The 144,179-nt window shown below is 42.4% G+C and overlaps 1 protein-coding gene across 3 annotated transcripts; it reads left to right on the top strand.

Moving 5' to 3' along the window:
* The first annotated feature begins 27,207 nt into the window (after nt 1–27,207).
* On the top strand, nt 27,208–109,530 carry RAB28 (RAB28, member RAS oncogene family). 3 transcript variants are annotated; one of them, XM_045834670.1, is made up of 8 exons: nt 27,208–27,467; nt 32,320–32,416; nt 37,524–37,612; nt 48,210–48,339; nt 95,088–95,191; nt 100,250–100,327; nt 107,269–107,363; nt 108,603–109,530. In XM_045834670.1, the coding sequence occupies exons 1-7, from the start codon at nt 27,393–27,395 to the stop codon at nt 107,356–107,358; spliced, it is 663 nt and encodes a 220-aa protein (XP_045690626.1). In that variant the 5' UTR covers nt 27,208–27,392; the 3' UTR covers nt 107,359–107,363; nt 108,603–109,530. The 3 variants fall into 3 exon arrangements, with proteins under 3 accessions (XP_045690626.1, XP_045690625.1, XP_045690627.1); XM_045834669.1 differs by lacking the exon at nt 107,269–107,363; XM_045834671.1 differs by lacking the exons at nt 95,088–95,191; nt 100,250–100,327; nt 107,269–107,363; nt 108,603–109,530 and adding an exon at nt 69,362–70,964.
* The last annotated feature ends 34,649 nt before the right edge of the window (nt 109,531–144,179 follow it).

Below are 144,179 nucleotides of genomic sequence, written 5' to 3'. Positions count from 1 at the left end.
CAGCTTTTTTTTTTTATCCCAGGCTTCCCCAGTTTTCAAACTGACAATTCAAACATGTTTGGACTTCGAAATGTCAAGTTTGACACCTGGCTGTTTTGCAAAGATGGCTTGGCTGAAAAATGAGTGAAAATGTAAAATGTTAATGCCGACCGGTTTGGAACTATCCTTTTTCTTTTGCTAAGCCAGCTGAGTGACCATGCTAGAATTGAAGGTTTTGTGTCAATATATTGGCAGCTGATAGGGGAAAAAAGGGGGTAGAGTATCGAGCTAAAGAAATTGAACAAGAATACCATTAGAATTTTCCCTTATTCGTCATTCCCCCTTGTTTTCTTTATGTGGAATTCCATATAAAATACAAACTATTTATATAAAAATTTGCAGAGTGTTACATTAACCAAAAATACAGGGAATGAAACAATTAAGCAGCACGTATAGGCATATTAATTACCCCACCTTGCACATGCAGCTATATGTTGTACATAGCATTTTTCATTACTACATGAGCTGTTAAATGTATAAAGTAGGTACATTTGTGGGCACATTAACACACTATGAGAACTTGAACTTGTTCATTTCCTGGCTTTTATGGGCCTGGTTGGGCTGTATGGGCTTGCTATACACATGCTCACGTGCCCTGAACTCCCATTGACTTCTGGAGCCCCTGCCTCCCTGAATGGAGGGAGGCCAGTAGAAGGTGGAGGGTGAAGTGCAAGCTGGCCAAACCTGTGTCGTCCTGTATGCCTAACGTTAACTGCGTTCCTCAGCGGCCCTGGCCCCAGGACAGAAGGAAGCTCTTGACTCCTGGTGCCTTTCTTCAGCCAGTCTTTGCAGAGACCACATGGCCACTCCTTTATTGCCCTGGGGGTATATTTTTTGCCATTGGCCAGCCTAGGCTGCCCTCCCAACTTTGTTTTACAAACACAAGAAACCTAAATTAAAGTCGCCCGGCAGCCTTAGCAGAGCACCCAGTTCTCTCCTTAGTGCCAGTGAGTTTGAAGTCATTTTCACCCACTCGAACGATGAGTCACTCGTGGCTTTCATTTTGGATTTCTCTAACTCCTTTAGTCTTGATCTTAAAATTGGGAATAATTTTAGTAAGGCAATTAGACCCTTGAAATGGGTACCTCAGTAAGGAACAGGTAGATTGGCATAGCAGTAATCAACCCTGGGTCTCCATGGGCTTTGCAACGAAGAGAATTCATTTATATCACCTCCCTTAAACATTGCTTATGCTTTCAAGAGAAGTGGGAAACATCTGTGCACTTTTACTTTCCATATGTATTTTTTTCTTCGCTTCTTTTTTTTTTTAAGATTAAGTATCTAGCAAAAAAGTGACTTGTGCGAGTCTGGAATTAGAATGAAGAGCAAGCTTGAGGGTTTGACGTGACCGCGGACTATTTTGAAAAAAATTAAAGTCAGCGTGAAGATAAATCTTGAAATAAATGTTTAAAATGCTTTGTCCTTCTTATGCCATGTGCATGTACACCAAATGGCATAAGAAGGAAAATATCACATAGCAAAGGACTTTGAAGAAAAGTGAAAAAATGCCATTTGTCACTTTATGTCCTGTTTATAGGAACAGATGTCCAGGTATTTTGGAGGGAAAAAAACCTGGCTTTGTGTGTGTGTGTGTGGGGGGGCGGACAGTGTTTTATGAATGGTCTAGGTTTTTACATTTTATCTGGTGTGTTGAGGCAGTCTATGACAGAGCAATTGAAATTTGAACTGAACGTTGATAAAGCTTTAAAAGTTGTGACTGGCCATTTTGGTCTAAAACTATTTCACTTAATTTTTTTAAATGGTCAAATCAAACATGGAGATAACAGCTCCCTTCACTGAGAGCTCCTCACATTCTAGACATTGAGCTGGTTTCTTGCAGACATGATTTCATTTGCTATTATGAAAATCTTCGATATTATCCCCACCAAGACCCAGCCTTGGAGCGTAGAAGTGACTTCGTTACAGCTGCACAGATAGTCAATACTGGAACTGGCATCAATTGACTTTCAGATCCAAGTTGTAGCCACCACTCTAAGCTGTATCCCTCTACCGACATGAATAGAGGGATACATGTTTCACTGAACAGACGTGAATTCACAGAAACTTGTATTAAAAAATGTTTACTAAATTAAATGGTTCAAGCTGGAATGGAAGAATTGGCTATGAAGTTAGACTTTGAGAAAAATTACCTGGCACTCAAGAAGGTGGTCTTACTTGCTGGGCCTAAAATGTTTTACTTTACTGTTCTGTTTTGAAATGTTATGTTTTGGAACAAAACCAGGGGTGAGGTTCAGAAATGGAAATGCCAATATAAAGGATAAAATGCTGGCACTCTTTCAAGCTGTAAACCAGAGAGAGCCCAAGGGGGACCCTTCATAGTATCTCAGTTTCATATCAGATTATTTCATATGCCTGATAGATTTCATGTGGCCTTTTTCTGTTGAAAACGTTTCTCTGTAACATTTGTTTGCTAAAAAGTGTAACTCCAAGGGGCAAATTCCCTGGCTTCTGTACTGAAGATATTCAGCATGTTGAGTGTTAAGAAGAGCTGCGAATTAATCCCCAAGAAAAATTCCTTCCATTTCCAAGTCTGCCAATGCAGAGTTTTCAGAAAGGATAGTTGACCAAGGAAATTAAACTCCCCTTTGCTATGCAGATGTCAAGAAAGAGCATGCTCTTCCAAGCCAGGCTACCAAACAGAAAAATTTTTTCGTCTCTTGCAAATATGTTTTCTTCTTGGTGTTGGTATCTGAACAAGTTTGAGTTTTCTGTGAAAGTTTTCGTTCCTTTATTCTTTGTTACTGTGTGCTACTAATTTTTTTTATAACCCAGGAACAACATTATGTAAAGGAAATTTTAAAGTTCAATTATAATCTCCAATTCCCTAAAATTGAAAAAAAAAAAAGGAGACTGGAATTAACACCCATGCCATAGAAGGATGGAATTTTCAAGTTGGTCAAAATAGTTCCAATACTTAGAAATAGTAGGATTATTCCACGGTTGAAGAGTCTTTTTTGAATAGAATTTCTAGAATGTGGTGAATGCTGGTCGAGCAGGTAAATGGCTGCCCTTTTAATAGGCAGCCATTGCTACTGGCTTACCTTCCATAAGGCATGCACTTGGAGTTGTTTTGCAGTGCCGTGAGCACTAATGAGGGCCAATTTAAAGCAATTTTCTTGAAGATTGCTGCTCGGGCCTGGCTGACTTATAATTCCAATACTTATGTCAGGCGGGAGGGTGTAGTGGAAGCTTAGTAAATACAATTATATTAATATTGGTGTTATTTTAGTTACTTAGAGTTCAGTTGTCTTGAAGACAAGCAGTTAATTAACGTAGACCTGACATATCCAGTGCGGACGTTAGACCACAAACCTAGCGCGGAAACGGACGTTGAAACCAAGTGTCAGAGCGAGGGTGAGGGTGGAAGCATTCCTGTTTCTCGGGAGCGTGCTCTGAACTGATGAACGGGGGCAAAAGATCCTCTTTCTACATTCTAAACTGTGGTAGACGGGTCACTGGCATGTGTTGTCTTGGATAGGTCACTGCTAGGCTTATCATGAGATGATTATGTTGTCAGGCTTTTAGAGGGGGAAATCATTTTCCTGTGTTACAGATATTATTTTTGTCTCCATTTTCTGAGCAAGGCACACTCTCGCGGACTAGACTTACTCAGGGAATCCAGTAGCTCGGGTTGGAGGTCGCGAACACACAGAATTCACCGAGAAGCTAGTTCAGTGATCTTTGCAGTGAAACCTCAGTAGGGTCCCCCTACTTCAGTGGCTTCATTATTAGGAAAATAAAAAAGGAGAAAAGATGACTTTTACATGTTTTCTGTCGTTGTGTAGCCTCACAGCCATTTTCAGGTTTCACTTTTCATTTTAAAAACAAAATTTCGTAGGCTCCCTTCCAAACTTTTTAATTCACTTCTGGCAACTAAAAAGAAAAATGAGGCATAAATTGCTTTTGAAAACTTAGAAAGGGGCCTGTATTACTGAATATAACATTGCATAGGACTTAATTGGGTATAATATAATATTTTATGCCTTCAATTCCCTTGAAACCAAAATGAAAAAAAAATTTTCTTTGGGGCAAAAGATAAAAATGATTTCATATACAATTACTAAAAAGTAATTATACAAAGTAGGGTAGGGTATTTTTGTTCTCTATCATTTTTAATTACACCATCTTGTCTAAGAGAAGATAAAAAGTTCCAAGGAGGAAAATTTAAGAATATTGAATTTGTAGGTTACTATATTTGTAAATTATTCTACAATTTTTGAGCTGCAAAATGGAGATTATTTGACTTATCAAAGAAATTTGGGGGGACTTTAGTTGGAAAGAAAATGGATGATGAGTACTACATTAATTTGGACATTTGAAGAGAATTGCTTAACCTCTTTGCCAACTCTCAAATTATATCAACATTTTTCAGATGCCCTTTTACATGAATGCCACAGTTATACAGATAATTTAAATGAAATCTGAAGTGAGGTCATTTGAATATTTAAGGTTAACTCAGTAATTTGCATTTCGTTCAGCAATTCAATTTTTCATATTTGAATAATGGCAAGGTGAATCAGGGTGAATTTTCCACTTTGGGCCCTTTGACCCAGTTTGCATTTTGACCTGCACACAAAACTGATGCATTCTAAAGAAATGAGACTGTGAGGTTGGCATTCAAAGCTTCTTTAAATATTAAGAAAAAATTAGATATTTTACAAGTGTCGTGAGCATTTTTCTGGTGCTTACTTGAGAAGAATGCCAAGTTTGTGTCACAAACCACTTGCAGAGATTTGATTGAAGTGTGGCCCTCCTAAAGCTGTGAGAGCGCATCCTCTGCCTCAGAGTCTCCCTTTGTCTTTCCGTTTACGTGGGGAGTAAGGAAGCGTGTATAATTTATTAGTATTAAGAAACTTTATGAACGGCCCTTCTCATATTTCCCCCTTTGGAAGCCATTAGATAATCTGTTTTTGCAATACCGAGTCAAACATTTGGTTTAACGTTCTTTTTCGGAACAGACCACATCATCACTGGATTATTAGACATCTCATAATTTTTAGAGGCGTCTTAAACCCACGCACGCTTGTTCCTGTGCTGAGTTTCCTGAAGTTACAATCTTTAATTCTTGTTCTCAAAAGCAAACAAACAAGAACACGTTACCCAAGATGCACATAAAACGTGCATTAAAGGCGTTTCCTACTCAATGTTTTTTATTATCCCTCTAACTTACCACCCACCAGTGTTGTGGATTTAAGAGAGTCGACATAATTGAGTAAGTAAATTACCAAAAACCGAGGCAGCTGCTGCAGACACCTAGGAATTGGCCGTTCCTGGGTTCTAATGTTCTCGTATTAGCACATTAAAACAAGCAGAAAGGGGGCTCTTAATTACGCCTCACTTTATGGGAGCACAATAAATTCCTTTTGTTGACCTTACTGCAGAGTCAATGGTGGTTTTGTGCCGTGTTGAATGAAGAGATATCAAAAGTCATAGATTGAAGGATTATTCTGACTATTTAAGGAACGTGTAAGTAGGTAGTAATGAACCCCAAATACAACCAAATCTGCTGGTCTCAATGCAAAAGTGCCAGTTATTCCACATTTCAAACTGACAGCTTGTAAATGTAAATTTTATTAAATGCACAGCAATAAAAATTTGTAGGTTTCTGTCACTTTGAATTTTAGTGGCTCAAAATGAGGCCTCTAGCCTTTTAAATCACAGCAGGTAAAAGCAGAGCTCTCAAGCATTCAACGTTTTAAAACAAACCTTTTTTAGGTTTCACTCTGTGCATTTGCTCACATAATATCCTTTGCAGGATTCAAGAATGGATGTGTTATGTCACTTAACAGGCCTGCATTTTCCATCACCTCTCTATCGAAGTCCACAAAGTGTTTCTCTTACAGCCCTAGGGGGGAGGAGACGGAGAGAGGGAGGGAGGAGGTAGAGAGACAAACAGAGAGATTTAAAGAGAAGTAAAGAGATGAAGATATTGGAAACAGCCTAAGTGTCCAACCTAGGCAGATGAATGGATAAAGAAGTTGTGAGATATATATATATATATGATATATACAGGAATATTATTCAGCCATTAAAAAAGAGGAAATCCAACCCTTTGTGACAACATGCATGGCCCTGAAAGGCATTATGCTAAGTGAAATACATCTGAGAAAGACAAATACTGTATGATCTCACTTATATGTGTAATCTTAAACAAACAAACAAACTTAGAGGAAAAAAGAGGTCAGAGGCAGTGAGTGGGGGTCAAGGGGCACAGGAAATTAGAAGAAAGTGTTCAAAAGGGCCAAACTTCCAGCATAAGATACGTAAGAGCTAGGGACGTGATGTACAACAGGGCAACTACAACCGTATGATATACAGGAAAGTGGTTAAGAAAGTAAACCCTATGATTTCTTAATGGGAATTTTTTTCCCTTCCTTTCTTTTGTTTTTATTGTGCCTGTGTGAGAAGAGGCATGTCAGCTGAACTTACTGTAGTAATAATTTCACAATATTTGCAAATCAAACCAGTATGCTGTTTGCCATAAACTGACACAATGATATATATCAATTATGTCTCAGTAAAAGCGAAAACATTTCAAAAAAGTAAAACAATATGAATCAAATTTTAAATAAATTAAGAACAAAATATGTATAATATAATACTGCACAATATGAATTGAGACATTTTTAAAACTCGTCAGGCTTATTCTCAGGAAGATTATGGAAAATATAAAACTGATTGAAGTCATATAAAGTAAGCCTACAGTGGGAAAATATTGTGGGGAATAAAATCTTGGTAAGGATTTCCTAAAATTTCTAAAATATCGAAGGAAAATTGAGAACATGTATATATCAAGGCTCAGTTTATTGGACAAAATAATAATTGGGTTTTTGTTTGAGGAAAGGCCAATGCTAGATTTAAACAACAATTGTTTCCTGTGCTCTAAGCTTGCTTAATAACAGAAGCGTGGCATTTCTCTGTTTATTGTCCTATTGAGAAACAGTTTCAATTGATACCTGACAAATGTCAGGGTTTAAACACAGTAATTGAATATGCAATTTGTCAAGTAATATTACTTTACCTTGGTGAATATTGTTGCTGTAAATGACTTTTCTGATGAGACTGGGGAGAGCACACGGGGCCACCTGCAGCTGTTAAATATCCCCCTGGCACTTTTTCTGAGAGTTGAAGTATTACCCTGTGTTTTGGCCACATTCCAGTTTGGGCTAATGGCATTCGTTCTTGCGGAGTTTCCTTTGCAGTTTTAATTGGGTCTGACCCTTTTCTTCACTTTACGGAGCCTTCTGCCCTAAACATTCCCATTCTGGCAGAGAGAGAGAGAGAGAAGAGGCAGTCCTCCCTTCTTTGGCTTAATTTTTGGAGAGGATTACGACATTCTGTACATTAGCGAAGTAGTTAAAGGTGAATTTCCACGCTGTGCCTGCCCAAGTGTGAGAGGGCTTTAGCACTTATAAGTTAGAAACATTATTTGGTGTATGCATAAACTCCTTCTTCAACGTATTTCATTTTTAGGGTACTTCAGGGGTGCTGTACAACAATTATTTTAACTGCAGCATTTTAACAGCTTATTTTTTAAAGGGTGGACATCAAGAATGCCCGATGAGAAGAATTTACACATGTTTAACTATTACTACCAAGATGGTAATTGCATTTTGGGGTCTATATTGACCGTCCAAGCTCTTTCTCCAAGACCTGTGTGAACCAGTGAACATGTATGTGAAGCTGCTCCCATTTTCATACCTCTTGCTACTGCTCCATCTACTGAATCAAAACTGTTCAGTGGAGAGGACATGTCAGTCCAGTGGTTTGTAAGGTCTCCTAGGCTAACATGTTTACATTTGAGAGGCAGTCGCTGTTAAGATTGTTTCTGTTTCTCGTTTCTCACCTCCTCTATCACTTCTGGCTGGGTCTGCTGCCAAGGTCAACTCCCCATCCTGTTCTGTCCGGGTTGTTAGGATTACCGGTATTTCGGTGGCTAGCTGTCCCAGGGAGGGAGGTGGAGGAAACACAGAGGAGTGGCCTTAAAGCCACGGAATTTCAGAGCTGGAATCTCAGAGCTCTCCTTCAGTCACCTTATGTTAATCTACTTCATACTTTCTTCTTTTTGTTTGTAACTTCAAAACTAATGTGCGTCTATTAAAAATACATGTTATATAACGTGAAAGAATTCACTTTCCTCCCTCCCCTATCCTGCTCCACCTCAATTCTGGAACCTTCCTGGTGATAATTACCAATGTTACTTTGGTGTTGGTCCCTCCAGACACTAACACATAATTATGTTTTGTGCATAATTTTGTTTTGTGCGATTTATCTCCAACATACCTCTTATGCAACCTGCTTTTTGTTACCTTATAACGTTACTTACTGAACTTTATAAATTAGTGTCTATAGATAAACTTATTTTAAATTGAGCTAATAATTTACCAGCACCGTAAAGTACCTCCTGAGTCTTGAATATTTCGTCACTGTAACTACATCCCTTGTCCTCTCTTTATGTGCATGTGGGATTGTTGCTCTAAGAGCATATACCTGTGAACAGCGCTGCAATCCTCTTATTTTATCACTGAGGCAAGGCGGGTCCATAGAGATCAAGCACTCTGTCTAAGGATGCACAGCTTTGGCAGTGCCAGGACCAAAGCACACATCTCCCGATTGTCAGGTCACCGACCGTCCTGTGATACTGTATCTATAACGGCTACTCTGGCGCTCTGCAAGATCCTTTCTTCCTGGTAACCGGTCTCATCTTCAGAGGCAGGGGCATCAGCTTTGACCGCTCACAGCTGCATCCCTCCCTGAGAATGGCCCTTGGCTGTGAGAAAGGGCTTTGGCCAAGGTTACGCCCCCTTCCAGAGGCTGTCTCATGGTGAATGATTGGCTGATTGAGGAGCACTAGAACCTAGCTCCCTAGTTGCAGTCTTGGATGACTCTGAAGAGCCACCCCAGGTCTATAGCACGTTGTAGGGTAGGCTGAGGCCTCAGTCACAACTGTTTTGAGGGTGGGCTTCTCACGCTGCAGACCTGGATGTCCCTACAGGAGTCTCGCCCGCAAACCTTCCGCACGCAATTCTCCGGCTCGGCGTCTCCAGAGAACCCCATCCAAGACACCGTAAGGTTTCCCATTCTCCTCCTCAAATGCGAAGTTGGAGGTTCAAAGGCGGGGCAGGAAATAATGTTCAGAACTGGGGAGCGTTAATGGGATCCACAGTCCCTGTACGTGTTAAGACTAAGTGGTAAGCATTGAAGGCTAGCGTTGCCCGTAGTCCTACAGAGGGAAAGTGCAGAAGGTGAAGAAGGAGCGAAGACGAAGGGAGGGAGAGGAGGGGACGTGCTTCCAGTCCTTTCTGAGAAGACAGAGACTAAACATCAAGGGAAAATAAATAAATAAACAGGTGTGACAGATGGGGAAATTTTGCTCACCCGAACCCCTTTTATGTGCACGACTATCTTTTAGGAAGGAGGCGCTGGTAAGTGTGACGTTCCCCCATCCTCAGGCTCCTCCTTCTCCCTCCACAGTCTCCCCCAACAGGCAGACAAAGGCTGGCACCGAGACCCCGGAGGACAGGGGGCCGAGGACTGGGACCCTGAGGTTCTAGGGCAGTCAGGGGGAAGCAAGAAGCAGCCAGGGTGGCTGGGGGCTGCTGGGAAGAAAGAAACAAAAGGGAGGGACCCAGGGAGAAAAGGGGCTGAAGCACAACTTTTTATCCCCCCCCCACCCCGCATAGGCAGGGTGAATTGGGAAAATTTAATTAATTTAAATGCAGTGAGAATTTATTATAGATATGTTTCTTTAATCTTGGACAGGGGTGTTTTGCCTCAGAGGAAAATTTGTTAATACTTATAACATTCAGAGATGGCTGCACTGTAGTTCCAAAGCTGTCCTTTATGTCCCTCTGATCTCACCCTTTTGTAACGCTGAACTAGTACAGTACACAATACTCCCAAACTATATGCACATAAAAATGTTTTTGTCTTGATTTCTTTCTATTTCTATTTATTTATTTAAATTAAGTGTACTGGGGTGACGTTGGTTAACAAAGTTATATATGTTTCAGGGGTACAGTTCCATGGTCCATCATCTGTATATTGTACTGTGTGCCCACCAATACACAAATCTTCTTTTGTCATCATATATCTGACCCCCTTTACCCTTTAATCCCCTCCCTCCACTCCCCTGTTCCCTGGTAGCTACCATGCTGTTGTCTGTGTCTATGAGTTTTCGTTTCATAGCCCACTTCTTGGTGAGATAATATGGCACTTAGCTTTTTCTCACTGACATTTCACTGAGCATGACGTTCTCAAGATTCTTCCACATCGTCGCAAATGGCAGCGTCCCAGGTTTTCTTACGGCTGAGTAGTATTCCGCTGTGTACACGGACCGCATCTTCTTTATCCAGTCCTCTGGCGAAGGAGGTTCCATGGTCTCCATGTCTCGGCCACTGGGAATAATGTGGCAATATACGTAAGGGTGCAAATATCTTTGGGAGTAAACGTTTTCAAATTTTGGGGGTAGATACCTAGAAGAGGGGTTACTGAGTCACATATTTATTCTTAATTTTTTTAAAGATTTTATTTATTTATTTTTAGAGAGTGAATGGAGGGAGGGAGAGAGAGAGAGAGAGAGAAACATCAATGTGTGGTTGCTGGGGGTCATGGCCTGCAACCCAGGCATGTACCCTGAGTGGGAATCGAACTTGCGACACTTTGGTTCGCAGCCTGTGCTCAATCCACTGAGCTATGCCAGCCAGGGCCTTATTCTTAATTTTTAAAGGAACTTCCATACTGTTTTCCGCAGTGGCCGTACCAGTTTACGTTCCCCTCGGCAGGGAGTGACGGTTCCTTTTTCTACACAATCTCTCCAACACTTGTTTTTACTTGTCTTATCTTGTTGAGAGTAGCCATTCTTTATTTTAAATGTTACCCAATGGAAATAGCTTTTTTAAAAAAGATTTTATTTATTTATTTTTAGAGAGGGAAAGGAGGGAGAAAGAGAGAGAGAGAGAGGAACATCAATGTGCGGTTGCTGGGGGCTGTGGCCTGCAACCCAGGCGTGTGCCCTGACTGGGAATCGAACCTGCGATGTTTTGGTTCTCAGCCTGCGCTCAATCCATGAGCTACGCCAGCCAGGACGATAATAGCCATTCTTACAGGTGTGAGGTGACACGTAACTTTTGAGTGAAAAGAAAGTCTAAAAAGATGTGTCACGTCGTTTCCTGTGGACTATGACATTTAAGCCCTTTTCCTCGCACCCTTTCTCAGATGCGCCCTCTCCTGCCACGGACTCTGTCTGTGACTCTCCCCTTTGGCTGCAGTTGCTTAGACCTGGAATGGCCCCCTGAGCCACACCGAGCCGGTCAGATTCCCCCCCCCCCCCCCCCCCGTCAGTAACTTGGAATTGGGATTTAGAGACAGAAGTCACCTCTGCGTGCAATTGGAATTGCGGCCAAGTGATCCCGGGCGCTGAGGCATGGCCATCTTCCAGGGTGGGACAGGGAAGCAGAGAATACCGGGCTACACAGAGCAAGTGGCCTGCGTAACACACGCAGAGAAAAAATAAATGTGAGCGACGGAGTGCTTTCTGGCTTCCTTGTGCATTTCTGGGCCTTGCTCAAAATCCCTGTGAGGCTTAGTTCCATAGGACACCCCTGTATCCTGCTAACAAGCTACTACGTCCAGTTCAAGTTACATCCCGCTACTTGAAGCAAAAGCGTTCTAACCGAGGTGCTGTTGGCACCAGGAGCTGGGTTGTGAGCAGCAGCCCTTCAGACAACACACAGAACTGGCTCAGCTGACGGGATACAAAATGGGGTGAATAATGAAGATTTCTCCAAAGCGGGACAGGAAAACAGCTTGATTTTGTTTCTTGCGGCCATGCAAATTTGACGGCTCACGATCAGAGTGGGAAGAAGAGACATGCTAAGGGAGGGCCGTTGAACAAAATCCTGCGGAGACCAGTAGAGGACAGAACTGGACATGGAAACAATCGATCCTGTGTTCATCACCAAGTCGAAGTGTTCAGGAAGTGAGTTGGTAACAATGTTGATGTCTTCAGATGAAAAAAAAAATGTTAGGAAGAAGTAAAGCAAAATTTACATGTGAATATAATGAAATATAAGCACCTAAAAATGGAAAAAAAAGAGCAAGTTGTAGAATGCTGTGTATAGTATTTGTGTTAAAAAATGGGGGGATTTTGTATTACTTTCCCAGGGCTGCTGAGACAAAGTACCAGAAGCTGAGTGTCTTAAAACCCCACACACTTTTATTCTCCTGTGGTTCTGGAGGTGGAAATTCCAAAGTCAAGGTGTCTTCAGGGCCACGCCTCGAAGGTGTCCGAAGGACCTAGGGGAGAATCTAACCCGGCCTCTTCCAGCGCTGGTGGCTGCAGGCATTCATGGGCTTGTGGCCGCGTCACTCCAACCCCTGCCTCCATCTCCTGGGGACATCTCCTCTGTGTGTGACTGTGTCTGCACGTGGCATTCTCCTCTCTGTGTCTCTCTCCTCTTCTTTAAGAGTACCAGCTGTACTGGATGCAAGGTCCACCGCAATGACCTCATCTTAACCTGATTAATCTGCAAAGGCCTTATATATATTCTAAATAAGGGGCTAGGACTTTAACATATCTTTTTGGGGGGGTACAATTCAACCCCAAACAGATTGCATGTAAAAACTCGTGTCATGAATCAACGGAGAATCAAATGGTGGATGTCGTGGATCATATCTCCTAAAGAGGGATGCCACAGTGTCTCTCATCCCAGGTACTCTCCTGCAATATGTCCTTGTCCCCTTCCCATTGATAGATGGAGTACAATTCCCCTCCCCTCGAATCCAGGCCAGCCTTAGTGACTTGCTGTGACCAAGAGAATGCAGCAGAAGTGACTTTTTGACTTATGAGCCTCCATCAGAAGCAGCTCTGGGCTTTGCAGCTTCTGCTTAGGTCTTGGATAATGCATTCTTTCTGGTTGCACCTTCTCAGGAAGCCCCCTCTGGGAACACAGACGCTATGCTGGGAGAAGCCTAAGACCCACTGAGAGGCTACAGGTAGGTGTTCTTGTTCGCAGCCCCAGCTCAGCCACGCCTAGCACGGGATTCAGACGGGATTTATCCTCCAGATCACTCCAGACCAAATGCATTTGCATCATTCCATCATCCGAATCTCCCCAGCTGTTGCCCAGACACGGCACACCAGAGACGCTCCACCCCTCCTGTGCTCTACCTAAACCCCTGACCTACAGAATCCCTGAGCATAATGCAGTGGTTGTTATTTTGTGCCACTGGTGTGTGGTGATTTGTTATGCAGTAACAGTCATTGGGACAGTGGGTCACAACTCAAAGGGTTGTAACATGAATCTAGTGGGACACTAAAAATTAAACTGAACAGTAACATGTTCTGTGTTCTATATCTTAAAATGTTGTATAAAAGTATAAATAAGATAAATTTGGTATTAGAAGTGATTACACACTGTCACTGAGGTTTGTTCGAATGATATAATTATGTAAATCAAATAGCCAGTAGGAAAGATGTGTGGGGAAACCCACAAATTCAAAGACAAATGTGTGGAAGGCAGCTTATGACAATAGAAGAGTAAGACTGATAAGCACTTATTATGGGAACAGACTTCTGTTGGCATGACCAGCTGAGGATGAGAGGAAGGCTTCCTTGATAGACCACAACTATGAACACTGGCGAAATAAGACTGTTTAGCTTAGCAGTTAAGGACTCTGAAGGTGGACTGGGGTTGGTTTGAATCTCTGCTTCCCTGTTTGTATGTGGGTAAACCCAGAGAAATTATGTTGTGAATCTAAAATTCAATATTTTTATCTATAAACTGGGGATAATAGTACCTACTTTGTAGCATTGTTAAGACATTAAGTAAGCTAATGGACATAACCTCATAAAAATCTGGTCCATACTATGAGCTAAAAGATAAATAAAAAATAGAAAACTCAAAACTCTAGCTTAATCCTAAATAAGTGGGGCAAAGTAGTTGTCGTGATAGGCAGAATTCTCATATGGCCCCCCAGTTCCCTACACCCTGGTGTACACACCCTTTATGTGACTATGATGGGACAGTGACTCCAACGTCTAAGTTAGGTTATATGTGGCACAGTCGACTGTGAGAATAGATTATCCTGGGTGGGCCTGGACTAATTAGGTGAACCCTTAAACCTGACCGGGCTCTTCCTAATGAAAGAGACTTGAAGCACCAGAGGGATTTGATGTTAAGGACATGCTTGGTTCTGTTTTTTTTTAAGATTTATTTATTTTTAGAGAGGAAAGGGAGGGAGAAACAGAGAGAGAGAGAAACATCAATGTGCGGTTGCTGGGGACTGTGGCCTGCAACCCAGGCATGTGCCCTGACTGGGAATCGAACCTGTGATGCTTTGGTTCGCAGCTCGCACTCAATCCACTGAGCTACACCAGCCAGGGCTGTTGCTGGTTTTAAAGATAGAGGGAGCCATGAGGTAAAGAATGCAGATGGCCTCTGGGAGGTGACTTATCAATGGTTCCTTTTGGATCTTCAATCTATGCAATTATATCAACTTCAGATAATGACAGCTTTGCTTTTTTCATTTTTGATCGTTGTAATTACTTCATTTTCTCGAGTTACGGAGTTGGCTAGGATCGCCAGTGCATCAGGGAACAATGGCAGCGAGAGCGGGGATCCTCTGCCCAACCTCAAACGGACAAGGCCCAACATTTCGTCACTGAGTATGACATGTGCTGTAGGCTCTCTGTACACTCCTGTATCAGATTAGGGGGATTCCTTTCTATCTCTAGTTTGCTGGAAGAATTTCTTTAAACGCATGAAATACTGTGGAATTCTATTGGATTATAATCTTTTCCTCTGTCTACTGAGATGCTCATCATTTTCATTCTTTAATCTTTAAGTGTAGTGGATTGCATTATTTGATTATATTTATTTTTTAAATATATGATCTTTGTTTCATTTTTTCCATTACCATTTAGTCCCCTTCTACCCCTCTCCCTGCAGCAATCACTGAGCGTTATTTAATTTTAGAGGGTGACATTGACCTTGCATTCCTGGGACAAGCCCTGTTTCATCATGACTTTAAGCCACTTACTCCATTTATACTTTTCTTTCCCTTGTATTTTATTGTTGTCATGTACTTTAATTTTACTCTTTTAAACACCACAGGATGTCATTATTATCTTATATATTCTTATATGTTATTTACAGACACATTTATCACTTTCTTTTGTTTATGTGTCAGTACATACGGGATTATGTTTCCTGCCTAAACTGTAGTCTTGAAACATTTTCTTCAAGTAGGTCTAATGGTGCTCAATCATTTCTGTCACCTTGAAAATAACCTTTAGTCTCTCTCCTATTTTTACACTATTTTCTATGCATCAGAAACCTTTTGCCTGGAATGAAAGTAGATGTGGAATGGTAGTAGTCTCATGGAGAGGTCTGTTTCTTATTAGAGGCACTCGGGGCAGGGAAGTTAACATCGTCTCCTGGCAAAACACAAGTCAGCTTCATGGTTGGCGTAACATCACCGACAGTTCCAAAGGCTGAAGGAGTGCACTGTCACACGGAACACGAGGACAAGGTTGTTACTGTCCTAGAAGAACCAGAGGGAAAATACATCTAAACAATTTACAGAAAAGCCTGGAAATCTTGATGTTCAGCGAGTACTCAGGCAAAAATCATGTGCATTTGGGTGCGTGCGCGTGTGTGTGTGTGTGTGTGTGTATTACAGTGCCATTGTGTATGTTATTTAAGATGTGATGCTCTAATTTACCATGTGTCACTTTTCTTCGTTTGAGATACAACTTTGTATTTATAAACATTTCTCTTTAGGATGGTTTTATCTGCAAAATCTGAACCAGATATCGTGCCACTAACTGTTAATAGGTGATTGTTCAAGTAGGCCAGAAATTAAGTGAATTATTTAAATACAAAGTGACTTTCAAGATTTCTGGGATGGGTATAAAATTGCCATTACTATTTGAAAGCTGCATCCTACTCCCCCCGCCCCCCCGGCATCCAGGGAATCACCAGTCGAGAACCTTCACGTGCACTCCCGTCAGGAAGTATATTTTCTCACTGACTAACAAGAAAATTGATATTGAGGGTGAGGGTTGTGGAGGGCAGAAGCAGGCATCTCTCCGGTGAGTAGATTACACAGTGGAGCTCAGAGACAAGTATTGTCCCCTCCACTACTTGAGCTGTGACCTGAACTACTGGAGTTCAGCTGCAGCCTAATTGCAGCACAGCGAGGAGTCCCTTCTGGAAACCAGCTGCTTGATCTAGGATTCATTTATCAGGAGGATTACGACTGCAAACATTTTCCTACACTGTTGTGGCCGTTTCAAGGGGGAAAAACAGAGAGGAGTCTGGGGAACTAATTAGGAAGGAGTGGCTCCCTTCGAGTCTTGACCTTAACCCCACTGAGAAAGTATGGGATTGACTTTACCTAAGTAAAGAAAGAACATAAATAGTTGGTAGAACGCTTTGTGGTCTGAGTTCCAGCAGGTAATGAATCGGCCTGATGCAGAGAGAGAGAAAGAAGGAGAGCAGGAGAAAAACAAAGCACAAGAAGACTCCCAGTGCTTTAAAAAATAACAACTAAATGTATCACACGGCAGGTTGTTATATCCACTTTCCTGATTACAAGAAAATACATTAATTTCAGCCTGTGATTAGCTTAAAATAGGTTTTATATGATATAAAAACCTATTTTTTGGAGTCTTTGGCAGGTTAGGAAGTGTTACCACGAGTCTAGGTGTCACGTTCTGTTAATTTACTGAGAAAATTGTGTTTTCTCTGTTTGCTTTTCAATGCCTTTCATTAGTTTCTAAAAATTCGTCCGCTTTACCTGATGGAATATTGCTTGTCATGCATCTTCTCTCCCCTCTCTTCCCCCAACTCGAGTTGTGTGCTGCACTTTCTCACCGCATTCTCCATCTTCCTTAATTCCTCTTGTTTAAAAAAAGTCTCTGGATATATTTGTGGCCCATTCTGGGTAATTTCATTATACCTATCGTCAAGTTCCTGAGCTTTTTCAAATGTACTATTTAACCCGTTCACTGAGGTTTTAATTTCAATGATGATAATTTCTATTTCCAGAAGTTCCATGAACAAAGCTCAGAGCATTAGTTTTTGAAATTCATTAGTTTTTTTTACTCTTTATTGTTGTTCAATGACGGTGGTCCTCATTTTCTGCCCATTACTCTCCCCCCCTTACCCGCTCCCACCTTCCACTTTCAATTCTCCCCCACCCCGTGCCATGGTCTTTGCCCGTGGGTCCTTTATACGTGTGCCTTGACTTGACCCTTCCCCCATCTCTGCTGTAGTAAGTACCTGGTGGGACAAAAGAAAATAACTAGGAAGTTCAAATTAACAAAAAGAACAAGTACCTGCATATTCTTGTGTAATTTACAGAATTCTTTAAAATAATGGTATTTAATTTGATCTTCACAGTATACCTGTGAGGTGCTTTTCTTATTTCTATTGTACAGGTTAACAAAACCAAGGCTAAGGTCTCTGAGTAATAATTGGAGCTGAAATTAAACCCATATTTTATGAATCTCAATATATTCCATACTTTTCTCAGTATACATACTTAAATTTAATTTTCTTGTATATGGTGCAGGATAGTGGTGATTTATTTGAGTAATCCGGGACGTGTGTGCTTTATTTCACTATACCAAAATTAAACTTTCTTTGGAAAAAAGCTAATTAGGTTTAGGTCAAGATAGCTCAAAATGTTTCCTGAGTAAATGACAACACATTTTCAGAGTAATTTCTTTTTTGTACTTATTTTTTTATTTTCACATTTCCTTACTTCCTGTTTTGTTTCTTAAATATTTCTATCCACCCCTCTCCTTTTAGGGTGTTATGTTCTGTAAAGCAATTTGTACATTGTAATTTATAATAATTTAAGCTCTACTACTTTTTAATTTGTTGGATCATTATCAGGCTTACATTAGATAATGTCTGTTCAAGTTCCTTACAAAGTGTCTCCTTTGTAATGGGCACTCAGACCAAAAAAAAACAAGGAATTAGTAAATTATTTTTAAAAAATATTTTATTATTTAAAAATGTTATTTATTTATTTTTAGAGAGAGGGGAAGGGAAGGAGAGAGGGAAAGAAACATTAGTGTGTGGTTGCCTCTCATGTGCCCCCTGCTGGGGACCTGGCCCTACAACCCAGGCATGTGCCTTGACTGGGAATCGAACTGGTGACCTTTTGCTTCGCAGGCCCATGCTCAATCCACTGAGTCACACCAGCCAGGGCTTAAATGATTTTATTTGCAAAGGTAGCATAAATACTGGTCCAACAGAGTCATAATTCATCTTTTTATCCCTTACCACAGTTATCAGGGTTCTCCAGAGAAAGAGAACCACTAGCTTGTGTGTGTGTGTGTGTGTGTGTGTGTGTGTGTGTGTGTAAAGAAAGAGTGAAAGAGACAGAGAGACAGAGATTGGATTTATTGAATTGGCTCCTGCAATTCTGAGAATGCAGCACCTCTGAAGTTTGAGGGTAGACCAGCAGGCTGGAAACTCAGGCAGGATTTCTATGTTGTAGTCTCAAGGTAGAACTACTTCTCTAGTTTTTAAAAATTAACCATCACACAGCATATAGTATTAATCCCTGGGTTTGCATATGCAGGGCCTACATCAAATGTTTCATTGAACTCAGTTGTTTTCTTAGGAAAATGTTCCTCACACATCACACCAAACTTTAATTTATCTATGTTTAGTCAAAAGCTTACTCTCTCTCTCCCTTCACTTACCTTCCAAAAACAGTATTTCAAAAATATTGGTACCACTGGCTTAACTGTACGGCTTGTCATGGTGGCTGCTTTAGAGGTGAAATTCATTTGAACATTTATATTGTAATGTGCTTACTTGATATCCAAATGAGACACTTTAATAGGCTCTAACATAGATTTGGTGTTGTACTAAACACTGCATATGTATTACGGGTAAGGTTCGTAACAGCTTTATGGAGATTATATTACTACAGTCTCTATTTTGTAGGTGTGGAAACTGAAATGCACCTGTTACTCTGTGTCTAAGGTCATCACCATGACTACAAATGGGAATCACATCCACTTGCCTCTAGGCCGCTGCTGTACTTAACACCATGAGCAGCTCTTCCTGTTCTTACCATAATAATGCAGTTTAGTGATGATGACACAGTGCATTCTGAATCAGAACACTTGCACATTACAAGACTGAACTCTACATATATGGAGGGAGAAATCGAGACATCTGCATATGGACCTTTCTATACTTAGGAACTAAGTGTTGGGAATAAGCTCCTTACCTATTATCCTTCGCTGGTGGAATGCCTGTTTTGAATTAGGGTTTCTGAAATAATGTTTCATGCAACATTAGTTCTATATGATATCAATACCTATTACTTTGGTCAAAGAAGTTTGGGATATTAAGGGTTAAAAAAGTCCAAAGAGATCCATTACGGCCTCAGGGTGTGATACCCTCAGGTGCATTGTCACTTTCCCCAAAAGAAGGAGCTATAGCTGTTTCCAAGCTTTACTTTAACAGCAAATTCATGAGACTAGTGTCCCAGAGAACTTGCCTCCAGGGAATGCTATCCCAAAGTTAAGGTGACACTTTAGAATAATATTTCACAGGTGTGAATGCCTTCGACCTGATTTTAACAACACAGATAAACTGGAAACCCCGGGGACACAGCCAAGGGCCATCCCAGGGAAAGCAGCGATGCTGGCGAGGAGAGCTGTGAGAGAAACAAGGTTTCAGAAGTGACCAAAGTAAAGGACGGCATGTCTTCATGAACACTTGTGCCCCTGCCAAGCCAGAGTCTAGAAAGCCATAGTTTTCTTAAAATCGCTGCGTTCTCCATGCTGGTTCTTAACACTCAGGGAAATTCACATCCCCAAAGTGCCCTGGTCAAGTTTCCAATAATATTTTGCATTTGTTCCATAACTTCCATTTTTTAAAAAACATGCTGGATTACCTTCCTTAATCATGCCAGACTCGCTGGTAAGTTGTGATAGGCCTGGTTTTCACAGCTGTGGAGGTGATTTGAGAACTCTCCTGCTTTGTACATTTTTGGTTTTGTCTGGAGCTACGCTTTAGTGTTCAGGGAAACACATCCCCAAGCAATGAGGCAGAACTGCGGGCAGCTGGAAAACTGCAGCTCACACACCAGTCTGGGGTTCTGTTACAAGGAAGTTTTCTTTTCTTTTCAAACAAAGGCTCCTACCTGATGATAAAACTAACATGTTTTCTGTATTTGTGGGATCGACTCATCACACGACAAAGTTCTCATCTGCCCACTATAAAGAGGACTGTAGGTACTATAGAAAGAACTGTAGTCTTTCGTTGTTACCAATTTATTTTTTCATGTTTTTTTTCTGATTAAAACACACATTTGTTCTCACTGTAAAAAGTGTACACAAAACAGCAATACTTAACATGGGAAGTGATAATTCTCTAAACTCATTGCTATTAATGACTATTAATAACTTGGTTTACATTCTTCTAGGTTTAATATTACTATGCAGTTACTATCAACCATATATGTATAAATATTTACCATTTTAATTTAAGAATAATATACTTACAGAAAATTGCACTCATCTCAAAACTACATGCCTTAGTGAAAGTGGACACACCCATGTGACCACCGCCCAAGTAAAAAAATAGCCCAATACCAATATTCTGAAAGTTCCTCTTATGCCCTGCTCTTCACCACTACCCTCTTCCTCCTCCTCAAAGGTAACCATTATTTTGATTTCTAATACCAGAGTGCATTTGGGGGAACTTTATATAAATGAAATCATGGAAGATATACTCATCTCCTATGTGTCTGGCTTCTTTCATTCCACATTATATTGATGAGATTCTTCCATATTGTCACATGTAGTCATTCATTCATTTTCATTGCTGCATAATACCCCTTTGTGTGACTATACCACAATTCAACTCCTGATAGACATTTGGATTGATCTCAGTTTTGAAGAGTGATGAATAGTGTTGTACACATTCTTGTGCATGTCTTTGGATGTATCTTGGTTGGACAGATACTAAGAAAGGAAATTGTTGGACTGTGGAGCATATACCCAGCCCGGCAGATGATGCCAAAGAGGTTGCTGAGGTGGTTGCAGAGATTTATACTTCTATCAGCAGTGCCTAGAAACTTTCATGGCTCCACATCTCCGGCAATTGGTAATTTCAGTCCTTATAATTTTAACCATTCTGGTGGGGTGTAATGGTAGCTCATTGTGGTTTTCCTTTGCATTTACCCCATTACTAATGGAGTTAAGAACTTTTTTATGTTATTGGCTATTTTGTGGAATGTCCATTCAAGCCTCATGTCCAATATTCTATTGGGTTGTATCTGTTTTTATTTAAATAAGTATATTTTCCAATTCTAAATACCAGTCACCCATGTTATATGCATTGAAAGTATCTTCTTACACTGTGGGGATTTTATTTTCTTAAAAATGTCTTTTGTTAATTAGAATTTAAAAATTTTATTGTAACTTATTTAATCAACTTTAACCTTAAATGTTGGTTACTTTTGCGTCTTCTTTAAGAAATCTTCACCTACTCCAAAATCATGAAAATATCTTCTTGTATTTTTAAAAGCTTTCTTACTTTTTAAAAAAGACCTTGTTTATTTTTAGGGAGAGGGGGAGAGAGGGAGAAAAAGAGGGAGAGAAACATCCATGGGTTGCCTCTCACAGCCCACAGCCCAGGCATGTGCCCTGACCGGGAACTGAACCAGCCCTTTCAGTTTGCAGGCCAACACTCAGTCCACTGAGCCACACCAGCCAGGGCAGAGCTTTCTTACTTCTGACTTTGCTGTACAAAATGCTTGGAAATGACTTTTGAACATGGTGTAAGGTCAAAGTCAAGATTTATTGTGTTCTAAATGAATATCCCAGCAACCCAGGGCTATTAAAGAGAGTCATTTTCTCACTGCTCTGGAGGGCCATCTTTGTTATGAATAAAGAAAAACAAAAGTATATCTCTTGGAATTTCAATTATATATATTGACTATACCCCATATGTTTCTTATGGTCTTTTCTGTATTTTCTATCAAGCTGGCTTTGGGTTATTCGGACTAGATATTTTCTTCTGACCTATCTTCTGCCTTATTATTTCTCTCTTCGATTGTGTCTAACCTGTTATTAAATGCACTCATTGGGCTAATTTTAATTATTACATTTTATTCATAATTTCCAGTGATTCTTTTTTATATTTTCAACTTCCCCAACACAATTCTCAATCTTGCCATATAAACCCTTACACATATCAGCTATGTATGTAAAGCCCATGTTTCATACCTGCATCTCTGGGTGTACTTCTATTGGCCACAATTTCTCCTCATTTTTAGTCACTTGAGTGACTAAGGTCTTGTTCCTCACATACCAAGGTTTCATTGAGTGCCAGGTATTGATTATGGAAAATGGTACCATGGTTAGATAAACTATTTCTACTCCAAGTGATAAATATTTACCCAGTTTTTAGTTTGTTATGGCTTCCTCTAAGAATATATTTTTACTTTTATGTAAGGAATGAGATAGTCATTCAGTTTGAAAAATGAACACCCAATGAGTAACATCACATTTTACCATTGATTAGAAACACCACATTCACTGTCCACTTAATTTTTTCATATATTAGGACCATTTTTCTTTTGAAGAAATTCATCTATCTATTCCAGTGCCTGTTCCACATAGTTTTAATGATAGTAGTTTAATAATACTTTAAGAAAACCTAGAAATTCTAATCTCTTCTCAGTGCTTAAAAAATTAGGCAGCTATCACTTATTTTTCTTTTAGATATTGCTATGTACAAAATTGTGTTCCAAATCTGTTTCCATTAGTGTGGGCTGCTATCACAAAATACTGGGTGGCTTAAATAACAGATGTTATAGTAACTTCTAACCTCTTTTTTTTTTCTGTATGGTATCTTTTGATGGAGCAGTTTTTAATTTCAATGCAACTTTTATACTATCCTTTATGATTAACTCTTTGTGTCTTGCTCAAGAAATCTATGAGTATCCCGAGATAAGAAAGATAATCATTGCAAATTATTTAAATTTTTTCACATTTAGATTCTTAATTTCACTGAATTTTATGTTTTGCACGTGTGTATGTGTATGATGAAGTGTAGGATTCCAATTTTATGTCTTTTCCTATATGGGTTCCAGCTATGATCCTTTTCCCCTTTTTATTTACTGTCATATATACTTTGTCATGTATCAAAGTTCCATGTATGTGGGAGCCCAATGCATGGCTCTCTGTTTTGCTATAATGGTCCATTTGTCTAAAAAATGAAATAATATATAGTATAATAATAATATTCCTGAAATAATAAATATACTATATCTTAATTATTTTAATTTTATACTAAGTCTTGATATCTGGTAAAGGAAGTTATTTGCCTTTCTTTTCCTTGAATATCTCCATTATTCTTAGATCTTTGCCTTGCGTATACATTATTTCAAATTCTAAGAAAAATCTTACTAGAATTGCATTGACTTCATAGATCTTTTGGTAGAATTGCTATATTTTACAATATTGTGTTTCCATGCATGGACATGGGACATCTCTCCACTTATTTAGTGTTTGAACAAAATGTTTAGGTATTTTTAGACTTTATCCCATCTACCATCTGTTTTCTAAAAAATCTTTCTTTATCTGAATCTGAAATTTTCAAGTTTGATTTATGAAATTTCTGTGTTTCTCCTTTTATTAGTAAAACATTTCCAGAAACCTGATGGGTTAAAAGAACATACCTTTATTCTTCCACAGTTTCCGAGGGCAGAAGTCCTAAATCAGTGTTCTTGAGACTGAAGTTCAGATGCTGACAAGCCTGTGCTCTCCTTGGAGGCCAGGGGGCAAATCAGTTCCCTGCCTCCTCCAGGTTCTAGTGGCTGCGAGAACTCCTTGGCTTGTCACACCACTCCAGTCCCTGCCTCTGTGGTCCCACTGGGTCAAATCCACCCTCTTTCTCTAAGGATGGTAATCCAGGATAATCTCTTTATCTCAAACTCATGAATTCACTCCCATCTGCAGGATACTTTTCCCAAATAAGGTAGCATTTACACATTCCAGGGATTAGGGCCTGATATTGTTGGGGCAGTCTTTATCTAACCTACTACATCTCTCCACCAAATTACAAATTCCATGCAAGCTGAGCCCTTGCAGATTTTGCTCACTTGTATGTGTGTCCTCATTGCTTAGAAGAGTTGTGAACAAGAATTCTTGGCACACAAAAGGCATTTACTTAATATTTGTCAAATCCATCATTAATATAGTGAATTGATTTGAAGACCTCTATTATAATGGGGAAGTCTGTTTTACTCCAGAAGACACAGCCAATGTTGTTAGTTGGAATTTACAAAGGTAGACTTCAGCTCACCTCAGAAAGAATATTCTAATAACTGGGCCATCGTCCAAGCTGCTTCATGAGGGAATAAACTCCTTGAATCTGGATGTATTCCAACAAAAATCTGGATTATCATATGTTACAGATGCCAGAAAAGATATTTTAAAATTAGGTGGGAAATTGGATTCATAGATAGCGGTCAGGTTTTTCTTGTGGAATTACTTTTACTTCTTCATATCTAAAGAACTCTAATTTCTTGTTTCTAGAATTCTTCTTTAAGCATTTTGTTAACTTACTAGTTTTAAGAACACGGGAAAAGATTCCCCTAGTTTATGGCCCTGCGTGGGCATTTTACAGAGGATCCACAGAGCCATCTTTGTTTTCTGTGGATCAGCTCTATTTCTCTTTAGCGTGGTAATACACCATACCGGAAGCTTTCAATGCTAGCCAGCAAGGTACTCCACACAGAGGAATATTTATTTCTTTTTAATTTACAAATATGGCTCCAAGTCTTCAAATCTAATTTTCAACCTGGAATCTTGCCACAGGTGTGTAAAATATAGTCACTAACTTAATGCAATTGGCTTTTTATTTCATGTAGCAACACTGTCACAGGGATGAAAGTATATCCAAACAAATGATGCCTCAACATCAAAGCAGTTGTTTAGGAAATTAGTGATTGGCAAATGCAAAGATTTCCTCTACATTTTCCTTCATATGAAACTACACATGAAAATTAATCCCATTACCATAGCTAAATCTAGCTTTTGGCCAAAATAATTGTGCCAATTGAGAATTTCTTTTTGTCTTCAAGTAATGGATTACATCACTAAAGTGCCTTAGCATTATTCCCCATAGCAAGAAGCCCGGAAGGTGATCTACTGAAGACTGAGCAGTTAGTTCCAAACATATGTCCTCATTCAAATAACGACATCCTCTTCTACCTCATTGATCAGAACTGAGTCACACAATCCTCTTCATTAAGCAAGAGTGGAAAAACAAGTTTCTGCACCTTAACTTCTCTCATGGACAAAAGTTAAGTCTATCCTTATGAGATACAGATTCCTGAAACTAACCTTTACAAAGTATTCTGCAAAGCCCCTTCCCATGCCTTTTTCTTCTAATTCTCAGCAACACACCCAGTGATGTAGAAAGTGGTGGTGGTAGTGGTGGGAACGGATCCTAACTGGGTAGCTACTAGTGTGGACCAGCCCTGTCTACAGACAAAGAGACTGAGAGTCTCCCTAGGAAACCTAAGGTTGCATGGCTGGAAAGCTGCAGTGTTCTAGCATGGGACAGATGGTTAGGGTGATCGTAAAGTTCGGTTAACACTGAGTGCTTACCATGTGCCAAGCATTGTGCTGTGTTCCTTTTCAAGGGGTGTCCAGCCTTTTGGCGTCTCTGGGCCACAGTGGAAGAAGAGTTGTCTTGGGCCACACGTTAAATACACAAACACTAATGAAAACTGATGAGCAAAAAGAAAGGTTTTAAGTAAACGTACGATTTTGTGTTGGGCTGCATTCATAGCCATCCTGGGCTGCATGCCAGGGTGCAGGTTGGACACCCCTGTTGGGTGGGCGATGAGGACATTTCATTCTCAACCCTGAGAGGGAAGTAGTACCATCTGTGTATTTTCTAGGTAAGGAAACTGTGGCTCAGGGCACACGCTCAGTAAGTGCAGGTGTGCAATTAGAGCTCCAGGGCTGTCTCCTGGCTGCCCATTTCTTACACTCTACTGTTATCCTATTCAAACTCATATTCCACACAGGACATTGCCTCTGAGCTCTGCTTCTGGTGAGGTAACCCTCCTCATCTGTAACATGGGATAATTCAACGTGTTTTTTTAGAGTTACCATAAGGAGTGAGCACGATCATCCAAGTCAAATAATTAACAATGAGACAGACATGGTAGGCAAGAATTACTATTGTGGATTTTATCTCACCTTATTAAAATTTTTAGTTTTGTCTTTGACCTACCCTACTGGATAGTAGTTCTCAAAATTTTGGGCTCAGGTCCTCTCTACATTCTTAAGAATTACTATAGCCCCAGAGAACCTTTGTTTATTTACGTTATAGCCATCACTACTGCCTGGATAGTAATACGAAGAAATGTTTGAAACAGAATAAGCACAGGCTCCCTTAGCTGCTGCCAGAGTGAGGTCATCCACCTCATGCATCCTCCGGAAAACTTCTCTATACGTGTGAGAGAATGAACGTGAAAAAGGCAAAAAAAAAAAAAAAGGTGTAATATTATGAAAATAGTTTTCCCTTTATCGAGCCCCAGGGTTCCTCGGACCACGCTTTGGCAACTCCTGCTCAAGGGTACACGCTTGATGAATGAAACATCAAATTCTGTTGTTCCAGCTCCAGGGCCCCGCCCCCGCGTGCTGCCCCTGGCAACCCGCTGGCCCGGCGCCGAGACAGGCCCCGCCCCACCGCCTTTCCTAACACGCCTGGCTTCCATGGCAACCAAAGCGCCAGCCTAGGCATCATCTCCCCCCATCCCAACGCGGGCCACACCATTCGCACAGGGGTAGTCTTGGGGAAGATGGATACAAGAAAATTTGATAGCATGCTTAAGCACCTCCTAGACGTCCATTTTTCTACCTCGTGTGAGAGATACACTTTTTCTTTACCCCTCTCCTACTGTCCTGGCGAGGGTAGCCACGTGCCTCGTCTGCTCGCCGCGACCGTCTCCCCCGCCTCAGGTCCGCGAATGGGGCGGCTCGCCGGGGAGGCTCGCGGGTGGGCGCGGGTTGGAGCAGACGTGGGCGTGCGCGTCCTACGTAGCGCGAAGGGGGCGGGCCGCGTGGAGAGTGGAGGGAGGGTGGGCAACATGGCGCCCGGCGAGTGATCGGCCCGGATTTGTCCAGCGCTCGCTGCGGCACCGGGGAGAGGGGTTCTACCCCCGACTGCCGCCCTTCTTTCTCTCCCCGCCCCCAGAGCTCTCTCCTTCCCTTCCTCCCTCTACCTTGGCGGGCGGGGGGAGGCAGACTTGGTTCCCGGCTCACCATGTCGGACTCTGAGGAGGAGAGCCAGGACAGGCAACTGAAAATCGTCGTGCTGGGGGACGGCACCTCCGGGAAGGTCAGTCCTCGAGCGGGCTCGCCGTCCACGCCTGCAGCGATCCCGGCGCGGCCTCGGCGGCCCCGGCGCCCCCAGCCTCCTCCCTGAGTCCCGGGGCCTCTGGGCCCCAGCCTTCCTGCTCGTAGCCTGGGGCTGGACACGAAACAGGCACTTGGTCAAGGCCGGCGAGACCTGTCTACCCCCACTTAAATTAAAAACAAAAAAGAAAGAAAAAAGTCACTTCCCAGCTCCCCGACTGCATCGCGATTTCCTGCTTGTGCTCCGAGCCAGGGGCCAGCAGCGCCTCCCCGGGAAGCCTTCCAGCTTCTCTCATCTGATGACTGGCAAGGGTCTGGCAAGGCTTCCCCTGTCTTTTCACTGTAGGCTCCCGACTCCCCCCCGTCCCGCAACCCCCCCCCCCATTACCGTTTCTGATGCCTCCACATCCCTGGGAGCTCCCACGAGCTTGGCTGTGGAATCAGATCCCCTGGGTGAGAATTGACTTAACCGGTCGGGTCACTGGAGGGCACGCTGCTAACCTGTTCGTGCTCCCTCTGTAAGGGGGGTGGGGCTAGGGGGTCGCCTCCAAGCGTGAAGCGTGCAAAGACACAGTGTGAAAATCCACCAAAGGGACGTGGGTGCACTCAATGAACGGTAGCGGCTGTTTTCTGGGCATCCATACCTGCGCATCTCTGTGCCCCAGCCCAGCACCTGTCAGTACATTCATTCCACAAATACCTGCTGGGCTCCTCGTACGGGCTGGGTGCTGCGGGTAGAGAGCTGTTAGCAGGGCAGAGGGGGTCCTCGCCTGGAAGTCCAGTTTTCGGGGTGGGGGGTCGGTGGAATGAATGGGACTGCGTGCGTGCATGCGTGCGTGCGTGGGAATAGCAGGCAGCCAGCCCCCACACGTCCGAGGCGGGGGTGTTTAGCACAGGGTTGCGGAGTAAACATTGCCCGGTACTTGCTCTTCCGAGAGCTCGGTCCGTAGGATCTCTAAGGGGTCTGTGACCCAACCCCCAAATAAAGCGAAGGCCCTCTGCCGGGGTGCCTTCACACCTGTCGCTTCTGCCAAAGGCGCCAGCACTGTTCCTGGGATTACTGCTGAAGTCTCTGTCTCCTTTCTTCCCTCCCTTTTCCCAGCCGAAGCCTTCAGGTTATTGCTACCAGTTAGTTGCCCGTTTTCCGCCTCCCAGTTCCTTGTTCCCGGCGTGGTTGGGACCCTGGTTTCCCTGGTGACGAATGCTCTTGGCCTCTTCCCACATCTCTGGGATTTGGCACAGCACGGCTGCCCCTTCTCTTTGGTTCTGGAATTTGGCTTTCGGGGGTGTCTGGGAAACAGGTCCTTCATGTGCAAAATTTGGGGAATTCTGTTAATTTCTTTCTTTCTTGTTCTGTATTTTGTTATTGATTTTTATTGCTGAGGAAAAACAATTTACCTAATATGCTCTGATTACCTGCAAGTATTTTGGGGAAGAGAAGAACTTGGGATCATTTTCTTTATAAGTTATTAATTATATTAATTTTTGTACACTTAAAACAACTTTTTGAATGGATGAATTGTTTTAAACCAATCCACATTGTTTCTACCACCCTTATTCAATAAAAATTTAAGTTACATTTTGTATTCTTATCTATCATATTTTCTTCTGAGTGCCTAGTAATTTTTTTATTTCCTAAATTTTTTACAGTCAAATCATAGCAATTTATTTCCTGTATAAAATTGTAATGACAACTTATAACACTGATACACTTGTAAAAAGACAAAATTGCCCGTTATTTTACGTTCTGTCATAATTCTTTAAACTTTTATTTTTCCCAGTATCTGTTACCATACATGTATTACTCAGTTGAAATTGGTTCATAATTCTGTATCTAGATTTTTCTTTTAGCTTGTCATACACGTGTTTTTCTTGTTAATTTAGTGTGAATAATTATGATTTTTCTTCTCTGTCTGAAATTCAGCATAGGGCAAACCATATTTTTCCCCCTTCTGTACTGTTGAAGAACTGTCATTCTACTTCAGAGGATAAGTGATATTCTTTATGGTGTTTCGACTTAGTTTTCATCATTTTGATTTTAAAACTGCAAAGACTTTTTCTTCCAGAAATTTTCAGATACAAGCATCAGAAACCCAAGCTTTTGTCTTTACGCACGCGTCAGACTTTTGTCTCCACACCCCATTTAGTTCTCAAATTATTGGCAGCTGCCCACATTGCCATTCTGATTCGTTTACTGTCCTGTTCTTTTATGGATTCAGCCTCTCTCTCATTCTAATTTGTATTCTGCTTTAACTCCTGGCCACTTTTTGTAGCAATAGTTTGTCTTGCTTGCTCTAGCTCAGAGAATTTTGATACATACTGGCAGAAGCAGTAAATTATTGAGATGACCACCAACAGTTTCTCCGAGAGAAATTCAGCTCCTCCCCTTAGTAACACATGTTCCCACTTCTTTCCTGTTTTGATTCATACTTTTGATTTTATTACATATTTTAAAAGTTTTTTTAAGGCAAAATGTTTTTTATGATGTCTTTTCAGTACTAGTAAGTGTAGTATGGTTAGAAATTGTTAACCAAAAGTTTACCACCCCCCACATACACTGAATCAGATAAAATGTTTCAGATATGGTAGATGGTGGTTCACTTGATAATTGTTTAAGAAGGATATTTATATAATGATGTGTGACAAGTTATTGGATATGGAAAATAGCACAAATACCACATAATTGAAGAGGAAGTGCCTCCTGATTTGGTTGATACTGTTTAATTTTTACAGTAATTATAGAAAGGTGTCCAGAGATGACCTAAGAATCCATTTTAATATTTTGTGTTCCCAGTGATCTACCCTTTTGACAGATTACGCTTCATTTCATTTGAAACCCTCGCTTTATGTTTGCCTCAAAAGTTTCCAAGAAGAGAACCATAGAATTTTTCTGAATTAATATAAAAATACTGAACTTTGAGATCTTAAAAGTGAAAAATTACCTTAAATAACATTATGCTGATGTTACATATGCCCTGAGTTTTTCTTTGACTTAAAATACTGTTTCAGTCACCCATGTATTAAACATTCTGAAACATCTAAGGTAGCGTTGATGATAGTTATTTTTCTCTAGAACTCGAAGCCTCTTCACAAATGATTTTGTGCTCTGAGTTAAACAAGCTAAACGGCATAGATAAGGCTGAATGAAAAAAAGGATTTAAAAAGGAATATTTACCTTTTTTATTGTGATTTCTCAGCTTTTATAGCATGGTTATATGCTTTACAGAAGCCAAATAAATTTTCATTTTGGTGTAGCGGGTTTATTTCTCATTGTCTACCAGAACATCTTTCTTGTAGTGCTCAATACATATTTGACCCATGGTCTTAGAAATTTATTAAAATACTGAATCTTTAACTATTATAAAAGAATTGAAATTGGGGCAAGTTGCCATTTGTGTGAAAAATTAAGGAATTTTAAGTCTTTTTTGCTTAAAGGAATTAAAATTTGGTCCTTTTCTTTTGCACTGCTGTACTTATTTCAAAATTAATTATAATAAACTGTAGGGAATTTTACCTTAAGTATTTTAGGAGTTGACATCTAATTTTAACTTTTAAAATAAAAGTACTGTTTTTCCTTAACTTTGGTAGTCTGTCTTGAGGAGCATAAAAGCTTCATGAGGCCACCTTTCTCTTTTATTTGGGAAAGTTTACAAGTAGTGAGTTTAAAATGTTTAAGAAGCTTGTAAGTTGACTTACTTCATTTGTTACCAGAATGATTAATTACTCTTTTGCTTTAATAAGAAATGGTTCTCTAAAAGAAAGCCCTCAAGTTTTGAATACAGTTTTGAGGTTTTTTTAAAAATTTAATTGTTGTTCAAGTACAGTTTTCTGCCTTTTACCCCCATCCCAACCCCCCCCCCAGCCCTCCCCACCTCCCTCCCGTTTCTACCCCCCCCTTGTTATTGTCCATGTGTCCTTTATACTTGTTCCTGCAAACCCTCCCCCTTTTCCCTTGAAATTCCCTCCCCTCTCCCCTCTGGTCACTGTCAGCCTGTTCTCAATTTCAGTGTCTTTGGTTATATTTTGCATGTTTGTTTGTTTTGTTGATTAGGTTCCTGTTAAGGGTGAGATCATATGGTATTTGTCATGTTTCTTTTGGCATTTGAGTTGTTTTTTTAATGAAAGTGCAGGTACTGTATCTATCTATTCTGGTTATAATATTCCTATGACTTTTAAGCTTTATAGTTAGTTCATGGGTAGAAAATAATTTATTTTTGCCTGTTTAATATTAATCTTAAAAATACCAACTCTTTTTAAAAGCTATGTATTATCAGTCATTCTATAGAATTACTTTCATTTAACAGCTTTAATAAAGAGAAAAATTGGATATATAATGATCCTTTTCTTGTGGTTTGGTGAGAAGAAAAGAAATTCTATAAACAAGCTTTCTCTTCCTTAATCGTTTCTTATTATTGGCTGAGGGCACAAACTGCTTAAAATATTTAATCTCAGAAATGAAATTTACAGTTCTCTGAAATTTGAATTAAACTGATTATATATATGGATATGATTCAGATCTTTTATCAGGATGCTTTTGTTTCAAATGATAAATTTCAAATTCTAATGTCCAGCTAGGTGAAGGAGCTTGGCAGTCAGGGGATTTAAGGAGATCTAACTGATTAGTCTGTTGTCCCCCTGATTGCTGTTGGCAAGTGATGTTTACCTGGTAGAGCATGAAGTCCCTCCTCCCCTGGTAACTGATTAGAGCTGCTTAAAGCTGTTTGTTGGATTAATGGGAGTGTGAACATTAAGATTACTTAATAAGATTTAGGTGTGATACTGTATTTCTAAGACAAAGTCATTAATTTTGATACTATGTGCATTAATTTTTTTAGACCTCCTTAGCTACCTGTTTTGCTCAAGAAACTTTTGGGAAACAGTACAAACAAACTGTAGGACTGGACTTCTTTTTGAGAAGGATAACATTGCCAGGTAAGAGACTGAAAGTACAACGAAGAAAATTGGGCATGTTTTACAATAAGAGACATAGGCAGAAACATGAAGAATAAATTTTGGGGTTGCTTCTATGTGAAAATATATGTAATCAGTAAATTTATCTTAGGGAGGTTAACTTTCATCAGCATGTACCATGAAGACATTGTCCATGTATGGGAATGAAGTTTATATATGAATACTCGTCCACTCTCCTACTGATTTTTGACTGCTACAGATTTTTTGAAGGATAAACAATAGTTGCTTATAAAATTCTAAAATGTTATAAAGAAAGCAAATGCTATGCAATTATCAACAGATATTGTATAAACTAAACAGAAAAGACTGGAAAGGATTATTTTTTTAAAATATTATTTTGATTAGTCTCTGCTTCAGTTTTTTTGTTTGAAAGTTGGACCAGAAGTATAATGTAGCTATGGAACTTCTGTGCTCTAATATGTGAATGCTGTTTTATGCAAGGCAGCATGAAATTGCTGGCATTTAATAGACCACTAAAATTTAGGGTCCCTAGGCACTCATAAAAATACAGTTTGAGCATTCAAGATGTTTCAGTTCACCATGCAAAGAAACTATTTAGATGCCAGTTGCAGCACATTTTGTGGGAAATACAGGGAAATAATAACAAAAAAAGAGTGGTTTCTGTTTCAAGTTAGTTTCTGAACAATTGGGGCTTTAAAATGCTCTGTCCATTCACTGTGATGGTTAAATTATATGTTTAAAGAATTTTATTAAAAGCAGTTTATCTTAATTGACCTTATAAACCAGCACATCCCTCTCCTCTCTGAGGAAATCCACTGGAATAAAAACGGTTGCAAGTGTAGTGTCAGAATCATGTGCTGGAATATGAGTGATAGTGTAAAGGGTTTAATAAAATCCAACATTATTCTAATATTATAATCTCTCAGACACCCCATCTCTCTGATGGCTCTCTATGAAAGTCTTAGAGCAGCTCATGAAAACTCTTGGTAACAAAAGGTATTCTGCATATATTACTGGTAATATACTCTTGTATTTTGTGATGGTCTGTATTTAGTTAGCTACCAATGGAAAATAAGACACAGTATGAGAAAAGAATTGTAATTTTCCATCATGGATTATTTTAAGCAACAGGTTTAAATGAGAAACAGATGCATATTTAGTTTCATTTGTATTTTATTTTAATATATTCAAAACTGAAAATTTCATTTCATTTTATTATTCTCACTCTTATGGATAGGTTACTACCAAATTCATATTTGCAGCAGTCACCAGCAGAATACACGCACAAATCACATAATACACATGCTAAAAACTTTTTTTACAGCAGTTTTTTCAGAAATGCCAGTTATACACAGAAAACTTCAGTATGTATTTAGTTATTGACTGTTTCTATTGATGCTAACAAAAGCACCATCTTTCTATATTATTAATATTGTTTAATTTTTCTGATTTTTTAGTTCAAAGACTTAAAGGAGCAAGCATCTACTCAAACACATTCTAAGACTTGTTTTGGACATTTTATATATTTGATATATGTGATGATTTCTGATCTGTTGCACAGTACTACCAGTTTTTAAATTTTGATTACTTTGCAAAGAATATTTGGTATTTTTGAAATTCAGAATTATAGTATAATTTTTAGAGCTATAAAGTAATTATGTTAAAAAATAACACTAGGAAATGTATAGTCAATGAATATATATTTTAATTTTCCTTATTAAGTTTTATTTTTATGGGCAGAGTTCCAGAAAAAAAGTTTCCTTTTTTTGAAAAGGCAGTTGGTTTTATGCTACTTAATGGACTCAAAATTCTGGTAGAAATTTGAGTAGGAAAAAATGGTTTTAATGTATCTTGATTTTATATAATTAATAGATACATTAAGAAATAAAAGTGAATAATTTACAAAGTACATAGTACATCCTTAATATACTTTAACCTTAATTTTAATACATTGTAAGTGTTAAATGTAAGATGATCAATATTTGTATCATTTACTTAAATATTGCAGGTAGCATTATTGCAGTTACAGTAAAGCAGCACAGTAGTCAAATCTAATATTTGTTAGTGTTCTAGTAACTCTTATGTCCATTCGGATTGTTAGCAGTGTAATACCTCCTGTCTATCTAGTCACATTTTCTTCACGCACATTTTCAAGGTCATTACTTTGCAAATACTCATCTATTTTAGTATATTTCATGATCTGGTATGCTGTATAGTCTGGATGCAACCACTGTGCAGATTTTACTGCTTAAAATAGTGTATCTGTTAGTCAGAGATTCTGCTGATAGAGCTTCTTAAGAGCCTTAGTCAAAATACTTTCAGGAAGCTTGTGGGTACAGTCCAGTAAACAGCGTTCTACTGTGAAAAGGATTTCTAAGTCTTTAGTACAAGAAGTGGGCAGACTTGTGTTTTTAGTTCCATCTTGACTATGCAGCACTTTAAGTAAGGTTAACCAAGGCACCAAGTGTACTTTTACAAGGTCACTGTTGAATCCTCTTTGTGGCTTTGATTCATACCAAAAGCAACTTACCTGTATTTTGTCACCTCATTTATTTTATTTTATATTTTTCTTTAGTTACATGTTGTTTCTCACAGAGAAGCAGGGATTTTGTAGCATTTTGCATTTGGGATTAGATTGATGAAAGTTATAACTTTTTTTTAGTTAGAAAATTCTTGATTTTTAAAAAATTTTGCAATATTGGTTATTTAAATACTTTGATACAACTTTATAGTTATGCCATTTTTAAAATATACTGGGACACTTTACGCCTGCAGAAACTGAAATGAATGTTGATTTGAATTCCATCTTTATGTAATTTTATTTATTTTTATCTGTTAATAAGACTCAAATTCAAATATGGAAATTAAAAATATATTTCTAGATACATGAAATACCTATACAGTTAATATTTATTGAGGTTATAATGATAGTAAAAGTGTTTTTTTCTTTTGGCTAACATCATATATTAATAGGTTATCAGTAATGCATAGCTGGTTTTATTTCCGCGGCACTAGAATATGTATGTCAAGTAAACAAGCCAACCATAACGAACCGTGTTTATGTGGAAAGATATGGATTTAAAAATACCCTCAACATGTAAATACAAACCACTTAGATAGAAACAATTGAATAAATGATTTAGAGTCTTCAGCTGATTGTTGTCAGAATTTGAAAACGTAGTGAAAATCACGTTCCTAAAGTTGTAGCTGAAGTAGTCACAACACTTAATTCAGATGGGGTCTGAATATCAGAACTTAAAGGAAAAAAGTTTCACATTTCCCGACTGGAAGTTAAGTGATAGAGTTTATTGTCCTTGAAAAAAAATGGGAGTAGGTGCCTTTTATTAAGTTGCCTAAAATCTTACTCTAAAAAAGTTAATATTGTTGAACACTGTTTTTTTGAAGTAAACACATGATTATAAAGAGTTTTGCAAATAAAATGAATAGAACACCGCATGTTTATCTCAGGGCTTCTGAAAGTATTTGATGTAATTCTAGTGATGGCTAGCCCTATGTCACCTGCTTAATTTGAGACAGCATTATAGGGGGATGATTTCAGCTTTGAATCTTGAAAAATTTAGATTTTTTAAGGAATTAGGTTTATACAAGTTATTGGACAAGTCTTAGTCTGTGACATTTTAGTTTTCGTGTGCGTAGAGCTGTAAGAACATGTCTGGCATGCCTCTGTGAGCGTTGAACGTGTGTGTGTGGGGGGAGGGGAGGGGCGTCAGGACGGGTGGTAGACTTCAGAGCCCTTATCAATGCTGGTGGGAGTGCCTGGAGTAAGTCCTCTGCCTGTTGGCAGATGGGGCTGACCTCCGTCCCTGTTCAAGATGGGAAGGTTGTGATGCGTACCCAACAACCCCTAGAGTTAAGGGCGAAACTTGGCTACTTATCCCAGTGTTGTACTTTCTTGTTAGTCTCGAAGTGGAATGGTGTGACTAACAGTCTCTGATTTTAGTGTTTTACATTGGTATAAAAATTCATATCTATATAACCCTTTTTTTGGGTTTTGAAGTGAGACCATTTTTTTAGTTTCTAAGTTTTTATTTTGAATTTTCCTAATTTGCAAGTCATGCAGAAAGATACAGTTTTTGGTGGGGGAGCTCATTTTGAAGGTGCTGAGACTTTGTATCCCTGTGGAGAAAACTGCATAATTTTATCAGGAGGAATAATTTGAAATGTTAAACTAAAAAGTATATTGAGCGTGGTCTTTTTTTAGTCATTAATTGTTTGACATAGAGTAGCTCATCTCATAAATTTTTGTATCAATCAAATATTTTACAAAATGAACAAAGTAATTTTAAAGATTGCTTTGTACTTTAGAATGCTTTTACAATGCTTGCATATGGAAAAAGACTTCACACACTTTTTTATGAAATCACGGAAGCACGTATTATAATTTGTTTCAGTGGAAATGCTTTGAACAGGTATAAGTGCATCAGAATAGTTAGTAATACAGGGAGGGTGTATCCTACCTCACTTCTGATGAGGGAATCAAAAGTGTTTATATTTTATGTTAAATAAGAAAATATGTATTTTTATTATGTATATTATTACATATAATAGCTGATATTCAGATTTTAAAAATCCATTCATTTAAGTTTTATTAAGGGCCATTTTTGTTGTCTGTTATCATTCTGAGGGTTTTAGAACCTTGAGAGTATGGAATTTAACATCAAAATTCATTATGTGTAACAGGGTAGGTTAGTATATAAAGTTCAGTTTTTATTTTTAAAGTATATTTCTTACTCCAGGTACAAGTGCTTTATTGTTCCAGTCTCTGTTTAAGATTTTTTTTAAGGCTTCAGAAATTTATGAATTAAAGCTTTCTTTATTTTCTTTTGTTTTGAAGGTGATTATAAATGTGGTTCTATGGAAATGGGATAAAAGTATAAACCTAAATTTCCACTATGATTTCTTCTGATAACAATACTTCATAGTTCCAGATATCTGACTGTATGGGTCTGCAGACTAAAAGGCAAATTACCGTAGGTTCAGAGGTTCCTGTTGTGATTTAGTGTTCTGTGAAACTGTATTTAGTTGTTACATTGTTACTTAACTTTTTTTGTATTCTTAATTTTACATATACTTTTTTATGTTCTAGGGAACTTGAATGTTACTCTTCAAGTTTGGGATATAGGAGGGCAGACAATAGGAGGCAAAATGTTGGATAACTATATCTATGGAGCACAGGTATGACATGAATTCTGTGATTATTCTGATACTGGAAATACTTCCCTCACAAACACACACACAGTTGGGTGCACACACACGGTCTGACGTGGTTTCTACCTGATAAGTACCGAGACCCCGTTTGTATTTGTGCTGATCCTTGGATTTCATCTTCCCCAAATTATGTTTGGGATAGTTTGGGTCAGGGAACCCGTGTGACTCTAATGTTCATATGTTACTTGTAGTGCAAGGTCGTATTGTCAGCAGTTGAGGAAATGGAGTGATAAGTGATATTTTCATATTAGCTGACTTCATAATGATACTTTCAAAATGTGTGAGCTGAATGAATGAATAATATAGAAAGGGAAAATTTAATTTCATTTTAAGTCGTGAGGACAAAAAGCATATTTATGTGTTTATATTTTTGTATTATGAACTAGTCTAAATATAGTTATCAAAATTTAATAGAAATATCAATATATTATATCAGAAAACTATTACTAATTATATGTAGGAAGCACATACAATATTTTAGCATGATAATAACAATGTCTTTTACAAGGAGATGTATATATTATATAACAAAAAGCATTTGGCAAAATGAGCTTATATAGACATAACTTACGTTTTTAAATTACTGTACAGATAGGAAATGAGCATGGTAGTAGTATACTTTAAAAAGTTAATTATGGACATGCTATTAGTTTATGCTTTTTATTCCATTTTTTATTAGTATGTATTTTTCACATCACCATGAGGCATGGGGGAGTTTGAGGTTTTCAGTGGGAGAATCATAACTTGGTTATGTGGAACTGTGTTACTCATTAAGAAATGAATCTAGAAGACGAAGACAGATAATGATAAGCACTTTTCTTTATGAAGTTTGATGATTGTTAAATACCATTGCTTTAATTTTTGATGGAAAATAGAATCTGAATTATTTTATAACAGATATGAGGCTTCATAGGGTGCAGAATCATCTATAATGGTCTAAGAGTTTTGTTTTTTATATTATTGATATATAGATTGTGCTCTTGGAACTCTTTCTTCTTTGCCTTTTCTACCACATTGTTCTTTGTCTCCTAAAAAGTCTTTCTGCTCATTTAACATTTCTACTTGTGACCATATAACTTGATACTTTGTATGTGTTCATTTTTCTTTTAAAAGGTATATCTCACATTTTAGTTTCTGGCTTTATTGTTGTTTAATTTTTTTTGTTTTAAACTGATTATGATTAAAGTAGATATTAAGCTAAAGAAAAATTGCTGGACAAAAACTGTGGGAATCAATTGTCTTTGTTTCACTCACATACTTGGTAAAATGGGATTGAAAATAACAATCTTTCTTTATTCCATTAAAATATATTTTCAAGGACACAGATTTTTTAAAAAATGAAAATTAGTCAAGTTTCCTATGATATTTGAATCTGAGTGTCAAATAGAATTTTTTTATGGTTTATAGGTGTAGCTAGAATTAGTGGAGAACAGGAAGATGTTATACATCTTGGGGTAAATAATATAAAATTCATTTCATAAATCCACTTACAATTTAGGGGAATATAACACTCATGTATTGGATTCTTTCAATTTTATCATATGTCAAATCATTTAAAAATTTATTATTTGATATATTGAGATTATTTAGTTTGTTAATATTATAAAATTATGGTCTTATACAAAAATTAATATTGATATGAAATATACATAATAGAAAATAAACATTAAAAAAGTACATATAACCAGAGGTATTTAGTACATTGACAGTGTTGTATGACTGTTCCCTCAAATCATTTTGTACATGCATGTTTTATTCTATTACATATCTGCTTGTAATCAGTAGGCATTAGTGGGCAAATTTGTAGAAATTTCAGAAATTTCCATCTTTTCTGAGAGTACTTGAGTATAGTAAAATTTCTCTGTTTACTTCTGTACCTCATATTTTGGGAGGAAGTGAATGTTATGTTCTCTTTTAGAACTTGTCAACATAAAATTTCTCTTTTAAAGGTACATGTCTCTTTTCTCTTTGATGGTGTCTTATATTATTTATATTTTACAATTGCTGTGAATGTTATAAGCATACAGCATGTTTTATTAAACAACAATATACTGTAGTATTTCTGAGAAGTTCATGAACATTTTCATGAAATTGTTTCAGGAAACTTTTAAATCTGATGTGATAAAATGACTTGTCAGAAATTAATGAAAATATAATAAATTTTCTCTGCTTTCCAGGGATTCTAAATTAAATTCTATACAAAATACATAAAGTACATTTACCAGTAGTTTCTTTTGTTAAAATATGTGTAAATTTTTTTTATTAAGGCCAGAGAAGCTCTGACTATAATTTACTACCATAAATTGGGGGAAATGTTACTTTTAAGAACAATGCTTTCACAAATATTCTAATACATTTTAGTATATTTAATAACTTTATATTATCATATAATTGTTCTTTAAGTGGATCAGTGCTGTTTCTAGAGTTGTTGAAGGTGCTGTATATAGCCTATCTCATGAATTCCTTGGATTTTAGTGCATGTGCCACAGAATAGCACTCTTACATAAATAATATTTTGATAAGCTGTTTTGAGGATATCAGTCTTAGGATTTTGTTTTAGTTTTTGTAGCTTATATGTTGCATATAGCAAGAATAACCTTAAAGCCATCTGGGCTATTAAGCTAGTGAATCTTTTTTAAAAGAATCTTTTCTTAACATCCATGAAGAGGCTTATTTGTAGTCTGGGAATTAATTTAACTGATTATTTTACCCTCTTCGCTCCCCCTCCCCCCAGTAGCATTAAGCTGTAGTAATAGTCTATTCATTAGTGTGGGTTGAAACAAAATTGAATTGATACCTAAGAAAGAATTGATGAGTTATTTTTTATAAGAACTAGTTCTAAGAATTGAACTATATCCCAGTTGAATTCCCAGATTTTGAATTCCCTTAAAATTTTGTAGGAGTCTTCAGAAAGATGTTACAGGCTATTTTTCATAGTGGTTACGAGCAAACACACAGTATGTAGTGTTTAGTGCCCTGTAACCTGTGGCTAACAGAGGCTAATAACAAACCTCAGAGAAGGACTGCATGTTTCATTTTTGTAGCTCTTTCCATCCTGGAATCTAAGTGGTTTGCAAACACTGCCCTACTCAGCGTAAACTCAATGAAGTATAGTCATTTGTGAGGTAGAACATAACTACTGTTGTGCGCCAGTGCCCCGCACACGCGAGACGGCCTGTTAACCGCCAACAAAAGGATTTGGTGTCCCCGTGACAACTGGGCTGAGATCACATCTGAAAACTGGACTCCCTGAGACCCTCTGCTGTCTCTTCCTGTGAATTTCTTAGTTGGATATTTGCCAACTTAGAACTAATTATATTTACAGACCTCTCTTGCTTTACTATTTCTTCTTATAGATTGTACTTACTCAGCAAAGTATACGATGTTATGATGATTGTATAATCTATATGGTTTACTTCTTTATGTAATTAAAAACTAGATTACTTATCATACAGATTGGGAGAAAAATTACCTGCATTTTGAGAATAGAGAACTTTCATTTTTTGGAAGGTTAAATTGTGTGTGTACTTTGCCTTATTGAATTTTGGAAGTAAATCTGTGACATACCCTCCAAGACTGTTGTGTTGCCACCAGGGTTTGTTTCCTCAAGACTGCTACCAGTTATTCCTTTGAAAACCTAACCCTAACCCTTCCCCCCTTCCCTCCATTCCCCTCCCCCCACCTCCCTCTGGTTACTGTCAGATCATTCTTAATTTCAATGTCTCTGGCTGTATTTTGCTTGATCATTTGTTTTGGTGATTAGGTTCCTGTTAAAGGTGAGATCTGGTATTTGTCTTTCACCGCCTGGCTTATTTCACTCAGCACAATGCTCTCCAGATCCATCCATGCTGTCACAAAGGGTAGGAGCTCCTTCTTTCTGCTGCATAGTATTCCATTGTGTAAATGTACCACAGTTTTTTGATCCACTCATTTTCTGGTGGGCACTTAGGTTGCTTCCAGCACTTGGCTACTGTAAATTGTGCTGCTATGAACATTGGGGTGCATAGGTTCTTTTGGACTGGTGTTTCAGGGTTCTTAGGATATAACCCTGGAAGTGAAATTGCCAGGTCAAAAGGTAATTCCATTTTTAGTTTTCTGAGGAAATTTCATACTGTTTTCCACAGTGGCTGCACCAGTCTGCAGTCCCACCACCAGTGCGCTGGGGTTCCCTTTTCTCCACAACCTCTCCAACACTTGTTTGTTGATTTGTTTATGATGGCCATTCCGACCAGTGTGAAGTGGTATCTCATTGTGGTTTTAATTTGCATCTCTGATGGGTAGTGATGCTGAGCATCTTTTCATATGTCTCTGGGCCCTCTGTGTGTTCTGCTTGGAGAAGTGTCTGTTCAAGTCCTTTGCCCATTTTTTAAGAGTTTGTTGTCTTCCTGAAATGGAGTCAGGTGAGGTCTTTGTATATTTTGGAGATCAGACCCTTGTCTGAGGTATCATTGGAAAATATGTTTTCCCATATAGTTGGTTCTCTTTTCATTTTAATGCTGTTTTCTTTAGCCATGCAGAAGCTTTTTAATTTGATGAGGTCCCATTTGTTTATTCCTTTATGTCCCTTGCTTTAGGAGACATAATGGTGAAAATTGGACTCATGGTATTTTAAAGTATGTTGTTTTAATATCCAAATAGTGTGAGTTTTTCCAACTGTCTTTCTATTGCTGATTTTTAATTTAATTTCACTGTAGTCTACTAACATGCTTTGTATGATTTCTACTCTTATAAATTTGTTAAGGTATGTTTCATGACCCAGAATGTAGTCCACCTAGGTGAATGTCTCATATGAACTTGAGAAGAGTGTAAATTCTAACGCTGTTGGACAGACTGTTCTATAATTGTCAGTTAAATGAAGCTGATTTTTGTCATTATAATTTGGTTTAGTTTACTGATTCTCTCCTTGATGTATCAATTAATGAAATAGGAGTGTTGAAGTTTCCAATTATATTACTGGATCTGTAGGTTTGGAATTCTTTATACTTCTGTCAGTTTTGGTGTCGTATATTTTGGTACTCTCTTGTTAGTTGTATGTACATGAAGGATTGTTATGTCTTCTTGGAGAATTGACCCCTTTATCATTATGCTAATCTTTATGCTCTGAACAGTTTTCCTTATTCCAAAGTCCACTCTGTCTGGAATTAATATAGGGACTCTAGCTTTCTTTTTACTAGTGTCTGTATCTCCTTACTTTTAAATTGTGTCTTTATATTTAAAGTGAGTTTCCTGTGGGCAACATATAGCTGAGTCTTGGTTTTTATACACTCTGACAGTCTCTGTTTTTTAATTGGTGTATTTAGATCATTCACATTTAAAGTGATTACTGATATAGTTAGGTTAATATCTTTTATGTTGAATTTGTATTCCTTGTTCTTGTTCTTTGTTTTTCTCTTTCCATCTCTTTTGGTTTTACTTTTATCTTTTTACTTTTATTTCCTCTCAGCCTATTAATTACACTTAAAATATTTTTCTTTTTCCTTTTTTTAGCAATTTCTCTAGAGTTTGCAATATGTATTTTTTTTACAGATTTTATTTATTTAATTTTAGAGATAGGGGAAGGGAGGGAGAAAGAGAGGGAGAGAAACATCAGTTGGCTGCCTCTCACACACCTCCTTGTAATGTCCAAGGGTCATTCATGTAAGTTCTTTGGCTACTCCATTTCCTATATTGTACTTCACATCCCCCTGGCTATTCTGTAACTACCTATTTGTACTTCTTAACCCCTTTACCTCTTCACCCATTCCCCCACAGCCCCCTCCCATCTGGCAGTCATCAAAATGCTCCCTGTATCCATGATTCTGTCTGTTCTTGTTTGCTTAGCTTTGTTTTTAGATTCAATTGTTGATAGATATATATTTATTGACATTTTATTGTTCATAGTTTTGATTTGTTTCTTCTTGAATAAATCCCTTTAACATTTCATATAGTAATGGTTTGATGATATTGAACTCCTTTAGTTTTTTCTTGTCTGGGAGGCTCTTTATCTGCCCTTCAGTTCTAAATGATAGCTTTGCTCAGGAGAGCAATCTTGGCTGTAGGTCCCTGCTTTTCATGACTTTGAATATTTCTTGTCAATCCCTTCAAACCTGCAAAGTTTCTTTGAGAAATCAGCTGACAGTCTTATGGGAACTCCCCTGTAGGTAACTAACTGCTTTTCTTTTGCTGCTTTTAAGATTCTCTCTTTGTCTTTAACCTTTGGCATTTTAATTATGATGTGTCTTAGAGGGCCTCTTTGCATCATTTGTTTGGGACTCTCTGTGCTTCCTGGACTTGCATGTCTATTTCCTTCACCAAATTAGGGAAGTTTTCTTTCATTATTTTTTCAAATAGATTTCCAGTTTCTTGCTCTTTCTCTTCGCCTTCTGGCACCCCATGATGTGAATGTTGAAATGCTTGAGGTTGTCCCAGAAGCTGCTTACACTATCCTCTTTTTTGCATTCTTTTTTCTTCTTTTCTTGTTGTTCTGATTGGTTGTGATTTGCTTCCTTAAGTTCCAAATCATTGATTTGAATATTGGCTTCATCCACTCTACTGTTGTTTCCTTCTAAATTGTTCTTTATTTCAATTAGTGTATCATTTATTTCTGACTGGATTTTTTTTATGCTGTTGAGGTCCTCACTAAGTTTCTTGAGCATCCTTATAACCAGTGCTTTAAACTCTGCATCTGATAGATTGCTTATGTCCATTTCTTTTAGTTCTTTTTCTAAAGTTTTGGTCTGTTTTTTCTTCTGGGCCATGTTTCTTTGTCTCCTCATTTGCCAGCTTCCCTGTGTTTGTTTCTATGTATTAGGTAGAGCTGCTGTAACTCCGTGTCTTTGTAGTGTGGCCTGTAGGGTCCAGTGGCACAGCCTCTCCTGTCAGTCAAGCTGGGTACTTGAAGTGTGCCCTTCATGTGGGCGGAGTACACCCTCCTCTTGTAGATGAACACTGATTGCTGTTGGTGGATCAGTGGGAGGGATTTTCCAGGCCAGTCAGCTCTAAGGGCTAGCTATGAACACTGACAACCAACCTCCATCCTCCGTAGAGGATCAGCTGTGTAGGGGCAGGGTGGTGGTGTTCCGATGTACTCTGTAGCTGTCCACTGGATGCACAGGCTCATGGGTTCCCTGGGTGGTGCAGGCCAAGATCATCCTCCACCTGTGTTTTGCCTGGGGCCACCCTGCCTGAGCTATAAAGCAGTTTGAGATGCCTACTACTTACACTGGGCTTGGACTTTTTCAGGCTAAGCTGATCTGAATCTTGGCTGGCTACTGCTGGTGCTGGGCCAGGGGCCACTTAGCAAGAAATACAGAGACTGGGGCTCACTGAGGCCAGCTGTTGCTTGTTTGAGAGGATTTAGGAAGTTGTGAAACAGGGGACAAGACCAGGTATTCACATGGAAATGCCACTTTTAACAGCTTGGGTGGACCTATAATTTGGGGGGGGACGGAGCCTTGGGATTCCAAGGTAGGACAAAAAACGTGAGCCAGGTTGAAGGAGTCTCAGATGTGGCACCCATCTGCCGGCTCGTGGGTCTGTACGGGGGGGGGGGTTCGGGAAAAAGGCAATGGCCTCTGCACACCCTTCTGTCTGGGAGAAAGCTGCTCTTGCCTTGATGCCGGATGCTCCAGTTTCTCCCTGCGTGCCACTGCTGCCTTTCAATCTTCCACCCCCGGCCGGCGCCCAGAGGGAATGTGTCTGAGTGAGTCTGTGTGTGGGTCCTTGAAGAGGAACTGTGTGGGACTCCAGAAGTTTCTTCCAGTGAGTCAATCCTTGCTGGTTTTTGCAGCTAGGAGTTATGGGGACTTCTCTTCCTGGCACTGGAATCCTGGGCTGGGGGGCCTGGTGTGGTGTTGGGACTCCTTGGTCTTGAGATACTGTTCCCAAATTTTTATCTACCATACGTGGATGTGTGACCAGCTCATTCTGTGTCTCCACCCCTCCTACCAGTCTGGATGGGTGTGGTTTCTTTAATTTCATGGTTGTCAGACTTCCATTCAACTTGATTTCTGATGGTTGAGTGATGGTGGTTCTGTTCTTTATTTGTAATTTAGATGTGATTGGAGGCAAGCCATGTTTACCTATGCCACCATCTTGACTGGAGTTCAAATAATTCTGTATCGGGAATTATTTCAGTGCATTTGGGAAGACAGAAATGGATGTCTAAGAGGCACCAATGTGTGGCTGCCTCTCACGTGCCTCCAGCTGGGGATCTAGCCCACAACCTAGGCATGTGCCCTGACTGGGAATTGAACCGGAGACCCTTTGGTTCACAGGCCCGAGCTCAATCCACTGAGCCACATCAGCCAGGGCCAATGATCAGTTTAGAGGCAAACAATCCAAGACTCAGAGAAACTAAGTGATTTGGGGGCTGGCGTAGTCAATAAAAAAGCATGGGACAAAGGAAAAGGGAGACAAAGACACGCAAAGATTCTGGAGTCAGCTGCCTGGGTATGAAACCAGATGTTCAATTTTGGGCAACTCAGATAGCTTGAAATGGCCACAAGGCAGTGTTTACACTGCAGAACCTCTTTACTTCAATTTCCTGTTTATTGGATAATTGCATAAGTGATGATGTGCAGAAGAAAAGACAGCATGGGACTGGAAGATCATAGCAGTAGTAGCTAGAGCCAGCCTGGGAGCTTTGTTGTTAAGTGCAGGAGTTTTTGTGAGTCAGTTGTTGAATACATTTATGATTAAAAATGATATATAAACTCATAAATTATATTAAAATGTGCTCAAAATGATACCTTATTAATTATTTGCTATGTATTTTTTGTTACCTATGCTGTGGTGATTATTTACTTTTATTTTTTTATATTCTATTTATTTATTTATTTATTTTAGAGAAGGGGGAAGGGAAGGAGAAAGAAAGGGAGAGAAACATCAACGTGTGGTTTGCCCCTTGCACATCCCCAATTGGGGAACTGGCCGGCAACCCAGGCATGTGCCCTGACTGGGAATCAAACCAGTGACCCTTTGGTTCACAGTCCTGTGCTCAGTGTACTGAGCTACCCCAGCCAGGGCTGATTATTTACTTGTAGTGTATCTGTGTGGTGGAGATGCTGTATAGTGGTGTCCTAACCAGCTCTGTGTTAAGTGAAGTGACTTTGGTAGCTTGAAATGGCCACAAGGCAGTGTTTACACTGTAGAAGCTGGCCAATGCTGCAAATGTCACTCTTCCCACCCCTACCCCTGCCATCCCCCGAACCAGTTGATTAATATTTACCAGGATATCTCTGTTCATGACTTCTGTGTTGTATATTTGTCTGTTTATGTGTTTGGCTTTGCTTTGAGACTGAGCTCTTTGGGATTTATATAAGTTTGGAATTTATATCCCTAGCACCCAGCACAGTCTAGGCATAAAGTTTGTGGAATGAATGAGCGAACTTTATGTTCATTCAGTCTTTGATTCAAACTCTGGCTCAATTACTTAACTGGCTGTGTGACCTTGGTTATTTTAACCTCTGTTTATTAGTAAAATAAGGATTATAACACCAGCTTTGCATGCTTGTGAGGGTTAATGAAAAGACCTGGATATCTGTCTGGTACATGATAGGTGCAAAAATGTAGTCAATGTTTGTGATTATAACCTAAGGAGGAGACATAAATGCTATAGGATCCAGACATATATTGTATGCAGTGCTTTGCATTAAGTGTTTGACCACAAACTGGATGAGAATCAAGAATGTGGCACTGTTATTTTTGTGTGTGTACTTATTTCTCCTTCCCACACAAAATAATGGGATATATTAAAAGGAATATGATATATAAGAGGCAGGAAGCAGTCCCTCTGTTATATCTGGCTTTGTTCATGCTCTTAGTACAGTATCATGTCCAGTTTTAGATTGCTCATTTTAAAGAGGATGTCAGAAAACTGTACGGAGAGTGTCCTGGGAAGAACTAACAACTATGATTAAAGGGATAGAAAATAGGTCCTTGGAGGCAAGTTGAAGGAATTGAGTTTGTTTATTCTGGAAAGGAGACGATAAAGGAGTTTCTTGACTGTCTTCAAGTACATGAAGGGTTATTATAAGGAGGATATTTGCACGTTGTTCTCCAGATGCACAGAGGACCAAAAGAGGAAGTGGGCTCATTTCATTTAAAGAAAATTGTGTTAAAACACTGAAATGGACTATCAAGGGATGTCATGGAATGTCCATTTTTGAAAATATTTAAAAAGAGCAGCAGCAGATGGTTATGTATTGAAAGTTTTAAATGTTCGACCTCATGAAAGTAACAGACAGGATTGTAGACCTTACAACTTTTTCTTCCTCTGTGATGTGATTTTCTTAAATTTATTGTGACTTAACAAGCATATCCCAGATATCTTATTGGGAAACCATTTATAATTTGATAAAGTTATTATTTAGCTTGCATTGCTGGATTTGGGTTTATCCTGAATGAAAACACTCAGTGTTATCTGTTTGCTAGTAACTAAATTGAAGTTAGTTTGTATATAAAACAGTCTGCATTTGTGTTTTTATGCTATTCTGGGCATAGCTGAAGGATTACTTAAGAGTATTTAGTATTAATATTTTTTCAAGCAGTGCATTACAAATATCCTGTCATTCCTTTGTGACAGGGAATCCTCTTGGTGTACGATATTACGAATTATCAGAGCTTCGAGAATTTAGAAGACTGGTATACTGTGGTGAAGAGAGTGAGCGAGGAGTCAGAAACTCAGCCACTCATTGCTTTGGTGGGCAATAAAGGTAAGTTATTAATGCTTACTTATATTTAGTAAAGTTTATTTGCCTATTCTATTGTTTTTATTGAAAAAAGATGGATGTTTAGAAGCAAAAATAGATACAGTTTTCGTGTAGTAATCTAATTGCTTGAGGAGAAAATTCCTAAAGATAGGTCTTCTCAGTAACTGTTTTGGTGATTGCCCTATCATAACTGCTCTGCGCCTTTGGCCAGTTCCTGCTAAGGTAGGTCCTGTTCTGACAGGGTGTGTTTTGGCTCCCTGTGGTCGAAGGAAGCAGCGTGGACTATTAGGAACAGCAACACAGCTGCAGGTTTTATGGTACTGCACTGCAGCTTCAGCTCTGCCCCAGAGACTGGGGGAGACACATTTCATCAGTGACCCCCGTTCTAGGGAAGGACGCAGTGTCTGTGTCAGTCTGTGTGCATTGTTTCTTCCTCAGAAAGTTCCTTTTCTGCCTTTCTGAGGTTCTGGAATATAGATAATCTTTTCTTTTTTTTTTTTTGAAAGTGTGTCATAATGGGGGAAGTGTAATGCTGGTAAAAATGATGAATAAGTAATTTTTGAGATCTGTCTTTTAGGCAGTGATACACAGCATATACAAATTATAAGACTGAATGCAGTATAAGACTGTTATTTGGTTCATCATCTTGCAATGCAGTTACTTGGAAAAGAAGTACTTAATAAGGATTTTCAAATACAGAAAACATTATCATATGACGTATTCTTTTACTATTTGAGTCAGAAAAAGAGAAAATTAATTCAAATTGTACCATGGAGGACTTAGGTCAGGAATTGTGTCCCGACTACAAACGTTGTTAGATCAATACCCCAGTACACTGCAAAGAGAATGGTCTTCTCCAAAGGCCTTTAACAGTATAGTGCATTTTTTTTGTCTGTAATTGTTTAGGAAATAGTACTTCCTGAAGGACTAACCCAAGATTTCTTCATTATGTGGTTTTGCACACTTACATGTACATGTAATAAATCCAAGCCGTACTTTTAAACCATCACAAAGCAGGTGTGAACATCATTCCTCTGAAGAGTTAAAAATACAAGCTTTATATTGTTTTTAGAAAACACTATTACATATCACAAGGTGGATGGCTTGTGTAAAAAGCTTTTTTAAAGCTTTAATTTTGCTCGTCTATTTTATAAATAATTCTAATTGAGTGAGTCAGATGCTTTTCAGTTCATTGAAATCCCCCTGTACAAATCATGAATCTGATGAGCTTAGGTTCTATTTCTAACGGGAACTTTTCATTTCAGGAGATCATTTCTTGGTCATTATGCCACCAAAGCATTAGCTTATTTTATGGTTACATTTGTGCTTTATTTGAGGTTTCCCATCACCTTTTGGGAAATTACAGAGTAGGGAAGGGATGGAGGTTGGGGTTTGTTTTCATTTCTCTCAGGATGTAACCTAACCACCATCTGGAGCGACGGTGTAGTGGTGCATAGTTACGTGCATTATGTGTTCATGCTGTCCTGCGAGGCATCCGCCGTCGGTCACTGTCAGAGGCAGGAGATCAGAGACGATGGGCTGTGAGACTGTGCTGCTTATGCCACTTCCGTGTAAAAGAATTTACATACGTTACATGGATTTGTACAAAAAGTTCTCGTAGTGTTAGTTTGAGATTTCATAGCATAAAATCGAGAGTTTTTTTTTCCCTTTTGGCTTCGCTCTAACCTCTTTCTTGTATTTATAATGCTCTCTTTCAGAAGGTGATCATATAATAGTGTACGCAGTCACACAGAATGTTAAATATGTAAAATGAAGAGGTTATACGTGAACATTTCCCCAAATATTATTTACTGTATATTTGTCACTGGCTCAATTTCATCTGATCATATAATGAAAGAGATTACAATTTATATTTCTAAGTTGATATTACATTAATATGGTAGTATACATTCATTTTCTTTTTGGGGGGATAAATTTATGTTAAAAAGCAAAGACTTTACTTACTGGTTAAAGGCAAAGAAAAAGAAGCATAATGGAAAGACATCTGAAACTGGATTACTATACTAATTATCACTGCAATTCATCTTCTGCCTAATTGTGCATTTTAAAATTCATCATTGTGCCCTATTCTTTGCTTCTTTATGTGTAGCATGTGTCAAACAGAAATGGGTGTAGGCTGTGAATATACTGGCAGCTGTAGCTAGCTTTTAGCCAGAGTTTAGTAGAACAGAAAATTTCCACACAAAGTGCATATGTGTGCATGCACATCTGTGAATTTGTTCCATAGTAAGAGCTTATAATTGGTTGTAAAGTCATTTGCTTTTTTTTTTTGCTTTTTATTAAAATATAGTAAACTAAGAAATTTGGGCTGAGGATTGAGGATAGTCTTAGGTAAGGGTGAATCATGGGTTTATTTTTGTAAAAAACTCAGTTTCATTATATTTAAGTATAAAGAGTAACTAGAACAGGTTAATGAAGTAGCCAGCGGAGAAAGGGACTTGCTTTAATGACAAAGACAGAATTGGTCATTAGTAAATTACTTCAGCATATGATACTTAAAAGTGTGTTATGCTTAAAGCACATTTATTGAATTCATTTTATTTGATACTCTGTTCTGAGAAGCTGTAAGAGATTAGTTAGTGTTCTTTCTTTGTACTAAGATTTTGAACGAAATATTGAGTGTGACTTTGAACTTAGACAGGCTTTGTTCACAAGCCCAGTGTTTTCACTTTATGGCACTGCGGCATCAGACAAGCTACTTTATCCCTCTGAGCCTCCCTTTCCTCATTTGGAAACAAGGGTAACAGTGTCTGTTTGATAAAGTTGTTTTAAAAAAATTAAATGAGATATTACTTGAAAAGCACAGCATGTGTTCTGATCCAATGTAAGTGCTCAATAATAGTTATTATTATCTTAATCACAGTAGCTTTTCTAAAAAAATCCTCACCTGAGGATGTGTTTATTGATTTTACAGAGAGAGGGAGAGAGAGGGGGAAGGTCAGAGAGAGAGAAACATCCATCAGTTGCCTCCCGTAAGTGCCTGACTAGGGATTGAACCTACAACCTTTTGGTGTATGGGATGATGCTCCGACGAACTGAGCCACCTGGCCAGGGCAATCATAATAGCCCTTTAAAAGCACTGACTGTAGCCTTAATTTGAATGATCACAAATTATAAGTCAGTAGAGCTGAAATACAAGTTTTATCAAAGTGGCTTTGTTTTTGTTCCAGATTAATAATTCTCTGACTATGTGCTGGGTAGGGCAATTCATTCAGCAAACATTCTTGCGTGCCCGTTATGTGTGTTCACAGACAGCCATTGTGGATTTGCACAAAGGTTGAGCCAGAGTGTTTAAGGAGTGATTGCACTTGCTAACCTAGGTCTTAGTTTTGATCTTTTTCTCTACCATATTCAAGTTTTCTAAAACTTTGTCCTTTTTTGCTGTTTGGTTATTGAGATTAATAAATACAGTATATCTAAATCTTTGTAGAATACCTTACTTTTCCCTAGTGAGTAAAAATAAATTCCTGGTAGGTAAATTTCAAAATGAGAAAAGGGTAAGTCATTTACTTATTTCGTGCATTTTATGGGAAGTTCTGTTGAAGTTTGATGATGTCTACAGCCCCATGTAGGTAGAATGAGATGTCTGACAGGCTACAGATCCAGCCAAATAGGCACCAACAAACAATTACAGTATATCACCATCTAGGGTAACTTGTACAACTCAGGGAGCCAAAGCCACCAGGCCTAATAGTCGGTTTCCTGGCCTTAAAGACCTTGCTCATCCAGCATTGGGACACTCACTTGAGCAGAGCCTACACTGAAGAGCCTAGGGATTTTCATCTCATGTCCACTTTGGGGCTTAATACAGGTGGACCTTGGCCGTGGCCTAGAATAGCACCATCACCTCTCATGTGAACTACTGTGGTAGTCCCATTACTGTTCTTCCTGCTTCTAGCTTTGCTCTTACACTATCCAGTGCCCAAGTGGAAAATCATACCATATGACTGTTCGGCTTAAGCCCTCTAATGCTTTCCCATCACACTTAGAATGAAATCCGAACTCCTTATGTGAGCTAGTCAAGCACTAGGTGATCTCAAACCTCATCATCGTCTACTACTTGCTCCCTCGTCCTCTGTATGTGTAAGGCGCATTTGTCTTTTTTTCCATTCCTAAAACATCCCAAGTTAATTTGTACCTTAGGTTTTCTCTGCTTCAAAGGCTTTTCCTCCTGGTCTTTGTTTGGTTGGCTCTGTTTGGTCATTTGGATCTCATCTTGCATGTCCTCTCCTTGGAGTTGCCTTCCTCAACCACTCAGTCTAAAGGAGCCATCCAGTCCCTTTCTGTCAGGACCTTCTGTTTCTGTTATCTGCATATTCTCATTGCCGCCCGGTACTGTTTGCTGTTTGTTTCTTGTCTGTCTTTCCTCACTAAAATCTAAGCTCCATGAACGCTGAGGACCTTGTCACTTACAACAGCGCCTGAATGAATGAATACTGAATGAATGAATAAAAGCCTTTTCATGAAGACTGCTGAAATTAGAAGTGTTTATGGCCTGAGATGTGTTATTCAGGGAAAATGGTTTTCTTTTTTTTTTTTAAGATTTTATTTATTTATTTTTAGAGAGGGAAGGGAGGGAGAGAGAGAGAGAGAGAGAGATTGAGAAATTGAGAGAGAGAGAGAGAGAGAGAGAGAGAGAGAGAGAGAGAGAGAAACATCAATGTGCATTTGCTGGGGGTTATGGCCTGCAACCCAGGCATGTACCCTGGCTGGGAATTGAACCTGTGACACTTTGGTTTGCAGCCCGTGCTCAATCCACTGAGCTATGCCAGCCAGGGCATGAAAATGGTTTTCTTAATGAGGAAAAATACATATGTAGATACAGGTAATCTGTTAGATGGCCTTCAGGGCCAGGTGGCCTATTGGATTTCATCATGGTGAGTAACATCAGAGAGAGTTTCTTAGGAAATACATCACAGTTGAACTGTACTGGATCATGTTTGAGATAAAATGTCATATATTTTATGCCATGAATTTAGAGTAAGTGAATATAAGAGAATTAAGAATTTTTTGCTTTTCCCCCCTAACATGTAACTTTTAAATAATGGTAGAACTCTATACTTTTTACTTTTTAAAATATTTTTTATTTTTGTGTTTAATTTCAAAAATCATAATCTGTACTGAAGTACAATTTTAATTCCCCCCCCAGTGTTTCAGGAAAAGTTCAAATTGAAATGAAATTAACATTTAGGAGTATTAATTTTTTAAAGAGTAATTTAAAATTTAATCCATGTTTTATAATCACATGCCTTTTTTACTTGTCACTTTGTTATTTTCTGTCTTTAAGCTGTTATGTTTTCTCACTATCTGATCCATCAGCTAGTTTCTTCCATGACTAGCTAACATTCTCAGTTGGATAGATTGTAAACAGAAATTAACAGGGGTTGCATAGGAGCTGCCCTCTTCCTGATTTATAGGTTCTTAGTTAGTGGAGGGGTGGTGGTTATCCGTAACTTGTATTGGAGGTAGGAATTAACGCGCTCCAGGATAGAGTGGATGGATGAATGATTTCTACTCTTAAAGATATTAACCAGATCCTTTCCCAAATAAAGACTAATAACTCAGATTTTTAAACAATCTTCATGACAGATGAGGGTGTAGGGAAGAGTGCATCAACACTAATTAACAATGTTGAGTGTATATTCTTCTTAACAGTGATTGATTGTTCTTGGAGTACTGTCTCTGCCCAGGAAGTGATGTTTTACACTGCCAGGTTCAAAGGTTACATTTTAATGTACCCTGTAAGTTGTATTCTCTGAACTAGTGGAAATGTATTAGTAAAACAAGTAAATTTCAAGTTGGAAATTTCACTGATACTCTCAGTAAAATTATCACAAAGCTTTTAAAAGACTATTCTTTATTCTTTGTAATAGAGGAGTGTAAGAGGTGGTGATATGTGCATTTTGAAAAACTTCATGGGACTTTACATGAAAGGACTTGACTATATTGTGACTCTTTTGAGTCTTCAGAAGTTCTTGTTTTATGTGGAGAGTAGACATGCGAAGCTATAAAGTAGGTAACTACGTGGATTTCTATTTTGAAGGATTCATATTAACTTCTATAAAATTTATCATCTACAATATTATAACAGTGAATGAGTGGGTCATCAGTTTGCTTAAGAGAGTTTATAATTTATACGGCATAAACAAAACCTTTTGAGGATTTGAAAGGTTAATTTTGTTTATACATTCTAAGCCACAGGTGGCAAGCACAAGGCCCGCGGGCCGAATCCATCCCTCCACCTCGTTTTCTCTGGCCTGGCAACTTGTTTCTACCTGGTGGCAGCGCCGCTAGGGGCGAGGAGCTTGGCGGCAGCTCCTCGCCCCTAGTTAAGGAGTAGCTACATTTGTACAGTCCTCAAATTACATTAGGGTCTTTGAAGGCAACCGCGAGGCTGATGTGGCCCCTGGTGAAAATGAGTTTGACGCCCCTGCTCTAAATTAAACCATTCTGCCCCCCTTGTCTATCTGTTAAATACTTTGGTTCTTTTTACCTGGGAATAGTATCCCAAAGTATCATTTTCAAGTGTCTTTTTCAGGTGGACCTAATATATTGGTCTTAATTGCTTCATTTTTTTTTTTACATTTTCCTGTCTTTATATGTAAATTTGGCAAATAGAGCTATGATTATTTCTTACTGGAAGATGCTGATAGCATCTTATTCTCATATTAATAGCATCAGTATTCTGTGTACTGAGTGAGCGAATATTTTAATATATACACTCAAAGCTGTTTTCTTGCATGATACTTCACATTCCTACTGTACTGTCAGAGCATTTTGATAGTATTCCAAGTTTAGCTGAGTCGTTTTCTCAAGTTAAATGCATAAGCTTGCATTCAAACTGGTATTGTGACTGATAGTTATTGGGGAAGAAAATGTTAGATGATGCTTTTTCAAAATACTAATTAAAAATGATTTTTCACTTGACTGTTGTTGCAGTGGTGTTATTATGCAATTCCATAGTTACTTTTTGTAGAAAGTCTACTTCAGATCCTTTTGACAGTGTTACAGTTTACTTAGTGTGAGAAATATTAAGGTTTTTGTGGTTTTGTTTTGTTTTGGGGAATTGAATGTTTGGGTCATAATAACCTGTTCATATAATTTCTGTTCATCTTCTCATCATGTTAGAGAAAGTTTATTAAATGATAAAATGAGCATAATCCACCTTTTGTTTCTTTTATGATGAATCTCTGATTTTAAATTTTAGAAAAATTACTTTTTAAATGTTAAATTTATATTAAAATATTAAAAGAACAAAGCTATAAAAATATTTCTTGAAAAAGAGAGTTAAAATTTTTATGCCCTGGCTGGCGTAGCTCAGTGGATTGAGCGCGGGCTGTGAACCAAAGTGTCCCAGGTTCGATTCCCAGTCAGGGTACATGCCTGGGTTGCAGGACATGACCCCCAGCAACCCCACATTGATGTTTTTCTCTCTCTCTCTATCTCCCTCCCTTCCCTCTCTAAAAGTAGATAAATAAAATCTTAAAAAAAAGAGAGATTTAAAATTTTTATTAATATAACCTAAGCCCTTTCAAAAATTACATTTGCAGTGACTGTGGAACAAATCCAATATAGGTTAAATGAACGCTAGAGTGGGGATCAAAAAACTTCAGCTGTTGTTCTGGTGCCGTTATTTTATCTAACTACGTGACCTTGGGCAACTGGCTTAATCAGTTAGAGTAATCCTTGGGTATACATTGAAGGTACTTATTAGGTATGAAAAGTACCTCCATTCCTGAAATACAATGACTCAAACTAGGTTGAGTCGGTTTGCTTAATTGAGCATATTTATTGCCACATAATTTGAAGACAGTTTAATTTTAACTTTGTTAGTTTAAACCCTCTTATCTTTGCAGAGATGATTTCTAGGGCTTGTTTTATTATTCAGTTGTTAGATTATTAAAAGTCCCTTTCCATATGCATGGATAGGTGCATATATGTAACTACAACAGCAGTGATAATAAATCTAGCTAAGATTTATTGAATTTTTACTGTTTGCCTGGTACAACCTAGAAATACGGCCAACTTTGGAATGTTTTGGGGGGCCTCTAAAAATAGCATTTTAACTTAAAATTGTTCCTGTGCTTAGAATTTAATTTTTATTTTCTGTGACATTATTTTCTAAAATTTTATTTCATGTCTAGTTTTTGCAGTATAAATAAGTGGATTCAGTAGGTATTTTCTTTGTGTGCTATCTCATGCCTTTATCCATGCACTCATTTAACAAACAGCCCTTGAACACACACATGTCTAGGGTTAGAGACACAGAAATGGACAGACAGGCAGAAGTCCCTGGTCTCATCTTGCTGTGTTCCCAGTAGAGGAAGATAAGTGATAAGTAAATATGTAGAATATATACCACGTTAAATGGTGATAAGTGTTGTATAATACATAAAGCAGGGAAGGGAAACAAAGGAAGTCTTGGAGGAGAGCGTTAAGATTTTAAATATGGTAGTCAGGGAAAGTCTGAGGAGATGACACTTGAACAAAGACATAAACGGGGAGGGAGAGTGCCGCATGGTTATCTGTCAGAAGAGTCACCCGGTAGAGGGGAAAGGAGGCGACAAGGCCCTTGAGGTAGTATTTTGGGTTTTTTCCCCACCAGGACCTCCGAGGAGGCGCATGTGGGCGGCTGTGTGTAGCTCTGTGTCAGGAACAGAGAGTGAAAGAACAGCAGAGGTGAAATTAGATGCTGTATTAAGAGGGGTGGCCCAGCAAGATGACGGATGGATCAGGAACAGCTCTGCAGGCCCTTGTAAGGGCTCTGACTTTTACTCTGTATGACGCGGAAAGCCGCTGAGGACTTTGGTCACAGCGAAGTGGTTTAACTTGAAAGGGTCACTACAGTTCTTGCTTTGAGAATTGACCGTAGTAGGTAATCCAGGCAAGAAATACGGTGGCATGGAGCAGGGTGATAGCAGTCTAAAGGGTGAGAAGTGGTTGGCTGCTGGATGTATTTTGAAGGTAGGGGTGATGGATTTTTTTATTTATTTACTTTTAGAGAGGGGAAGAGAAGAAGAAACGGAGTGAAACATCAGTGTGTGAGAGATACATGATTGGTTGCGTCTTGCACACCCTCAGCTAGGGCCGTGGCCTGCAGCCCAGGCATGTGCCCTGACTGGGAATCGAATCATCAGCCTTTCCATCGACAGTCAAGCCACTGAGTCACTCCAGCCAGGGCTGGGATTTCTTATAGAATGGCTGTGGAGCAGAAGAGAGAAGATAAAGCCGAGATTTTTTGCTTAAGCTTCTTGAATGTTGAAGTTCAATTTACTGAGATGAGGAAGAATATGGGAGAACAACTTTCGGGTGAGGATTAAAAGTTTGATTTTCAGATGTTAGGTTTGAAGTACTTAAGCATCTACATGGAGATGTTCAGTAGGCAGTCGGGTATTTGAGTCTGGGGTGCAGGGGCTGGATGAAGTCTGGAGATCACAGTCCAGGAGTCAGCAGCCCGTTGATATTTAAATCCTTGAGGGTGAATGAACTTGAAATGGGAGTGAATATGAAAAGAGAAGAGGTCCAATGATCAATTCTTGAGGTATAGCCGAGCTTTACAGTGTGGGGAACTGACAAGAGATCCGCAGCAGAACTGAAGTGTGGTCAGTGCAGGTGGGAGGAAGTCATGAGAGGGAGTGTCCTGGGAGCCAGCGGTGTTTCAGGGAGGAGGGACTGCTCAGCAGGTGGGGACCGAGAATGGCGGTGAAAGGGTTGCTGGTGACCTTGTCAAGCAGGTCCTTGGAGTGGTGGGGTAAAAGGTGGTCAGAATGAGTTTAAGAGAGAGAGAAGGAAGTGGATTGTAGACGGCAAATAGAAGCAACACGTAGATGTAGTGCCACTGTGCAGGGGGTCTACGGGGTGGGGGGCAGCAGGCGGAGGGAATGTGGATCAGAACTCGGGGGTTTTTGAAGGCTGGGAAGTTTGACAGCACGTTTTATGTCCGTGGGAAGAAAGAGAGACTTGGGAGGGGTGCGTGTGTGCAAGCACCTGATAATATAAAATACTGTATTCTAGATACAGTTCTGAGTGAGCCGTCTCCATTCCTTCTTCTTCAGTCTGTTACATTGACTCTGATTAAGTAAAAAGGTAGAACGTGAGGGGTGTGTGGGAATTTCTCAACTCCTAAACGCTTTATAGAGGTTGAGGGAAGTCAACAAGTAAATAAGGACTAGGACATAGTATTGGATAGTTTTCTCACTTGATTTTAAAAATTATTAGCTGTTTTCTGTTTTTTACACAGTGTGATTCTCCTGAAAAAGCCTCCTGTTTAGCACAGTTTTTTTCCTTTGGAATTATACAGGTGTTCTATAACTAAAGCACCATGAAGGCAGGAACTGTTTTGGTCACAGCTGTCTCTACTGTCTAGCACAGAGAAAGTGCTCAATAAATACTACTTGTTATCTATGATGACACAATTATTCATTCATTCTCTACCTCAGTAAAAGATGGGACTCTAGATCTTTTGATATGGTAAAGTGAAAACAAGAACAAGGCTTTTTTCCTCCTCTCGCTTTTGTAAAATTCTGAGCCCAGGTTTTTATCTGGAAGAAGTGTTTAATCATAGACTCATTTGGTGCTTATGAGTTACTACCACGTAAAATCATGTACAAAACCTTTTACAGTACACACAGTTCTTTTGAAAACTAAACCCTTAGTCCTGATTGATCTCTTAATTTTCATTCAAAATTATAATTTTAATGAGAAATTGTATTTTTCCTCATGACTATTTTATGCTGTGTTTTAGCACTTTAGTATCTTCAATACAGAGAAACAGTGTGAGCACAGACTTCTAAGTAAGACCAGTTAGGTTCAGATATGGGCCCACTTATTGTGTGACCATGGTAAGGTACTTACCCTCTTTGTAACTCAGTTTTCTCACCTGCGAAGTGGGAGTAGTGATAGCACCTACCCTCTTAGGGATGTGGTTGTAAGAATTAAATATAGGTAAGCTTCCTAGAACCATGTCTGGGGTATGTGGTAGGTGCTATATGTGTTGGTTCTTGTTGTGTTTCTCACTGTCTCTCCAAATCCTGTGTTCTAGTTTTAGGTAATCAGAGGAGGTATTGCTAGGTAGTCTGTCTACTATCTATTTTAATTTAAGGATTCAAAAATCAAAACATTAAAATTTTAAAAATGTCTTTGAAATACATTAATATTGATTAAAATTTTGGTTGTAGTTAATGTTTAAAAGCCACCCTTCATTTCACTTAGAGTTTAGAAGTATATTTTTCTGAAAAATTATTTAAATTCAGTTGATGGAGTTGCTATAGTTTTGATATTCAATCTAAATGGTGAAAGCTGGTGTACAGTTGCCATGAATTTTTATCTCAAGTTTATTTTCCTCCGTAGACATGTGTCTAATAAAAAAAAAGATGCTGCATAAACCATCGTTTGAGTTTGAATGTGCTTCTGTTTTTGGTTGAGGTATAAATGTTATTTCTGGCTGTGTCCTTCATACTTAGCTCTTCTTACAACAAATGGAAAGGCTTTAATTGTACCTAAGGGAATAGTTAATCCACAGTGGACATACATATGGTGGACAAAAGCTGAGTCTAGTAAATGAAATAAAATTATAAATGATAAACATATGAATGCTTACAAAGTCTGGCAGCTATGAAAAATAGAGTATTGTTTGAGATTAGCAAATTTTGTGTGTGGCATAATAATAATTCTTTCCTTGTCATGTTTGTATTGTATGTGTTATATAAATTTGGTTGGAAGTTGTGCTTTCAGCTTGTGTGTTGTCTTTTTTTATTGTTCACTAAGCTTCATGATGTGACTTTGTTGTCAGCGATAGACGCTGATGATCTCACATTTTTGGAGAGTTACTGCTCTTTTGATTGGGAACAGTTAATTAGCATTAACCCAGAACAGCTCTTGGGCTTTATGGACATGTGGTTGCACTGCTCCAGCAAAAGGTTAAGTATTAATGGAAAATGGTCACAGCCCTTTTACTTAAAGAAAACATGTTACTTGTAAGTTTTCTTTTGATTTTACTTTTACAGTTACATTGAATGTCTTCATTCATTTAGCCATCCATAAAGCAAATATTGTTGCACATGCAGTGGATAATAAGTCTTTTTAGGACTACTTGTGTGGTATGTCACAGATCATTAACTACAAGTAACCACCTGACTTGAGGGAAGCCTGGAAGCATCATTATAGTGAAGTAAGCTTTTATTTAGGTGTCACTGCAGCGCATTGATTTATTGAAATGTCACCAGTTGCTACTATGAAAATTTATTCTCATTATCATTCAGGGAATAGCAGAGATTAACTGGTATATACTGTAAAAGAGATACGTATATTGCTAACAACAGCAAAAAATAAGAATAAATGTTATTATGGTCTGCATTTTATCTAACAATTACTTTTAAAGATTAATTAGGTGGTTAATTGGGCTAAATTAGGTGATTTTTTTATGATGCTTTCAGATCTGTGTGTGATTCATTCTATATATGTGTTAAAGGTGTGTTCTAAGTTCTTCCTAATTTGAAATACGTTAAAATTAAGCAGCACAGAAAGGTAATAGCAAACTTAGTATATTTAATTCTTAAAGTAATAAGTTCTTTCTCTTAGCACATAGCTACTTCCTAGACACATATATTATGAATCCAGCCTTGAGGAAACTTGTCTGTTTATGGAAGTAAGATGAACATAATGGACAAAAAGTACAGAAGAAAGGCAGCATATAATTTAGTTCTGTTGTATCAATGGGAGGGAAGAAATTGTTCAGCTAAGGATTACAAAGGATGTGGAACTTAAACTTAGTCTTTGAAAGTTCATAAGGTTTGGGTACATAAATGCAAAGACTAGAATTTCAGGCAAAATGCAACATGTTAAGATAAAGTGTATTTAGAGAGGTTGCCAGAAATCTTGAATTCTTAAGTATTTGATTCATGGAATTGTGATTCCTCCTACCTTTTTCTTTTTTTTTTTCCAGACTGTTTCAAATTTTCTGTATTTCTTGCATTTCCACGTGAATTTTAGGATTAGCCTGTCATTTCTGAAAACATGTCAGCTGGGAATTTGATAGGTATTGTGCTGAATCTGTAGATCAGTTTGGGGAGTATTGCCATCTTAACAATATTAAGTCTTTCAATCCATGCATATGGGGAGTCTTTCCATTTAATTAGTTTTACTTTAATTTCATTCAGCAAAGTTTTGTAGCTTTTAGAGAATGAAATTTGTACTTCTTTTGTTAAATTGCTTTTTAAGTATTTTATCCTTTTTGATGCAATTATACTATAATAAATGGAAGTGTTTTCTTAATTTCCTTTTTGGATTGTTTATTGCTAGTGTAAAGAAATGCAAATGATTTTTGTATGTCGATCCTACAACCTTGCTGAGCTGGTTTGTCAGCTCCAATAGGCTTTTTAAAAATGGATTTTTAAAGATTTCATCACATAAGATTGTGACATCTTCAAGTGGAGATTATTTTACTTCTTCCTTTCCATTATGAATTCCTTTGAATTCATTTTCTTGCCAAATTGCCTCAGCTAGCACTTCCATTGAGCAGAGGTGATGAGAGGATATGTTTTTGTCGTGTTTTTAACATGAAGAGTGTTGGGTTTTGTTAAATGCATTTTCTGTATCTGACTCAGTGATTTGTTCTTTTTCTTCCTTTATTCCAGTTTCATTATGAATATTCTCAGTCGACCTGTCTTCACACCAACAGGCTGATTGTGCGCTCTGTGTTCTTCCTGGGAGTACTTCCTGGTCTAGAAAGTACCTGCAGGCAGAAAGTCAGGAGTGATGATAATGCTCACCTTACTTGTGTCTCATCTCTCAGGGATTATCCTGCCTGACATTCAGTGTCATTTCATATATTTTGTGCAGTTTCCTAGTTGTTTATTACAGAAGGAAAACCTTGTCCCACTTATTTTGTCATGGCTGGAAGCAGTAATATTTTAAGAAGGTTTTTATGTCTTCAAATATTTTTTGTTTTTACTAATGTTTTGGGTTAGCTATTTTTGTGAAGAGAGGTTCAAAAATTAGAAATAGCTAGAAAACTCAATGATGGATCAGTGTATTTCAGAATATCAGATCTATTGGGAATTCTGATCATTTGGACCATGAGACTGAGCCGTTTTCTTATACCATACATGGCTTGATATCACTGCAAAGCAGGAGGAGAAGGATGATTTTATAATGATTCAAAACACACAAATTGAAACATTTTTTTGAAGGTGGTCTTGAAAATCTAAACCTCTAAAATATGTGTTGTACCCTGTAGGGTGAAACATATTTTCATTAGTTATAACTTGAGAGTAAAGATTACCTTGACTAAAACTAATAATAAAATATTTTAAATGTCAGCCAGATGTTTTGATTACTGTCATTGAATAATAGGAGTATAACCTCATCAGTGCAAACAAGGTAATATATTTATTTAGCAAACATCTGTTGAGGGCTTGATTTGTCTAGGAGTCATGCTAAATACTGGGAATACAAAAAGAATAAGTCATGGTCCTTACTCTTAAAGACCTCATAGTTTTCAAGATACAGCCATAAAATTACAGGGAAAGTTGGATTTCTAAGATTAAAAATGGACAGTGATCAGTTTATGAACAGGCAGGGGAAGATGGGATATTAAATAAGAACCAACATAAAGGATCAAATACCATGTGGAAGATTATTGTGTAAATACCAAAGTCACAGATGTGGATGAAGCTTTTTTGGAGGTCTAATGAAAGCATTTTATTTCCTACCTCCTGGTTCTCATTGTATCAGGGTCTCACTTCACATTCCCCTCCTCAGAGATTCATTTCTGGAGTTATCCTCATTTGTGCTTGAATTGTTTTAGATTGGGTGACCTAAGGCTAAGAAGGTGATTTTGCTCTGCCTTCTCTTCCCAAATAAGACTTTTGTATTGACTCTTTATGTAGGTTTCATAGGAGTTTTTTCTAAAGATGGGAATGTCATAGTATTTTTTCTGATATAGCTCCTTGGGCAAGGGAAACGAAAGAAAAAAATAAACAAATGGGACTACATCAAAGCTAAAGAATTTTTGCACAGCAAGGGAAACCATCAACAAACTAAATGGAAGAAGATATTTGCCAATGATAACATCCAATAAGGGATTAATATCCAAAATTTATAAGAAATTCAGACAACTCAGCACCAAAAAAAGATCCAATTAAAAAATGGGTAGAGGACCTGAATAGACAACTTCTTCAAAGAGGGCACACACACGACCATTAGACGCAAGAAAAGGTGCTCAACTTCACTAATCATCAGAGAAATGCAAATCAAAACCACAGTGAGAAATCACCTCACACCTGTCAGAATGGCTGCCACCAATAAATCAACAAAAAACAAGTGCCAGTGAGGATGTAGAGGAAAGGGTCTCCTGTGCACTATTGGTGGGAATGCAGACTGGTGCAACCACTATGGAGAACAGTGTGGAGGCTGCTCGGAAAATTAAGAATGGAACTGCCTTATAACCCAGCAATTTCACTTCTGGGTATTTATCTGAAGAAACCTGAGACACTAATTTGAAAGAATATGTGCACCCCTATATTCACTGCATCGTTTATAATAGCCAAGATTCGGAAGCAGCCCAGGAGCTGTATCAGAAGCAGCAGTGTCCATTAGCAGACAAATGGGTAAAAAAGCAGTGTGCATATGTACAACAGAATAGTATTTGACCATAAAAAATGAAATCTTACCATTTGAGACAGTATGGGTAGACCTGAAGGCTATTATGCTAAGGGAAAAAAAGTCTGACGAGAAAGACAAGTACTATATGATTTCACATATATGTGTGTGTGTGTGGAACCTGAAGAACAAAGTAAAGGAGCAAACAAAAGGGAAACAGACTCATAGGTACAGAGAACAGACTGATGATTGCAGAGGGTGGGTGGTGGAGGGCTGCGTGAAAAACGTGGTGGGATGAAGTAGTAATAGTTGGTGGTTAAAAATAGTCACAGGGATGTAGAATAAGGCACAGGGGATACAGTCAATAATACTGCAATAACTGTGTGGTGCCAGGTGCGTACCTGAAATAGTGGGAGGAACACTTTGTAAAGTACATGATTAATCCCCATGCTGTACATCGGAAACTAATTCATAATAGTATTGAATGTAAACTGCCATTGAAAAAACGAACAATGGAGTGTCAGAGTTCTGTTGGTTGAAACTGAACAATCAGGCAAATTTTTGCCCTCTTCAGTTTTAACATTACTTCCCATTTAAGTCTCTAGAGATAATACATACGAGAGTAATAGCATAGTCATAAAACTTGAGTTAAAGTTATCAGTGTGACATTTTAAATCAAATTTTGCCTATCACCTCAGCTTTAATTTCTTTTTCTTTTATACTTCACTGTCTCACTGCTGTACTACGAGCAGATGTGGAGAGGGAATGGAAGCGGAGGCTAGTGCCTCCAGGTGATGATCCTGGGAGGGTAACTACTTGTGTGTCTGGAGTTAATGCAACTGCAGTGCATGACTATTATTCTGTAAGATTTTTCTTGTCACAGGATTCTGTACACAGTAGTTAAAAACAAACAAACAAAGAAACAAACAAAAAACCCAACAAAACTGCTAAGACCTAAAAGTGAAAAATTTTGCCAGAGGTTAAGTTTCTGTTCATCCTTCTGTAATGCTAAATTCATCAAAATCTTGAAAAGAATACATAGGGACCAAATTTGGCTTAACTGTGTAGGTACATCCCACTTTAATGTAGGATCTTGAGTGCTTTTCGTGATACTAGAGATGAATTTGCTCGTGTTGGAGCTTCTGAAATAGAAAGGTCTGAATTAACATACTGTGAAGGATTTTGGGAAAACAGCATTTGTTGATACAGTTTGATGCAGCATTTGGCCCTTATTTTTCGTAATATCCAAGGGAGCTTAACTTCAGAATCAGTTGTCTGCTTGCTGATACTTTTTTTAAAAAAAAATTAATACAGATCTTTTTGGAATAGTTTAAAGTTCATAACAAAATTGAGGGGAAGGTACAGAGATTTCCTATATATACCCCAACTTGTGTATTTCCTCCTCCCCTGCTTTATTAGCACTCTGCCAGAGTGGTGCGTTTGTTACAGTTGCTGAACCTACACTGATGCATCATAATTGCTCAGTGTACATTGTGATTTACTCTTGGTTTTATACATGCTATAGGCTTGGACAAATACATAAAGGCATGTATCCATCATTATGGTTTACAGAGAATTCTCAATGGTCTAAAAATCCTGTGTGCTCCCACTGGTCATCCTCGTCCCCAGCCCCTGGCAACCACTGATCTTTTTACATGTCTGTCATTGTGCCTTTTCCAGAGTGTCATATATTTGGAATCATACAGTATGCAGTCTTTTTAGATGGTCTTCTTTCACTTAGTATTGCATTTAAAGCTCCTCCAAGGCCTCCCGTGGCTTGAGAGCTCATTTCTTTCTAGCACACTTTATCCCTTCACCTGCCGAAGGACATGTTGGTTGCTTTTAAGTTTTGGCAGTTATACATAAAGCTACTGTAAACATCATTGTGTAGGTTTTGATGTGGACATAGTTTTTCAAATTAGGCAATTGCCAAGGAGTGCAACTGCTGGATTGTATGGTAAAGGTATGTTTAGTTTTGTAAGAAACCATTAAACTATCTTCCAAAATGGCTGTACCATTTTGCATTTCCACCAGCGGTGAGCTGGAGTTCCCATGGCTCACATCCCCGCCAGCAGCTGGCGTGGTCAGTGTTTCAGGTTTTGACCGTTCGAGTAGCTTATGGTGGTATGTTGTTTTAATTTCCATTTCCCTGATGATACATGCTGTGGAACATCTTTTCATATGCTATTTTCCATTGCCATATGTATATCTTCTTTGGCGAGGTGTCTGCTAAGGACTTGGGCCCATTTTTTCAATTGGATTGTTTGTTTTCTCATTGTTGAGTTTTAAGCGGTTTTTATTGCATATTTTGGATGACACTGCTTCACCAGATGTGTCTTTTGCAAATATTTTCTGCCAGTCTGGGTCTTGTCTTCCCATTCTATTGACATTGTTTTTTTTTACCAGAGCAGACGTTTTTAATTTTAATGATGTCTAGCTTGTCCGTTTGTATGTTTATGGATTTGTATCTTTGGTGTTGGATCTAAAAAGTCATGACCATAACCCAAGGTCATCTGTATTTCTCCTTTGTTATCTTCTGTGGGGTTTTACAGTTTTGCACTTGACGTTTAGGTCTTTGATCCATGTTGTGTTAATTTTTGTGAAGAGTGCAAGGGTGTCCAGTCGTTCTAGCACCAACAGTTGAAAAGGACTGTCTTTGCTTTGTTAGCAAAGATCAGCTGACCGTGTATTTATACGGGTTCGTTTCTTGTCTTCCTATTCTGTTTTATTGATCTGCTATGTTAGTCTGTCCTTTTGCAATACCACATAGTCTTAATTGCTAGAACTTTCTAGTGAATCTGGAAGTTGGGTAGTGTCAGTCCTTTAACTTTGTTCTTCTTTTTCAGCATTGTTTTGGGCTCTTCTGGGTCTTTTGCCTTTCCATGTAAACTTTATACTGAGTTGTCAATATCCACAAAATAACTTGTTGGGATTTTGATTGGGATTGCATTGCATCTGTAGATCAATTTGGATGAAACCGACGTCTTGGTGATATTGAGTCTTCTATCTATGAACATGGAGTATCTCTCCCATTTATTTAGTTCTTAATATTTATTTAATTCTTTGGTTGTGTTATAGTTTTGTAGTTTTATTCTACTTGTATATTTCCTGTATAAGATATAGATATTGTACATATTTTGCGTTTATACCCAAGTATTTAATTTTGGGGGTACTAATGGAAGTGGTATTGTTTTTAATTTCAAATTTTACTTGGTCATCGTTGGTATGCAGGAAAGCAATAGACTTTTGTCTATTAACCTTTGTCCTTCAATCTTGCTGATATTCTTGATAAAACTAAAATAATTTGAGAGAATGACTTAAAAGTACTACATCTCACTTTACCTCTGCAGTATCTTATAGAATGTTCCTTACCTGGTTTTAGTGTTGAACGTGATACTCTGGGAACTGGTGGAAGAGAGTGTTGTAAGGAGGCCTCCCTATGTCAGGAGCTGCTGAGGTGAGAAGAGGATCAGTAATTGACTAATGAATTTAGGCATTTATTGTTTACAAGATCACTTTTGGTGAAGTGGCGAAGACAAAAGACAGACTAGATTAATAAGTGTAGATGATTCTTCTGAGGAGTGTGTTGTAGGGAAAGCAAAATCGTAGGAAGAGGCATGGTCAAGAGTGTTAAAATTGTTCATTTGTTTTTTAAGATGAGGGATTTGTATGCCGATAGAAATGAAATAGTAATATTGATGTGATATATGAGAGAGATGTTATAGTTGCTAAAGTGATGTTAATTCAGTTGTGAGAGGAGATACGATTCAGTGTACAAATAAACAGTTTGGCTCCAGATAGAAGGATGGAATGGACCATTTATTGATTCCTAGTGATAGGAGTTCCAGATAGCTGCCTATGTTATGTATGATGTGTAGATCTGGTGACACAGAAGTTCTCTCTCGACTGTTTCCAGTTTCTCAGAGAAATAGGAAACACAGACTTTGTTGGGGGTTAAATTGTTTCTCCCTAAAAGATTTTGAAATTTTAACTTCCAGTACCCCTGAGCGTGACCTGATTTGGAAATAAAGCCTTTGCACATGTACTCAAGTTGAGTTATACTAGAGCAGGGTGATCTGTACTCTGATCACTGGACAGATACAGATAGACACACATGGGAGAAAGCCGTGTGAAGATGGTGGCAGAGACTGAAGTGACGCAGTTACGAGCCAGCCGAAGAAGGCCAGGTTTTCTGGTAACCCCAAGGAGCTAGGAAACGGCAAGAAAGAGTTCTCCCAAGAGCCCCCAGTGGGAGCATGGCCTTGCCAGCGTTTGATTCCTGACTTCTAGCCTCTAGAACTGAGAAGGAATACAATTCTGTTGTATTAAGCCATGAGTTGGTGGTTCTTTGTTACAGTCCTGGGAGTCTAACACCGGTCTTCAGCTGAGAGAGAGAATGGGGAAGATTTGGTGTGTTGATTTCTCATGGATATTTTTAGACTTTCCTTTTTTGACCTAAGACTTCAGATGAGATCAGCCTTCTTTATCCCTTTCGTTGGCTGGTACACAGAATGTCTCAATGCGTATTTTTAATGGAGGGAGCATCTCTTTAACACCAGGGTCTGAGTTCTAGTTTTTTCACCTTTTGCAGCTCCAAGCATGTGATTTGTCCAGGTAGGTTTTTAAAAATCTGGCTGCAATCCTTAGAACTGATAGACTCTCCCCGCCCCATGCAGTAGGCAACTGAAGAATCAGCTGACGACTATTGCTCTGATTTTCTGACGTTCTATTAAAAAATTTTCAAACATACAGTTAAGTTGAACAAATTTTATAGTAAACACATATACTCACTCTAGGTTGGGGGTCATTCACCTTTTTCTGAAAAGAGCTGGATACTGAATATTTTAGGCTTTGCAGCCCGTGCAGCACCTGTTGTAACTATTCAGCTGTCCCATTGTAGTACAGGTCCAGCCATGGACAATACTTAAATTAAAAAAAAATGTGGCTGTGTTCTAATACAACTTCATTTGTAGACACTGAAATTTGAATGTCACATTTCATGTCATGAGTTACTCTTTTCATTTACTTTCAGTCTTTTCAAAATGTAAAAACTGTTCTTAACTCCTGGACCATAACAAAAACAGGTGGCAGAGCAGATCGGGGCCATGAACTAGAATCGGCTGACCCCTCATCTGGAGGTTCCAGGGAACACTGCTGTGTTTGCTTTGTCACATACCTGTGCACCCACCCACCCCTCTATCAGTCTGGTAGTTCATCTGTTTCGATGCATTTTAACGTAAGTCGTAGACAGTACACTTTATAGCTAAATGCTTCATCATTCATGTCATTAATTAGAGTTTATTTATGTGTGCGTGCGTGTGGTAAAATTTACTTACAGTGACATGAAGAAATCTTAAGTGTACCATTTTTTGATTTTGACAAATCGGACACTTTTGTTGCCTAGAATCTTACCAAGATACGAATAGCACCGTCACAGATGAGCCCCAGCCTTCCAGACTGCTCTCCACATCTTGCCGCGGCCGTCACCGTGGCCACGATGCTGAAACGGAAGAGGCAGAGTCAGCAGCAGCTGCCGCCACCTCTGCAGCGCCCACCGCCCGAGGGGGGAGAGACGGGAGCTGTGACAGGGGAGGGCTTGTGTTTTTTCTTTGTCCTTCATTTTCTTGCTGACTTTTCTTGAGGGTCAGCAGGTCTGTGGCCTCACGTTGATGTTTTTGGTTCTTTAAGATACATAGACTCTTGCTTATTTCTATTTAAATATGAAGATAGAATTGAATAGTGTTAGTAGCTGATCTCAGTTTTTAAATTTAGGGTGAAGGTCATTATTGGATTTTTTAGCAGTTCTTACCTTGAATGTGTGGAAAAACTTCAGGACTTGGCAATATGTTTCACCCTGACCATAGTGTACTAATGGCATATTGACAGCCAGACTTCTAATATGGGTATATAGACAGGCAGTAGCTGAGATCCTTTGTCCATTGTGGAAGTTGGGAAGGGTTACTTTGGGTTGATAGAGAGGATCTGACCACTACATACTGCTGTCCTTCCTTTATTTTTATCTTTGTGACAGTCTGAGGTTATGTGGAGACACTGACCTGTTTCAAGTGTGGCATTGTGCTAGGTCAACTTGGCTAAACTGGAAATGATGTTTCCTAAAATGTCCTTCCCTATATTGTTCTGGTTAGCAGTGGTAACAAGAGACGTTTTGATTAGACTTTAAGGAGGAAGTAAAGTGGCAGGCGATGCCTTTCACTCTCGGAGGGTCAGTGCTGGGAGTATCAGGCACTGTGACAGCTCTCCCATCGTACCAGCTCATCACTGATTTGCCAGCTCACCTTGTACGTTTGGATAGCACATGGTCCGGCAGTTCCTTCAGCTCCTGCCAGATTTCCCTTTTCACCTCGGAATGCTTGCCATGCACTCACAGCTCCCTAGAGAGGGGTGCAAGCTTCTCCAATAGGTCACCCTTTGCATTAGGGTTGGAGATGGTGAGAGACAGATGTGAGTTCCAGTTTGTCACTGGCAGTTCCTGTTGTCCTGACAGATTAAAGTTTGTTCTTGTGTTTCCACTTTCTGTACCTGTTGCATCTCATCTTCACAGGTTCCACTTTGTCCTTGCTCTCCTATCCAGTTCCCCTTTTGACTGCTGGTCTGGCTGTCCTGGAGTCACTGCAGGTGCAGAGGCAAGAGCCTACACCTGCCCTTCTAACTGTTCTCACAGTTACGTAAGGTCTAACCCTTATAATAAACCCTTCTGCCTCATTATCCACCCTGGTTGTTCTTGATCAAACCATAACTGATCCACTCTATCCCAGAGTTCACACTCGAAACCTTTAATATTAGATCTGTACTTAGACAGTTGTTCCTATTAGCTCACTTTAAATTTGGTGTTTGTCTTCTACTGTTGGCACTTTTTCCTTACTTTTTTAGTGCTGCTATGTATTCTCATTTTTATTACTTCATCTGGCATGTCAGTGATATTTTGAGTCTTAAATAATGGTTTGTTTTAAAAACATTTATTGTGCTTAGCCCTGGCTGGTGTGGCTCGGTGGATTGAGCACTGGCCTGCAAACCAAAGGGTTGCTGGTTTGATTCCCAGTCAGGGCACATGCCTGGGTTGCGGGCCAGGTCCCCAGTAGGAGGCGCATGAGAGGCAACCATACACTGATGTTTCTCTCCCTCTCTCTTCCCTTCCCCTCTCTCTAAAAATACAATAAAAGTTTTTAAAAAATAAAAATATTTATTGTGCTTAGATGTTAGTTTTAAAAATATTTAAACAGATATAACAATCTTTTAAAAAGTTCAAGTCTTTTTACCACAAGACGTGTGTAACAAAACAGTGGGTTGGAGAGTCTATAAAACATCCAAAGAAGCTTAATGTTTAGGTGACCTAGAATGAGACAGAAATGAAGGGATTAAGCAAAAAAACAAAGCAAAGCAAACGAACAAAAAATCTCATAGAGACAGACAACACTACTGTGGTTACCAGAGGGAAAGGCAGGTAGGAGGAGGAAGAAGAGGGTAAAAGGGGAATAAATAGTGATAGAGGAGACTTGACTTTGGGTGGTGAACACCAACACAGTATATAGATGATACACAAAAATGGTTCAAGAATTGTATACTTGAAACCTATATAATTTTATTAACCAAAATCACCCTAATAAATTCAATAAAAATTAAAAATAATTCAACTGCAGAGTAATTGATGACAGTGAGGAGAAAAATATACTCTGAAGGAATGTAAATAAATGTACATCAATGATTTTATATATACTTTACATATAAAATACCTCTGAAGAGTATTAAAAAAAACCCAGAAGTATTATTTTAAATCAGTACTATGGCAAAGGCATAGTGTTTGACAACTAACAGGCAGACATATTTTCACATTATGCTACAGGTGTATAATGTAATGGGGTGTGATCAATTACAAAGTAAGGTATAAAACTTTACTTTTTGGTTAACTTTAAAGTGTGTGCACCTGTTTTAGTGACATGTGATTCTTTATTGGTATTGGTTTGTCTATCTTTTGTTTCAGAGTTAGTATATTTTGATTTTTGAGATTGTTTTTTTTGTGGCAAGAGAATTGTTTGTAGTCACTCAAGTTAATTGGCTCCAAATGAGATTTGATTTGATTTTATTTTTTTAAAATATTGATTCTGCTATTACAGTTGTTCCACTTCACCTCCTTTCCACCTCCACCTGGTACCCCCATTCCCTCCAGCGATTCCCCCCACTTAGTTCATATCCATGGGTTGTGCACATAAGTTCTTTGGCTTCACAATTGCTATACCATTCTTAATGTCTCCCTGTCTATTTTGAGCCTACCAATTTATGCTTCTTAATCCCTGCACCTTTCCCCACCATTGTCTCCCTTCCCCCTCCCAGTTTATAAACCTTCAAGGGACCTCCATATGTGTGACTCTTCCTCTTCTGGTGGTTTGCTTCGTTTGTTTTTTAGATTCAGTTGTTGATAGTTGTGAATTTGTTGCCATTTTAATATTCATAGTTTTGATCTTTTTTTTCTTAAATAAGTCTCTTTAACATTTCATATCATAATGGCTTGGTAATGATCAACTCCTTTAGCTTTACCTTGTCTGGGAAGCACTTTATCTGCCCTTCAATTCTAAATGATAGATAACTTTTCTGGACAGAGTAATCTAGGTTGCAGATCCTTGCTTTTCATCACTTTGAATACTCCTTGCCATTCCCTTCAAGCCCATAAAGCTGCTTCTGAGAAATCAGCTGACAGGGAGCTCCCCTGTAGCTAACTCTTCTGCTTTTCTCTTGCTGCTTTTAAGATTCTCTCTTTACCTTTAACCTTTGGCATTTTAATTATGATATGTCTTGGTGTGGTCCTCTTTGGGTCCAGTTGTTGGGGATTTTCTGTGCTTCCTGGACTTGCATATCTATTTCCTTCACCAAATTAGGGAAGTTTTCATTATTTTTTCAAAAAAGTTTTCAGTTTCTTGCTCTCCCTTTTCTCCTTCTGGTATCCTCATGATTCAGATGTTGATACATTTGGAGATTTCACAGAGGCTTCTTATTCTATCCTCATTTTTTTGAATTCTCGTTTCTTCTTGCTGTTCTGGTTGAATGTTTTTTCCTTCCTTATTTTCCAAATTGTTGATTTGATATTCAGTTTCATCCCCTACACTGTTGGTTCCTTGTAGATTTTTCTTTATTTCACTTAATGTAAACTTTATTTCTGCCTGGGTCTTTTTTACCCTGTTGCTGTATTCAGTGAGTTCTTTGAACATCCTGATAATTAATGTTTTGAACTCTGCATCTGATAAGTTGGTTCTCTACTTCCTTTAATTCTTTTTCTGGAGTTTTGTTCTCGTCTTTTAATTGGGCCATATTTCTTTGTCTCCTCAGTTTGGCAGCCTCCCTGTGTTTGTTTCTGTGTATTAGGTAGAGCTACTTCGACTCTGTTTTAGAAGTGTGGCCTGTTGTAGAAGAGTGGACTTGTAAATTATGTGGGGCAGAGCTTTAGGTGATCGCCAGGGCAGGACAGCTTGTTTCACCTCTCTGTGACTCTGTGTGTGGGGAGGGCTCCGAGAGGGGACCGTATTGCTGCCTCTCTTCTGGAGGTTTGTCCAGGAGGAAACTGTCTCTCAGCATTCTCCCTGTTTCCAGCCTGTGCATACGCCAGTCGTGCCTTTCCAGCTCTTGCTCTGCTGCTGAATCCCAGAGGGGGTGGGTTTGCCTAAGTCCCGAGTCCATGTTGCGCGTGGGTCACCGGCCAGCAGTGACCACGGAACGCTGTGGATGGCTCGATGAAAACACGCGAGAGAAAACACATGCACAGAGACAAACTAGTTTCTGTGGGGAAGTAGGGACGAAATGGCCACCCCCCCTAGTGGGGAGCGCCCCGATTTGCAGTCCATACCTGCTTTTATTGGGCTCATTTTGCATAATAATTCAGGTAAAGTACAGTACTCATTAGGGGGAAGTAAGGAACCATAGAAAACAAAGAACTCTGCCGGTCTATTGAGTTGGGGGTCAAAGAGCTGTAAGACTGAGGAACAAAATAACTTCCTCCTAAGACCCTTCTCATTCAACTGAGAGCATTCTAAACAAAGAAGGTTTCACAGTAATTTACATATTCTTTCTTAGGCCTGATCACCCTGGGGAATCCGCACTTCTCAGTACCGAGCTGCACCACCCTGTCATTGTTTCAGGCTTAGGTGGAGCAAGGGAACTAAGGCAACTGGGAGACAAGGAGGATTTTTCCCCAGACGATGAGAACTCAGGCTATGTCAAAGCCGAGGAGCGAGGGTCCATCACCCCCTTCTGCTGCAGCCCCCCAAGTCCTTCTTTTAGGGGGCCTCCCAAAGTGATCGTGCCTGTCTTAGGTCGCGTTCCCCCCGTGGGGAATCTTACCCGTCTTTGGCTAACCGACCAAGCTTTTTGGGGTTCAGTCATGAATAAAGCAGCAGAAGCAGCATTCCTGCCAGGAAGATAAGCTTTTGTCTCCTTGCTGGCTTACAGTCCCAAGGGCGTTCCCTTAGCCTTAGCCTAGGCGGGGGTTTCAGCTTCTGATACCAGGCAGGGCGGTTCCCAACAAGTCCATGCAGGTCATTTAAAAGGAGTTTCCTGATAACCGGGCAGTTTCTTCTGCTACCCCAATCTCCACTGGTTTTTACAGCATGAAGTTACGGGGATTTCTCTTCCTGGTACTGGCACCCTGGGTTGGTGGGTGGTCTGGTTTGGGGCTGGGATCCCTTGCTCTGGAGGCATCCCTCCTGATTTTTATCTACCACAGGTGACTGTGGGACTGCGCGTTCCGCCACCTCTCCGTGCCACTCCCAGCGCTCTGTGTCTCTCCGCCTCTCTCCGCCCCTCCTGCTCGTCTGGACGAATGTGGGTTCCTTAAATCCTTGCTTATTGGACTTCCACACTGCTCGATTTTCTGTCAGTTCTGGGTGATACTTGTTTTGTAGTTTAGGTGTAATTTTTTTCTGTAGTTGTGCAAGGAGGTGAAGTGTGCTTACTTACGCCTTCATCTTGACCAGAGGTCCAAATGAGATTTTATTACAGTGCTTTATTTTCTTCTGAGACACTTATCTATAAAAGAAAATATAATAAAAATTGTTAACAAATTAATTCCAAATGGGGAAATCCAAAAAATATTACTAAATTTTAATAAGATATAAAATATAGGAGTAACTGTGACTTCATAGACTGCAAGATACCATTGATATGCTTGTTTTAAATTTTGGTCTAGCCAGCATGGCTCAGTGGGTTGGACTGGTTCGATTCCTAGTCAGGGCACATGTCTGGGTTGCAGATCCAGTCCCTGGTTGGTGTCATGAGAGAGGTAGCCAATCGATATTTCTCTCTCACATTGATGTTTCTCTCCCTCTCTTTTTCCCTCCCTTCCCCCTCTCTATAAAAGTAAATACAATTTTTTTAAAAAATCACTTTTATTTTCATATATTTATCTTACAGTGAAATTATTAGCATAGTGAATTTTTAAAAATATATCACTTGTGTAGTACATTCTAAGACATTATTATAGTGGGAAATGTTCTGGAATTATTGTCTAATGGATATTTTTAGGATTTAAAGTAAAGAATATTCATTACGTATTCAATTTAGAAAAATTGGAAAATGCTGAAATATATGAAGAAAAATAACATCATAGTTCTATCTCAGAGAACCAACTATTTGTTAATATATATGTATTCATTCTTTTTCCACACATAATTTAAAAAAATATTTTATTTATTTATTTTTAGACAGAGGGGAAGGAAGGAGAAAGAGAGGGAGAGAAACATCAGTGCGTGGTTGCCTCTCGTGTGCTCTCTACTGGGGACCTGGCCCGCAACCCAGGCATGTGCCCTGACTGGGCATTGACCTGGCGACGCTTTGGTTCGCAGGCTGCTGCTCGATCCACTGAGACAAACCAGTCAGGGCTGGTTTTTTTTTTTTCTTAAGGTTTTTAGCCTACATATTTTTTTTTGTTTTGCAGACTTTTTCCTTTGAAGCTTTGTTTTGAAGAGCTACTTAAAATTTCTATTGATTGGATGGTCAGTAGTCAACTCATTTTTCCATTTTTGATGATTACTTAGTGATTATTTCTGAATTAAAAGATGACTTTTACAATGTATTATAATGAGGGAAATAAGAACCAGGGGTCAAACTTAAATGTATAATAAATCCCAGTCAATCGGGAAAGTGATAGATTTCCCTGTTAAAAGAAAGAAAAGAAAATTCTTGTTAGTGCTCTAACTTGAAAAGCTATTATGTTCTTTCATTCTCAATATTCATAGTATAGTCTTCATCTGTTCTTCAATAGTGAGTATGCTAAAAGAGGGAAATCTTTCTGACAGATGCGGCTCAGTGGGTTGGGCATTGGTCCCACAAAGCTAAAGGTCTTTGGTTCGATTCCTGGTCAGGACACATGCCTGGGCTGCTGGTTCAGCCCCTGGTTGGCGCACGTGCTAGAGGCAGCAGGTCACCCTTTCTCTCTCACGTCAGTGTTTCTTTCCCTCTCTTTCTCCTCCTCTCCCCACTTTCTAAAGTAAATAAATAAAATCAAAAGAAGTGGAATCAGAATTCAGTAATTTCTGTTTTCGTTGCTCCATCGTAATTACAGTACTCATTAAGAAATCTCAGAATTTTACCCATAAATTCTGATTATATTTTTGACGTATATGGGAAGAAGGGTGTCAGTTTTTCGATTAAGAGGTTTTTTCCTTGGAGTAGTCAATAAAAGTCTAGTTTTTGACAGTCTCAGAATCAGGTGATTCGTTAACATAAGAACAGTTTTCTACCTAAGAACTGTAGTTTTCAAGTGGATTTTCTAGTCTCTTGAACTTGCAATATTTTTGATACAGACCAATAGCTTTCTTTTGCCTATTTTGGGTATAAACTCATGTGTTTATTGTTTTAGTTTTATAGAACATATTGTGCCCATGGCATATATTCTGAGGTTTAATTTTGAATTAGGAGCAGTATTTGAATGCATTTTAGAGTTAAAGTGTATCATTTAGTAACACACCCTTGTAAAAAGAAAGACTACTAGTTTTAAGTCAGATATTCTTAGATTTGGGATTTTGGCTATGTGCATTTGTTTTCTTTTAAGCCAGAAAATTTCCAGTTAATCTTCCAACACAAGCTATTTACTTTTCAAATATGGGTTTACATTTTCATTAAGAGACAGAGATTTTCTTATATAAGAAAAGTGGATCTTTTGCAAATGAATACCTAAATATGTATTCACATTTTAGGAATTTTAAAAATCTTGTCAGGAGTGGTTATTAAATCTATTTTAGATTTTTCTGTAGTTTGGGATTAGCAAAAAGTATAGAGTGTTCAGTTCACTTTAACAAAAACAAAACAAAATGACAGGTATCTGAAAGCAAACAAAAAACTAGTTAGTGTTGTTAAAACTTATCAACTGAATTTTGTTTATTTTAGTTTCTGTAAAAAAGTATTTTTTGGTTTAAAACTGAATACCAAAGATAGTTGTATAATTTTATTTCCTTCTTTATCCCAACTTTTCCCTCAACACTGCAATTTATATCCATAGAGTTATAATTTGATATGCTAATGTACTGGGACTATGAACTAAATTCTTTGTAAGTGGAGATGAATGTTTTCTAGGTTTGCGAGTAAGTTCCCTTTTCTGGATCTCTCTCCCTCTTTTTAAGCATTAAAGATTACTGGTCACTATTCTCTATTTTATTAAGCACTGGTAAAATAATTGATTAAATTTTACATTTAAGTCTTAAGTTTAGGAATAAAATTTTCTTCTCTCAAAGGTTTTCTGTTAGGAATTGTATATTTGTGCCTGTTCTTTAAGCTGATCCATTATTATTATTTTAGGGGAAGCATTCTTTTGACAGTTGTCTTGCTATTTATGTCTTGACTTCTTGACATACTGAGCTGGCACCATCTTCTCGGTTTGTTACATTACAGTTTGATATTAAAGTCTTGGGATATTTTATAATTAAGAAAATGCTTTCTGTTTTATGAGATTTTTAAAAAGATTTTATTTATTTTTAGAGATGGGAAGGGAGGGAGAAAGAGAGAGAAACGTCAGTGTGCGGTTGCTGGGGGTCATGGCCTGCAACCCAGGCATGTACCTTGACTGGGAATCGAACCTGCGACCCTTTGGTTTGCAGCCCGCGCTCAATCCACTGAGCTATGCCAGCCAGGGCCTGTTTTATGAGATTTTAAAAATTTTTCTAAAATCAGTTTGGTTAAAATGCATTTTTAAAAAAATTTTCACCCAAAGACATGCTTACTGATTTTAGAGAGAGGGGAAGAAAGGGAGAGAAACATTGATAATGAGAAACATTGATTGGTTGCCTCTTGCCCCAACCAGGGATTGAACCCACATCCCAGGCATGAGCCCCGAGTGGAATGGAACCTGCGACCTTTCAGTTTACGGGACCACGCTCTAGCCAACTAAGCAACACCAGCCAGGGCTTAATTGCATTTTGGTGGCCATAAAAACATAATTACGTGTTAGAATTTGATTTTGTTATTATTGTAAACATTGGCTGTACACATTCATGTTTCTCTTATGTTTTAAAGTATGGTATTCATCCATTCATTTGTTCATTCATGTCTTTGTTGTACCAAGCACAGTGATAGGAGGGACAAGACAGTGTGATAGTGTTCTGGAGCGATGTAAGGGGAACTTGATAGCAGAAGTAAATACTCAAACAGAACCTAAAAGGGTATGTAGGGATTTGCATACAGAGAATGGTAAGAAAGAGCAGTCCAGGAGGAAGTAAAAGAATTAATAAATCCACAGAAGCTAGGAAATAGTCTGAAATATGAGGGAAATATGTATAAGATTTGGTCGCAGCTGAAGTATAGGGCACAAGGCAGGAAGTGTCGAGAATCAGAAACAATGCCTTCGGGAATCCACATTTTCTACTAAGATCTGTGCGGAAAGGCACTAAAGGTTCTTAGGCAGCAGAGTGATTTGAGTGGTAGTGTAGAGCAGGGATCAGCAAACTGTTGGCTGTGGCTTCTCCTTCTGTGTCCTGCTGTCTAAGAATGGGCTTCACAGTTTTAAATTGTTGGAAGAAAATCAAAAGAAGGGTAACTCATGATACCTGGAAATTATTTGAAAATATAATTTTAGAGTCAATAAACAGTTTTATTGCAACCAAAGCCACACTTACCTGTTTACATCTTGTCTGTTGCTGCTTTTTCGCTGCAGTGGTGTAGTTCAGTAGTTATTATGGCAAACATGTTACCTGCAAAGCTGACACCTCCTCCAAGTACACAAGTTAAAATACAGAGACGATCAGAGTGGAAAGAAGAGCAAACCCAGCTACATGCTGTCTGTGTACATTAAATATGAATATGCAGATAGTTTAAATGCAAAAGGATAAGAGAGAGAGATTCTGTAATACCACTCAGAAGAAAGCTGAAGTAACTATATTAATACCAGCAACAAAGAATTTAGCAGGAAGAAGGATATTACATAATGATGAAAAGGTTAATTCACAAAATAGGTGTTACAATTCTAAGTAAACGTAAACCCACCAACAGAACTTCAAAATACTTAAAGCAAAAACTGGTAGAACAGAAAAGGGAAATAGACAAATCCACCATTGCTGCCGAGACTTTCACATTTCTCTTAATACTGTTAGGGCATGTACACGCATAATCAGTAAGGATGTGCAGGACACGAACAATACCAACTGACTGGGCTCAAGTGACATTTACAGAATTCCATGTGACAACAGCATAATACAGGTTGCTTTCAAGTGCACATGGAACAAGATAGACCATATTCTGGCCTATAAAAAAAGTCTTAACAAATTTAAAAGAAATATGTTCTCTGACAATAATGAAATTAAACCAGAAATTAATAACAAAGATGTTATAATGTTCCAAATGTTTGGAAATTAAGCAGCATACTTCTAAATAACCTATGGGTCGAAGAAGAAGTCACAAAATATTAACAATTTTGAATTGAACAAAAATGAAAACACTGCATATCAGAATTTATGGAAGGCAACTAAAGCATGTTTACAGAGAAATGTTTACCATTATTAAATACTTATATATGAAAAGAAAAAAATTCTCAAAATTAGTGACCTAAGCTCCTACCTTAAGAAAGTAGAAAACAAAGGGCGAGTTAAACTGAACCCAGGCAGGAGAACGGGAAAAGTGAAGAAAGAAGTAGAAATTAAAAGCAATGGAGAAATCAGTGAAACCAAAACCTGGTCCTTTGAAAAGATCAATAAAATTGGTGAACTTCTAGCTAAACTTCTAGCTAAACTGATTCTGAAAAAAAGAGAGAAAACACAGATTGTAATTATCAGGAATAAAAGGGGAATTTATTACAAATCCTGCAGATGTTAGGAGGCGAATAAGGGAATATAATGAAAAATTTTACTTGACATAATTTTGGCAATGAGCATATTCCTTTGAAGATACAAACTAGGCGAGTTCACTCAAAAAGAAATAGATAACCTGAATGCTGCTATACTTATGACAAAATGGAATAATTTAAAATGTGTACACAAAGAAAACCATAACCTCTTGATGGTTTTACTGGTGAATCCTTCCAAACATGTATAGAAGAAATAATGCCAGTTGTATATAAGCCCTTCCATGAAATTGAAGAGGATGCAACACTTTCCAAGGCATTTTGTAACAGCAGCATTAATCCGTTACTAACACCAGAATCAGCGCACTTTAAGAAAACTATGCACCAATATCCCTCATGAACATAGACAAGAAAAAAATTGTTAATAAAATATTAACAAATGGAATTAAAGAGTATGTGATAGAGGATACCTCATCATAACTAAGTGGGGTTTATCCGAGAAATGCAAGGCTGATGGGCATTGAAAATCAGTTAACAGAACTTACTGTACCCGTAGGCTAAGGAAGGAAAGTCATGTGATCTCAGTGGATGCACAGAAAGCATTTGATGAAATTCAACATCCTTCATGGTAAACACCACCACCACCACCACCACCAACAACAACAACAACAACAAACCCTCATCAAATTAGAAATGAGGAAAACTCAAGCAGATGAATGGCTTCTATGAAAAACTTACAGGTAATATCATATTTAATAGTGAAAGAGTGACATTTTTTCCCTAAGATCAGGCACAAGGCAAGGATATCCACTCTCACCATACCTATCTTCAACATCATTCTTGAGGTTCTAGCTATTGTAAGACAGTAAGAAAAAGATGTATAAGACATAGAGGTTAAAAAGGAAGAAATAAAAGAACCAAATTTCCAGATGATATGATTAGCTACATCGAAAGTCCCGGTATTGAGATAATTATACAATTTTAAAATAAGGCATAAATACAAGACTGAACACAATAACCAAATACAACAATTACACTGTGTTCAAGAACACAAAGACTCAATCTTATACAGATGTCAGTTCTTCTCAAATTGATTTATCAATTCAGCAGAATGTCAGTCAAAACCTGACAGTATTTTGTGTGTGGTGTTTAAGCAAACTGGATCTAAAATGTAATGGAAAGGTAAAGGGCCAAGAGTAGTCAATATGATCATGAATTACAAGGTGAGAAGCATTTGCCATGCCACTGATCAAGACTTTTTATAAATAGCTTGTACTAAAGGCAGTTGTGGAATTCACTGAAGAAAACAGAAGAGAGATTCTTGAAACAAATCCTTACGTAAATGGAACTTTGATGTTATAATAGAATTGGAATTGAAGAGTTTCAAGAAAGAAGAAAATGTTTAAGTAGTCATGGACGGTTGTTTATTTTTATGGAGAAAAAGACAATGTATCCCTGTACTACCCCCTGTACACAAAAATTAGTTCCAAATGGAGTAAAGGTTGAAATGTTAAGGGCACACTGTTTAGAAAAAAAAATTAAAAGAACATATTTCCTACCTTGTGTGTGTGGAAGGATTTCTTAAGCAAGATGCAGTTGTTACATTTAAGTGTTTGATATATTGACCACATAAGATTAACATGTTTGTTTCCATCAAGGGGCAAATTAAAGAATTAAAAAAGTAAAGCCTTAAAATGGGAGAAGATACACTGACAAATGATTGGTATTCAAATCTATAAGAAAAAAAAACAACTCACTACAAAAATGGAGATAAAACATAAATAGGAATTTTAGAGAGGAAAGATAAAAATGGCCCAAAGACTTTTGAAAATAAGTGCAGTCTCATCACTAATCAAGGAAATGCAAAGCAAGACCACAAGTAAGTAATATGGTACGAATCATGAAGCATAAGAGTTATAAGTGATAGAGACATAACATGAAACTATAGCAATTCATATTCACTCCTGAATGGTTTATAAATTGCCATAGGCACTTGGAAAATAATTTGGCCTTATTCTGAAAAGTTGAACACTCATAGACTGCTACATATCTGAGACTGCTAACATACCTCATATGTATCAGGCGATGTGAACTAAGAACAGTCACGCTGCTTCGTTGTTGCTGATAGCTGACAATTGAAATTAATTCCAGTGTTCATCAGTTGAAGAAAAGGCATAAATACAAAGGTATCTTACATGGCATTGAAAGTTGGGGAACTGTTCTACTTAGGATAACATGGATGAAACAGAGCTGTGTTCAGAAGACAAGCCCAGGGGACTACATGTGTGAAAAGAAAGCAGTGAGAGTTACGAGTGTAGACTCTGGAGCTAGAGCGCCTGGGTGTTGAGCTCTGCCTGCACTCCGTGCTAGACGGGTGTCTTTATATAAGTCGTTTATCCTCTCTGTACCTCGTTTTTTATGTTTACGTGATGGTGGTGGTAGGGATTAAGTTGTTTTAATATATGTGAAGTGCTTATAAAACAGTATGGCGCTATATAAATGTTAGCTATTCTTATTGCTATTAAATTTTATTGCTATTTTATTATTGCTCTTGGGCAGTTTTTTTCTTTTCTGCTTGTTTATTTTGTTTTTTAGATTCAATTGTTAATAGGTATGTATTTATTGCCATTTTATTGTTCATGTTTTTTTATCTTTTTTTTCTTCTTGAAGAAGATCCTTTAACATTTCATGTAATAACTGATTTGATGGTGGTGAAACTCCTTTAGCTTTTTATGTCCTTCAATACTAAATGATAGTTTTTCTGGGTAGAGTAATCTTGATTGTAGGTCCTTGCTTTTCATCACTTTGAGTATTTTTATCCACTCCCTTCTGGTCTGCAAAGTTTCTGTTGAGAAGTCAGCTGACCATCTTACGGGAGCTTCCTTGCAGGTAACTTAACTGCTTCTCACTTACTGCTTTTAAGATTTTCTCTTTGCCTTTCACTTCTGCATTTTAATTATGAATGTCTTGATGTGGTCTTGTTTGGGTTCATCTTGTTTGAGACCCTCTCTGCTTCCTGGACTTGTGTGCCTACCTCCTTCGCAAGGTTAGTGAGGTTTTCCATCATTATTTTTTTAAATAGGTTTTAAATTTCTTGCTCTCTCTTCTCCTTCTGGAACCCCTGTGATGCGAATGTTGGTAAGCTTGAAGTTTTCCAGGGGCTTCTTACACTGTTCTCGATTTTTTAAATTCTTTTTTCTTTTTGTTGTTTTGATTGGATGTTTTTTGCTTCCTTATATTCCAAATTGCTGTTTTGATTCTTGGTTTCATCTACTCTACTGTTGATTAGCTGTGAATTGTTCTTCATTTCAGTTAGTGTATCCTTTATTTCTGACTGGTTTGTTTTTTATGGTTTTCTTGTCCCTTTTTATGCTGCTGAAGTTCTCTCTAAGTTCATCTACTCTTCCCCTAGGTTCACTGAGCATCTTTATAACAACCAGTGCTTTGAACTCTGCACCTAGTAGATTGCTTGTCTCCATTTTGTTAAGTTCTTTTCATGGAGTTTTGTTCTCTTTTTTCATTTGGCCCGTGTTGTTTGTCTCCTCATTTCGGCATCTTTCCTGTGTTTGTTTCTATGTATTAGGTAGAGGTGCTATATTTCCCGGGCTTGGTAGAGTGGCCTTATGCAGTAGGTGCCCTGTGGTGTCCAGTGGCACAGCCTCCCCATTGACCCAAGCTGGGTAGTCCAGGTGTGTCCCCCCTACCATGTGGGTTGTATACACCTTCCTGTTGTAGTTGAGCATTGATTGCTTTTGGCATGTCAATAAGAGGGATTTGCTCCAGGCTGATTGGCTTCAAGGACTGGCTGCAACCACTATGAAGGGTCAGCTGTAAGTCCCATGGACCAGGACTTCATAAGGCTCTGGTGCCCTCTGAGTCTGCCTCCTGAGTGTGTCACTGTGGAGGTGGTTGAGTGGTGCTTTGATGTGGTCTGAAGCTGTCCACTGGATGTGCTGGCTATGAGACTTCCTGGGAGGTTCAGACCAAGATCAGCCATTGCCTGTGTTCTGCCCTGGGTCACCTGGCATGAGCTACAAAGCCATCTGCAAATGGCTACTACTTGTGCTAGGCTTGGAGGTGCTCGTGCAAGGCCAAGCTGTGAACTAGCCCAGTTGCTGCTAGTGCTGTGCCTGGGGCCACGTAGTGAGAGGTGTGGGGCACACTGAGGCCAGATGCTGCTTATTTGAGAGATTTTAGGAAAGTCTGAAACATAAACCAAGAAAGGACATTCATATGAAAAAGCTACTGGAAACAGCTTTGGTGGGCCTGAAATTTTGTGGGGCAGGGTCTCAGGGAACCAGCAAGGCTGAGCCAACAGTGATAGCCAGGTTGGTGGAGAAGCAGATATGGTGCCTGCGTGCCAGCTCTGCCAGGAGACAGCTCAGAAAAGGAACAGTAGCCTCTGCCAGCACTTCTGTCTGGGAGAAAGCTGCTACTCCATCACTCACCTTCATGCCAGACACTTCATTTCTTCCCCATGTGTCACTGGTGCCTTTGAGTCACTGGAACTCAGAGAGAGTGCATCTCAGGAAGTCTGTACCCGGGCCATTTAAGAGGAACTGCCTGGGACTCCCAACAGCTCTTTGTGTAATTTAACCCCCAATTTCTGCTGGTTTTCACAGCCAGAATTTACAGGAACTTCTCTTCCAGCACTGAAATCCTGTGCTGAGGGGCTTGGTATAGGGCTAGGACCCCTTGCTCCTCAGGGGGAATGTATACACCCACATATATGTCCATGTGTATGGCTGTGTATCTCTTCCACAGCTGAAATATCCCCACTGATTTTTTTAATTCTCATCTGAGGATTTGTTTATTGATTTTAGAGGAGGGAGAGAGAGAGAGAGAGGACAGAGGGAGAGAGAGAGAGAGAGAGAAAGAGAAAGAATTGTTGTAAGAGAGTAACATTGACTGGTTGCCACCCATATGCGCCCCAACTGAGGATCGAACCCACAACCTAAGGGAGTGCCCTGACTAAGAATTGAACCCACAGCCCTTTGGTGTACTGGACGATGCTCCAGCCAACTGAGCCACCCGGCCAGGGCGTCCCTCCTGACTGTCTGCCACGTGCCGGTGTGGGAGCCCCAGTCAGCACCTCTGCCCCTCCTGCCGGGCTTCAGGTGGCTTCTTCTCATGTCCTTAGTTGTAGGGCTTCCATTCAGCTGGGTTCTAGGAGGTTCTGCATGATCGTTAGTCTGTTGTTCAGTTGTATTTTTGACACGATTGTGGGAAGATGTGAGTACAGCATTTACCCACACCGCTCTGTTGTCCTGAAGCTGGAACAGGTATTTCTCCAGTTTTCTCTTTGCTATTTAATTTTTGTTATTTTAAATCATGTTCTGTCTTCCCTCTCTTCATATATATATATATGAGATCATTGTGGGCAACTGGAAAGTAGAGGAAAATATAAAGAAGAATTAAATAGCCAAAATATGATTGCCTTTTGAGGCAATTCTTACCATGGCTTCTGTTCTTTGTCAAATCCTGGGATATGCTGGTGTCTAAACAAGACAAATACATTTTCTTTCGCATGCAAGCTTAGGGATGAAAGGCATACATGTACTTGGATCTTGTTGTATCTGTCATGCAGAATATTGCAAATAAAACTATATAGTACTATGCCAGTATGAATTAATAAGAATTTCTATGACCTTGGCCGAGTAGCTCAGTTGGTTAGAGCATCATCTTGATACATCAAGCTCGAGGGTCTAATCCCTGGTTGGGGCACATATAAGAATCAACCAGTTAGCCCTGGCTGGCATAGCTCAGTGGATTGAGTGCCAGCCTGTGCACCAAAGGGTGCCCGGTTTGATTCCCAGTCAGGGCACATGCTTGTGAGCACCAGTTGGGGGGCGCTCGTGAGGCAACCACACACTGATGTTTCTCTCCCTCTCTTCCTCCCTCCCCCTCTCTGAAAATAAATAAAAAATGGGAAAAAAAGAAGCAACCAGTTAATGAGTAAATAAATGGACCAACAAATTGATGTCTCTCTCTCCTTCTTCCTTCCCCCCTTCTCTCTCTCTAAAGATAGAGAAGTGTCTATCTTTAAAAATAGAATAATAATAAAAAAAGAACTTCCATGAAGAAAGCCCACCCAAAACATGATTTAAGATAAATAAGAGCAGTTTATTAATTTTTCAGCCCTTTTATACTTTTGGCATGTGGGAAAATGCTAATCTTTAGGATTTAGGCACAAATGTTATAGAAAGGATTAAGAGTTATAATACCACAAATATAGAAAGATTCACCTATTCTATGGCCCTCATTTAAACCATGTATTTCATTTCAGCCTGAATTTGGAAGAGAAGTAGTTATCTATTATACATGATCAGAGGGAATTTACATAATCTAATTAATGATAGCTAAATAAATTGAGGAAATGATATGATTTCTTACATACTCCCCTCCCTGTCCTCTTGATACTTGCCTGTTTTGGGTATTTTCTGGTGACTCTACAGAGTTAGCTGTTTATCGTTATTGCTTCCGAATCTTTATAGGTTAGTTTGTGGATATATATGACTATTCAGTAGAGATACAATGCAAAATAGTTAGGCAAATTCTGTAGCATTATGGAGAATCTATAAAATTGTTGGGAAATTACTAGAAGCAAAGTAATTAGCAAAGGAGGATCTGGCAGAGTCAGGTGATAAATAAATTGAAGAGAAAATTTGCAAGGTTCATGATGTGTATAAATAGTTCAAAAGAACATGATTTGGTAATTAAATGATTAATAGAGATCCTTGGGGAAAATTATGAAAACCATGAATATTTTTGTAATGATGACCCTTCTTTATGATGATATGAAAAAAGTAGCTTTGAAGAGGACTGCCAAATTATTATTATAATTTTAATAGGGATTTTAAATATAGTGGCATGTACACACAGAGGAGTATGTAAAATACATGTGTCCTTGAAAGAAAGCTGTTCCTGGACATAGAGCATCGTCAAGCACCCTAGGGGCCTGCCTACCAGGTATTGTTACTAACCCTGTCTCAGCCTTTAGAGGTTAGTTGTTACCTTTTGTCCTGATCTTTCCCTTTTTTTTTTTTAGTTTCATTATTTCTGTACACTTCACTAAGTAATATTTAATTTGTCATTTTTAATTTTTGTGTGAATGCTAGCATTTATGTAAATTCCTTGGTGCCTTGCTGCTTTTGCTCAGTACATGTTTATGATATTCTTACCATGATGTGAGACTTTAGTTTGTTAGTTTTTAGTCCTGTATTATATGTCTATGAAGTGAAGGAATATATATTATTTTAGACACAGTTAATACTTTGTGCTTTGTCTAAGGGCCTAAAAATATTTTTTTAACTCAGCAAATACTTTGTAAATGGCTGTTGTACTGTGCACGTTTTTGTTGTTTGTTTTTAGCTGCATGTGACAGAAGAACCAAATACAGAAAGCTTAAACAATGATGAGCTTAGTACTTCAGTGTGTTTGATTTTATAAAATCTTAATTTCTGTGTCTCTAACATATCCTGAAATATTTAAAAGGAAAATTCTGACCCGAGGGGAAGGTTCAGGACAAATATGACAAATGTCCTTACTCTATATTTAATATAAACACTTAAAACAGTAGAAAATGGGAAAAGGAAAGAAGAAATATTTCATAAAGATATAAAAACTAGTATGCAAGAAAAATGTTGAACTGCATAAAGGTTTTAAAATTTGTACTAGAATTAAAGTCGTTTGATGACACCCCTTTTTCCTTTATCGCTTTGTGGAACCCAGCGATTTTCAGGCAGTTACATATTTTAAGAAGGCTGGTTCAAGAATCTACAAAGCCAAAGTCAAGTTCTTTTAAGTTTTTTCTTTTCTTGCATTACCAATTCTTGTAATACAGCATGATTTACTATGTCACGATAGAAGGACAGCATTAGAGAGTGTACATGGCAGGGTAAAATTAAACACATGCTCACAATCAAATTAATGTATTTCATCTGTCTTCAACTAATAACAATCTGTCATGTTATCTATCTGAGTAGGAGCATAAACAGTTTATTTTGTGTTTGGAGTAACTTCCTGGAGGTAGTTAATGTGACAAGTAGTTTGTTTGAATTGAGTATAACCAGATCAACACTCTAGATGTTTCCTTGATAACCTAAAAATTACTGTGAAGAATCTGTGCAAGTGCTATATTTGTATTTTGTCTCTACTTCTTTAAGTTAGATAGTGACATATTTTACAGTTGTTGCACTGAGAATATTCTATTTCTGACATTGTATGTGAACTGAGGAGCAAAAATAGTTTATACTTTCAATATGTCCTTCCATTGACAGGGAATAGACAATGACATAATTAATTAGCATCATATAATACTTCCCATTTTTTAAAGAACATTAAGTAATACATTCTGGTATGAATAAAAAAGTCATATTCATTTTACAATATTTTCTTATAGCATGTTGAAAAATGAATATTTAGGAAGATAGGAATATCACTAAGTCTCAGGTCAATATAAAAAGTAATATAGGTATTGTAATGTTTTTAAGAATTTTAAAGTTTACTTAAAATTTTACCTCACTCTGATCAGTAGCCCTGACTATTATTATTCATTTGATACATCTATTTTTCAAACTGTTGTTACAGTTGGTACTGTGTTTGAGCCCAGAACACTAATTTGAAAGGCTATATGCACCCTTACATTCATTGCAGCATTGTTAACAGTCGCCGAGATACGGACGCTGCTCAAGGGCCCGCCAGTAGACGAGTGGGTAGAAAACAGTGGCACCTGTACGAGATACTTGGCTATGAAAAGAATGAAATCTTAACCATTTGAGACAGCATGAATGGACCTAGAAGGTATTATGCTAAGTGAAATAAGCCAGATAGAGAAAGACAAATACCATATGATCTCACTTATATGTGGAATCTAAAGAACAGGATTAAGCAAACAAACAAAACAGAAACAAATTCATAGGTACAGAGAACAGACTGATGGTTGTCAGAAGGGAGGGGGTTTCGGGGCGGGGTGAAAAAGGTGGTGGGATTGAGAAGTACTAATTGGTAGTTACAGAGTCATCACAGGGATGTAAAATAAAGCACAGGGAGTATGGTGGTGCCAGGTGGGCACCTGAAATATCGGGAGGAACACTTTGTAAGGTACATGATTGTCTAGTCACTGTGCTGTACACCTGAAACTAATACAGAATAATGTTGAATGCAAACTGTAATTGAAAAATACAATTTAAAAAAGAAAAGTTGTCATAGACTTATCTAATTAGCATGAGTGTGTGTTTTAGAAGTAAAAATAAAGATATAATTTTAAGCACATGTAAATCAAATTTAATAAATTATTAAAGGTATTTTACTTGCCATGTTTTGGCTAATCATGATGGATCATTTTTAAATATGTGATTTCACAATTTGTATATACAGCTGCAAGTACTTTGTAAAGGACTTTATAAAATCAGTGCTAAGGCAAGGAGTATCTTATTTCATACTCTTATGGCTCAGTTTTAGGTTTTTTGTTATTAATGAATACTTTGAAAGTACTAATAAGTAATTACCAGGTATATAATTCCCTTTTTTATAATGAGCATTTAAAGTTTGTATATCTTTATTCTTTTAATTAAAACTTCAGAAAAAACTTAGATTCTTTAAGTGATCATCATCAAAGCTGATATTCTTTCTTCTTAGTTTATTTATTTTATTCTTACTTCTTTGAAGAGACACCAGCAGGACTTAGAGTGTCAATCTTGGCGGATAGGCGAAGCATCAGTCTGATTTCATGTGCAAAAAAAGCAAGGCTCAGGGTGACTTAAACAAAGTCCCATTGCCGTGATCAGGAGCACCAGCTTCTATTCTTTTTTAACTTCCACTGGGTCTGTAGTAGCTTACAAAAAGATATCAATAAAACTCCTATATTCTTAACATCTTCCTCAAATGAAAGTTTTTAAACTTCTTGTTCTATCTGTTGGTCCTCCCATAAGGACAGCGCTGCCTTCTCCTGAAGCCCTTTGAAGTGTTGGTTTTTCCCTACTGAGTGCACCTCATCACTGGGACTGAAGGAGGGAGAGGTGGCTCTCTTGTTCCCTGGTGCTCTTCTCAGATCAGCTTCATCTTCCTTGAAAGCCCTTAGATTTGATTACCAAGCCATATGGTCATACCTCCTGTCAGTTACATTTGTTAGCCAACACCTGTATCATCTCCTTGAATTCCTTGAAGATTTTGGCTCCTTGGTCACAGTCATTCTGTCAGTATGCTGTCAAAATTCTTAGTAATTTCAGTATTATTAGAGATTATTCTAATACCTCAGTCTCTCAGTGCACTGAGCTCTCTGCCCGCAGCCATGTTGCACCCCCCACACATGTACACAGACAAAATTATTCTGAAGATGGAGCAGGTATCAGTGTCTGCACCCTCCTTCTAGTCCCAGGTTCATGCATCCCAGTCTCTGTTATCTTGTCTTTCCAGCTCACTTCCTTTAGTAACACAACCTCAGTAATTTTAAAATCCACATAAGACCTTAAAATCAATTAATTTACCAATTTTTCATTTTCCTCCACCTTCTTCTTAATCAACTTAGACTCTCTGTTTCACAAATGTAATCATTACATTGCATTCACTATCTTCAACTTACCTGTTTTTCTTTTCACATGTTGTACAAGGTTGGGCAAACCTTAGCTCTACTTAAATGCAAATCTCTGCTCTTGAAGCAAAATAAAATGAGTCTGGAACAAACCCCACAAATACACTGTCTCACTTTAAATTCAGGTTAACTACCTTCAAGTGACTTTTCTATATATTTCAAATCCCACATCAAATCCATTAGCAAATCCTATTTACTTAAAAAAATATTTTATTTATTTAGTTTTAGAGAGAGCAGAAAGGGAGGGAGAAAGAGAAGGAGAGACACATCAGTGTGTGGTTGCCTCTTGTGTGCCCCCACTGGGGACCTGGCTGCAACCTGGGCACGTTCCCTGACTGGGAATCCGGGTATCGAACCTGCAACTCTTTCATTCGCAGCCTGGTACTCAATCCACTGAGCCACACTAGCCAGGGCACAATTCCTATTTAGTTTTTATTCCAAATATATTTTGAGAATCTGCCCCACTTTTTACTATCTCTGTTGCTTACCACTCTTGTCCTAACTACCACCCTCTCTTTCTTAGATTATAGCTCCCTCAATGTCTTCTCTGCTTTGCATTTGTCCCTCTGTAGTTTATTCTCAATAAAGAGCTCAGAACCTTTTAAAATGTGAGTCAGATTATAACTTTTTCTTTTTTTATCACAACCCTCCAGGAACTTCCCATCTCTCTTAGAGTGGCCTGCACACTCCACAGGACCTGGCCCTGGCTTTTCAAGCCTCTTTCCCAGTTCCCCTCTCGTCTGAACTCATTGTAGCACTCTGGCCTCCTGGCTTTTCCTTGAGTCTGCTAACAAGAATCCTCCTTTCGGGCCTTTGCACTTGCAGTTCCCTCTGCTTGGGAGGCTTTATCCCCCAGATCTTGCTCCTTAGCCTTCGTAAGGTGTTCCACCTTCCTGTTTGAAAGAGTGCTGCCTCTCACGCGCCCTTTATTTTTCTTCATAAGATCTATCAGCATTTGCCATGCTATGTATTTTACTTGTTGGTCGCTTTTTCTTCGTTACAACATAAGCTCATTGTTATGTATGCGGCATCCAGGGCGCTGCCTGATGCTCAAATATTTGTTGAATGAAGGAACGGATGATCAGTAAAGTGGTTATCTGTTGACATTGTTAAGTGCATGGTTAAACAGGATGTATGGATTGGCCACAAAGTTTGTCTGTTTTTTTTTCCCATAAGATGTCTCTAGTAGCACATCTTTAACTGGATTTGAAACATGTTGTTAGATTGTGTTGTGACAGCTATCCTATCTGCATGCTTTAAAAAAAGACTTAACAAAATTGATGAAGTTTTGTGTAGCCATTTTAATTTTGAAAATGGAAGAAAATATGCAACATTTTCTGCATATTGTGCTTTATTATTTCAAAAAAGGTAAAAACACAAGTGAAATGCATATAAAGATTTGTGCAGTGTATGGAGAAGGTGCTGTGACTGATCAAATGTGTCAAAAGTGGTTTGTGAAGTTCTGTGCTGGAGCTTTCTTATTAGATGATGCTCAGATTACCCCAAATCAATAAAGTTATTGAAAAATGTGTCTTTTATTTTACAGAAAGAACCAGATGTACTTTTCAGCCAACCCAGTAGTATGGTTGAGGTAAAAGAACAGGCAAATGCACAGTATCAGTGCCTTTGTCCTTCAACTGCTTAGACGTTGGAAGGACATAGTGCACACGTTAGCAATAGTTGTCTTTAGTTGATAGCATTTTCATCATGTTTTAAAGATTTATTTATTTATTTTTAGAGAGGGAAGGGAGGGAGAGAGAGAGAGAGAGAAACATCAATGTGCGGTTGCTGGGGGTCATGGCCTGCAACCCAGGCATGTACCCTGTTAAATTTCATTTTCATGGTGGTTTTTCTGAATATTTGGGAAATGAGCATGTATTATTGTTATTAGGAAATTGTAACTCTATTTTGTAAAATAAAATGTAACAGCTAGGCCCTGGCTGTTGTGGCTGAGTTGGCCAGAGTGTCATCCTGTAACTGACAGGTCGCAGGTTCCATTCCTGGTCAGGGCACATAGCTAAGTTGTGGGTTTGATCCCTGGTTAGAGGATGAACCATCTCCGGTCTGAGTGCTGTGGGAGGCAACCAGTCATTGTTTGTCTCTCACACTGAGGTTTTTCTCTCTTCCTTCCTCTCTGTATAAGCAATGAGAAGATGTGCTTGGGCAAGGAATATAAAAGTTGTGTGTGTGTGTGTGTGTTCCTGGTGATAACACGTAGAAAAATGATGTGGTTCACTGAGGGATATAAAGGAAATCATAGCAGTGAGAATGTTATCACATGTATAATAGGTAGGTACTGGATAACCATTTTAAGAATGCTCTTAAAAATAAAAGAAATAAAGATGGAAGAACAGAAAGATTTTACTAGTGTCTCTAACTATACTATATCTTCAGAATTTACATTTCTGGATTATTTAGAATGAAGTATTCTAGTAAGTGAGCCCTCTTAAATGTTGCCCAATAAATTCTAACATAATGGAAGAAAACTTTGAAGTTCTGTGAGGACCTTTTAATCTCTGCTTTCACATTTGTCAGAATCTCAGTTATTTAAAATAATTTTTATATCTTTAATGGTCTTTGATGTTTATAATACTGGTGATGATTTTTTGAGGACCTGGATTGTATCTTTTTCATCTTTGGGTTCTTAGTACCTAGCACAGTACTTAGTATGTAATAGGTACTCAATAATGTTTGTTGCGTAAGTGCTTTCCCCCCCAAATTGATCAGTGACATACTAGTCTTTTATTGCTAGTTTTATTAGGAAAAACCCTTTTGTTTGGATAGTAAATCCCCCAGTGCTATAGATAAACTTAGGTGGGAGTTCAGGAGTTGTGGGGACTGGCAGAGGGAGAGAGGAAAAAAAGAGAAAGAAAAAAATTGAACAATGATAGACTGTTTCATTTGAAAAGACAAATACACACACAGAATGACAGACTTCATTTAAAAAAATTGGACAGTGATTTCATTGGGGACTTTTCCTAGTGACATGACTTGTTCTTACTCGTGTTAAATTAGGAAAGTATTTTAGCTTTAATATTATGATAACCTAGATGTATAAATGTCAGTGCTAATAACTTAGTATGTTAGCCTTCTACATATTGATGCCTATGGTATCTGGACGTTTTGACCTGTTCTTGTAAATAAGGTGTCAGTGATGTTTAAGAAACAGTAATTTGTGGCCAGAAAAGAAAAAGCTCCATATTATTCAAGCTAAGCAATAAAAATGGGACTCAGGAATCCCTTCACTAAGTAAAAAATCTCCTAGAGAAAGATCTCTTGAGCTTACAAACTAACGACCTTCAATATAATTTTAAATAAAACCTTTTATGTAAAATGAGAGCACCTTTTAGTTGATAATCAATTGACACTATTATGTAGGCCTACTAGATTTGCAAATTTACAAGTTTTTACAAGTCAGTTGGGTCCCTTCCTCAGGAAATCAGTTTAACTTTTCCCCCCCCATATTGACTCAAAGAGCCTAGTTGTCCTTAAATCCTGTGAATATATTTGCCTTATAATTTGACGGCATTGAGTCAACAGCCTTATAGAGTTTCTAGTGTTGTAAAAAGAGAAACTGTTCAATAAAAGATCACATTTGAAAAAAATAGACTGTGCCGGATAAAACCAGTATTGGATATGAATACTGTGCTTTGCTTTAAAGCACCTACAAGTATTCGAGGAAATCAGTGCTTGCCCCTTACGTTCAACATGCATACCTTAGGTCTGGAAAGTGGCTGAGCTATATGTCTTTTTGAAATTACACCATGGCTTTAAGTAAATTAAATAAACTATGGAATATAGATATGTTTTAGCAGAAAATTATGTATTTGTGTGAACATCAATTTGTATAAAAATTGCAGAACTAATAATTATTATAGTAATCAAACTGTTTCAATCAAATATGCTTGGTAAGTGCATCTTTCTATTATTAATCACTGTGTTTAAACTTACTATACTAAGTATATGTATTTTTTGAGTGTCATCAGTGTGCCTGAAGCTGCATAGATACGAATGATCACTTTCATTTTTTGAGCACTTGTGCATTGCACTATACGTAGATTACTTCTCAAATACTAGGTATGTCTGTTAGTCTTGGTTTTCAGATTTAGGGACCGAGGCATAAAGAAATTAAGGAAATTGCCCAAGATTATGCAGCTGGTGTCTAAGCTGGGGTATAATATTGGAAAGTAAGTCAGATTTGAACATGTTAAAATATATGGATTGACTCTAATATTAAATTCTTCTTCCTGTTTTTGTTCACCTTCCTAGTTGATTTGGAGCACATGCGAACAGTAAAGCCTGAAAAACACTTACGGTTTTGCCAGGAGAATGGTTTTAGTAGCCACTTTGTCTCAGCGAAGACCGGAGACTCTGTAAGTGAAATAATGAATTTTGAATGTTATAAGTGAGGTTTATTTTCCTTTGTTTACCAATATTCATGGGAAGCATACTTCCATTATTTAACTTTTGCAACAAATTAATGTTTACTGAAGACATAAAATAGATTAGATTAGATATGTTTATTCTCTTTATATTTTATAATTCGTTTAACATAATTTTATGATTATCTTAAAGTATTTAAAAATATGAGAGTTTAAAAAGAATATATATCACCCATGATCTTAGCATTCAGAGGTGGCCATTCATAACCCCCTATGATTCCTTCTAGTCTTCTTTTTCTGATCCTCACAGATATTTGTGCTACTGCCAGCAGATTGCATTTACTGAGAGCTTACTTTGTGGCAGGCACCGTCCTACTCTAATTATCTCTGTTTCATAGATGAGTCTTAGTGAGATTATGTAATGGGGGTCTAGGTTACACAGCTAATAAGTGGTGGAGGTAGGATTTGTAAGGGCTCACTGTATTAACCACACTAAGTATTTATTTTAAAGAATTAAGGTCATAATATAGAAATAAGTTTGTTTTACTTCTTTATTTAATAGACACACCTGAAAAAAATTTAGCCCTGTCATTTAATATTACTAAATGGATTTAATAATTCATTAAATAACTATTAAAAAATTCATTCAACCAAGTCCCTATTATTAGACATATAGGTTTTTTCAAGTTTTGATATAATAATTTAATGTAAAACTGTCCATAAGCTTTGAAGTTTTGATTATTTCCTTTTTAAAAAAATTAAAACATTTTAATTAAGGTGGACATTCAATGTTCTGTTGGTTCCGGGTATATAGCATAGTGGTTAAACATTTGTATAACTTACAAAGTGATCCCCCAGTCATTTCCTTTAGGTGGATTCCTTGAAAAGGAATTGGAACATATTGCAAATTGCCACTCGCACGTTGTGAATGCCATACCACTACACTCTTTTTTAACATTCAGGATTTATTTATTTTTAAATACTTCTCAATTTGCTAGGCAAAAAAAGGGTATTTGGCTATTTAAATTTTAAATTAACGTTGATTGCTGTCAAGGTTGAATATTGAAAATTTTCATTACCTGTTTTTTGCCTGTTATCTGTTTGTAACATGCTTTTTTAAAAAAAAATATATTTTATTTCTTTACTTTGAGAGGGAAGGGAAAGGAGAAAGGGAGGGAGAAAGAAAGGGAGAAAAACATCTGTCAGTTGCTTCCCGCACGCCCCCAGCTGGGGACCTGGACCACGACCCAGGCATGTGCCCGGACTGGGAGTCAGATCAGCCACCTTTCTGTTTGCAGGCTGGCGCCCAGTCCACCGAGCCACACCAGCCAGGGCTGTCATACGCCTTTAAAATTGCTGTGACCATTTTTGTATGAGGGATAACAACCATTTGTCATAATTTGTGCAAATATTCTTCGCTGCCCGGATTTTTATTCATTAATTTCCTTGACATATTCAACCAAAAGAAGTTTGAATTTTTCTGTGGCTTAATCCTTTCTGATATTTTTCCTTTATGATTTCCTTCATGGTTTTTATGCTTAGGATAAGTATTAAATAAAATAAAGGGTGTTTAATCTTTTTTTGGATCTGATAGTTAAAAATTTGACCTCTTGGAACCCTTTCCCCCAGGATGACACAAACAGTCACATATACCCCCACACACCATTAAAAAAGTATAGTATCGATACTCCTTGATAAGTAAGTCTATCCATGTCCCAGGCTTCTACTCCCACTAACCTAGGGGTCTTTAGCCATTTTGGATTACTTTAACTTCCAGTATTTTTGCTTGTGTTTAACCACTAAGTATGTTTTGTATACTTATGTTGAACCACCATTAAAAATTCTCATTTTTTAAAATCCAACTTGGAAATGGCTTGGTGGAGTCACTGTAAGAATTATAAGTCATTTCCAACTCCAGGTTACTTCTCACTTTTTGAGAAGTTGAGCTCTTGGCTGATACTTTTCTCTAATATTACCTTTGTCATAATACTGAGCGATTTCAAACTTCGCCCTTCACCCAGCTCGGCCGCTCAGCCCCCTGCACTGTCACTGCGAATCCCTGCAGTCCCTCCGCTATCTCGGATCTTCGCGTCTGGCACCCTAGGCACCCACCGCACCCTGTCTTTTCAGCTCACACCTTTGAGTCCCCTGACCCCATCAGTCTGCAGCCTCGGCAGGACTCCAAGACACTGATCCGAACACCCTTTCCATGTCCCTGACCTCCTTTCATGTCTTGATTTTTCGCCCTTCCTAATTTAAGTATGACCAGTGAAAATTGTTGCCATGCACATGCCTCCGTTCCCATTCCCCTCTTTCACTTTATCAGACTCGCTTGGCCTTAGCCCTGGTTTGAGTCAACCCCTCACGTTTTTATGGCTGCACCCTTGTCTTTGAACCTGGTCAGGGAGAAACACAGAGGCATGCTGGAGTTTTTACTGAAAATTCACCGTCGCCTACTGGGCCCTTAATGCTGCTTAGTAATCGTCCTCCATGATCGCAGACCACTGTCTCTCCCCTTCACCTAATGACTGTCCATAGCTTCTCTCCTCTCTTCAGATCTTCCAGACTTCCTTGTCCATTCTCTCAGCTGATGACTATGTTTCTTATTTTATAATAAATTTGAAACAGAAGACAGCTTCCGTGTACTCTTGCCGCCACCTTTACCCCACTCTCCCTGCCGCCCTGTGTCCGCTCCCAGGTTTTCGGTCTCCTCTGCCCTCACTGTGGGATGAACTGCTCGTGCTCCCAGCTGGGGCCGGCTTGTTGCCTAGTGATGAGCATTGCTTAGCGGTTTTCTCCCCTTCCTGCGTGATCGCCTTTTCTCTTTACTGGATTATTCTGTCAGCATACCAAATAGTATGACTTCTCTTGTCTTAAAAACAAGAAAACTCTTGATTCCACATCTTCTCTAGCTCTCACCTTCTTCCCCCTGCTTTCCAGTGGACTGTTCTGAAACAGTTGTCTCTACTTCTCTCCTCCAAGTTTCTCTTGAACAGTCAGGCTTTTGTCCTTAATATTTCACCCAAACTGCTATTATCAAGGTCACCGATGACCACCTTTTTGCTAAATTCACTGGCCAGTTCTTAGTTCTCATCTTACTTGACTTAGTTGCAGCATGTAAAATAGTTGATTACTCTTCTCTTTAAAATGCTTTCTTCACTTAACTTCCAGGATACTGTACCTCCTGGTTTTTCTCCTTGCTAAGTACTCTTTTTTAGTCCACTCTACTGATTTCTAATCTCTCCAGCTTTTAAATATTGGCGTGCCCTTGGGCCCAGTCTTCGTGCATTTCTTTTTTCTAAATTAATTTCCTTGCTGTCCTTTCTAGTCTCGTTGCTTTGACCATACTCAATATTCAGCTGCCCACCTGACACCTCCACTTAGATGTCTAATAGGCAGTCCCAGTTAATTTAGATCCAGAATTGAGCTCTTGCTATTTCCTCCTCAAATCTTTCACAGACTTCCCACTTCAATAAATGACAGTTCCTTTACTAGTTGCTAAGGCCAATATTAAATGGGAGTCATCCTTGAGTCCTCTGTTTTTTTGACACCCCACATCTGTGTCTATCACCAAGTCCTGTTGGCTCTGTCTTTAAATGTGTCTAGAATATGATTACTTTTTACCATCTGCACTGCTATGACTTTGTTTTAAGCCTTCGTCATCTCTTATTTTGTGTCTTTACTGGTGTCTTTTTTTTGTTTTGTTTTTATCCTCACCTGAGGACATGCTTACTGATTTTAGAGAGAGGGGGAGAGAGGGGGAGAAACATCAGTGCTGGAGAAGAACATGGATTGGTTGCTTCTCGCATGCGCCCTTACTACAGGACCAAACCCTCAACCTAGCCATGTGCCCTGACCGGGATTTGAACCCATGACCCCCAGTTTATGGGATGACACTCCAATGGACCATGGTGGCCAGGGCTGGTTTCTTCTTTTGTACCCTGACCTTCTCTGGTGAATACGCAGTCCGGCAGCCAGATGGAACCTGTTAAAATAGGAGTCACATCAGCCACCCCCCATGGCTTCTACTTCACTCAGAGTAAAAACCAGAGTCCACCAGATCTTACATGATTTGTACCTTGTCAATCTCTTTGCTCATTTTCTTTTACAGTCCCCCTCTTTCTCTCTATCGCACCACACTAACTTTCCTGGTTTTCCCTAAGCATTGCTCATCAGCGATCCATAATATACAGTAGTTTGTGAGGTGCAAATGGCATGAGCCTTTCAGAGTAAGTGTCTCTTTTTGATTAGAAATCAAAATTAAATAAAATTGTGATAAATATTCAGTAAGTAATCTGGAGATAAGTAGGGATAAGAACATGATAGTGCACTTACGAGGTAAAGACAAGTTACCCATTAAGGCAGTCTCTGGCTTGCAGCTCTGGGAATCAGAGTGCACTCAGCATAAGCTAACCATGTATGAAAAGGCTGTTCATAGAAAAATGTTTGTAAGAGTTTTATTTGCAAATAATGGAGTAAAATATGTCTTTATTCTGAACTGATAAAATACAGTAAGGATTTCTAAGTTGTTTTGCTCAAGAAGTGTAGAGAATTAATTGACTTGATGAGAGCCACAAAGACTATTAAAGGGATAGTAAAGAAATAGGCTGAAGCCAGCTCAGAAGACGGATGTAGAGTCGGCAGTGGAAACCCAGGCGGTAAAGTGCAGACCGCTGTATCCTCGTTTTCTGCAGCACCTGCAGCGGTTGGTGCTGCTAGTTTTTTTTTGTTTGTTTTTTTTTTACTGTGGGAGTTGTAATTAATCGTCTTATGTTAAATCTTTAAAAATGTAAGTGTTTAGGGATTAATGTATGTGTTTAGACCAATTCACTGAATTTCATGAATTTTCAAATCATGGGTTTAATCATTTAAAAAGTTATTACACTTAAAGTCTTGCTGTATTTGACAAATAAAGCTATTTTTGAAATAACCTGGCATATCATATTTTTGCAATTCTTGCTGTTTATCGTTGTTTGGAAACTTTAATTTATTTGAAGGTAACTTAAGCATGCCTGTTTTAAATCATTTAAACCTATTTTTGGTATGTAGGTCTTCCTGTGTTTTCAGAAAGTTGCTGCTGAAATCCTTGGAATCAAGTTAAACAAAGCAGAAATAGAACAGTCCCAGGTGATTATATTGAACTTTATATTTTAAAAGATAATTTATTTCCTAAAAGATATTAATTGTTACCCCTGAATTCTTGCACATTTATGTATTCTATGTACATATCACTAAAATTCCTAGAAGTAGATTGTGTGTATGAATGAATCACTGTTTATTGCAGAAGATGGAGGATGTTAACTTTTTGTCAAATTATACCCTTGAAACTTCAGTTTGTCCTTTTTGTTGGAAAGATGAGATTAATATAATATAAATTTCACCAGTGGTTAAATAATGGGTTAAGGTGCTGACCATATTGTTGTTTTCTAGTTAAGTTCTTCCAGGATTACTGTACAATATTTTTAAAACATTTTATACAAAATTCCAACTATTTTTTAAAGTAAGTCTTAATTAGAGTTTTCTCCATTTGGTGTCTTCCATGTTTGCTTTGGTAAAACAGTATTTTTTCAAGTTTTTAAAAGTCTGTACACTCTATATTCTTAAACATCCTTTAATTATATTAACTATTGATGTTATTTTATTGTTAATTTAATAATGGATTGATTATTGAGGATTTCTGAATTCTTTCACTAGTCCTAGTTAGTTTTCGAATATTAGGAGATAAACATGAAAACCAACAGGAAGCATTTAAAAACACCACTATAATGGTACACCAGGTTCCATGTTCGGTAGGATGAAGATTCAGAGCAAGGGCCTGCAGTTGGAAGTTACGCTTCACAAGTGGTTTGCTTAGAAGCAAAAATACATTACATTTTTCCAGAATCCTCTTCTACTTCATTTCCTCCCCATTTTCCCCATCCTTAAATTTCTCTTTAGTTCTTTTTGACATAGTTCAGAATTTTATTTTTATGGTCATTGTGTGTGTGTATGTGTTTTAAAACAATTAAAGCAATTATTTATTAAAAATTGTTATGCTGATGTGGCTAGTTTTAGGACTTGATTAAAATCCTTGGGTCTCTGAAAACCTGTTACTTTCATTTTTCATTATTCAAAAGACATTTATTTTAGCACTTAACCAGGAACAGTGTGAAGATATTTTGCTTGATTACATAGAACTTGGCGGACCAAGTACATCCTCTGCTTTTTAGTTTTTATTTCTAAATGGTGTTTGAAAAACGATGTCTGGTTAATTAGAGAGTCTATGAATGATGATCAAATAATTATAGATTATGTATCGATCATACATCATATTATGTGGTAGAGGGGTGGGTCTGACAGTGATTTAAAGGAGTTTAAGATGTAGTCCTTGCCTTCAGTGAAGAAAATCAGTGTATCAATGTTATGTGCCAGGCACGGTGTTATCTCCGCCAGCCCCCATAACAACTCTGTGGAGCAGGTGGCATTTCACGTTATTTTACGGGCCCGTTAGGTAGCTTTGGGCTCACTTGCCTGCGAGGAGGCAGTGGCAGGCCCAGGTCCTGCAGCAGCGTCCCCGGACTTCTCCCCTCCACCGTACTGCGGGGGGGGGGGGTGCGGGGGGGTGCGGCGCTTGCCGGGCAGTCTGGAGGGGGGCGCAGGGGTTAAGAAAATGACTGGGAGAGAAGCTGGCATGAACAAGTTGAATACAACCTTAAGTTGTATTTTGGAAAAAAAAAAAGAGCAGTTTGCTTAAAATAAATGACTATTTGTGTTGGAGTGTAAAAGGAATTTGAGAAAAGATTATGGAGATTTATGAATGCCAAGGTGATAAATTTTATCTAACATTTGACAGTGGGAAATAATTTTTGAAGCAGAGGAATAAAGGAAAGCAGTTTTTAGGTAGGATTAATCTAATGGGATATTTTTGTGTGGTCTAGTGGAAAGAGATTGAAGCAAGAAGGTAGGTTACTGCCCTCAGTGTGATAGGCAGCAGAATCGGAGTGGAAGGGAGAGAATGGACACAAGAGACACTTCTGAGAAGAATCAGTAGGTCTTATGGAAAGACTGGATGAAAGAGCAGAGAAGTCCAAGACACTGGCACTTCTCACCCCCAGGAGTGGAGGAGGGGGAGACCCAGGGGTGGGCGGGCCTGCTGGGGGAGAGTGTGCTGTGCCTGGGCTCTGGGGCGGTGCTCAGCTGCAGTGAAAACTCGAGAGAGATGAAATACATTGGATACTTCTGAGAGGCAAAACTTTATGGAAGCGAGAAGCTTTGTCAACATTCACAGTCCACTTGTATCAGACTTAACATCTAGGCGTATTTAACTGAAGAGTATCCGCTGTGTCAACAGCCTACCTCTCCGACCTCCCTGTCCCCCCCGCCGTGTTTGGTAGAGCCTCATCTTGTTTCCTACACAGCGAGGTTTCCATCAGTCTTCAGTTTGTCCATGGTATCTATTGGGTTGGCCAAAAAGTGTATTACACTTTTTCTGTAAAACAAAGACACATTTTTTCATTTTTACCAATAACTTTATTGATTGGGATATTTTGAGTATGTTGGCTACCTCCCGCTGCTGACTGCTAGTGGGTGGAGGCCAGGGTGCTGCTAAACATCTTCCAATGCGTAAGACAGCCCCGCAGCGGAGAATTACTGGGCCAAAATGTCAATAAAGTGCTTCAGAAACCACTTTGAACATTCTAACACACTGCACTAATCTTTTTTTTTTTTGCATTTCAGTTGCATTTTTACCTTTCTTGAAATAAAGCATAATACCCTGAAAATGTTACATGTCTTCTTCCACCTTCAATATTAAAGTGGCGGCACATTTACCAATTTTAGTAAGTTTTTTAATGCACGCTTATATGACAGCTGCCACAATACAGTCTAACAAAATTGTTCCGAATGAAGTTGAAGACAACTAAGAACCACTAGAGCCATCGCATGGAAAAAATGTAACGGACTTTTTGGCCAACCCAGTACTTTGAATCCATTCATTGGAAGATGAATTCAAGATACTAGAACCTTTCTCTATTTGTCAGAATCCTTTATGTGGAGAAGCCCCAGTTTTCTTTCCTGAACCTGATGGATTTGCCGCCTTTGCCAATTAAATTATTGATTTCACAATGAACATTTCTCAGTAGGAACATTTTTGAAAGTTCATTTCTTAAAAAGATGTTTCTAGGAATACACTTGGCAAGCCACATTAATTAAGCACAGTGTTTTTTTTTAAACTTGAAATGTTTTTGACATATAATGTGTAAATTTAAGATGCATAGCATGCTAATTTGGTACATTTGTGCATTGTAATGTGAATGCTGTTGTGGTGATAGTACCTCTGTAGCGTCACGTAATGATTTCTTTCTAGTAGCTGGAATAATTAAGTTCTAGGCTCTTAGCAGGTTTGATTATTCGCTGTACTGTTCTTCGTTATATCTCTGGGGCTTATTTACTGCTGATTGTAAGTTTTCACCCTTAAATGACATTTAAGGGTGAAATAAAGGGTGAAATATCCCCCACCTCTCATCTCCTGGTAAACACCCTTTTATTCTCCGTTGTTTACAAGTTTGGCTTTTTAAAATTCCACCTATAAGTGATACCATACAGCATTTGTCTTTCTCTCTGTGACTTAACGTCACTTAAAGTCACGTGCTCCAGGTCCGCCCATGTTGTAGCAAATGGCAGAATGTCCTCCTTTCTCACGGCCGAGTAATAATTCCATTGTACGTACGTCTGCGTGTGTGTAAACCACATTTTATGTGTCCATTCTCCTATTGTTGGGTACTCTGGCTGTTTCCATATCTTGGCTGTTGGAAATAACACTGTGATAAATACAGTGGTGCATATATCCTTTTGAATTAGTATTTTCATTTTCTTTGGGTACCCAGAATTGGAAGCGTTGGATCGTGTGGTAGTTCTATATTTAATTTTTAGAGAAATCTCCATAGTGTTTTTTATAGTGGCTGCACCATTTTACATTCCTGCCAACAGTGCACAAGGGTTTTCTTTTCTCAGCATCTTTGCCAAGACATCTCTTGCGTTCTTGATGGTAGACGTTCTGACAGGTATGAGGTGATAGCTCCTTCTGGTGTTGATTTGTATTTCCCTGTCGATTAGTGATGTTGAGCATCGTTTTCATGTACTTCTTGGCCATTTGGATGTCATGGACTAGGGGAAAAAAGATAAGTTCAGATTTTATGTTTTTTGTTTACATATGCAATGTGTATATAAAATAAAAAATATATATGGAGACGGGGGAGGAAGAAAAAAGGAAAGGAGGAGGAAAAGAAGGAGGGAGGCAGGGAGTGGAGGGGGAGAGAGCGAGCGAGCTTGTGCCCAGTTTGTGTGGGTTTTATGCCTTTTAAAATATTCCTGAGGGAATGTGGTGTAATGTTTAAAAGTATTTTTATTTGTTTTATAGAAAAGGAGGAAAATGTAGACACTTACCAGTCGTGTGAAAATGGATGCTACGATAATTTCGTTGATGACAAATATTTGTAATAAGGCTTTTTAGTCTTAGTGCCATCCACTGATTATTTAAAGGGATTGTTTTAGTTCTAACCTAGATCATTCCTGTGTGGGGGTCATGTAAAGTGAGTTATCAACATATCGTGCAAGTTTTGTAAGGCAGAGAAAGGGGAAGAGGGGGGAATGAAAGGGAATGCAGTTTATGAATACAGCAGACATTTTTTTGAGGGTCTCCTCTGTGCCAGGGGCCACACCGGAACCTGAGGAGACGGAGATGAGTAAGTTGAAGCCCTTGTCCTCAGGGAACCCCCAGCATAAGTGGGGGCAGGCAGATATTTAAACAATAAGTGTACCCTCGTTTCATGTCTCACAATTCCCAGTTTAGTTACTAGTTTTATTTTCATCATTAATCTGTCCTCTCTTTTCTCTGTCCCAACCACTCTCCTCTGAGATAGTGTAAAAGTTAGGAATGGTTAATAAATGCCTGGTTTCCCAGATTGTGCAGGTTTTTTTGTTTACACAGTAGTTCAATCTGGAGGATAAAAAAATGACTAATGCTGTTGTCTCAGAAGTTCAGCATTCAGCTCTTTCACGATGCATTAGGTGGCCTAAACAGAAAATGCGTAGTCTCAATATCTAATCTCTTTGTAGCTCCTCTCTGTCATAGCAGGGTCAAAGCCGCGTTCAAACACAAATCCGCTTTTCCTGCAGGGCCGCTTCGTTATGTTCACTCCGCTGACTGACAGCAGAGAATAACTGGGGGTACTCTGTGGCTCCAAAAATAAAAGTGGGTGTTTTCTAGGTAGCATTTTCTCTGAAAACATCAGTGAATGGCTTTTAAACAAGCCGTCTGCTGTGAAGTCACCTGTCATGAAGTTCATGGCGTGGAAATTCTGTTCCGTTCCTCCTAGCAAAGCCTGGGCCCTGGCTTCCAGTCCAGGAACGTTGTGTAAAGCTTCATGTCAAACAACCAAGGCCCGCACAAAAGATGTTGCCTTTTTAGTTCTTCGTGAATTCGATGAAAATTAATGGGGAATACCCAAGCCGTTTGTGTTAGTCAGTCCTTTGACCAAATGTCTTGACCAGAGCGAGGTCAGTAACTTGGTTGTGTTTATAGGATGGGGTTTAAACCAACATTCTGGAGGATTAATGTGTTGCTTACTGATTATGAAAACCCCCTTTCTTTATGGTTACACACAGTTTGTCATGAAACAATTAGGTTTCGGGGAGGGCAGATAATGGTGTTGAGCTTTTCGCTGACATGCCTGTCCCCCAGTACCTCGTGTTGCAGTCAGTAATGCTTCTTTTGATAGCATCGGGCTGAGTGCCTAGTAAATCATGAGTCTTGTCCGAGAGCTAATGCCGCTTGCGGGGGAACTGCGGCAGAGCCCGCTCAAGGCTGATACACTAGCGCCCTGCTCCCTCTCTCCCAGTTGTCTGTGTGTTCAGTCCTCATAAATGTTACCACAGCCAACAGCCTTCTTCACCTGTTTTTCTGCACGTGTTAGTTATTACATGCTGTCACGATGCAAGGGTTTTCTGAAATCTTATTTGAAATGGAAAAAAAGGAGGGATAGTTTCACGTTTAAATCCTTGGAGAGCATGTTATCTCTGTCACGCTTACTTGTTATGTGCAGTCTTTTCAGTCTAAGGATGATAGCAAATAAAAACCTATCAGAGCATTGATTCTTTATTTAGCAAAACTCTTAGGTATTTGAAAAAAACAGCTGTTGTACTTAAGTACTGTACTGTATGTCAGGATTTTTTTTCAATGATAGAAAAGGACATTTTGAACTTGTTTATTTTTATATGGAATTTGGAACGTGGATGCCAGGGTTGTGAGGAATGGGGCAGTAAGCAGCACCAGGAGCTCGTTGACAAGCAGTAAGTATTGTTAAATATGCAACAATTGTCAATGCCGTATGGCTTCCTCTGATAGATGCGTCCTCTCCCCACCTCCACAGAAAAATAGTCCCTCCATCCTCCACATTACCAAACATATTATAAGTCCGCTAGTAAAGTGCCTACCTGTGTACCTATTTCTCTTCCCATTAGGACCACAGCAGCTTGTGAACTGACCCAGTGTAACTCACCTGTACGTCCCCAGTGTAGAGGGACTGGCACGTGACCCAGTGTAACTCACCTGTACGTCCCCAGTGTAGAGGGACTGGCACGTGACCCAGTGTAACTCACCTGTATGTCCCCAGTGTAGAGGGACTGGCACGTGGTAGATCCCCAGTAATGTTTGTTGAAGGAAATGGAGTCAATATTTTTACTGCACTTTAGCATAGAAAGGCAGCATAATTCTTGTTTTTTCTCTGAAACACTGTAAATTATACATATTATTTGTAATTGTGATATCAAAACTAGAACTCACAACTTGTAGGAAGTTCAGTAGATGTGTCTATTTTAACAATTAAATAGAATTATAAAGAATAGTGTTTCTTAAATCTTTATTTTCTTTCTTTTTGTATGTCTCCATTCTGCTGTTTTCTTTTGTGACGTGGTTAAATTTATGTGTATATTTCTTTTTCTATATTGGTGTTCCCCTTCTATTTTCAACCATTGAACACGCTTTTCTGTTTTTCCTTCTCCATCTCATTCCTGCTGCACGGGATCGGCAGCATGTTGTCAGGGCAGAGGTAGTGAAGTACCAGGACGAAGACCGCCCGCGCGCCAACTCTGCTCAGAGTAGACTCTGTTCAGTGCAGTAGTGCAGGTATTAACGGATGAATTGTTGCAACTGCGGGCTGGGGCGGGGGTGGCGAGAACTCGTGAATGCTATCTTGTTCTTTTCCCCTTATGAATAGAGAAGTTCAAATGATTATTGTACATTATTAGAATTCATATTGCATACGTCCTGTTTTAGAACTTTGAAAAATTGATCCTTTGCCAGGAGACTTATGAATTAAACAAGAAATTGGGAACAAATTAAAATAACATTTCAGTTACTTTCACACGTATTTGTCTTTATGGTTGTGTTTATTACATGTGCAGTGAAGTGGAGAAGTAAGGCAGTTATTTCATTATTCATTCCTTACCATTTTTCCTGGAATAGCCTGGTAATTGAAAGAGTATTTTTAAAATTTGCCTTGAATTACACTTCTTTGTATGCTTGTTTGTGCAGACTAAGTAAAAGCATTGAAAACAGTGAAGTATTTGTTTTAATTTAAATCATTACTTAGGAATATTAGGGCATATTGCTAAATTTATCACTTAAAATAATCCTTGAATGTGGGCTAGAGGGAAGGAAGGAAGAGTTAAAAGTATCTTTTGGTTTAAATTATTTTAAAAATGAGTATGCGGTAATCTTCTAAATTTCTCATTCTATATTTTATTAGTCATTATTCATAACCCATTAGTGAGCTGTTTGAAAGTAAGGGATTTGGGAGGAAAGTTTTAAAAACTGGCAAAGTTTTAAATATTGGGTTGCTAAAAATATTTCTCCTTCGTATGTGCTCCCTCTTTAACATTTACACCTCTTCTCACTAACTCACTGATTGCTGTACACATTCTCAGAAATGTTATGGCTAGGGATAGTGGCTTATGGAAATGTTAATAAATAATGACATTTTTTTACTTTGAAGTAACAAAGTCTTATCTATCAGTTGAAATATATGAATGATTAATTTCAGTTCCTTTGCTTTAAGTTATAACCAGGGTTTAATATTTCATACTGATCTGTCGGGTTTTTATTAGACTTGTGATACCCTCACGCTTACGGCATAAAATCAGGGAAGACTCAATAAAGAAGTTGTTGTTAGACACTTGAAAAGCACCCAGGCCCTCCCCCCCCAGCCCCGGCTCTGCATGTTTGTCCTGGTTGGCCCTTTGGCTATCAGCTCCTGCTTCGTTTGTGACGGAGTTCACCTAAGTTCAGAACATAAAAATACACTTTAAGGAGCCCTTTCTAAATGTTCCGATGTCCTGATAATAGCTCTGTTTTCTTTTACGGCAGAGGGTGGTGAAGGCGGATATTGTGAACTACAGCCAGGAACCGCTGTCGAGAACTGGGAGCCCCCCCAGGAGCTCCGTGTGTGCGGTGCAGTGAGCGCGGCCTTCCCGGGGACCGGTCAGTCCGCCCGCCGCTCGCCACTCGTTTTCCCAGCGACCGTCCCTGTAGTTCAGCTGACACCGTCCCCCCGGCTCGCTAGGTCCTCACGGGCTGCCTCGGGGCCGCGGGCCGCGGGCCGCTCCTGGGGCGGGAAGGAACCCAGCCTCGGGCCGCACGCTTTGAGTGCGGAACGGAAGGCCCATTCCCTGGAACGGACGGACGGCGTCACTGGAAAGGACTGATGTCGGTTGGTTCTCCTGAATGCCCTCGCGTCTTTGTTACCCAGGTGTCAGTTTTTTTAAACAAACATGGAAACTCTCCAAGTGTTGACCGTCAGCCAGGATTTTGCCACAACACATTTTCGTTTTCTTCATCGGGACTCACACATGGCAAAGTATGCTTCAGAGTACAAACATTTAGACAAGTAATATATTTTTATCTACAAATACGAAAGAAGGCAAGCCTTTTGCTATCTCTAGTGAGTGAAAATATGTAAAGCTGTATCTAACGGAAAATGCTTGGAATAAAGCTGTAATAGAAATATATTTTCTTCATTTTGTAAAAAAGGACCTAAACTGTTTATATTGCATCGATAGCTCACCGAGCGGTGAGTGTGTGATACTGCATTTTTATCCCTGTATCATGGTCGTCGTGCGCCGTGGGAGGCTGGGGGGAGGCCTCGCGAGTCGGCCCCGTGGCCGGCCGTGCGCCCCAGGACCCGCGCCTGCGCACTGCGCCCGAGCGCCCTGGGGGCGGGTCGTGACTGTTGTTGGATCATTGCGCATCGGACTTGTACCTGATGTTCAGACGTTTTTCTTGTGCAAATAAATTTATTTAATCTACTTTTTGCGGGGATTCTTCTTTCAGCCATCTTCCTTCTGGTTACAGAACACAAAGGGTATTTATCCGTAGCATCAGGGGTGGTGTGAAGTTTCCTGCGCACTCAGTCACGTGGAGTTGCGAGGTCACTGTGCTGTCCGGACTCCGGTCCGGACTCCGTGGCCTGGCATTTCAGGGGCCGCATGGCAGCGCCTCCCCGCCCCCCCCCCCCGGTCCTTTCCTGCCAGCCTTCGGGGGGCGCTCTGCCCCTGCGCACAGAGACTCACCCTGTGTGCCGCGTGCTGCTCTGCCTTCCTGTGCACCTGCACAGGTAGGTCCCTCTGCCCGGAGCTCCTCCCTCCGCTCCAAATGTCCTCCCTCTGCCAGCCAGCCAGCCCGTGCTCATCACGAGGGCCGGGCTGGGTCTTGGTCATGGCTGTGTCATGATTTTGTGCCAAGGCACAGTGCCTGGTACGGTGGGCGCTTTGCATTTGCTACACGGGAACAGGACAGAATGCTGCTCTTCCAGAAAGTACCTGCATCTGCATCGCCCAGAGTTCCCCAGCAGCACCTCTCGGATGGCCGTTACCCTTCCTGCCCTGAATGACAGCCATCTGGTCCCGGTGTTTTAGTGTTTAACAGGTCACGTGGTTGAGGAAGGGCAGCTCTGTTCTCGTCCACGTCCCTCAGGTTGGCCCAGGCAGGGCGCCTTTCGCAATTTCTGCTGTGAGCAGGAGTTTTGGACACCTAATTTTACAGCTGTAGGAAATTTTAGAAAACTCATTGTTTCACGTCCTGTGTGAGTAAGGACACCGAAGGCCAGAGAGAAAAAGGGTCTTGCCAGAGGGGACGGAGTCATAGCGTCAGACCCTGTGGGAGACCGCCCATCTCCAGGGCAGGGTGACGCTGGGCAGGAGTGATTTGAAATCTAAGAAAGTTTAAAAATTGTGATTGCCGTGTGAATTAGGCGGTGCGTCCAATCTTACTCTACTTTGATTTTTATACGTTTCATTGTATAGCAATTAAGAATCCCTTTTCTTTAAATCTTCGTCTGAGGGTATGTTTATTGACTTGGGAGAGAGAGGAAGGGGGAGAGGCAGAGAGAAACACTGATGCGAGAGAGAAGCATCGATTGGTTGCCTCCTGTGCGCACCCTGCCCGGGAATCAAACCCCGAAGCCTTTGACACTCCAGTCAGCTGGGCCACCTGGCCAGGGCCTGACATCGTCTTAATAAGCCTTTCAAGGTTGTAAGCCCTTCAAGGTAATCGAGTTCATCCTTCTTGTCAGCATCTTCCTCACGTGTGCTGATGTTTTCTAGGGAGAACATACTTTCTCCATATTCTTCAGGAAAATATAAAGAAAATAAAAGAGATTTCCACCCTCAAGCGCCTTTCAGTCCAGGAGAGGTTTCTGTTTTCGCTGCTGTTGCTGCAAAGGCTGTGATTGACTGAAGTCTGCCCAACCGAACTGCCCAACTGGACTTCACGCTCACGTTCAGTGAGAGGTGAGGCCATGCTCTTCTTTCTGGTCATTTGGGGGTGTTTTTACATCTACTTGAAAACTTGAGGATTTTCATTCTGTTTAGTCCAGTCACTGCAGTATTCAAAGGCGTGACCTCACACACATGCACACGACTGACTGTACAAGCCAAGTGCCGCAGGCATTTCATGGGAGTCGGGGGAAAACTTGCAGCACACTTCAGCTGTGTGTGTAACGTGGGAGCACTCCGTGGGAGCTGATCAGGGGCAGGGAGGGGATGGTCTTTGTGGCGTTGCTCTGGCCTGGACGTGTCCAGGCACTGGTCACATGGGGGTCCTTTTTTCCTCACTCCAGTGTGTGACAGGGCTATTGTTGTCCCGCCTTTACACATGAGGACACTGACGCTGAGAGTCATTGATAGGGTCATTGATAACACCAAGGCCTCCTGCAGTCTGTGGTAGAGCCAGGACCCCTACAAGACCGTCCGATTCGGGGGTAGGATGGGTGAGGCCGGGAACCGAGTCTGCTGCCTGCCTCCTGTGCAGATCACACCGCCGACCACCTTCCTGAGCACGGGCCAGGTCTGGGTGTTCAGTCGTTTTTTTGGGAGGCGGTAATGGCGAGTGCTGATCCTCCCACCTTCCCCCACCACGCAGCACCTAGGTCAGCAGTGTGGGTCTAAAGCGACCGGTGGTGGTGGTGAGTTTGCCCTCCGCTCCCGAGGTGAGGGCAGGAAATTGCCCCTCCCCTGCCCGCCTTCGGCCTCATTGGTTTTCCGTCTCGCCCAGCGAAACGTGACCGGTCGTCGGGAGCCCTTTGGCTGGAGGACAGCAGGCACAGTGAACGTGCAAGACAGCAGCGTATGGCCAGAGCAGACTTCTGAATTCCATAGTACAATTTTCCCCATACCTCGGGTTTTATTTTTGAAACAAAAACGTAGGATTCATGCTTATTTTGCTTTGCTACCTCTCCTGTCTACAGTTTTTAATTTAAAAAATTACAAGTCTTTCCATCTAGTTTTAGGCACTTTGTCTCCTGAAGACGCATGCTATAAAGTTTCAGACTCATTGTGGTCACTTCTGCTGCTTATTGAACTTTCGAAAAACACAAAAGCCTTCAGCCAGAACTGGTCATTGGATGTTGCCTTTCAAGTGCACCCTCTATTATGGGTGGCAAACCGCTGCGGAGTGGTTTTTGGAGGGGCCCAAGGAGCTCCTGTGACTGCTTTATTATTCCAGGAGGAGGTGAGCCAGGGCCCTTTAAAGTCGATCACTGAAACAATGTGACGGAGCATAATCATTTGTGTGTCATTTAAAAATAGAAAGGTTTTCTGGCCATAACCCACGCAAGTGATTGCTGGTAACATCGGGCGTCCTGAAACACAGTTGCAAGATTCAAAGGAAATGGAAATGCAGAGCCAGCCGCTGAGCATTGCGGCCTCCCCCGCATGCAGGTCCCTTCTCCCAGCAACGAGGGCTGCCTGACTTCCTCCTGCTGTTGGAGTCCGCCTCCGTTTCCAGCCACTCTCGGCTCCAGAAGTGGGTCCTCGTTGGCTTCAACACATCAGGATATTTCCTCTTGGCCTCGGTGATGGGCTCAGAAACGAGTGAATAACTCCATTAGGGCTAATGAGACTGGAGGGGCCATTTGCTGAAGGTTCGGAAAAAAACAAACAAAAACCCTTGTATCCCCCGAAGTCCAGAGGACTCTGACCGCTGCCACTTTAATGAGGAAGAGGAGCCCCCAGCGACACTGACAACCACTTGAGGACACGGGGGTGCCTGCCCAGGCCCCCAGCTGCCGCCAAGGGGGCAGAGGGAGGATCCAGTCCCTGACACGGAGCCCGGACCGAGCCAGCCCACTGGACTTGTTCCATAGCACAAGTCAGGTGTTCATGGTTTCAGCTGATGTTGGCTTTTTTTTTTTTCCTTTTCTTTCTTCTTACATAAGACTGTTATGTACTGGGGCCCTGCTCGGCACCAAACACAGAGGTGAACGTGATTGGGGTTTTGTCCTCAAGATCTTAGTCTGGGCACTTGCATGACTCAGCAGCGTGTAGCTGGACTGTTGGTTGCTTCAGTAAAACTAATATAGGAAGATGTGACTTCCCAGTGAGCGTGGGGAAAAAATGGATTTCCCGTGACTGGAATCAGGGTCCACAGTTAACGCAATTGGCTTCAAAAGCTGATGTAATCTTATGCTGTGTTCATGCAAAAAGAGCCTGTTCTCTGAGTTGGTTTGTGCATATAAATCACCTGGAGAGTCTTGACTCAGTGGATCCGGGCGGGGTAGGGCCCTGGATTTATAACAAGTTCCCAGGGCATACTAACACTGCTGGCTTTTCATGAAATGGGAAGAGAAGATTATTTGTCAAACGTTTTCAGAGGGCAAAGTCATAGCATTCCCCGTAGAGATGAACAGTCCCCAGGGACACGGTATCTGCCCTCAGGTGGCAGGGTACCACGGCACCCTAGCTGTCAGGAGGGACTCCGTCCAGGGTGCTGAGAGCAGGTCGGTTCTGGCCAGACAGGGCTGGGGGAGCGGTCAGAACAGATGTGATGGGGAAGCGAGGCTCCGACCGACAGCACTGAGGGAGACAGCCCTCCCTCCCAGCACCCAGCCTGGGGAGGGAGCTTGGCGGTAGAGCAGGGCCTCGGGGCTGAGCTCAGAACCACACGCATTCCATCCCGTCTGGCCCTTCGCGGCATCCGCTTTCCACGCTGGAGAGCTGGAAACGAGGAAAGACAGACTCATTGTTTTCAAGTTCTGCGTCCAAGTCACGCCGAACGTTCTCAGGCCTCCCACACGATAGGCTGAAGTAGACGCACGGCCCGAGGTCAGGCCGGGGGGAGGCGGTCACTGGCACTTGCACTTGCGTCTGAGCCTGAGCCTCCTTAATCCTCCAGTCACCTGCATCTGCAGGCTGCTCATGGGTGGGATTCCCAGCCACCTGTCTCTCGTGTCTCTTGGGCCTCTTCTCCTTTCCCACACTGCTCAGGTTGCCCCAACAGCCTGCTTCCTTCGGACCTCCGCCGCCTGCTGCACACACAGCCATGAGAATGACCTTGACCCGTGGGTTTGAACGAAGTCACTCTTGTTCCAGGCTTCTCAGTGGCTCCTCATGTTCTGCTCCAGCAAAAGGAAAGTGACTTCCTCAGCCTGACCCTTAGAATCCTCTCCCTGCTTCTCCGCCCTTCCTCCCGAGACATCTGTTTACTTCAAGTCCGGTGACTGCTTTGTTCTAGCTAGTGGTCCCTCACCTCTGTCTCTACTGGGATTTCCTCTAGGGAAAGAGGGACCCCGAGGAGCCAAATCGGAAAACCCGCTTCTCCTCTTGGCTCAGAAACCCAGTGGCTGGATGCGGCGTCACACCAGCTGCTGTCTCTGGGCTCTTTCCCCGGGGCCCTGCTGAGGAGAGCTGCGGTGGGTGCCCCTTGTCCTCACCGTGCTTGCTCCGGAAGCAGTGCAGTGCGTGGTCACTGAGCTCTCTGCAAAAAATCTTCGTTTTTTTTTGTTTTTGTGGTTCTGCTGCAGGTGTCCCAATTTCCCTTTGTGGACCTCCCCCGCCCCGCCCACCCCCTGCTCCCACAGGCAGTCCCCACCCTGGTGCCTGTGTCCATGGGCCATTTGTACACAGTCCCTGGTTAGACTCTTCCCCTTCTTTACCCCTTAGTCCCCTGCCCTCTGGTCGCTGTCAGTCTTTTCCTTGTTTCCCTGTCTGCCTCTGGTTCTGTTTTGCTTCTTTGTTTTGCTCATTAGGTTCCTCTTATAGGTGAGGTCATGTGGTATTTGTCTTTCACCGCCTGGCTTATTTCACCTAGCAGGATGCTCTCCAGTTCCATCCATGCTGTTGTGAAAGGGAGGAGTTCTTTCTTTCTGCTGCGTAGTATTCCGTGTGTAAATGTGCTACAGTTTTTTAAAAGATTTTATACAGAGGGGGGAGAGGGAGAAAGGGAGAGAAACATCAATGTGTGATTGCCTCTCATGCGCCCCCCACTGGGAACCTGGCCTGCAACCGAGGCCTGTGTCCTGAGTGGGAATCAAACCAGCGACCTTTTGATTCGCAGGCCGGCCCCCAATCCACTGAGCCACACCAGCCCAGGGCTACCACAGTTTTTTGATCCAGTCATTTCCTGATGGGCACTTAGATTGTTTCCAGCACGTGGCTATACAGTAGTCAGCCTGCGTCCCTCTTCTCCCGGGCTAACCCTTGCAACCCTTAGGGTACTGCAGGTGAGATGGGGTGTGATTTCTCCAGTGAGGTCCTGAGAAGCATTGCAGCTTCTACTTAGGCCCTCACTCCCTCAGATTCCCTCCTGAGGGAGGCCAGATACCATGCCATGCGGACCCTGAGGCAGCAGCATGGAGGGGGCCAAGGGAAGAACACCCCCCAACAGTCAACATCAGTTCAGAAGTGAATCCCCTGGCAGTTCGTTGGATGGCAGCCTTACCAGAGACCGCGAGCTAGAGGCACCCAGCTGAAATGCCCCCGAAGTCCCGATCCACAGGAACTAGGGGCGATAAACCATCGTCGTCACTGAAGCCACTGAATCCCAGGGTAGTTTGCGCCCTGGCAACGGGTGACTGACACAAAGGGCATTTGCATTATCTCTGACATGGGGAAACTGAGGCTCAGGGCAGTTTAATAGTCTGTCCAAGGTCTTACAGTTCGGGAGGGATGGGGCAGGGATCCCAGCCCAGGTCTGTCTGGCTCAGAAGCAGGGCCCCGGACCTGGCCAGTCCGCCCACAGCTCCGACTCGGACTGACGTTTATCACCCACCGTGAGCAAAGGCAGCTGTGATCTCTGTGCCGTGATGAAGACTTGTGCCTTTTCTTCTGGTGCCTCTATTTTGGTCTTAACATATTTTAGTAACGTCAGATTGTTTCTTATACGCCCAGTAAATAGCCTCAGAAACCTTCCATTCACAATCATTTATTCTAACTTGAGCTGTGTAAAGTCACGGCACACGAGCGGCGTATTCAAACAAAAGGAACCAACCTTCCTTGTAAGGAGGCTTTGTTTTCCTTGTTTTTCTCTCCCTCTGGAGCCTGGGTCCTCCCCGCCAGCACGCCCCTCCCTTGGGGATAGAACTTACAAGCCCTCTCGTGCCCTTTGCGTGAACAGGAAGTGAGTCCTCCGGCTTTTGCCTGCCCACAGCGACGTTGGAGGGCCCCGGCTAGAAGGACCGGGCCGACCTCGGAGCCCCGCCACGCCACCCTGCAGGGGTGAGGCTGTGCATCTCCCTCCCCTCACACCACGCACCCTCTAAGCCCAAGCACCCTGTTGTGTTTATCTGTCTCCCTGGCGCCTGGCACCAGAGAGGCACCCAATAAAGGTTTATTGAATGACTGAAGCCTATCTATATTGTAGGTGGTCACGACCAACTGTAAACAGTCCCTGGGTGAGCTGGCAAGCGCGTTCTGCCCTGGAGACTGTCAGCTGAGGCACTGACCTTGTCTTAGCCACTAAGCAGCTATGGGACTTTGGGCAAATTCCTCCACCTCCGCCAAGGCTCTGTCTCCTTGTCTGCAGTGGGTTGGTTAGGGTGCTGTTTCAGTGGTTCCCAAACCTGGGTGATGATCAGAATCACCTGCGGAGCTTAAAAAGAAAACGCTGCTTCTGGGGCTCCACCCCAGGCTGCAGAGCCCTGGGTTCCATTTGTAAAGCACTGAGCAGACTCATCTCTCCGGGTAGCCACCTCTCCCTTAAGTGACCAGACACACAGGCCCGCTTTGAAGCCTCAGTTTGCACATCTGCAAAGTGGGGGGGTGATAGTCATGCTGGCTGCCCCCAGAACTTAACAAGGCTAAGGCGAGACTCTCTAGTCGTGGGAAGAAGGGCCTCAGAAATTTCTGATGATTCCAAACAGGTCCGTTAACTATCGGTCATTTTACCTGCTTTTCTGAGTGTGACTCGGAGACCCAGTCTGACCACCCCACAGCGACAGAGCCCTGATGGTGCCCATCCGCCCCGCGGAGGCCTGCCTTGTGCTTCCCCCTGCCAGCAGTCCGGAGTCCCTTGGAATCCCCTCACTTGTTTCTAACGTTGGGGGTGGGCCATTGTCTCTTTCCAGCTTCCCTAGCACTCTCGGCTCTGGAGCCAACTTAACCATTTCTTCTCACCCTCCTGCACCCCCTGTTCTGCCCCCTCTCCCGATCCTCTGACACTTTCTCAAGCGTGTCTTGTGAACTGGCAGGTGGCCCACCAATAGATTGGCCAGGTGCCCTGAGTTTGGGTCAGGGCGCAGGGATGGTGCTGTGCAAGCTGACAGCTGAGCGAACCAAGATGCGGGTGTGCTGTCTCATTCCTTCTCCAAGCAAGGACAGAGAGGACCCAGAACGGCCTGTTTCTGGTGCTGTCTTTGGAGGCGAACCGCTGAAGACTGCTGGTGGCGCAGAGCCGGAGAGGGAAGACAGAGGGAAGGCGTCAAGGGTTTACTGAGTAGCTACTTTGTCCCAGGTACCGCGCCAGGTCCTGCGCACATAGTTTCATGACAACCAAGCTTCATAGCACCTCTGCTTTGCCGTGCAGTTTTCATCGGCCGTCAGTTTAATTCTCGTCCTGGGGCTCGGTGGGAGTTGGGGTTCTCAGCCTCCACACTGGCCAGCTGGGCCTTGGGGAAATACAACGCCCAATGTCACAGTCAGCAAGATGCAGACCTGGGATTTGAACCCGACTCTTTGTGACTCCAGAGTTTGTCCTTCCTGACGGAAATGGGGTATATTCATGCCTCCTATTTAGCATTTAAATTTCCAGGGGAGTGCTGGAACCTAGAAATAGGATTTCTTTTAAGGCTTTTGGAGCCAAAAATTATTTAAATTTTATGGCTAGGAAGAATGTAAACTTCCCTGTTCAGCAGACCAGAGATGATAAAATATGCATTTGTCAAATAAAATTCTTTGCTGTGATAAAGTAAATCATTCCTTGGCCTTGTAAAAAATTAGGCCTCACTTGAACTGTTTTCACTTCAGCCTTTGCTAATATTTCTGTTATCTCCATGAGGGATTACAATGATGAATGCCTTTTATTCGCATCGTTAAGCACTTCAGCGAAGGTGTGAACACGTAGAGCGTCCTAAGTCACAGGGAAATGAAACAATGCGGTCTCCTGGAAGGAAGAAAAAGTCTCGAGGGCATCTGCCAGATTGGGGTTGGCATCCCGTCTCTGCCACTGGCTGGCTGTGCACACTTGGTCCGATTCCTTGGCCTCTCTGGGTCTCAGTTTACTAGCGTGTCAAACATGGGTGCTGATACTTGTCTCGCTGGGCAATTGTAAGGAGGGTATGAGATGGCATACTGGTAGCACTTTGCAGGGATCCTGGCGCGAAGTGAGTGCATAATGAATGTCATGGCTGTTATCGGAAGGGTGGTCACGGTGGCCAGTTATGTAATGACGCGCCCAGGGCTCGCTTTAGTTACTAGTCCTTGGGGCAGCAAGACTGAGTGTAGGCCTTACTGTCTGGTGGGCCCCACCTGCTGACGTACTTCTGCCCCTGTTAGAGATAGGTCTGGCAGTAGGCAGTTGAAGCTCCTTAGTGGGTGTGTCTGTTGGCTGCAAGTAACAGAATGTCTGACTTAAAGTGTCTTAAACAATGAAAAGTATTGATCCCCTCTTACGAGTATTCTTATGGCAAGGGGTTCCAGATTTGTTTAAGTTGTTCAAAAATAGCATCATGTTTCCAGATTCTTCCTTTTGCCATTTTTCAGCCTGTTGGCCGTTAGGCTATTTCCCTCATAGTCCCAAGGTGGCTGCAGTAACACCAGGCGTCACATCTTTATACCATAGAATTCAAGGTCAGAAAGAGGAAAGGGCCTATTCCATCCTCATGTCTCCTTTAAAGAAAGAAGTAAAATTTCCCTACAACTCAAATTCCAAGAAGACTTTTCAGGCCTTTTGTTCGGCCAGAATCGTGTGAAATGCTCAGCCCAGTCCAGTGGTAAGGGAAATGGTTAGGGCCAGCGATCTTCACCTCTGGCTGAGGAGGAATTAGGGAGGGAGCCTTTAAACCACAGATGTCTAGGTTCTACCCTTAGAGACTGATTTCTTTTTTTTTTTAAGCAAGAAGTATCTCCTTATTTTTTTAAAAGATTTTATTTATTTATTTTTAGAGAGGGAAGGGAGGGAGAAAGAGAGAGAGAAACATCAATGTGCGGTTGCTGGGGGTCATGGCCTGCAACCCAGGCATGTGCCCTGACTGGGAATTGAACCTGCGACACTTTGGTTAGCAGCCCGCGCTCAATCCACTGAGCTACGCCAGCCAGGGCTTGAGACTGATTTCTTTGGGCTCAGCTGGGGCCCTGTGCACATGTGTGTGTGTGTGTGTGTGTGTGTGTGCGTGTGTGCATACATGTGTGTGTACTCTCCAAGAAGCTCTGAAGAGCATCTAGGGCTGAGGGTATTTGGTTTAGACTCTCCAGGCTTTACCCCCAGAATGGGGAGCATCTTACGTGTTCACTGACGCACATGACCATGGGCTATCTGAGTTCTGGAGAGGAGAGGCGAGTGCGGCTGTTGGATAGACATCCAAGAGGCACCTATACATGTTAACCTTCGGCAGATCTGAGTGAGAACTCCTGGTCTCCCACCTGTGAACTGTGTAAGGTTGGTTAAGCCAGTCGCTCTGAACCTCAGTTTCTTCACGCAAACAAGGAAGAAAGTACTACGTGCCTCTTGGAGTAGTTTTCAGGTTAAGTGAGACCAAGGAAGTGAGGACAGCTGACACAGATTAGGGCTCAGCACGTGTTAGTTCATGGCCCTGGAGGTCAGGTTTTCCTGTCCTGATCAGAAAGTACAGCTGGACCTGCCCCGGGGTCCTGGGGGCCTCTGCGATGCGGCGGTGACCTGAATACTTGACCAGAGCCACAGCAGCAGGGCTCCTCTGTGTGGTCTGGACAGGAGCCTTGGCCCCGAGTTCGGGCAGAAGGAAGCTCTGGGCAGGGCAGGGCAGGGTGGAAGGCTTTGATGACCACGTAGGAAAGAGTGAGGCGTGAGTTCTGGCTGGAGGCTAGGGTGTCTCGGAGCCTGCACAGCCCATGCTTAACTGCTTCATGGAAGCTCTGGGCATGGCCAGCCTCCTGCCTGTCGGCCCGGTGGCCTCTTTTTCTGCCTACTGTCCAGGAAAGGAGTTAAGTGTAAACTAACAGTTCCTGGAAATGGGTTGTCGGGTCACCGAGCCAATATGTTACAGATAATCTGTGAAAACAGCAAGGCTCCCATTCGTAAACATCTCCTCGATAAGCTCCTTAGGGCATACACAACCTGGGAAAACGAATGGCGTCCCACCAGCTGCCCGGGAATCGCCGGCCCCTGTGCCTGTCCACATGACCTCCCCATTCGGCTCAGTCCAGCCCAGCTCGGCCCGACTCCCTTGGACCCACCGGAGCAGAGCCCCGAGCTGCTCCTGGGCTGGGAGCCAGGATTCCCAAGGGGGAGCGGGCGGGGGCCTCCGTCTTCAAGTGACTCAGGGAGTGGGGGGTAAGTAACTCAGGGAGACTGCCAGGTACTGGGGTGTGATCGTGAACCGAAAAGTCAGGCAACCCAGGGCTCGGATCCTGGTTCTCAAACTCAGTGCTGTACGGCAATGCGTTGGAAAGGGAGGGAGCCGTATCCTACATGCGTCTAACTTCCGTAGCTCTAACCCACAAACTCGGTAAAAGTGCACGAGAAGAACAGGCTACTCCCAATAGCCCGGGGATTTGGCCTGCCAGGCTGTTGTTAGTGCGCACCCACCCCGGGTGACGGGGGACGGCACTTGGTCGGTCTTTGTGGGTGCGGGCTCTGCCTGTCTCTGTGCCCTGGCATCCTGCTGCGTTGGGAAGGACTCAAGCATGCAGGGCAATTACGTTTGACTGGAGACCTTTCTCGCCTTGCTTGCTGACTTTGGAATCCAAGTCCTGTGCGAGGTGTGATTCCCGTCCGTTTCCCCAACATGGTGGCCCTGCTCAGGCGGTGTGACGTCATCTTCTCTCCCAGAGCGGGAGGGATTCGGTGCTCCTCCGGCCGCCCTTTTCTTCTAGAGCCTCATACAGAGCCCCACACCTAATAAATTCACGCCCGCATGAACACTGGGTGCCTATCTGCTTCCACCTCCCCCGTCTGTGGGAGCGGAGGCAGGAACATTCCATTGTGACTCAGTCCCTTGGACCTCAGTGCCGAGTCTCTGATCCGCAGAGACCGGGGAGTTCCTTCTCTAGGAGTTCTGGAGTTGGCAATGGAGCCGTGGCTTAGACATAAAATACAGAGGCACAGTTTCTGATGGCATCCCAACCCCTGGTGCCAGTATATCCTGGAGTCCAAATGCCTGCCTGTCCTTGAGTGAGACCCAGCCTCCCTGTGAGAAACTCACGTGGGTGTCTAAGTGAGTTCAAGGTAGTTTCCAGTCACTTGCAGACAAAGTAGTTCTAAGCGACACAAAAATTTAAAGTGATTTTTTAAAAAGATTTTATTTATTTATTTTTAGAGAGGGAAGGGAGGGAGAAAGAGAGGGAGAGAAACATCAATGTGTGGTTGCTGGGGGCCATGGCCTGCAACCCAGGCATGTGCCCTGACTGGGAATCGAACCTGCGATGCTTTGGTTCTCAGCCCGCGCTCAATCCACTGAGCTACGCCAGCCAGGGCTAGCAACACAACAATTTAGATCAGAAAACGCCCAACGTCACTTGGATCAACAGTTCAAGATGGGCTCGTGGGCGGGGATTCTCACGGGCAGTCAGTCCTGCTGTGAGCCCTGTTGCAGGGTGCTGGCGTGGCCACAGTGTTGAAGCAGTGAGGGGCCGTCACAGGCCCGGGCCTTGACGGCGCCGAGTCACACGTGACGGAAGTGAGCTCCGTGGGGAAGACCCCTTGGGCCCACCAGTGGGGACCCACTGGTGTGCCCCCTGCAGCAGGTGTACATGGGGGAATGGCCCAGCTTTGATGCTCTGGCTCCTTCTGACCCAAGGCACAGCGCTCCCATTCCACTGCTTTTGGTAAAACCAAAGCACACTGTTCTTGAGAGGTGCTAGGGACCTGAGAGTCAGAAGACCTGGGTGCTAGTTTTCTCTGTGGTTGGGAGCCATCTGTTTCATCTCTCTGGGGCCCTGCTGCCTGGGCTATACAGTGAGACTGCTGGATTGGAGACGGGACAGAAGGCTGGGCCTGCCAGTTGCCTCTGCCTCCTCGTTCTCCCCAACATTACAGTGTCCCCAACATTACATGCTCGGTGCACAGACGCAGGGGTGCAAGAGACACGCCTTTATTTTTCCACAAGGAATTTAATTCTTGTCCCAGGTCACATTTACACTTGGGTGGTCTCTCCCGTGACTTTTCCCACAGTCATGCACACGTTCTGGAAGCTTCCTAGAGGCTGGTCCATTTGGCCTTTACAACCGTCTGTCCTCAGCAGCGTCCACAGACATATGTCCCTTGTTAGTCTGTCTTGTCCTCGGTCACTGGTGGTCAGGTAACTTGCTCAGGGTCTCGCATAGTTTGTGGGAAACTCGAACCCACCCTGGCTGGGGTGGCTCAGTGGACTGAGCGCCAGCCTGTGAACCAAAAGGTCACAGATTCCATTCCGTCAGGGCACACGCCTGGTTTGTGGGCCAGGTCCCCTGATGGGGGCGTGCGAGAGGCAACCGATCTATGTTTCTCTCCTACATTGATGTTTCTCTTCTCATTCTCCCTCCCTTCCCCTCTCTCTGAAAATAAATAGAATCATTTTAAAAAATGCCAAGCTGAGCTGCAAAATTCTGAAGTCAATATAGATGTAAATATAGATCTATAGATATATTATTATATGTAGATTGAAGGTATATACATATACATATACATGTGGTGCCTTTTAAAAACATTCTCAAAAGTTGGTAAAGTAAGCTCCATTACCCCCGTCTCTCAAAGGCAGAGACTGAAGCTCCATTTCCATAACTGTCACGCCCTAACAGGAAGACTCAGCGATTCTGACTCAGTTCCATCTCATCCGAGCCCCTGGGCTCTCCCCCCTGAAATTCCTGTCTCAGTTACACTTTAAAAACTAGGCGAGACCTTAGTGTCGAGTGGAGTGTCGAGTGGAACACACGGTAACTTTGGAGCTGGCCAGCACCTCGGCCACCTGCCCTGTGGGGAGGACAGAGGCTGTCCTGTGGGTTGGAAGCAGTCCTTTGGACATTCCGGCTGAAAGCCTGTATTCAGGCCAGCGGTGGCCTCCGGATTCTTCAGGGAAAGGGCCGTGAAGGAAAAGGTGAGGCGTAAATGATGAGGCGGGAGAGGGTTCCGTCACGGTGACCTGAAGGCTGGGAGGAAGCTCTCCAGCAGAGCGACAGGCTGTCTCACATTCTTGGACGCAGTCTCGTAGAAGAATGAGAATCACTGTGGGAAAACTTGGCTATCATCAAACAGGCCCTACTTTAACATTTTTTTTTTCAGAACAAATGTAGGAAACTTTTGAAAATCTAAGACAAAGAACTAAGAAGCTTCCCTAAATCTTCACACCTTAACAGAAGCATCGTTCGTGTGAACGTCCTAGAACTTTTTCTGGAGTTCCCCTTAATGAGAATTGTAACCCTTGAATTGCTGATCACCCATCTTTTCCATTTAGTATTATTTTATAACTCACTTTTTTATAGGTAAAATTTTTTAAAGATTTTATTTATTTATTTTTTAGAGAGGGAAGGGAAGGAGAAAGAGAAACATCAATGTGCGGTTGCTGGGGGCCGTGGCCTGCAACCCAGGCATGTGCCCTGACTGGGAATCGAACCTGTGACACTTTGGTTCGCAGCCCACACTCAATCCACTGAGCTACACCAGCCAGGCTCATAACTCATTTTTTCATATGGCCACATATTTTTATAACATTATCTTTTATGAGTGCAAAATATTTTATGTGGTAGGATGTAACATTATGATACAATCACTTACCTATTTTTGGACGGAGAGATTTTCCCCCCCGACCTTTGGTCCTGGGTAAAGGATGTGCTGTCCAGCCTCTGCACGGACAGAGAATCTCGGGGCCGGTATCTTCCCGTAGCCTCCGAGTGGAGCCTCACCCCCCACTCTCCCCACTTTCGTGGCCCGTCTCCTGCCCGGCACCCCCTGCGGGATCTGGTAGAGTCACGGATCCCACCTCTCTCCTCTATTTTCGACCCCTTCACAACCGTGTAGGACAAGGTTCTCCCGTCCCAAAGCATCAGCCCCTTTGCCTTGAGTCCCTCAATTACCCCTATCCAGGGCCCCTCTCCTCACCCCACCTTGTTTGTGTCTTAGGGTATTGTGGCTTCTGCCTCTTCCATTCCACTAGACTGGCCCTTGCAAAGACCCCCCGGGGGGGTTCCAGGGGACCTTTCTCCGGGGACGTCTTTAGGACCTTGTTTCTCCACGCGACTCGCTTGGCCTTTGCAGCGCCGCCGCGGCCTCCGTCTCTGAACCGCCCTCGGATCTCTCCGTGCCCTCGGCACCCATCTCCCCGCCTGGGGCCTGTCTCGCCCAGTCCTTCCACGTCAGCACTCCCCGGGGTCTCCTCCTCAGTCCTCTCCTCTTCTCCCTGCAGAGACGCTCTTTCTCTGGAGTTTTGTTTGTCCTCGATTTCACCGACTTTCAGTAAGTTGCCACCCTTCTCCCCCCATCAGACCCTCTGATTCCACTGTGAACGCTTCTCCCAAGCGTTCCTCGGGCTTCCAACTCTCAAACCCTCGTCCAGAGCCGTATGCGCGCCAGGGTCTGCTCTCCGGTAGATGGAGCGAGGGATAAAGCGTGGTCTTCTGCAAAGTCACGTGTCATTCGCCGTGGGGCATCTCTCTCGGATGGCGCGCATGCAGCCTGCCCGGAACCCGTTCTGAAGCTCCCTGCCCCCACCCCCCACCGGCTCCAGGCACTGGGCTCCCTGCTTACCCTCCAGCTAGTTGCCGGAGCCAGAAACGCGGGTCCTCCCAGACCAGCTCTGACCTCGTCTCCACGGCCTGCGACTCGCGTTCACCAGCCTTTTTGAAACGGCCTGCGGACCCTCTGCCTTCCCGCGGCGGCTGCACCCTCGGCCCCTCGCTCCTGCCTCTCTTCTGCAGTAACTTGTTCATGGACCTCAGGGCTTGCAGGACGGCCCCTGAACAGAAACGTGGTGGCGTCACCCTGTAGCTAAAACTTCCGGGGGCCTCCCATCACCTGCGGGAGAGGCTCCAGGTACTGGACTCCAGGTACTGCAGCCTGGTCCTTGCTTCCTCCTCCGGCTCTTTTTCTGCCTCTCAGCGTCTCACACTTTGTGCTCGCTCATGGCACTGCGCTGCTTGTCACTCAACCCTCTCAGTTGCTTGGTAGGCGCGCTGTTCCTCTTGCCTGTAATCCTGTGCCCTGATTTCTCACGTTTCCCTTTAAACCTAAGTGTCCTCGTCTCAGAGAAGGTCTCCCCTCCCCCACCTCCCTGGGCTTGGTACCCCCCCCCCCCCCGCCCCCGGGTTCCGTGCGGTCCTAGCAAGCCGCCAGCACTGGCCTTCCTCACCGTGTAGTGAAACATCTCATGGTTCCTCCGTTCCCACGTCTGTCTTTCTTAGGAGTTCAAATGAATGTTGAACAAGTACATTTGAAAGATGCTGTGTATCTGCCTAAGGAATTCTGTGTCAGCGACTCGTTGCTGTAGGTCAGAATAGTTCATGGGGTTCCTTGTCCTGAACGCTGGGGAGAAACGACGTGTCCACAGGGTTGTCCAAAGCTCCCCAACGGGGCCAGGAATTAGGATTTCACCTCTGACCTCCGACTTCCCATCCCAGGCACGGACTCGGAGACCACAGCAAAGCTCCCAGCATTTCAAGGCGCTGGACAAACTCTCTGCCCTGCAGATTAATTTTAGAGTCAATTGAAATTCCGCCAGCTCTGGGGGAAGTGATGGGGAGCCAGGCTGACAACCAGCAAAGGAGGAAATTACTCTGTGTCTATTTCAAGATGAGAGAATTGTAACCACGGGCCCTCCCCCAGTGATGCTGTTCGAAAAAACATAAATTTAATACTTTCATGAAACTCAATCTCCTAACCATAAGTGTTTCAGGGCTCTCTTTGATGTTTAGGGAAAACAGGCGGGTGCCAGCGTCTTCCGCGCACATGGCGTGAAAGCACACCAGGCCCGCGCCCCTCGCGCGCCAGGGTCCCTGGCTCTTCTGGAGGGAAGAGTTAACCTTTGTTGCACTAACTCAACACATACTTGTTTTAGTGCTCACTGTGTGCAAAGGGCACCATGTTGCTGGAGAAGAAGCACAGGTTTCTGGGTCAGACGAAAGGCGTTCAAATCCTTTCTTGGCCCCTCATGGGCCTCAGATCATTGCCATACCATTCTTCCCCGGGGTTTTCATACCTGCCTTTCAGGGAGGCAAGGGGGATTATGTAAGAGAGTGAACAAGGAAGAAACCGCCTAGCGCAGTGCCCAGTACCTAAATCAGAGAGAGAGAGAGGGAGGGAGGGAGGGAGGGAGGGGAGAGAGAGAGAGAGAGAGAGAGAGAGAGAGAGAGAGAGAGAGAGAGAAAGAAAAAAGAAAAAAAGAAAGAAAAAGAAAGAAAGAAAAGAAAAAGATAAAGAGGGAGGGAGGAAAGAAAGAAAGAAAGAAAGAAAGAAAGAAAGAAAGAAAGAAAGAAAGAAAAAGAAAGGGAGGGAAGGAAGGAAGGAAGAAAGAAGGAAAGAAAGGAGGGAGGGAGGGAGAGAGGGGAGGAAGGAAGGAAAGAAAGAAAGAAAGAAAGAAAGGAAGAAAGAAAAGAAAGAAAGAAAACTAGGAGAATTCAGTTCCCGACAAATAGAACTTGAGTTCACAATTGTGGCTCTTACTACAAGCAACATTGAACACCATTAGGGATGCATTAATTAGAAACGCGTTTGGCTGCAGAAACACAACCAGTGGCAGGTCAGTAAATGATTAACAATGGACTCCTTGGGGGAAATAAAACTCTGATTTGTAGCGTTTGCTGATTTCCCTGCTGGAAACGCTCGCACTCGCACCACGGCTGACCTCAGGCGCCCCGCGTGATAAGACTGTGGGCGGAGCCAGGAGGACCCGCCTCACCCGGTGCGGTGCGGCCTGTGCCAGGCCGTGTAGAGCGGGGGAATGCATGGTGTCCCCCCATGCCAATGCGGCAGACGTGTACTGCCTCAAGAGCACAGTAAAGATTGCAAGATATTTAGGAATGGGTGAGCTCTGCGTATTTCTTGCCTTTATTTTTTTTAACATAATGTATTTGATTGTGAGATGATATAACTTAATTTCTAATAATGCTTGTGTTTAATAGCTGGCCCACAAGGTTCCTTAAAGTTTCAGAATGCCCTGTCAGAGGCCGGGTGGGTTAGCTCCAGCACTCCACTGCACACCGTTCTGCTGCAGGGACTTAAATGTAGCGTGCTCCGTTTGTGCCAAGTGACAAGGGGTGCAGGGATGGGCAGCCAGGGCTGGTGACTCGGGAAAGCCATCAAGGACCAAGCGCTGCTGGACTATGATGAGCCCTTCACCCTCATGGATCCTGTTGCATGACTGCAACATGGCTGCTGTCCCTCCAGACTCTACACCCACATCCCATGCAGCAAGGAGGAAGGAGAGAAGGGATGTGCGTTTATGTGGGAAGAGATGCTGCATTAGTGTCTAACTGCTGCGGTAACAAACGACTACAAATTTAGCACAGAAACGACGGTGGCTAAAAGCAACGGCAACACAGGTTTATTCTCTTAGGAGTTTGGAGACTGGACGTTGGAAATGATTCTCACTGGGGCGAAGTCGGGGTGTCAGCAAGGCTGTGTCTCTCTGTGCAAGCTCTGGTGGGGGGACCCGCTGGCTCACCTCCTCCAGCTGCTAGAGGCCGCCCAGGTTCTTGGTTCGTGAAGCCCTTCCACCTGCCTCGCCGGCAGCAGCTGCTCTGGTCGCCCCTCGCATTGCTCTGGCACCGCCCTCTCCAACCCCTTCACTTGTAAGGACCCCTGTGGTGATTTGGGGCCTGTCTGGATAACCCAGAATAAGCTCCCCATTTTGGGATCCTCACCGTAATCCCCTCTGCAGAATCCCTTTTGCTAGGGAAGGGAACAGCTTCACGAATTCCACTCACGAGGACACGAACAACTTTGGGGGACATTACTCTGCCCGCCATGGGCGCCTTCACCAGGCGCCACTTCCGACTTCCCGTGGACCACAGCTGGGCTGTCACAAGGCCACCTCCAGGTTCGGGCAGGGCAGGAGAGCATGTTTTGGCTATCAGAACAATCTAGAAAATGTGGCTAAGGCAGCAGGGGCTGGAAACAGCAGTTCCTCAGTCAGCTAGTAGTGTCTGCTGCATGGCAAACAACTAAGAAATCACTGAGCAGGTCTGTTCAGAGGGTAACACAGCTCTCAGACTACTAGTTGTTTTGAAAACAGCAGACTACTACCCTAAATTAGTAATTGGTGGGTCTACCATATTGTACGTCATTGTTCAAGCATGCTTTCTCACCTGGCTTCCCCTTTCTCTCTCTCTTTTTAAAAGACTTCATTTATTTATTTTTAGAGAGAGGGGAAAGGAAGGAGAAAGAGAGGGAGAGAAACATCAATGTGTGGTTGCATGTCACATGCCCCCTCCTGGGGACCTGCCGCACAACCCAGGCATGCACCCTGACTGGGAGTCGAACTGGTGACCTTTTGCTTCGCAGGCCAGCACTCAGTCCACTGAGCCACACCAGCCAGGTTTTCTCTCTTTACCTGTGGGCTCATCTCAGGGTGCTCAGCCCATCTCTGGCACACAGTTGACAAAGGAGATGAGTTCCTGTGCTCCCTTCCGTGTCTTTCACAGGGTGGGTGGGAGGGGAACCCCTCTTCCCTCCAAATCAAGGGGGAGGGAATAGGACGTAGCACTGTGGCCAGCCACCTTCACCCGTGCACCATCAATCACGTTGGAAGAGTTATGCCACTTGGCTCCTCTGTCCATTTCCCAATTGTTTAGTCACTGAGAGGGAGGCGGAGGGTGGGGAAGGGGCTGAGTAGCCACAGGCGTCCGGCAGCCGGGTCGTCGATTTCGGGAGTAGAGTCACCTGGAGCGGGGAGGACTTCCTGGTGCCGACACAGTGGCCGCTCACTGGCTTTGCCCTGGGCCTCTGCTTTTCCACCAGACAGGGCATGTGACACAGAAAAGCTGATCCTTGGAAGAGGCGTCGATCCCCACCGTGGCCGCCGCAGAGAGAACGGAATGCAGGAGAAAATGGTCCTGTCATGTCAAGCAGGCACACCTGCAGCAGGTAAGCCTTGAACGCCGGGACACGTGGCCACATGGCACGGTTCACATTCCGTAACAGCGCTGGGAGGACCCCCTGCGTCCCTCAGTGTCCCTCCGTCAGGCGAGACATTTCAGAATGTGCTGCCCAGAGGGGGTGTGGCCCTCAGAAGCTGCCAGGCCCCTGCACCGTGACCAGGATGCTGTGAAACAGGGCTGCTGTGGCTCTGTTTGGGGAGCTCAGCTGCAGCAGCAGCAGCCGTGTTGACCTGCATGGTGCCAGTACCTTCTCCCAGCTTCCTCAGCGCTGATAATTTCCGTTGTCCTACCCTTTCTGTAGATCTTTGCCTTCCCAGTCTTTGGGGCAAATGAGGTAAAACAGACGTGATGAGAAAACTGGAAGAAAGGGCAAGCAAGAGGACAGCCAGACCCCGAGCTCTGGGAGCCTGAGGGCAGCCGGGGCGGTCCGAGGGTCGGGGGGGCCGAGAAGCCACATGCAGAAGGAGGCCGTTTGGGGGTAAACACTCGACATCTCTATATAGTGCGCTGAGGTCGGCGGGGGCCCGGAAGGCATTTTCAGGGAAGAGCTATTACAGACCGAGGACTTCCCTTTTCAGCCTCTCTAAACAAAGGCTTCCCGGGCAGATGGAGTGGTGTGTGGTTTTTGCTGCTGCTTCTCCCTCTGGTGACCGCACGGCTGCATCATGAATGAGGCCAGCGTCTTGGGAGGGGGCCGGGAAGCTGGCCGGTGAAGCGGGGGTCTGGTCCTGCGGAGGGGCCCCGGCTGCTCCCGCCCTTGAGACTGCAGGGGCTTCCCGTTTTCACAAGGGGTGGGGGCTCAGCTTTTCTTTGTCTCCTCCTGTTCTCTGCCCCGCGGGGGTAGCCTGGGTCGCACGGAGTCTCGTGAGTCCACTCGGTCATGACAGCGGATGCGAGCCCCCAGGGGTCGGCTTTACTCACGGGGGTGGCTTCAGCCCCCTCGTGGCGGCATCGTGGCGTCCTCTTCATGCACAAATGGTTGGGCCGGGGGAGCCCGAGGCTCCCAACCTGGGCATAGGGTCGTTGTTCGAAGACTTGCGGAACTCTGGGAAGCACAGATTCTGTTTTAGGAAATTGTGGCAAGCCCTGGCCAGGCGTTTGGCTGGAGCATCCTGTACACCAGAAGGTTGTGGGTTTGATCCCCGGTCGGGGCAGACGCCTCCGTTGCAGGTTCAGTGTCTGGTCTGGGTGCATACGGGAGGCCAGTGATCGACACTCCTCTCTCTCGTCAACATCTCTCTCTCTCCCCCCACCTCTGTCCCCCCTTCCCTCCCACCTTCCTCTCTCTCTAAAATCAGTAAACACATCCTCGGGTAGGGATTAAAAAATTGCAGTAATTTGCAGTAAATATGTGTAGCATAAAAGTTACATTCTAATCGTTTCCGGGGCACAGTCTGGGGGCACTGAGCGTGCTCGTGCTGCGGCGTGGCCATCGCCACCATCCGTCACTGGGAGTTCCCAGCTTCCCACTCGGAAACTCCGTTTCTGATCAGCAGCAGCAGCCCTGAGCCTCCCCTCCCCGGCCTCGGGCAGCCACCGTTCTCCACCGTGCCACTCTCTGTCTCTTGGCCCCTCACGTAAGTGGCAGCACACAGCATTTGTCCTTCGTGTCTGGCTTGTTTCCCAAAGCATAATGTCTTTAAGCTTCGTCCATGCTGTAGTGTGTCACCATCTCGTTCCCTGTTACAGCCGGTGGCGTTCCGTGGCTTGTATGCACCCTCCTGTGTCGGTCCATCCGTCTGTTGTGAAGTTGTGTCCTCCTGTGGTTAGTGGTGTGGGGCACCTTTTTACCTGCCCTCTGGCCACGTGCATCGCTGCCGTGGAGAATGGCAATGCCAGCCCTTTGCCCCCCCACCCCACCCCTGTAACCAGGTTGTTTATTTTGTGTTGCTGTGCTGTGTGTAGGAAAGACTCTTGGATAACAGACCAGCTAACAGTGGTAACTGTGACTTTCATAGTACGTAATCACCAGCAAATAGAGCTTCCCACTTGTTCCTCCTTTCAGGCCCGGGATTTTAAGGATCATTTACATCGATCTGTGTCTGGAATAGTCCAATCTCATCTCATTACCTTTCAGTTAAAAGGCTGTCGTGTAAACAGTGTCGTTTCTAACAGAAGCAGGGAACCCAGAGAGAGAAGGGCTGGGGATCTGGCAGCTGGCCCCAGGTAGGGCCCGCAGTGGTGGAACCCAAGCCAACATTCCCACGTCCTAACTATCTGCTGGCCACAGTCGGGCACAGCTGCGATGGGCTCACCCACCGGCACGTCTGCGGCCCAGGCTGGGCCATCGTGAGGGACAAGAGGGCGGCTCTCTGCAGAGGGTGAGGCCGTGGGATATGACACATAAAGCAGCTCTGCCTTCCAGCAGCAGGGTGGGGGCGGGGAGAACTCCCGGCCCCCAACTTCTCCTCCAAGTCCTGCAAACGGTCCTGGGAACCCCAAGAAGCAGGCACACCTCGTGCCCTCCGTGGAGGCGTGTGAGTCCCAGCGCTACGCAGGCCAGCTTCCTTTCCTCGGCTTTGCTCCTCGGCCACTCTTGACTGCAGGAGTCACGTGTCTTCCGGCACTGTGCACCCAGTCCCCTCCAGGGCCGCGGACGCCCTTCCGTGCCCGCCCCGGGGCTGCTGGGACTGGCCTCCGGCACACAGGTCCGCCCGCCGCCTGGGCCATGGCCTACGAGGCTGCGGGCACCATGCACTTGTCCCACTTTTCTGACTTGTTGTTGCTCCTTCGTGGCTCGTGGATGGCAGTTCCCTGAGCACAGGGCAGGCCGGAGCCCTCGGAGCCCTGTGTGCTGGACCCAAGGGCTCTCTGGGCCGGACCCGGAGCCGCCCCACCGAGGCAAGCACGCTGCCCTCTGGTCAGGCTTTACAAGGGAGCTCCCTCTCTTTAGGGCACGGGCGGCAAACACGAGGCCCGTGGGCTGAATCCGGCCCTCCGCCTTGTTTTATCCGGCCCGGCACCTTGTTTCTCTACCCAGCGGCAGCGCCGAGCTCTCACTGAACTGTTAAGGAGCAGTTACGTGTATACAGTCCTCAAGTTACATTTGGCCCTTTGAAGGCAACCGCGAGGCTGATGTGGCCCCCGGTGAGCATGAGTTTGACGCCCCTGCTCTAGGGCGAGGTTTTTACCAGGACACTCTTGTCTGTCCTTCTCCTCCAACTGTACCCCACCGGGCCCTCTGTCCCTCCACTGCCACCAGGGCGGGCTCAGGAGAGCCAGACACCGCACTCAGCTGCAGTGTCTCACCCTCTCCCTTTCCTCTGGAGACGCTGCCAGCAGACAGGTCCTTCCGGGTGCCAACTCGCAAGACCCAAAGTTTGTTTCTCCAGCGTGACCAGTCCCACATATTTTGGCATTTTATCTTAAAACGTGTATATATATGTAAATGGATGAACACATCTATTCCCCAACCCTCCTGGAGAGACGTATCTGACTTTCGAGTCTTCCTGGAATTGAAGGACACTGGGATGCATTTATTGACTTGCTAGGTTCCTCTGCATGTTACCTGGATGACCATCTCTGTGGAGGAGAAACCGGAGCGAGCCCGCGTAACACTGGGCCTCCCCGGTGGTGGAGGCCAGAGCGCTGTGCTCCTCCCCAAAGATGTGTTTCCCTTTCAGACGGGGCTCTCAATGGTGTTACAGTCAGAAGTCGAAGAGGCGCTGTGGCTCGTTTAACACACCTGTGTGTGAAAGGGACCCCTGGAAACACGCTCAACCTCTTCATTACGTCAGTCGGGAAACTGCTCACGTGGGGACAGTGACCTGCTTGAACTCAAATCCTAGGAACCAGATGTCCCGTGTTCATCACCCGTGCCCAGCGAATCCTATGCCGGTCGCTCTGAATCACAGCTTCTATCCTCAGACCGCTCGCTGATGGTTGTTCCTGCCGAGTCATGACTCCCGGTCTCTTGAGCTTTCCAGGGTCTCACGTTTTCCCACGGGCGAGCTTTTCGAACTCGAGGCCCGGGGAGAAGAGGACTTGGACGGTAAGTTCAGCTGTACTCTGGAACCCCCTGGAAAACTGCATGGGCAAGGGCGCGCACGTAGGGTCTCTGGAAGGACTCCCGCCTCTAACCTCACAGGCAGCAGACTCTTGCACTTACGTGAGTTGTTTTATGCATGGGTAGGTCTGTGTGTTTGCTCTGGGGAGCGGGTCTGTCTGTTTATACTGGACTCTCTTGGTTGGGCAAGATAAGACACCTTGATCGTGAAGGTAATTTATTGGCTTATTTCTCATGGACTCCCACTCAGGACACTAATAGCTTCCAGGATGGCCGAATAGGGTCGCTCTTTCTCTTTTCTCCGTCTCTCAGTCCAGCTGGCCTCTCTCTTCATTCTCATTTGGGATTCCTTGTTCGCGTTGGACAGGCAGGCCCCCAGGGACTCCACCCTCACCTTTCCCGGCTTAGTATTACCGAGCGGGAAGAGAGTGCGTCTCAGTCACCTGCATGGGTCACGCAGACGTGCCTTCACCATTCACTGGCACTAGCGCGCTGGGCTCTGGCCATCAGCCTGGGTCACATCTGCATTCTCTTCCCACTCACTGATAGTGACAGTCGGACAGAGCCCCGCGGGGCGGGGGAGGAGCTCCACACAGGCGCCAGGAGGAGGGAGATGGGGAAGCACGGGCAACAGGTGCACCTGCGGCAGACCCAAGCCACCATCCCCCAGATTCTCAAAGGGTCCATGATCCAAGAGGTTAAGAACCTAAGGTTTTCTCAGGGGCAAGGGCCATCGCGGTAAGTACTCTCCTGCCCTAACTTAAGAAGCTAGAACATGTGGTTTTTATACAGGCACACATTTTTTTTGCTCCAGCCACACAAGTGTGCTTCGAGTACTCACTCTGTGCTACAAATGTGTTTGTGATTTCGTTTTTTTCTACTAGGAGACACGCGGTGTTTTCGGTTCACTTTATGTGCACAGGCTACCGATAGGGCCATTGTCCGTTTCCTCGGAGCAAATGAAAACACTGCCGTTCTCTGCAAAGCATCATTTGCACCCCTCGTGGTTTCCGTTCTGTGCGGCCCGCCCGTCTGTGACGGTGACCCCTGAAGGGCCGCCCCGGGCTCCATCCCTGGGAACTCGGGAGAGTCGCAGCCCAGGGGGATCACAGACATGCCGTCACCGCCTCCCCCGGTCTCCCGGCCTGGGGACCCCACTGCGTGCCCGCACAGGGGGCTCAGACCTTCCCAAAATTACACGGACGCTCAACGGGCTCTGTCTTCCTTGTTGGAACTTTAGGAAGTGATATTTGATGTCCTTTTAAAGGGAAGAGGAGCCTTCTCAGGGATTGGTAGAAAACACCTCCTCAGGGAAAGGGAGGTTAGACAGTGTTTGCTGTAGACGGGGCCCTCGTGAAGGGGTGAGCCTGAGCTGCTGCTCGTGGGGGATCTGTTTGAATGGTGCCTCCAGGCCCTTTCCAGTGGCGGCCCCCGGGCGGGCGGGCGTATGGGGAGGGACAGTAAAGTCCGGGGCTGTCAGTGCGGGAGGGTAAGTGGGGCGGGCTGGGTGGATGGAGCTGCGAGGAGGAGGGCCAGAGTGCCGCGTGCCCACCTGCCTGCAGGGAGCATGGAACGCTGCGGATGGCTTGTTGAAACACGAGAAAAAACATACACAGAGACAACCAGGTCCTGTGGGGGAATCGGGACAGCGGGGCCACTCCTCAGGTGGGGAGTGCCTTGGCCACCCTCTCTCCTGGAGGGCTCCATGGCCACTCCTCAGGTGGGGCGCGCCTGGTCCCCCTGCACAAGCAGGGTTTTATTCTTGAATACCAGTAGGGCATGCAAATTACAAGTAGTTAGCTTTTGAAAGGTGCTGGCAGATTTCCTACTGGGATCCTAAGCTAGAAATTTGGGGGTTTTATCATTTAAAAAGACAACAGGACTTAATGCTTACTTCTGTTTCCTGCCTGTGACTTCACATTCTAATTAAAGAGCATCCTCCAGCAAGCAGATTTCACAGGGTCTTTCATATTCTATGTCTTAGGCCTGATTACCCCGGGAGTCCGCTGTTTTCTGGTCTGCACTGTACCACCCCTGTTACTTCCAAGGGGCCTGAGTTGGGCACAGGAGACAAAGGCAGCTGGGAGACTTGGATTTCTCACATCCAAGAGCAAAGACTCAGGCTTTGACAAAGCCAAAGGGGGCAGGGGCTGATGTCTGATCACCACTTCATTTCCACAGCCCGTGAGTCTTGTCCCTGTCATTCCTTCATGAAAGGGTCTGTCTAAAGTTTATTCTCTATCCAAGAGAATTGTTACCCGCGTCATTGACTGCCGTTCATGCCAGGGAAATAAGTTTTGTCTCCTTAGTGGCTCCTGGTCCGGAGGTCTCTCACTCAGCCTAAGTCACAGGGGGGCATTACAGCTTCCTGAGACCAGGCAGGGCGGTCCTCAACACGAGAGGAAGGCGAGAGCCTGGGTGTCAGGCGCCCTGGTCCCGGTGCCGGCCCGCTCTCCTGGCCATGGGGGAACGGCGCTGGGTCGAGAGCCCACCAGACCTTCCTGAGTACAGGGACACCACTCCAGCCACTGAGCCACACTGGCCGGGGCTGGATTTCTTCTGTTACTTCTTTCTAAGTCAGTCCCAGTCTAGTCGTAGTGCGTTCTCCGATTTCATTATTTTGCTTCTTTTGAATATTTGAGACCTTGCCTTGTGGGAAGTATATGCTGAAGTTCCTGGGTGTTGAAAACACCGATCCAGTCAAGTCAGTTGACATTATTTATTGTTCAACGCATCGAACATCGAGATTGCAATTCAAATGACAAGTAGGAGGAGATGTTGGCTTGTGCCCAGGAGAACTGGGCCACATGGACCTGAAGCACTTTGCACAGGGCACGGGGGTTCCAGGTCCCCATGACACACTGGCCCCTGTCACGCAGGTGCCGGGAAGGTCTTTCCCAGAGGGCCCCGCCGCCTCCCGCCCTTCCTTCCACGCTCAAAGGCAACCTCAGTCCCCTCCGCTCACCCGCATGCCTCCCACGGGGCCAGCTGGCCCGTGCAACTTCAGCCCTCTTCAGCCCCACCGCCCTGCCCCTTTAAATGACCCTCCGGTCTCTACGCCTCCCCCGCACCTCCTTCCTCCAGGTCTTCGCCTCCGCTGGTCTGTCTGCCCGGAGGGCCTTCCTCACCAGAGAGCCCCTCCTCTTCCCAGAGCCTGCTGGGCAGAGACCTCTGCGATGCCCCCGTGCGGGAGGACCTCCGTCTCTATGACAGCCCTGTGCCTTGTAAATGTCCCCGTGATCGAACACCAACAGAGAAGCCAGGAGAGTCTCCAGCGTGGGGGCAGTGTGCCCAGTGCTAGCACCACAGGGGAATCATATTCAGGCTTCTCCCTCAAGAAGTTTGCAGCCTGTGCCGGAACTTCCATTTCACACGCTGTCTCCTGCTAGACCGTCGCCCCAAGGCCTGATGGGGACAGCTCTCTGCGTCTTCTACTCCTTCTGTCCCACAAGCATCTGGCATCAGGCACGACACATAATAGAGGCTTAAGTACTTGCAAAATCAATTCATGCTAAGAATAGGCCCTTCCCTCTTGGGGATTGTTGCTGCCAGCAGTGCATTTGGGATTCCATGGATACCAAAGAGTGGATTCATCGCCACGGATGTGATGAAGTCCCGGCCGCAAGACTTGTGCCCCGAGGAATTAGAAGTAGTTCCTCTATGTTCTGAAGTTATACTTAGACGCATACACTGTAGGAACTTATCTCGGAGATCAGTTAATTAGTCCAGTATTTCCCAAAGTGTGCATGTGTCTGACTGATGGAATACAAGATGTCTTTCAGTGGTGGGATGGATGAATTTTTAAATAGCTCTATATTTGGAATGTGCATTGGAAAAATATACATAGCAAACCCATGGTATTATTGTTTAACTAGAAAGTAAGTATAAAGGCAAACACTAGACACTCGTGTTTGAAATGGCAGAAGAGGTGACGTGAAGAAGTGGTAAAAATCATGAAGGGGGGACATGAATGAGAACAGTTTGCTTATTTTGCAGTTGACTCAGCCAAGGCAAGGAAGGGTTTTGCCGGAGGACCCACAGCTCGCCCGTGGCGGAGCAGCAATGAAGTCCCTGACCACCTTGGCGTCCAGTCGGGGAAGTTTCTAGGTCGCGTTCCCCGCTCCAGGTGTCTGCAGAGAAGCGCGGCCTGGGGAGCAGGAATCCGGGCGCGGGCACCAGGTGGCCCCTTCGGAGCCGTGGAAGAAGAGTGTGGGAGAGGAGGAGGAAACCAAAGGGAACGGAGAGGACTGGAGGATGATAATAAGCCCTCAGTTCAGCCTGGCTGCCGGCGGCGGCGGTGGGTGGCCTCGCCTGGGTTGCCGCTCCTCTTTGCGGGGGGCGGGATGGAAGCTTCCCTTCAAGAGACGCTGCTTGCCCTTAGCGGTGTGTGCGTGCGTGCCAGCGGACCCTGGTCCGAGAGGAGGGCCAAGTGAGGGAATGTTTCAAATTCATCTGCAGACAGTGTCTCCTTTTTATTTTGTTATGCCGTGGAGCACTCCGGGTGCTCTTGGGTCCCGGGTATGTTTTCATCCCACGGGGGCAGCGTTCCTTTGGGAACTGGATTGAAGGGGATGGGAGGAGAGAATCCCACTCTCCTGGTATGTGCTCCCGCCCGCCCGCCCCTGCCAAATGGTGTGGCGAAGAACAAACCGGACTCTCCCCAGAACTGGACAGAAACCTGACCTCATGCAGAGAGACCGATGAGCTCTCTGGGCGCTGCAGTTGGCTGCACCCACTCTCCTGGGGGCGAATCTGGTTTTGGGTGCCCCAGTTTCCCCGGAAGGGTATCCTCCTGGATGAAGGCTCTTCCAAGATCCTCCAGGTTCTTATTAGGGAGCCTGCATTTTTTCCCACTTGTTCAACAGATATGTACCGGGCACCTCCTATGTGTCAGATGCTATCTTGGGCCCTAGGGATCCGATGGAGGAGAACCAGGCAAGATCCTTGCCTCTTACATTCTGGTTGGAGACACCAAGTCATGAGTAAGATGGGAGTGAAGTCAGCCCAGGGTATATAACAAGCAGCACAGAGGAGAGACGTCGGGAGTGTGCTAGAGAGGCCGGATTTAGAGGGGTGGGCAGGGCGGACCTGCGGGAGGAAGTGACTGTAAGTCAAGACCCAGAGAACAAGGAGGCAACCACTGGTGTGAAAAGCTGGGGGTGGAGCCCTCGGGGCAGAGTGAGCAAGCGAGTGAGCAAGCGGAAGGGGTCGGAGGTGGGAGACAGCCTGGCACCTTTCCCGAAGGCCAGCGTGGCTGGCGTGCGGTGGTGCTGCGTGGGCGAGCAGGAGGCGCCTGGGGAGCAGGCAGGAGCCCGCCCCCCGCCCGTGGTCTCTGTGGGCCACGGGGAGGAGGCTGGACTTTCTTGGAAGGGCAGTGGGAAGCCATGAGGAGGAGCTCAGCAGCGGAGGTAAGTGCCCGGATGCAGAGGCGGCCCGGCAGCCCCACACCCGCAGACCCCAGCCCAAGCCTCAGAAAGTGTGCTGGGGCTGTGTCATGCTCCGTCCCGCCAGCTTTTGAGTAAAATGTCTGTCTCGTGTAGAGGGACTCTGAATAAGAACCTGCAGACCTCATTGTAGATGATGAACCTCATCCAAGAGATAAAGCTTTATTGGAAATAATGCCAGTGACAGATTTCCTTCACAGGCCAATCCTAGGGGGAAAAGACTATCTTCTGAAGAACAACGTATGTTTTGGGAATTGAAGAGCCACCCCTGAGTTCCTCTCCCTTTCTGCTGCCCGGACACATAGCTCAGTCTGTGGGCCTCAGGTAGATTGGGGTCGCCGTCATGGGCTGCGTATTCTGATTTTATTTCCCATGCTTGGTCTTGACTTCCCACTGGGAAAAATACTGCCTTCCAGGGCCTGACTTTTTCAGACCTTTTCTGTATAGAGTCAGACATAAGTTAAAGAATACTCCCTTCTTCCACCGACCCGCTCAATCCACTGACCTGCTGCAGCCCAGGTGGGTGCCCCTTTTACTCTCTGGCCCTCCACGCTCTCCCCCTTGGGGGCCCAGGGCGGTGCCCTGCCCTCCGAGAGCCTCCCCCTCCCCAGACGGCGACTCCCCTCCAAGCCCCTGCAGCTCTTCCGGGGAGCGCCGCACTGTTCCGTCTCAGGCTCCGACTCACACTCCCCTGGTGCGCTCGTCTCCTTTCTCTAGTTAGGTTGTACTTTCCAACCCTCTTTTAAAACAAGAATTCAATAGAACTGCCCGTCAGGAGCTAGGTCTTTACAAACACTGGCCTCCTAAAGCTCACGACGGACCTACGGGGGAGGACTGTTTCCATGTTACAGACAAGAAGGCTGAGGCTTGGAAGTTGACTGTAAACGCGACCCGTGGGTACGTGAGCAGAGCCATGGCTCGCCCCCTGTCTGACTCCAACGCCTGTTTCCTTGGGCCCTCCTACGCCTTACGTTTCCGAGCCCCCTGTGGGCTCCCAGCAGGAGCTGCTTCTCATGTAACCATGGGGCCGTGGTCCCTGCTCTGCAGCTCAAGAATCCTCCAACAAGTGGAGGATTCCACTTAGGGTAAGAAACCAGACTTCAGTGCCAATGACTTTCCGCAAAGCACGTGCAACCCTTCTATGCAGAGTTATCCGGCATATCCTGGGTCCCCGCTCAGATGCCAGCGAGGACGCAGAGGTGTTGGACCCACGGTCTCTGTCCTCAGAGCACCCATGGTCAAGATCCTTTGCAGTGCCTCTGCTCTGCTGCAGGGGGCAGTGCTTGTTAAAGTGGCAGAGAGATGGGGAGCAAGACAAGGTGCTGTTCAAGGACTGGGCTGCCCTTCCATTTCCCCGTTCGGGAGAGGTGCCCGCTGTGTGCCAGGCATTGCTCCTGGCACTGGGGGTCGGAGGAGGGGCTCAGGCTGGAGGCAGGAATCCGAGTTAGGACCTGAGCACTAGCACGTGGGAGATTCCCATCGCTGGTCTGACTCTTACTCCCCTCTTCATAACAGTGTCCCTAACGGTGCAGGGAACCAGAGGAGAGAAAGGAGGAAGGGGGTGAAAGTGCTTGAAAGGGGGTGGCCATTGTACAGGTGCAAAAGGTGGTTGTGTTTCCTCAACGGGTCACTGACCAGTGAGGGCATGCGGGGCACACTCTAGGGCTGTGCTGTTCAGTGTGTCCCAGGGTCTTCCTCCACCTGAATCATTTACCGTGGGAATCACAGACTCTTGGCCCATGGTAGACCTGTGGAATGTAGTCCCAATGATAGAACTCAGGAGCTCATGTCTTCCCGTTCCCTAGCCAATTTGCATGCCCCTCAATCCGCACAACACCTCTCCTGAATGGGTAAATTAAAGGGCAGAGAATCACGGGGACAGGAGAAAACACCTCCACCAAGAGGGACACAGCTTTGCTTATCTCAGAGTCTGAGTGGATATCGGTCAGGCCCGGGTTGATATGAGCCTACCAGGAACAGGTAGAAATAAGTGGAACGTACCGTGACCGTGGCCAAGTCAAGAAATCCAAATAGAATTTGAAAGTGAGCATGATGCTGGAAACTGCAGAGGCAGGGGTGGGGATGGAGAAGAAGGCTAAGTCAGGAGCAAAGTGGGCGGGTCTGGATGAGCCCCAGAGAGCGGGCCTGCAGGGAGGGCAGTGGGCGGGGCCGGGAGCGCAGTGGGCGGGGCCGGGAGCGCAGTGGGCGGGGCTTTGTTGGGCTCTAATGACAAGGTGCATGCGTGTAGCAGGCAGGGCTGGCCAACGGCTGGAGCAGAGACCCCATGGGCCGGGCTCCGCCCTCAGGGGACGATCCCACAGCGACCTTGCTAGAGGCGCAAGTGCGATCCATGTCACTCCTGTCCAGCCCTGGCCCGGAAGGACGTGCGGTGGCGGGGGCCTCCGGCAGCAAGATCGGCCTCTCTTTGTTCTCACCAGCCTCTGCCCTCTCGCTTCTGAGTCCTCCTCACCGCCACGTAGGTGGCAATGGATCCACAATGGACATGTTTTCATTAGAGTAATGGTACCACTTTCTGCAGAAAAGAGCATGCAATTTTGTTAATGAAAGTCATGTGTCGAGACAGGGGTGGATGGGAACTTCTGGGTCTGGTTTGGCCCCGGCTCAAAACCTTCCGGGAAAACACAAACTTTCAGGGCCACACCCAGAAAGTCCCATTTACCTCTGTCAGGCCCATCTGCTTTGCATTAGGGAAATAATAACAGTCCTCTCCCAGCGCCCTTTCATAAATATAAAATGTGTAATAAAATGGTTATTAGAAGGTAATCAATGGTGCTTATGTTTTCCTTTGTGAGGACGTTGATGGTGCGTTTGCACATGAGCCCCTGACCGACCGACTGCAAGGGGTCCTTGCGGTGTGGTCGGCTAAAGCCGGTTGTGCACCTTGGCCCTTGGGAGGTCAGAGGGCAGGACCCCTGAGAGTGCTCCCATCTCCCAGGGAGGCGTTTCTGTGAATTCTCCCACGGGAGCGGAGGGAGAGGACTGACTCCAGGACTCGCCCAGGGCCAAACCACAGCTGCCTCCCGGCTTTACGGCCGCGCCCCACCGAACTAACCTCGATAAAGGGTGTAAACCCAATGGGCTTCACGTGGACCCGGTTTCCCCCCTTCCCCTCCCCTCCCCACCCCACACTGCCTTGTTTGAATATTTCTGGGCAACGTGTAAAATCTTGAGAAAATTAAGAGCATTACTCACGGAAGTCAGAACCTTTCTCGCTGAGGAAGCCCACGTGGTTTCTTCTTTCCCAAAGCGTTCACTGGCGGTCCCTCCCGATCTAGAACTTAATCAGATGAGATCGCCTATGAAAGGCTCTCCTAGGTAGGAGAGCCTGACCTGGTTGTTAGTTTATCAACCTGTGTTAGATTTTGGGTTAAGTTTAGTAACTTAAAAAAACAATGATATTTATCGTTATTTATCATCAGATTGCAAAATCCTGGGAAATAAGAGGCTTGCATGTTTTTTCCTTTGTCTTTCGCAGTATCCAGCGGAGTATCGGGTGCTCATTAGAGGTGAAGAAGTGTTTGTTGATTAGGTAGTAATTGCAACATCGATATTTAGTTGCTCATTTATTCTTTTGTTTTCACATTCAGCAAGCCTTTACTGACAGGTACTGTGCTGGGTACAGGGCATAGGGCAAACTAACCTGGCATCAGCAGCTCACTTCTCTGGAGGACCTGCTCTGTGCTAGAACCGTTCTAAGCACTTTGTGCATATTGACCCTTCCATCCTCACAGGAGTTCTGTGAGCAGACACAGGCTGGGGAACGCAGGTGGCCTGGCTACGGCACCCACGCTCTCACTCGCTGCCTAATGAGGCCTGGTCCCTACTCTCAAAGGGCTTCCTGTCAAAGGGAGGTCAGGGCTGGGAGTGGACCAGAGGAGGAGTGGACATCTACTTCTAGAAAGAGGTTGCGTGAGAGAGAAGGCTGCAGAAACAGGCTGGAGCCCGATGCCGAGGGCCCGGAATGCCCAGGGGAAAGGCTGGGTGAGCTGGCCTTCTAGGAATCCCATTGAATGAGGCCCACACCCGCAGAGAGCTCATCCTGGTTTACTCAGGATGGGCTCCATCCCTCCCTTCTGCCGTCAGTAGGCACAGGGGAGGGAGTTGCGTGGGCGCCGTGTTGGAATCGGACTCTTGGAGCTGCATGCTTTTGAGGTAGTGGTTAGGCTCCCCCGCTCCAATGCCCTAGTCCTGGGAGAATGTCGTCCATCTCTGCTTACATCCTCCCCGTGCTGAAAACCTCACTACTCTACAGACTGTCCATTCCATCACTGGGCAGCCCCAGTGTTGCCCTGAAATAACCGCTTTCCCACAATTGACACAACGATGTTCTGTGGTTTTCCATAGGTCAGTCCTTTCGGGGTTCCCTTAGTCAAGTCTTCTTCGAGACCACATTGACAGATTCTTATGCTGATTCTCAAAACACATGGTTTCTAAACTTGATTTGTTCATTTATTCATTTGGCAAACACTGGGCTAGCTCTGGGAGATGCAAAGGTGATCGAAACCTCAGCTCTGCCCTGAAAGAGTTCACAGTACTTGGGGGAGTCACAGGTTGTCCAGACAGTTTGATGGGAGCTACTGTGGCTGCCCGAGCAAGGACCTGAGAATCACAGAGGAGAAAACCCATTTCTCAGAGCGTTAGCCTCCAGGCCACTCTCACGAGAGTGTTCCCTGGGGTTCGTTCCTCACCTTCTATCTGCCTTTTCTCCCTGGGTGTCATCATATACACCAGGGGCTTCAGACACACACACATGCAACCTAACTCCAAAACCCCTCTTCTGAGCTCAGACCCCTCCCCAGAACTCCACACTTGGTTGTCCATGTGCCCCCTGAACCCCACCATCGGGAATCCCGAAGTCACTTGCAACTCAACATATCCATGGACCAACCAACTCCATGGTCTTCCTTTTCAGAGCTTCTGAGAAAGGCGAAGGCAACTTAGCTATAATCGCACAGCAGACAGGGAACAGTGACCAGACGCAAACCCAGTGTGGTCGAAGTCCATCCCCCTTCTGCCATGCGCCGCCGCAGTCTTTGGGACAGGAAACTCGGGAGGACACAGTCTTCTCTCCTGTTCGATGTCTTTCCTCTGTGGTGCCCTCTTCTGTGGTGTTCTACGTGGTGTGTTGGTGCTTCTTTCTAGAAGGCTCTCGTTCATGAAAAAACCTATGCTGATCCCTTCTTTTTTTTAAGATTTATTTATTTATTTTTAGAGAGGGAAGGGAGGGAGAAAGAGAGAGAGAGAAACATGAATGTGCGGTTGCTGGGGGCCGTGGCCTGCAACCCTGGCATGTGCCCTGACTGGGAATTGAACCTGCAACACTGTGGTTCGCAGCCCGCGCTCAATCCACTGAGCTACGCCAGCCAGGGCTTGAGCCCTTCTTTTTACTCGAGGCCTTCATGTGTTTAGCTCCAGCTTTCACGTGTGACTCATGACGAGAGAGCAGAGCTGGGCCCAGCCCTCACTGCAGGGCCAGTGGTGTCCCGTGATTCTCGTCCTTTAC

This window comes from Phyllostomus hastatus, unplaced genomic scaffold, assembly GCF_019186645.2.
Source record: "Phyllostomus hastatus isolate PE091 unplaced genomic scaffold, TTU_PhHast_1.1 phas_contig_196, whole genome shotgun sequence".
Classification (NCBI taxonomy): domain Eukaryota; kingdom Metazoa; phylum Chordata; class Mammalia; order Chiroptera; family Phyllostomidae; genus Phyllostomus; species Phyllostomus hastatus.
The sequence above is the reverse complement of the archived record's forward strand: the minus strand, read 5'-3'. Positions and strand labels throughout refer to the sequence as shown.

What these genes read in the sequence shown, in the direction of transcription:
- RAB28 (XM_045834669.1), top strand. Translation starts at nt 27,393, where the DNA reads ATGTCGGACTCTGAGGAGGAGAGCCAGGACAGGCAACTGAAAATCGTC. An exon ending in GAGAAGGATAACATTGCCAG is followed by an intron (nt 32,417 to 37,523) that starts GTAAGAGACTGA and finishes TTTATGTTCTAG; the next exon opens with GGAACTTGAATGTTACTCTT. An exon ending in TGCTTTGGTGGGCAATAAAG is followed by an intron (nt 48,340 to 95,087) that starts GTAAGTTATTAA and finishes TCACCTTCCTAG; the next exon opens with TTGATTTGGAGCACATGCGA.